At 40.3% G+C, this 144,179-nt stretch overlaps 2 protein-coding genes across 3 annotated transcripts; both read left to right on the forward strand.

Annotated features, from left to right (window-relative positions):
* Positions 1-2,783: 2,783 nt before the first annotated feature.
* Positions 2,784-78,661, forward strand: LOC307103251 (cyclic nucleotide-binding domain-containing protein 2-like). 2 transcript variants are annotated; one of them, XM_079777422.1, is made up of 14 exons: positions 2,784-2,908; positions 6,385-6,496; positions 8,069-8,143; positions 19,861-19,949; positions 26,045-26,204; positions 28,411-28,494; positions 45,234-45,298; positions 57,568-57,645; positions 62,770-62,830; positions 63,113-63,260; positions 63,560-63,636; positions 72,972-73,031; positions 76,378-76,425; positions 78,009-78,661. In XM_079777422.1, exons 1-14 carry the CDS (start codon positions 2,787-2,789, stop codon positions 78,207-78,209), a joined length of 1,380 nt encoding a protein of 459 aa, XP_079633548.1. In that variant the 5' UTR covers positions 2,784-2,786; the 3' UTR covers positions 78,210-78,661. The 2 variants fall into 2 exon arrangements, with proteins under 2 accessions (XP_079633548.1, XP_079633549.1); XM_079777423.1 differs by lacking the exons at positions 76,378-76,425; positions 78,009-78,661 and adding an exon at positions 64,884-64,943 and having other exon boundaries at positions 72,972-72,984.
* A 32,209-nt stretch (positions 78,662-110,870) lies between these two features.
* Positions 110,871-140,879, forward strand: NMU (neuromedin U; the record flags this gene model as incomplete). The annotated part of the gene is made up of 9 exons (XM_079775946.1): positions 110,871-110,985; positions 120,889-120,947; positions 128,093-128,140; positions 133,528-133,587; positions 134,916-134,945; positions 135,036-135,086; positions 136,672-136,746; positions 139,713-139,766; positions 140,844-140,879. The coding sequence occupies 9 exons, from the start codon at positions 110,871-110,873 to the stop codon at positions 140,877-140,879; spliced, it is 528 nt and encodes a 175-aa protein (XP_079632072.1).
* Positions 140,880-144,179: the final 3,300 nt, after the last annotated feature.

The raw sequence follows: 144,179 nt of genomic DNA on the forward strand, positions 1-144,179 counted from the left end.
AATACACAATATTAAAAATAATAAAATTATAGAACTGGAAAGAAGTTTAGATAATCTAATTCTCTCTTTTTATAGTTGAGGAAACTGGGAATCAGAAAGCCCCTTTTAACATCCTAAATGACTACGGTGTTCTTGGACACTGCATGCTATTTCATGAAAGAAAACTAGTGACTTCAATCTTCATGTTCTTTTAATGTTTGGGAAAACAATAACCTGGATTGACTTCACATTAAAGGTACCAATAGCATGTGTGTATATAAAATATTGACTTGTAGAATATTGAAATGCAAATCAATTAATAAAGTCTATAGTGTATAAAAGAAATTTCTACCATTAAACACTTGTAAAGCTTAGAATGTTTGCAAAATATCTGTATGCAAAATATTTGCATAACCACAATTCCCACACTTTCTAATAATCACATTTCTTGTTGAGAGTGGATAAAATATAAAGCACGTTTAGGCACTATGTATTTCATATACACTTGACAACATTGGACATTCTAAACAATCTATACTACTATTATTAAGTAGGTGAAAAAGTTTGTTTCTTTGTTAAAGATCAGTTAACTGATCTATGGATTTCCATGGGTAAGACCATGAGGGAAAACTCAAATAATTTTGCCTGATAAAACATTCTGTTTCTAACATATTCAGGGACTAATCTGGCATAACATAAAAGTACAAAATAAATATTTAATTCTTTACTATAGGAAATAATAAAACACTTAATAAAGGCAATGTAGTATTTAGTGTGTTAGATGCATCATATATGATATAAGCTAGAGTCTGTGTGTTAGACAAAACTATATATGCTGGTCTCTGCCCTTGGTTCCCGACACAGGACTCCTAACATCCTTATAAATTCCCAAGAGATAAGAGCACAAGGAGCACCTTCTGTTCCATTGAGGTGACTCTGAGTGGAGTCCTAGATGGCTCCTGGTCACAGAAAAGGCCAAACCATAATGAGAAGCTTGGCATTTTCAGGCATGCCCCCCATTCTCCAGAGAGCATGGAGGGTCTGGAAATGGAGTTAATAACTGGCCATGCCTATGTGAGGGAGCTTCCATAAAATCCCAATAGCGGGGGTTCGGAGAGCTTCCAGTTGGATATACTTCAGGTAGTTAGGGTCAGAATTGAGTTAAATTGTAGGACACCCAACTGATGTCGCAGAGAATTGCTGGGGGCGGCGGGGGGGGGGGGGGATCTCCATACATTCCTTTGGTGACCAGAAGTGAAGAAATGTTTTGTGTGAGTTGTAAAGGAGAAACACAGGAGAACTATAGATTTTTTTTCACTTCACTGTTTCTCTCCTAGCACTCTTCACATGTGAGGGTCTTACAAAAGAACCTAACTCTTCATAAACCTTTAAACTGTTAATCTTCTCCCTCCAAGAAAACATAAAGGCAACTTCTTTCTGCATTTGTAGTTTCTGTGCATATTGCCATCGAGATTCCATGTATTTCTGGCATAATTCCATTTAAATATATATATATATTTCAGAGAGGTAGGGAGAGGGAAAGAGAGATGGAAACATCAATAATGAGAAGACATCATTGATCAGTTGCCTTCTGCACACCCCACACTGAGGATCCAGCCCCAACCTGGCATGTGCCTTGACGGGGAATCCAACCTTGACCTCCTGGTTCATAGGTGATGCTTAACCATGACTGAGTCACGCCTGCCGGGTTGGCATAATTCCATTTTTAAGTGTTCCTAATGGAACGAACCTGAGAAAACTATAGAGGACCAGTTCATTGAGTGGCCATTGCTTTATGACATTGTAAGTAGTTATAAATAACTAAAGTGTACTTAACTTCGTTTCCCAGGAAGTTTAAAGTGAACAGGGCTATTGTTTCCCCACCCCAAAACGTCAATAACTTATAAATCAGTCTCGGATAAGAACTTCCAGGGCTCTTTGAGCCGTAAGTACTGTTTGTTTATTCTAGCAGCAAAGTAGAGCTGTTAGCTCTCACCACTCATTTCCCTAAAGCTCTACTGAGGGCTTTTAAAAATATATATACTGTTATAGATTTCAGAGAGGAAAGGAGAGGGAGGGAAAGATAGAAACATTGATGATGACAGAATCATCGATGGGCCACCTCCTGCACGCCATCCCTCCAGTCCGCACCTGGGCATGTACCCCACCGGGAACCAAACTGTGACCTCCTGGTTCATAGGTCAGCGCTCAACCACGGAGCCACAGCAGCCAGGTTTTTCTTGGGGCTTTTATCCCTCCTTCTTTCCGTTTTCTCCCAGAGGCGCAGATGCACGCGCCCTGCTTTATTGCTGAAGGACTTTGGGGCGGGGTCCGCGGTACTGTTCCCTCCTTGGCTCTGGATGGGTTTGCGCGCTCAGCGCGGAGGCCTTGGAGACCAGAATCAGGGCGCACAGCTGTCCAAGGCAGAAACTCGTCTTTAGAAAGAAACGCCCGCGTAAATAGCAGCAACTCTCAAGCTTGCACCCGAGGCTATCCCAGGGTTATTCGTTATTTTAAGAACGAATGTAAATTTAACATCTATCTCCACAAATAACTTCATTAACTTCAATATAAAAATTCAAGTTCCCACAGCTCCACGCATGCATTTTTTTCATTCCAGCTGCAACGCCAAGCTTGCGCCCCGCTCGGGTTCATTGCTCGGTGCAGGTCGGGGGCACCCAAAGGGTCCAGCCCAAGAGGCGGGGCCAGAGGCGCGTCCTCCCCGGACCCCGCCCTCCAGCCACCTCCTTGGAGGGCGTGGAGTCCGCGGCTTCTCTCTACCCCGAGTCCGGAGACTCCGGGTGCTCATGGCCCACGTCCCAAGCCCCGAGGGCTCCTTCGCGCAGCCCCCGGCGGGGGCCAGGGACAGGCTTAGGCGGGTGGCCGCGGTCCTGGCGCACGTGTGCGGACTGACCTTGCACATGAAAAGGTAACAGCCACCGGCCACGGCTGCCTCTTCCCGCGGGGACTGCCCTCGGCGTGCTGGTTCCGAACAGCAGCGGGACCAGGCGAGCTCCTTGGGCAGGACCCACGGAGAACCTGCGACCGCAGCGAGGCCTGCTGTCATCCCTAGGGCCGGAAGTTCGCTGCCTGCCTGCTCCTGGGAACCGGGTCTATAGTCGCCACTGACCCGTCCCACCGTCGATAGTCAGCTGTGAATAGGTGTCAGTTTGGTTTACAAAACTAGGAGACAAGTTTTCCGTATTTGCCTCTGGAGAATGCAAAAATCAGAGAGGTGGCCCCTGCGACTTTGATTTTAAGTGGGTTGTAACTGTCTGGGAACTCAGCTGCTTGAGGAAGACTCTGGTTTCATGCTTGGGGTCACACAGCATAGGTGAGAGAGGGGTTTTATTTTTAGTTTTGGTTTTCCTATTGTGAGCTAGATGAAGAACCCATCTACGGAGGGTTTACCACAGAATTAATAACAGCTGATGTTGAGAAAAACAGGAAAGTTTGATTTTGCTTGATTGTGAACTAGAGGAAAATGCCATGTAAAATGGATGTGTGTACCTGTCTAGCCAGTTACCTAGATGTGGAATCTTTGGATTACCCTTAAGTAATGTTGGGGCAAAAATGTCACTCCTGGGTGTCCAGCTGTGTCGGGATGGCACTTAGGCAATGAGGCACCTGGTATGGGCACCTCGGAGGACACAAAAGTAGCAACGAAAATAAAATTTAAAGTATTCATCGAGCATTTGCTATGTGCTATGTGTGATTCTAATTGCATATGCCATTAATGTAAAGTGCTATTCTGGGTGCTTTCATACACTATTCAGTTTTGACACGCGTATGAACTGGCTGCTATCATCCGTCCCATTTCATAGCTGCTATGAGTATAGGCTGCCAACAGCTCAAAGAATTGCCTTTACTGATGGAAGGTGTCTTGCCAGAATATGCTCAGAGGTTACACCCCAAGGCTCTCAGATGTGGTCTGTGGCTAAAGGATGACTTGATATGGGGGTACCTTCCTACCTTAGAGGGGAGGACTGCAACTGGACCCATATTTTTGCCTTGCTTCTTGCTTTTCCCTGTCCTGCTCACGTTACTTCCTTACAGTTCTCACCTGAGAGCCTTAAATTGCACAAGAACCTTCATCTCAGGCTCTGCTTCTATGAACCCCAACCTAAGTTAACTACTCTGCTATGTTAGGTTGTGAAATTTTCCAAGTTTTATTCTTTATTCACGAGAGACATTTCTTTCTATGGAAAGACAAGTAACCGACTGATTTCAAACATATATCAGATGACTTTTTCTTCTGGTTAATAAAGTGAAATACATATGGAAGCGATGCTGCTAAAATACTGCATTATTTATGTCAGGGATTTGACAGAATGTCTTCCCCGAAGTCCTGTTTGGCCAAGAAAACTCTGTTCCTACCAGGGTGGGAGTTAGCCAGAGTGGGTGCTAAGTATTTGTTCATTGGTTTCTTGATTGGTGAAACTGATTGTGAGAAGGATACATGTTAATACAGACACCCCCCTGAGCTATTGAAAGTTTGATTCCAGGCCACTGCAATAAAGCAAGTGTTGTAATAAAGCCAGTGGTGGGTCTTACCTTCAGCTTGTTAAAAGAAAAAAGAAAAAAGGCAACATCTGTGTAGTGAAATACAGTGAAGAGCAATGAAATGAGGAAAGCCTGTATTGTTTTTCACAGCTTTATTCAGGTATAACTGACATAGTAGAAGTATATATTTTGCTAAGTTGATATAGATATATACCCATAAACCATCATCACAATCAAAATACTGAAAATACCCATCACTCCCAAAAGTTTCCTCAGCCCCTTTGGAATACCTCCCATCCCAGCCCCAAGCAATCTAGCTCACAATAGGAAAACTGGTCTGCTTTTTGTTACAGTAACATATGGTTGAAAAAGACTTTAGAGATCCTGAGTGTCAGTTACCCAGTAGTTGAACGAGACTGAGCTCAAGGCATTTGGGGATTTCCATGGGTCAGACCAAGAGGGGGTTGAAGTGACTGGGACCAGGCTGCCATCTGCTCATGGGAAAGGAGATGGATACAAAGCTGGACTCTGATGACAGCTTTGACATCCAACGCACAGATACCAGAGCATGTGGCAAATTCAGATGAGGTTCAGGCAACTCTTGGGATTGAGGTAGTCTGCAGTTTTGTTACAGGTGAAAGGAGACACTGAGGGAGTGAAATGCACAACCAAAATAAAATATGCAAACAAAACTCACCACCAACATCCAGAACTCCAAGGCTGGCATGGGAAAGGGAATCTCCCAGTAGCTGGGGCAGCTGATTTCTGTCCTTCAAGTTCACTCTCCTCTTGGTCTTCTTATTGGTCACTCCTGGCTATGGGAGACATACTCTTTAGCTCAAGTTTGCTATCTTGTAGTCCAGATCACACAGGGTTAGAATGTTCTGAGGCACTCTTGAAGGTTCTGGCAAAAGCAACAGAGTGATAGCACAGCGAGAACCATCGTTCTAGATCAGTGGTCGGCAAACTCATTAGTCAACAGAACCAAATATCAACAGTACAACGATTGAAATTTCTTTTGAGAGCCAAATTTTTAAAACTTAAACTATATAGGTAGGTACATTGTTATTAACTTAATTAGGGTACTCCTAAGCTGGCCTTTGCTAAAAACTCAAGGGGCCAAAGAGCTGCATGTGGCTCGCGAGCTGCAGTTTGCCAACCACTGTTCTAGATAATCTGGTATTTAAAACAGTTTTCTCATCTTTGATTTATGGTCCTGCTCAGCTTCTACACTGTCTTCCATGCCTGGAAATCCCCTTCATCAACTCCTAGTAGCCTCATTAAAAAAGGTTGAGGTGAGGAAAAACCAGTAAAATTATTTTTAATATTTTCAACCCAGTATCTCCAAAATATCATTTCAACAAGTAATCTATAAAAAATTACTAATGATATATTTTACATCCTGTTTTCATACTAAGTCTTTGAAATCCAGTGGGTATTTTATACTTACAGCACACGTCAATTTGTACTAGCTACATGTACATATTGGACAGTACAAGTCTAGACAGAGCATCATGTCCTGGATCAAAAATTAACTAAGTGTTCTGCAGGGAGAAGAGGAAGAATTTGAGTGTTATTTTTATAAACTTAGTTTGTAGTACTAGTAGGCAATCCTGTGGACAGCGATAATAGACTTTGGGAAAAACAAATCTATCAAGACAAAACATTTTGCAACTTCATATTTCAGAGCAAAATATAATGACATCCATAGTAAGTTGCAAATTTCACCTTGTTTTTTGAATCCATACCTTAGAGTTTTCCCCCGGATACTTAACTTGCATATTAACCTGTATATGTTCTACTCCAGTTGATTCATCTCCACATTATCTTATTTTTTCCCACATTTTCTCTATCAAGTAAATACTTTTATATTTCTATATATTTTTATCATTTCTCCTTCAGGTACATTGAAAAGAGTCGAGCAAAAGAATGGGCACTATTTTACTTGAGCATAAAGAATCATTCAGCTAATGAACTATTATTCGGCATAAGCAATTATTCTAAATATAGCTTGGTAAGTATTTTTGTTTGAATTTTAATAGCTATCTAGCTTTAAGACCATCAAAATGTGTAATATCTTTTAAAATTATGTTTAATTATAAAGTAATAAATAATAATATGTTGGGAAAAGGTTTTTAAAAAGGGTGACTATACTCAGTGTTTCAAGGATATGGGAAAATGGACAGTTTCATCAATTCATTGATGGTGGGGACGTAAATTTCTACAGGGATTTTGGAGGGCAACTTGACAATATGCATTAAAATTAAAGATGAGCATAACTTGGTCTCTGCGATTCCAGTTTTAAAAATTTACCCCATGAGAATGATTGGATAAATGCATACATTTGCATGTGCAAGAATATTTATCTTATTGTTTATAATTTTAAGAAAGGAAACAAGTTATATTCAACAATTATTTATTTGGTGCTGTCTCTGCTGAGCACTGACTGTAGTAGGTACAGGGTTACAACAATAAGTCAGATGTAGTTGGTTCCCTGCCCTCATATATAGCTTAGAGTCTAGGAAAGAAGACAGTCAACTAAACATTTCATGAGTGCAGTACTGATGGTGTAGACTGCGGTTGAAGCACATATGAGGAGAGCTGAACCCAGAATTGGGGAGGCAGTGAAGGCTTCTTGGAGGAAGTGATACCTGAACTAGGTGCTGAGGGGTAGCTCGCTAAATACATATTATGAAGTATCATGTGATGGAGTATGATGCACCTATTAAAAATGATGATGTACAAGTGGAAGGAAGTAAATAGTAGATCACTGAAGGAAAACAGCAGGTCACAAAACAGAATAGTGTATTTTATTTTTGTAAAATTATATGTTTCTACATGTGGGCATATATGTGTGTATGTATGTATGTATATATATATATATATATATATATATATATATATATATATATATACATATATATGTAAATATATATCTAGGAGTATCTTGGGTCTATATTTAGATTCCGATCATCAGGTATGGGATGTGAAAAGTAAATTGATATCAAGGTCATACTTTTTTTTATGTTAAAGCCTGAGACCTGGAATACAAAGTTAAAGAAAGATACTGTATTGAGATAAACTCAACTGAGTTGTATTTCATCTCATAGCATAGCCCTCAACCAGTAACACTATTTTGAAACTTAATTCCCTAGATAAAAAAAGAAACAAATACTGACACTCTTGGATAGGTTCATTGAGTCTGGTGAATGTGATCTCTATTCATTTGGATTGACATGAGATTGAATTACATTCATGAGGTGACTCATACTCATTTACTTAAGAAATAACTTTTCAGCATGCATACTCTCAATTTGTTATAATGGTCTTGTTGTCTTAGTTATAATCAAACATGTCTATCAATAACATGGCCGGTGAATTCTACACTTGGTGCTTCAATTGTTTTAAGCAAATCTGTTTCTTAAAGTAACTTCAACAAAGTTAATTTGTAAAGTTAAAAGTCAATATTATACAAACATAACACTCAGTGTTCCCTAGGCTATAAATCCTGTCCAAATTTTTAGGAGAAATTGTGTCCATGGGGACAGGTAGGATGCATTAAATGTAAGTACACTTTGTTTTACAGAGCAAAGATTTTGAAAAGCTGAAAACATTGTTGTTCATTCAACCTAATCAAAGAAGCCAAGAAAATCTCAGACAGGTACATAAATAAATTTTTTTCTGGTATATGATTATTCCAATGTATTCAGTTATGCTTTTCTTCTATGAATTAAGCAAATATAGGTTAACATTATAAAAACATTATGCCAAATTATTTTTTTTTATTTTCTACTTTCCAATCCTTGCTTAATTTTAGGGTTTTAGAAAAACAAAATGGGATTAAGTAAAGATGGTTGGAATAGTTATATGTTTTTATACATACGTCTAGTGAAGCTGTTCTTTCATTTACTCATACATTGATTAAAGAAATGTTAATCATCGAGTCCCTACTGTGTTATATTTGTTTGAAGTGCGTATTTGTGATAATTGATTTTGAATATAAATGAATTTATTTAAGCCTATGAAAATGTTTTCCATAATTTTAATTTACTAATCTTTGAATGAATTTCAGCAACCCATTATGTAGGTATGAATTTCTTCTGTCTTTAAGAGATTAGGTAGTCCTTCTCTGCTTCAGTTAAAATTTTAATGTGCTTACGTAAATTGAATGTACATTTCTTATTTTTTAGCCTCTAAAGAATGTTTTGTATACCAGCTACAAAGTAAAAAGAGGTATTGATTTTTAAACATTTTAAAATATAAAGCATTTCAGAGTATCCTAAAAAAAAAATGTTGTATTACAAGTGTAGTCATCATCTTTGGCATCAGACATTTCTAAAAGTCAATGTTTTCTGTACTTGGGACACTATCTTGAATCCACTATATCATTAAATGTCATGTCCATGTAAGTTCTTGTGACTGTGAGCTGAAATCCTTGTGTGGGTCCAGACAGTCCGCAACAGTGAATGCACAACTTCGGAAAAAATGGTATGGGCAAATTTAAAGTGAACTTATCTTTTTCATAGAACTTATTTTAAGTAGAGAACAGTGTTCCAGAGGGTATAAAAAGAGATACTATATTTATTCAACGCATTATGAATCATATGCATACTTTGAAGTATACAGTTTTCTTGAGTATACATAAGGCAATCAAATGGCATTCAATTACAAAGCACTTTCAATTTATACCAGAGGTTTTCCAGGGTCAAAGAAGTGCTGGATGAGTGGCTTTTAGTCAAGAGCTGAGGGCATCGCATCTTACATAGTAAGAAGCATGCTGGTTCCTAGCCATTGCTGCCCCATGAACCCCATGTTTGAAAGGTCTTTATCTCATAACAAAAATCATTTATTAATAGTTAATTTATCTGCCTGTTTTCTAAAATTAAAGATATATCTTACTGTCAATCAGCACTTTTGTTCATGCTGAGCTGACATGATTCCAGCTGAAGCAAGTAAGTTATATGTTATCCCGGGTGACTTTATTACAGGTAAATTAATTATCTCATTACACTTTTCAAAATACTGAAAATTCAAAAATCCCTTCCCACCCTCAGACCCCCTTTTATTTCTTCAAGGAGATCTAGAGGTGACAGACTGGAAATCCCTGTTCTGCATGTTGTCAAAAAGAGGCTGACAGGAATGGATAGTTTTATTTTGAATCAGATAGGAACAATTGTCAGTTCAGGGAGTAAAAATTACTGTAATCTAGAGATCTTTTCTGCATTGCCCTAAAGGTAGGTGCGTATTTCAATGCTAACTGCATTTTAGGCAAAGAGAAAACCCTAGGCTGAACATATGTTCTTTATGCTTTATTCACCTTTCTGCAAAGAGCCAATTACCACCAACTTCCATTTGCTTCATCTCACCTCAGCCATCCCAAACAGTAAACCTCTCACTGGTGCTAACCTGTATCCATGATGCAGGGGCCTGGGAGGAGAAAGACATTGAACTGGGGCTGATTCTCCTTAATCTACCCCAAGGTCTGCAGCTGAGTAACAACCAGATAGTTTCCTCAGCCAAACTTCTGGGAGATTTTAGTTTGGGGAAACTTGGACATTTGAAATGCATAGGTGAATAGTAATAACTGTTTACTGCTGATTTATTTTTATTTTTGGCTTCAGTCATCTGGGATTAAGACCCATTTATTTTAAGTTTCTGAGTGTAACCTCTGTGTTTAGCTGAGGCTAATTTTTTAAAACTTTATTTTGAGAATTTTAGACTTACAGAGGACTTGCATGCTCTCTACCCAGCTTTCCTTAATGTTAACATCTCACATAGCCATGGTATAATAATCAAAACTAAGAAATTAAGATTGGTTCAACAAATACTATTAACTAAACTATAAACTATCTATCTATCTATCTATCTATCTATCTATCTATCTATCTATCAATTTATTTTTAATCCTCACTGAGGATATGATTATTGATTTTAGAGAGAGAGGAAGGGAGAGGCAGACAGAGAGAGAAACATCGATGTGAGAGAGAAACAGCCATCAGTTGTCTCTCGTATGTACCCTGGGGGGATCGAACCTACAACCTAGGTATGTGTCCTGACACTGAATTGAACCAGGAACTTTTTTAGTGTACGGGACGATGCTTCAACCAACTGAGCTACCAGGCCAGGGATAAACAACAAACTATTTAGATTACCCTGCTTTTTCTACTAGATGTCTTTTTTCTATTTCATTATTTAAGCCAGGATACCACACTGCTCTCATTGTCATGTGTTCTTAGTCTTCAATCTGGGACAGTTCCACCGATTTCCTTGTCTTTGATTACTTTGACACTTTAAAAAATATTTTTATTGATTTCAGAGAGGAAGGGAGAGGGAGAGAGAGATAGAAGCATCAATGATGAGAGAGAATCATTGATCAGCTGTCTCCTGAAAGCTCCACATTGGGGATCGAGCTCGTAACCCGGGCATGTGCCCTGACCAGAAATCTAACTGTGACCTCCTGGTTCATAGGTCGATGCTCAACCACTGAGCCATGCCGGCTGGGCTACCTTGACACTTTTGAAGAGTACTGGTTAGATGTTTTGCAGGATGTCCTTCAGTTTGGTTTGTCTTTTTTCTCATGATTAGACTGAGGTTAGATTATGGGCTTGTGATATCAATATCTTATTACTTTGCTAAGGTGGTGCCTGCCAGTTTCTCTACTCTGAATTTACCATTTTCCCCTTTCCGTACTCTGTCCTTTGAAAGTGAATTGCTAAGCCCAGCCCACTGGAGTTAAGTCAAGTCCAGAGGATTTAGGATCCATCTCCTGGAGGGAGGAGTATTTAAGAGATTGTAGACGTGTGTTACAACCACCACAGTTATTAATAAAAATTTGATGGGAGATCCTTTGAGGCAATGTGGATACCCTGTTTCTCTTTAAGGTTTTACTCACTAATTTTAGCATTCGTCAGTGGATCTTGCAGCAGTTATTACTTTGATACTCTAATGGTGATGTTCTATTTTCCTCATTTTCTCTATATTTATAATTCTTCTGTAGAAGAATTGCCTCTTTTCACTCATTCATGTGTATTTATATCAGTACTAGAGGCCCAGTGCATGGATTCGTGCACCGGTGGGGTCCCTCGGCCTGGCCTGCACCCTCTCGCAATCTGGGACCCCTCGGGGGATGTCAGATAGCCGGTTTTAGCCTAATCCCCACAGGCCCGATCCAGACAGGTGGGAGCCCAGTCCTGTGCATTGAGCGTCTGTCCCCTAGTGGTCAGTGCATGCCATAGTAACCAGTCGACCAGTTGACCAGTCGTTAGGTCATTCGGTTGCTTAGGTTTTTATATATATAGATGGTCTAATGGATATTTATTGACTTATAGGTATTTATTTTATTCTTTGAGTTATAAATAGTTACTATCATTGTTCACTATATTGCTCAAATTATTCCAGCTCTAGCCATCAGGAATGTTGACTAGGTGTTCTTTTGACAAACTCACATTTTTATTTATTTTTTAGCAATAACTTTCTGGCATTGTAAGATGCTCCAGGTTTATCTTGTCTCTTCCATAACCTTGCCCCAAAATCAGCCATTTCTTTGAGAAGCATGAAGTCTTTTATTGCAGAATGAGATTAGAATGAGATTTAGAAATCAAAATCTGCCCTCTAATTGTTCTTTTTTTTTTCTTCCAATTTTTTTATTAAGGTATTATATGTGTACATATCTTACCATTGCCCTCCCCACACCCCACTCCCATATATGCCCCCACCCCCCAGAGTTTTGCATCCATTGGTTATGCTTATATGCATGCATACAAGTCCTTTGATTGATCTCTTATCTCCCCCACCTCTCCCTAACCTTCCCCTTGTAATTTGACAGTCTGTTTGATGCTTTACTGTCTCTGTATCTATCTTTTTGTTCAAGTTTATAATGTTCTTTATTATCCATAAATGAGTGAGATCATGTGGTATTTTTCTTTCATTGACTGACTTATTTCACTTAACATAATGTTCTCCAATTCCTCCCAGGTTGCTGCAAATGATGAGAATTCCTTCATTTTTATGGCAGCATAGTATTCCATTGTGTAGATGTACCACAGTTTTCTGATCCAGTCATCTGCTGACGGGCACCTAGGCTGTTTCCAAATCTTAGCTATGGTGAATTGTGCTGCTATGAACATAGGGGTGCATATATCCTTTCTAATTGGTGTTTCTAGTTTCTTCGGATATATTCCCAGGAGTGGGATTACTGGGTCAAATGGGAGTTCCATTTTCAGTTTTTTGAGGAAACTCCATACTGTTCTCCACAGTGGCTGCACCAGTCTGCAATCCCACCAGCAGTGCACGAGGGTTCCTTTTTCTCCGCATCCTCGCCAACACTTGTCGTTTGTTGATTTGTTGATGATAGCCATTCTGACAGGTGTGAGATGGTACCGCATTGTTGTTTTGATTTGCATCTCTCGGATAATTAGTGACGTTGAGCATGTTTTCATGTGTCTCTTGGCCTTCCTTCTGTCTTCTTTTGAAAAGATTCTATTTAGGTCTGTTGCCCATTTTTTTATTGGATCATGTATCTTCCTTTTATTAAGTTGTATAAGCTGCCTGTAGATGTTGGAGATTAAACCTTTATCAGTGATGCCATTTGCAAATATGTTCTCCCATGCAGTGGGCCTTCTTGTTGTTTTGTTGATGGTTTCTTTTGCTGTGAAAAAGCTTTTTATTTTGATGTAGTCCCATTTGTTAATTTTCTCTTTAGCTTCCATTGCCCTAGGGGCAGTGTCAGTGAAGAATTTCTTTTGGCATATGTCTGACATTTTGCTGCCTGTGGATTGCTCTAGTATTTTTATGGTTTCCCGTCTTATGTTTAAGTCCTGTATCCATTTTGAGTTTATTTTTGTGTATGGCGTAAGTTGGTGATCAAGCTTCATTTTTTTGCATGTATCTGTCCAATTTTCCCAACACCATTTATTGAAGAGACTATCTTTATTCCATTGTATGTTCATGCCTCCTTTGTCAAATATTAATTGAGCATAGTGGTTTGGGTCAATATCTGGATTCTCTATTCTGTTCCATTGATCTATATGTCTGTTCTTGTGCCAGTACCAGGCTGTTTTGAGAACAGTGGCTTTGTAATACAGCTTGAAATCTGGTATTGAGATCCCTCCTACTTTATTCTTCTTTCTCAGGATTGCTGTGGCTATTCGGGGACTTTTTTTATTCCAGATGAATTTTTGGAGAGTTCTTTCAAGGTCTGTGAAATATGCCGTTGGTATTTTAATGGGGAGTGCATTGAATCTATAGATTGCTTTGGGTAGTATGGACATTTTAATGATGTTGATTCTACCAATCCATGAACATGGTATGTTCTTCCATCTGTTTACGTCTTCCTCTATCTCTTTTTTCAGTGTCCTGTAGTTTTCCGTGTATAGGTCTTTTACCTCCTTAGTTAAGTTTATTCCTAGGTATCTTAATTTTTTTGGTGCGATGGTAAATGGGATTGCCTTTTTAGTCTCTCTGTCTGTAAGTTCACTATTGGTGTATAGAAAGGCCATAGATTTCTTGGCGTTAATTTTGTATCCCGCTACATTGCCGAATTCATTTATTAAGTCTATTAGTTTTTTGACGGAGTCTTTCGGATTTTTTATGTACAATATCATGTCGTCTGCAAATAAAGACAGCTTTACTTGTTCTTTTCCAATTTGGATTCCTTTTATTTCTTCTTCTTGTCTAATTGCAATGGCTAATACTTCCAGTACTATGTCAAACAGGAGTGGTGAGAGTGGGCATCCCTGTCTTGTTCCTGTTCTTAGGGGAAATGTTTTTAGTTTTTGTCCATTGAGTATGATGTTTGCTGTGGGTTTATCATATATAGCTTTTATTATGTTGAGGTATGAGCCATCTATTCCCACCTTGTTGAGAGTTTTTATCAAGAAAGGGTGTTGGATTTTGTCAAATGCTTTTTCTGCATCAATTGATATGACTATGTGATTTTTATCTTTCAATTTGTTTATGTGATGTATCACGTTTATTGATTTGCGGATATTGTACCATCCTTGAATTCCTGGGATAAATCCTACTTGGTCATGGTGTATGATCTTTCTGATGTACTGCTGGAGCCGATTTGCTAGAATTTTGTTGAGGATTTTGGCATCTATGTTCATGAGGGATATTGGTCTGTAATTCTCTTTCATTGTGTTGTCTTTATCTGGTTTTGGTATTAGGGTGATGCTGGCTTCATAGAAGGAGCTTGGAAGTGTTCCTCCCACTTGAATTTTTTGGAATAGTCTGAGGAGGATAGGTTTTAGTTCTTCCTTGAATGTTTGGTAAAACTCTCCTGTGAAGCCATCAGGCCCCGGGCTTTTGTTTGCCGGAAGCTTTTTGATGACTGCTTCAATTTCGTCCATAGTTATTGGTCTATTGAGCTGTTTAGATTCTTCTTGATTGATTTTTGGAAGGTTATATTTTTCTAGGAATATGTCCATTTCCTCCAGGTTGTCCAGTTTGTTTGAATAGAGTTGTTCGTAGTATTTTGTAACAATCCTTTGTATCTCAGCAGGGTCTGTTGTTATTTCACCTCTTTCATTTCTGATTTTGTTTATTTGGGTCCTCTCTCTTTGCTTCTTGGTGAGCCTGGCTAGAGGTCCATCAATCTTGTTTATCCTTTCAAAGAACCAGCTCTTGGTTTTGTTGATCTTATGTATTGTTTCTTTGGTCTCTATGTCATTTATCTCCGCTCTGATCTTTGTTATTTCCTTCCTTCTGGTTACACTGGGCTTTTCTTGCTGCTCTTTTTCTAGCTCTTTGAGTTGTAGGGTTAAGTAATTTATTACCATTGTTTCTTGTTTTTTGCAATAGGCCTGTAGAGCTATGAACTTCCCTCTCAAGACTGCTTTCGCTGTGTCCCATAGATTTTGGATTGTTGTGTTTTCATTGTCATTTGTTGCCATGATGTTTTTTATTTCTTCCTTGATCTCTCTGGTGACCCAGTCCTTGTTTAATAGCATGCTGTTTAGTCTCCATGTGTTTGATTTCTTTGGGTTGTTTTTATTGTAGTTGATTTCCAGTTTTATGCCACTGTGATCTGAGAAGATGCTTGATATAATTTCTATCTTCTTGAATTTGAAGAGACTTTGCCTGTGACCCAGCATATGGTCTATCTTTGAAAATGACCCATGTGCACTTGAGAAGAATGTATATTCTGTGGCTTTGGGGTGAAATGTTCTGAAGATGTCAATTAATTCCATCTGGTCTAGTGAGTCATTTAGGATTGCTGTTTCTTTGCTGATTTTTTGTTTAGAGGATTTGTCCAGTGGTGATAGTGGGGTATTAAAGTCTCCTACTATGATTGTGTTGCTATCCTCTAATTGTTCTTATTGCAACTTGAGAGTCATTGCTTCTAGGCCTTCTTAGCACATAGAGCCAGCAAATGTTTCTATGTATACTAACCTATGTATCTACATTCATTTCTGCATATATCAATCTGTATGTAGATTAAAATAAACATTAGGTCATACTGACATCTCCAACTCCAGTCCATACCATGGGGTTTATCCCGGCATTACCCCTTTGCTTGTTTGTAGCATCTTTCTCCCAAGACACAAACCTGGCTATTATTATCTACAGTATACTTACCTTTTTGTTATATATGTGAAGTAATTTCAGAATTGTTAACCTGGACCCCTGTGAGATACATAGTTACTAACTCAAGTGCATTGTTTTGTCTTTAGCCTTTTAAAAAATATATTTTATTGATTTTTTACAGAGAGGAAGGGAGAGGGATAGAGAGTTAGAAACATCAATGAGAGAGAAACATTGGTCAGCTGCCTCCTGCACACCCCTCACTGGGGATGTACCTGCAACCAAGGTACATGCCCTTGATGGGAATCGAACCTGGGACCCTTCAGTTCACAGGCCGACACTCTATCCACTGAGCCAAACCAGTTAGGGCTATCTTTAGCCTTTTGCATTTAGCCTTACAGTTTCAAAACTTTGTTTTTCCAAGTTATTTATCTATAAAACTATTGGCAAGACCAATGTCATGAGACAGTCCCCCTATGTTTTTCTTCTAGGAGCCTTACAGCTTCAGGCCTTACATTTAATTTTTAATCCATTTTGAATTGATTTTTGTGTGTGGTGTAAGATAAGGCTCCAATTTCATTCTCTTGCATGTGGATATCCAGTTTCCCCACACTGTTTGTTGAAGAGACTGTCCTTCCCCACTGTGTATTCCTGTTGAACATCAGTTTATCACACATGTGTGGGTTCATCTCTGGACTCGCTATTCTGACCCATGCCTGTCTCTATTCCAATATCATACTGTTATTTCTGTAACTTTACAATATATTTTGAACTCAGAAAGTGTGTTGCCTCCAGCTTTGTTCTTTTTTCTCAAGGTAGTTTTGGTTATTCTGGATCCCTTGTGGTTGCATACAAATCTTAGAATTGTTTTTCTATTTCTGTAAAGAATGCCATTGGGATTTTGATAGATTGCATTGAATCTATAGAATGCTATGGGTGGCACAGACATTTTAATAATATTAAGTGTTTTAGTCCATGACATGAGATGTCTTCCAATTTGTTTGTATCTCTTTCAAATTCTCTCATCAATGTTTTATAGTTTTCAGTGTACGGATCTTTCACCTCCTCAGTTGTTTATTCCTAAGTATTTTATTCTTTTTGATGCTATTGTAAATGGGATGTATTCCATAACAACATTGGTCTTGGCTATTATTTCATAGATTACACTAAAACCATAAGCAACAAAAGCAAAAATAGACAAATGGGATTACATGAAACTAAAAAGTTTCTGTATGGCAAAGGAAACAATCATCAAAATAAAATGACAGGCCTGGCCATTGTGGCTCAGTTGGTTGAGTATCACGTGTACAGAGGGGTTGCAGGTTCAATTCCTGGTCAGGGCACATGCACAGGTTGAGGGTTTGGTCCTGCTGGCGTGCATGCAGGAAGCAACCCATTGATGTTTCTCTCTCTCTTTTTCTCTCTTCCTCTCTCTCTCAAATCAATTCAAAAATAATAAAATACAAAAATAATTTCCCCCAAATAAAAATAAAAAATGAATAAAAAGACAACCTATGAAATGGGAGAAATTATTTGCAAACCATTTATCTGATAAGAATGAATATCTAAATATATAAGAAACTGCTCAAACTAAATAGTAAAACCCAAATAATTTAATTTAAAAAATGGGGAAAGGAACGGAGTAGACATTTTTCCAAAGAAGACATACGAATGGCCAACAGATATAGGAAAGGATGCTTAAGGTCACTAATAATCAGGAAACTGCAAATCAAAGCCACAGTAAAATATCAACTTATACCTGCTAGGATGACTATGATAAAAAAAATCAAAAGACAACAGCTTATAAAGGAATACATTTCTGATACATAAAACAATATGATGAACTTTGAAGACATTATGCTGAATTAAGTAAACCAATAACATAACGACAAATACTTCATGATTCCATTTATATTAGGTATATAAAATAGCCAAATTCACAGCGGCAGAGAGTAGAACAGTGGTTGCCAGGGACTTGGGGAAGAGAGTAGAGAGAATTATTACTTACTGGTCACAGAGTTTACATGTGGGGTGGTGGAAAAGATTTGAAAACAAGTGGTGGTGATGGGTGCATAACAGTGTGAATGTTACTAATGCCAATCTACCGTACACTTAAAAATGGTTAAAATGACATAACATTTTTTGAAAAAGCATGCTCATAACATGCAGGCACTCTAACTTAAGGTTTTAAGCTCTCTAAAATTTCAAGTTTTTAAATTTAGTAGTTATTGCAGAAAACTTTTATCTAGCAGTTCAGAAAATGAGTCCTTTTAGTTAGTCAAGCATTTCTATTAAAGTAAATTAAGTCTGTATATTATAATCACCAAATTTCAAAGAATTAAAAGAAAACATTAACACAATACTATACTTATTTAGAAATTAGATGGCATTGTAATATTTTAGTAATGAAAAAGCACTTTTAAAGATAATTGTTACAAATGTTCTTCAACAGGTGAATGGCTAGCAAAATTGATATATCCATGCAATGAAATTCTAATGGGCCATAGAAAGGAACAAAATGCTGGTGTACACAAGACAAGGATAATCTTAAATGCATTTTGCTAAGTGAGAAACAAAAAGCAGTGTACCATATGATTATATTTATATGATATTGTGGAAGGCAAAACTATAGAGAAAGGAAGTGGTCGGCAGAATTGGGAGTCTGGGAAGGGGTACCTAGAATTGGGATTGCTGGTTGGTATGGTAATTCTATAGCTTTTTGAGTACCTGCCAAACTGTTTTCCCACAGTAATTGCACCAGCAGTGCCCAAGGGTGTGGAGTGGTATCTCGTTGTGGTTTTGATGTGCATTTCCCAGGTGACTAAAGATGTTAAGCATCTTTTCATGTACTTATTGGCCATTTGTATGTCTTCTTTGGAGAAATGTTTATTCAAATCCTTTGCCCATTTTTTAATTGGCTTGTCTTTTTGTTTCTGAGTTGTAAGAGTTCTTTTTGTGTTCTGGATATTAAACCCTTGTCAGATATGATTTGCAAATATTTTCTCCCATTCTATAACTAGTCTTTTCACTTTCCTGATACTCTCCTCCCGTGCAAAAAGTTTTAAATTTGGTGAAGTCCAATTTATTTTTTATTTTGCTGCTTGTGCTTGTGGCGTCATATCTAAGAATCCATCACCAAATCCAAGGCCGTGAAGGTTTACTCCTTTGTTTTCTGGTTTAATCATTTTTAGGTCTTATATTTAGATCATTGATCCATTTTGAGTTAGTCTTTGTACATGGTATGAGGTAGGGGTTGTGAGCATATCTTTGTTTTCAGACCCTTTAAAAATGCAAACATTTTAAAGATTTAGTAGCCACATCACAATTCTTTTTCAAAGATGCCAGGCAGATGCAATATTAATGCATAGTAAAATCAAATACTTTGAAAAAGAGAAAAAGGCATGTTTGAACTTCCTACCTCTAATGTCTTCCAATGAAGGACTTCTGGATACAATCAGATTTTACTTTTCTGGTCCTTGGTTTTTACTGCATGTTTTGCTGGACAAGCTAGGTTCTAAAGGATTCCTTACCAACTTCTTCACAGAGGCGGGGTCCTAACACTGGGATTTCATACATGCTGGAGAAGACCATCTCATTGCGTCAGCGTTGCCTTCACTTCCAAAGGAGAATTTTTGCTATATTAAAACCATACCAAATCCTCACGAATCCATATATGGAATATTTTAATTATCAACATCTACCATATAAGAAATGGATAGTCTTTGCAGAACACATAAAATTTACTCTTGTTTTGGTTATCAGAAATGCTGAACAGATCTGAACTAATAACAGAACAACATAATCATTTTCCTTTAGCCCTTTTCTAAGCTGTTCTTTTTTCTTCTTCTTTTAAAGATTCAACTATATCTAAAGAAGAATAGGGCATTTCACAGTTTGCCAAAGGAAGTACAGCTCCAACTTTGCCAGACTGCAATCTATCAAGAGTAAGTGACACAGCCCCTAGTCGGTTTTGGCTCAGTGGATAGAGCATCCGCCTGCGGACTGAAGGGTCCTGGTTTGATTCCGGTTAAGGGCACATGCCCTGGTTGCGGGCTCGATCTCCAGTAGGGGGCGTGCAGGAGGCAGCCGATCAATGATTCTCTCTCATCATTGTTTCTATATCTCCCTCTCCCTTCCTCTCTGAAATCAATAAAAAAAATATTTTTTTTTAAAGAGTGACACAAAAATATTCCTTTGGGTCTTGGCAGTCCCCTGAGAAAGGCAGATAGTATGCTCCGGCTGGTAGCTCAGTGGTTAGAGCAGCGCCCTAGGCAGATGGTGAATGAAATTTAACCAAACTTCAGAGACAAAACACATGTTACAAATTGAATATTTACCAGAAGATATATGTAAACGTTTGGGGTTAGTGCTTTGAACTCTGTAGTGTAATCATGAATTTTAAACCAACCTGAAGGAAACTAGAATTGAAAATAGGATGAAGACCAAGACTTATTATAAGCAAAATGCCAAAATAATAAAAAGAAGTGATTGGACTGCTCTAACAGTCCACTTATTTATCTAGAAAGAGGAAAATATGCAAAGTGTATTAGGTAAAATACTCTAAACTTTATTATAAGAGTCTGAAGTTGACATTTTTATACTGTTGTTTTGCTTTGTTTGTATTCTCATTAGGATGGTAGGGTTTACATTAAGGAACACTATAAAAATATAAACTTTATTCAAAAGATTTTGGGCAAATTTTTATAGTGTTCCTTAATGTAAACCCTACCATCCTAATGAGAATACAAACAAAGCAAAACAACAATATAAAAAACCTACCTTTTCCTGCTTCCCCTTTCTTTTAGTATATGGACATATGACTTAGATATCTCTTCATGCCATTTGAGGTGATGTTAATATGTTGGGGGGTGTGGGGGGAGGTTGGACATGGGCCACCCATTTTGCTGGTACAGGTATTGGCAAAGACCACATGATTTTTTTGTTCAGATATGGTGGCCCAGTTTCCTGACTGTTTGGTTCTGGGGTCTGCCTAGCATCTTCACCAGGTTTTCCTGGCAATTTGGCCTAGCAACTATTTAAATAACCTTTCCAAAGATTCTATAAGCTATCTAATACCTGTAGTAAATCCTTTCTTTCTCAAACCAATCAGAATGGATTCTGTTGTCTGAACCATGTTTAATACAAGATTCATCATGTATATAATTCTTTTTTGGAAAAAGTTAACTGATGTAGTATTAACATGCAGTCTCATTTTAAAAATCATTATCCTATATAATAAAGATGTAATATGCAAATGGTCGTTACGTAATGACTGACAGTGTAACGATCAGGATCAGCAGGAGGGTGGGGCAGCGAGCTACAAGTGGGTGGTGGAGAGCAGCAGGAGGGGGCAGGGCAGCAAGCTATGAGGGGAGAGTGGCGGGGGGGAGCTACAGGAGGGCGGGGCAGCAGGCTGAGAGCTACAGGAGGGCGGCAGCGAGCTACTGGCACATGGATTCGTGTGCAGGGCTACTAGTTATTTATAAGTTTTAATGGAGAATTATTGTCATAAACACCAGTTCACTCATTGAAGAATGATAGTATTATTTATTCATATTTATCCTTTTACATGAAGAATAAAAAACAAAAATGAATCAATATATCTATAGTAATTAATAATGTTCATGGGCTCTTCTTAGATTTCAATATACAATATACATATATAGCTATGCCTGAATGTCATGGTATTAAATCTTTTTCTATTCTTAACAAAAATACTCTGATTTCTGCATTTGTTAGGTTGGAGCAGTTGTATCTATGGGCTTAAAAAGAAAAAAATTCTTAAGGAAAATGATTTTAATCAAACTGTAAATATTTGCAAGAGCTTTGAGTGCTCCGGAAGTATAAAATTAAATGTTTAAGCAGGAGAAGCCTATTCAGCATTGGCATGCCTTCACATCATTCAAATAGGCTATTGAAGAACCGTCCTGGAGCTGCAATTTAATACTAGAGTACAGGCTCATGTGAATATTTTATGGTTTATTGTATGGGTGGTATTCTTAAATTTTAATGCTTCAGAAGAAATGGGTAGCCCTGGAATCCTTGTGTCAATGAGTTATAGAGGAGGCTGGTGATCCAATTAGTATAATGGGCATCTGGCAGCCAAATGATGCACTTGAAAAACTGGCTGCGAACGATGGCCCTCATCCACTTTCACAATATAGAGGAGAGAAAACAGAATGTGGAATCGTCCTGCTCTTTCTGTGATGCGTTAAATCTGACTGTCTTGAATACCAGACTCTTTCCCCATTATAGTGCCTGTCATTCATCTCTTCCCTCTGTAAGTTCTCCATTCCCCATGCTTCCCCTCTTTCCCTTTTCCATCACATCCTTATGATTGGCTCCATTCTCTGATGCCCTGGTATTCCTATTGACTATTCTCCTATTCTTAATTCATAGAAACCAACTACTATCTTGAGGATATTTCTGTGATGCAGCAGTTACTTCAGCAATCCTCTCTAATAAAATGGTAATATGCAAACTAACCATCACTCTGCTGCATAAGCCACGCCCACCAGCCAAGCCATGCCCACCAGCCAATCAGGGCGAGTATGCAAATTAACCCCATCCAAGATGGCTACAGCCACAGAGAGCAAGGTTTCCCAGGTAACAGAGCAAGCCAAGCTTTCCATAGCTGTTGCAGGCCTAAGCCTCCACTCAAGCTACAAAGTTTCAATTATAGAAGGTAAAGAAATTCAAACAAATGGCGGCAGAATGGAGCTTGAGAGAGCAGGCCAGGGTTGCCGGCGGCAACAGGGGAAGCAAAGCTTTCCGCACACCCTGGCCGGGCTCACCCGCTTAAGGCTACAAAGTTTCAATTGTAGAAGGAAAATAAATTCCAGATACCAGGGCCTCCGCTTGGGTTGCCAGGGGGCGTGGCCGGCCTGCAAACCACCACAGGCCCCTCGCTCAGGCCGCCCCATGCCCCAAGGGAACCCCACCTGATCCGGGACGCCCTTCAGGGCAAACCAGCTGGCCCCCACCCGTGCACCAGGCCTCTATCCTATCTAATAAAAGAGTAATATGCAGATTGATCATCACTGCAACACACAATATAGCTGCCCCCATGTGGTCAAAGATCCTGCCCCCATGTGGACACAAGATGGCCACTACAAGATGGCCAGCAGGAGAGGGCAGTTGGGAGGCACCCGGCCTGCAAGGGAGGGCAGTTGTGAGGGACCAGGCCTGCAAGGGAGGGCAGTTGAGAGGGACCAGGCTTGCAAGGGAGGGCAGTTGGAGGTGATCAACCCTGCAGGAGAGGGCAGTTAGGGGTGACCAGGCTGGCAGAGGAGGGAAGTTGGGGGCAAACAGGCTGGCAGGGGAGCAGTTAAGCATCAACCAGGCTGGCAGCGGAGTGGTTAGGGGGTGATCAGGCTGGCAGGCAGAAGCAGTTAGGGGCAATCAGGAAGGCAGGCAGGCAAGCAGTTGGGAGCCAGCAGTCCTGGATTGTGAGAGGGATGTCCGACTGCCCGTGTAGGCCCGATCCCACCAGGATTGGGCCTACACGGGCAGTCGGACATCCCTCCAGGAGTCCCAGATTGGAGAGGGTACAGGCTGGGCTGAGGGACAACCCCCCGCCGTGCACGAATTTCGTGCACCGGGCTTCTAGTTTTTAATAATGTTTTAATTCTTCAGAGTAAAAGTAATGGTTTTGAAAAGTTAGTATCTATTAACATAAATAGTGGAAAATCAGGAGTCACCACATTTTAATTTTGTGATTCTCTTCCCAAAGGCAGTGAAGATAGTAATGTTAAATTTCCTTTTTGCATATTCGTCCTTTGGAACTGGAATTACAATTCTTTAAGTAACCGTAGAACCTTATTTTAAAATTCTATTCATTTTCATTAAAAAGCCCAGTATCCTGAGATACAGTCTGTGAAGAGCCTTTTGTGCTCATATACATCTTGCTGAATGGGCCCAAATCTCAAGGCTTTGACTGGTCTTCCCCCCTCCCGTCCCCCCCTGCACCCCCCCCCCCCCCCCACTCCTCAGGATTGTTCATGCTACTGGGAATCCTGAGACAATAACACATTGTCCTGTACCTGGTCTCCTTCCAGACAAACAGCTCACTTACTGCTTATTGTAAAGGCAGTGGATGCCCTATGCTCTGGTTCTTCCCTTGTGACTCACCCCACTGCATAGGCAGACTCCCCTGGGCCATCATTGCCCCGTGGGACTTCGGGACTGGTGCAACCATGCTGATACTCCTGTTATACTTTTTGCTGCAACTCATAAGTCTCTGACTCAAGAGTTTCATGTCTTCTCTTACAAGAACTTCCATGGAACTGTGGAAGACTTACTTATTACCTTTATAGTTATTTTGGGGGGAGCTGTGCTGCTTCTAATTCTCCTTCACACTGTCAAACTTCTTAAAGCAGGGCAAAATCCTAATACTTTATAAAAATCTTCCTTTTGAATAATTTAAATATATTTCATATTTTCTTCTAAGACATTATTATGAAGTATGGGGTAGGTACAGATTTATTCCCATTTTGTATATAAAGAATTGGAAGTAGAAGCTAAGCGATTTTCTCAAGATCATTTAATTGATTCATAGCATGTCAAGTGCTGGAGTTCAGGCCTCCACACTGATAACACAGGGATGGGAGTATCTTTAATACATTACACTGTCATCTTTCTCACTAACATTCTCTTTAATGACACCTGCCTAATTTGGAATATAGATATTATAACTTTTATTCTTCTAGGAAGAAAGAATCCTGGGTAGTAATTAAATGAAACTCTAAAATTATCCAGACTTCCCAATATTTCATGGAACATGCCCCGTTCTAGTCTTCACAAAAATTACTCATGTAGGAAAAAGAAAATAAATAATGTTTGTTCTTAGTCTCAAATGCAATGTTTCTCAAAGTGTGGTTCTTATCAAAATAATCTAGAGATTCTTTTAAGAATACAGATACCTAGGCTCCACCCCAGATCTACCAAACCAGACTTTCCAGGGTATAAATCAGGCGTCCTCAAACTACGGCCCGCGGGCCACATGCGGGTGTTTTTGCCGTTTTGTTTTTTTACTTCAAAATAAGATATGTGCAGTGTGCATAGGAATTTGTTCATAGTTTTTTTTAAACTATAGTCTGGCCCTCCAACGGTCTGAGGGACAGTGAACTGGCCCCCTGTTTAAAAAGTTTGAGGACCCCTGGTATAAAGGAATCTTGATCTTTTATCAAATGCCCGAGGTGATTTTTTTCCCCCCCGAGGTGATTTTTTATGTTCATTAAAGTTTATTATGCATTACTACCAGGGATGGGTTGTTTCTATAAACTTGGAGTGGGCAAACTCCTGTCCTCTGGCTCAATACCTACAAATAGGGAAAAGTAGCAGATTTACAAAACATTTCCTGAGTATAATATAGCACATCCTCAAATAACGTTGTTTTGTTCAATGCCTTTTGTTATAATGGTGATGCGATGCCATAGGAACTCAACTCTTGTTTATATCAATTAGCCTATGGTAAAGGTGGTTTTGTTTTAAGTCATTTTGCCACAGTTCCAAGAACCTTTTGAAGACGTCATATTTATGTAAGAAAATAAAATGGTAAAATTAATAAAAAAGTGAGGACTTAATGTACTTTTTAAAAGTCTTGATCAAAGGAATGCTAATCAATACCACATTTGTCTCCCAGAAAACCAAAAATCTTGCCTTACATCATGAATTCAGCAGGAGTGTTTTAAAAATACCTATGTTTTGTGAAAGCAGAGCTTATCTAAGGAATTCATTTGTATGGAGACCTTCTGTTCTGTGATTGTGCAACACCTCCTTCTGCCTCTTCATAATCCACTCAACATATATTCATTGAGGGCGTAGTTTATGAGCCAAGTGCCATTCTCGGCACCGATGCCATGGCAGTGGACAGGCTGGCTCCAGCCCTTGCCTCAAGGTCTATACCAGAAGAAGATAATTGCTCCTTAACAAAAAGAAAAATTCTTTACAGGTGAAGATGACAGCATTTTGTTTGCCAACGATGACTTCAAACTTGCCATTTTGCAGAAGAAATGTGTTTAATATTCTTTCTCCCCAGATTTGAAGCTGGAAGTATGCTTCTAAGACAAGGACATGTACCACTTGAATGCTACCTGATTCTTGCTGGACATTTAAAGGTCATGTCAAGTAATACAAGCATGAACAGAAATACCAACTCTGAGATTTTAAGTGAGTTTGAAGAAGGTGACTTCATCGGGGTAAATATTGTCTTAACTTCCCAGTCTCTTACCATTTTTATTTTTAAAATTTAAGTTATGTGTCATTGTACTAAAATAACATTGTCCTCAAGAATGAAATATTTCAGTAATTGAAATGCTTAAAGAATACGTATTTTTCTTAGCAGTGTAGGGCTGACATGTAGCCTGATATGTAGTTTGCCAACATACAGGACCTGCAAGATGCATAAGTGATTGTTATATGAATGATTGCCCAGTTAAATGAATGAGTTACAAACCCTGTATCTTTGGAGGCTGGTTTTTTTTTTAAGTGTACAGAAACAGTTACTGATTCAAGGAGATATTTTTGATTCTTTAAAGAAAGTCTATGCTTGTAAAAGACTTTATGCAAAGGGGGTAAAATTTAGGGCAGAAAGCAGCTTGTGTGTAGGAATAAAACTTGCTTCATTTCTGTATTTAGTTGAGGGCAGATTTGATTGGGAGATCCTCGGATCCAAAAGTACCTAAGTGTGGAGGTCTTGGAGGTGAAAACAGTTGCTGGTGTTTGTTTATTTTGGAAATGTCAGCTGAGGTCAAATATGGTTTTGAAAACCATGATGAAGAGTTTGGACTTAATTCTACAGGCAGTAGAGCTCGTTGAAGTGTTTTAAGTCAGAGGGAGATGAGTCAGGTTAACATTTAGACAGGTGACTGATGTGATGAGTCATCTACTAAATGTTAACATAGGTGGGCTATGTTAGCAGAGAAAGGACAACATGGAATTGGAGCCGGTGGGAAATTGATGAGCAGACTCTGAAGCAAGGCACTGGCTATGGTAATACCAAATAGGAGATGGATTTAATGTATTTTATTGGTAACAAATCCAATGAGAAGTCAAAGTACAAAGAACTATTCCTAACAATTTTCAATGAAAAACAAACCTTATTTTTCCACGGTATTCCCATTGTTAATTATGTGTCATCACTGGTGGGTCAAATATGTCTTGATAGATTGAGCCTTGGTTAAGATGTTGGCCAGCCTGTGACTGGCTGAGTGTTCTAGTGCTGGAGGCACTCTGGAAGCACTCTTACTTAGAGCCTTATGACCCTTTGTGGACGTCAAAATCTTCCCCAGGATCAGCACCTTAGTGTTGGATGAAGCTTCAGAGGTCAGCTAAACAAACTCTTTCACTCCACACCTTCGTGAATGGAGAACCAGAGCAGTTAGCTGAATTGCTCCTCTTGAGACAGCTAGTTGGTGGCAGAAATGGGAGGAGAATCCTGAATCAGTGCTCTGTTTACTCTGCCATGCTGCCTCAACTGTGAGCAGATCAAATGGAGCCACTGATTTTGTTTTAACTAAAAGGAAGAAACTTGGAGATCATCTGAACTGGTATTTCTCAACCAAAATCCATATAGGGTTCTCTGGGGAAGCAGAACCAATAGGATAAATACAGATATATGTAAGAGGAGATTTATTGTAGGAATTGGAGGCAGAGAAGTCCCACAACCTACTGTCTGCAAGCTGGAGAAACAGGGAAGCCATAGGTGTAATTCAGTCCAAGTCCAAAGGCCCGAGAACCAGGAGTGCCTATGTCCAAGGGCTGCATAAGATGGATGTCCCATCTCAAGCAAAGAGAGATGTTAAAGTCATGTCATTCTCCCTTCAATAAGATAATCTCACCTTGATTCTTTATTGCTACATCTTTTTCAATATTATAATCATTAAAATTTGTTATAATTTTGTATTTGGTTATATTCACGCCATACCCCTCATTGAGCCTCATGGATCTAGGTCAGCATCCACTCCAAGTTTGCCATCTGTAGGACAAAGCACTCATTTTTCTTAGTAATAAATGTTGAGTGGAGTTAACATACAGCATTTTGTGTGTTTGCAGATTATGCTATTGTTTTAATATAGCAAGTATTCCAGAATAAAGACTTGTTCAACCCTGCATTCTGTTTTTATAAAATAGTCCTTACATTTAATGCTGCTGGGACTGATAGATTATGTGAAAGTAAGATCAGGACAGTCCTTATTTATCAATTCCAATTGCTTTTTATTGCTCAAGATTTATTTTTTAAAAATTATTTGCTTAAAATGATGCATACTTAATTATAAGTATGCATCCAACTCCAATGAGAGTTGGATGCATACTTATAATTCCAACAGTCCCAGAGTTTCATTGTAATAATAACATCAGAGCTGAAATAATTCCTGAAGAAATCCATTTGTTTTTATTTTTCAGGAAACCTGCCTTTTAACTAATGCAAATCGGCCTGCTTCGTTTTTTTGTAAAACAGATGTAAAAGTTCTTGTAATAGGTAAAGAAGTAAGTATCTGATAATATTTAGTAAAATGACTAATACTTTAAGGAAACCTTTCTGGGGAACCCAGATGAATTTTAAAGCCAAAAATATTTTTAAAATATGTTTTTATTGATTTTAGAGAGAGAGAGAGGAAGGGAGAGGGATAGAGAGATAGAAACGTCACTGAGAAAGAGAAGCATTAATCAGCTGCCTCCTGCACACCCCTACTGCAAATTGAGCCCACATCCCAGGCATGTGCCCTGACCGGGAATTGATCTGGTGACCTCTTGGTTCATGGGTGGATGCTCAACCACTGAGCAACACCGGCAGGGCTCAAAGACAAAAATATTTACAATGAGAATGAATACTAAGGAAAATAAGTGTCTATATTTAAATAGTGTTAGTTAATGCTTTGTGCTGATGGATCTATAGTCTTAATTAGATAACAAATTATCACAGATATAGGGGAGGCAGACTTTTACCTCTACCCTCTTAGGGTGTTTTGGCTGTGCCTGGGAATGAAGCTGACATAAAGCAGATTAACAGGAGAAAAGCTTACAAATCTAGATAAGTTTTATGTGACACAAGAGTCCTCATAAGGAAATGAAAAGAGGTGATTGTGGAAAAGTCCTAAAATATATGAGGAGGCTAAAGGAAGATAAGAATTATTTTAACGAGGTCTGTTTTTATAGAATTCTCTCAGCTTTGACTCTTCATCGAAGAATGTTTCTTTTCTCCTGGTACAAAGAGGGCATCTTTCACGAGGGAGTTTTTAATCTCCTGTTTTCAGGAAGAAAAGGGGAGATTAGAATGCTCTTCTTGAATGCACTGTTTTTTAGGCTTCTTTAGCTCAAAATAATCCTTATGCCAAAGTGGCATATTTTGGGGTGGCATATTCTGCCACCCTTCCCAGACCATAGGATTTTTTTTTCAAGGATTAAGTTAGGTAACTGACATAAAGCTGTTAGATCAGTGCCTGGCAGAACAACTTTTGTTGCTATTAATGATAATAAAAACAAATAATGATAGGCTGTTGATGACAGATACATGCCCTTCGAAGAAACTTTTGAAATAATTGTGAGTACCATTACTGTGTTATTTAGGAAAACAGTTGTCTGGGTTTATAATTCTGTCAAAATGCCTTTCACAGGGCCGTGCTGGGCTACTGCTGAAACTCGTAACGAGGAGGCAGAAGCTGTGTGTGGTTCTGTTGTTGGGTGATTGTGGTGCACTTTGTCACACAAGCCCGCGTCAAGTGGAAAGCAGAGTTTTTCATTTTCATTATTTTGGTGGAGTTATTTATAAGTGTTTAACAGTTCTTATAGTAGGCTCGGAGGTGTACTATAATTCCCTTTTTATTTCAAAAAATATTTCTTAGATAAATCTCATGAGACATGTAGCCTTATTTTCAGGGGCATAGTGATATAGTAGCAGATGTTCTGTTTTTGTTTGTTTGTTTGTTTGTTTTTTTAGTTTCTCTAGACAAATGGCTTTCTGAAGCTATTTAGGCCATGTGTTCCTATTCTGCCTTATAAATCTTGATGTGCCAGGTACTGGAGCGATTGCTTAGTTGTTCTCTTGGGAAGCCTGAAGTGAAAACATCCATTTGGCTCTTTTGGGCTGAGAGCCCTGTTCAGCTATTTAGCTGGCAGGAATGTCTTCGTTTTGTCATTAGGGAAACTAGTGGCAGCAGATTCTTGCCTAGAAATATTTATTATTATTGGCGTGGTCATAAGGACTGTCTCCTTACAAGTACCGTTGGTAAGTCATTCTGGAAGCAACGGAATGTGCTTGAATCTGTACGCATTTGTTTAAAAATTTTAAAATGCATATCTTTGCCAATACTTTGATAAAGCCCATGAGATTTTCTGTATATTTGCTAGTATAAATAATTTTGTGAGTTGCTCCTTACAGTCAGAGTAGAATGTACCATAGTCTACCTTGAAAATGTCATGAGGCCCTGACCAGTTTGGCTCAGTGGATAGAGCGTTGGCCTGCGGACTGAAGGGTCCCAGGTTTGATTCAAGCCAAGGGCATGTACCTTGGTTGTGGGCACATCCCCAGTAGGGGGTGTGCAGGAGGCAGCTGATCAATGTTTCTCTCTCATCGATGTTTCTAACTCGCTATCCCTCTCCCTTCCTCTCTGTAAAAAAATCAATAACATATATTTTAAAAAAGAAAATGTCATGAGAAATTTCTTGAACATTTGAGTTTTTATGACTATCAATTTAATAGATGCATGCTGTGTATTTCTTGACTGAACCAGTGCTATAGGAACTTGATGGACTGCGGCGATTATGGCCATAGTAAGTGCCATGTTCTCAAATGTTCTGTGAGAAAAGCAATAGAAACACAATTATATGCGGGATGTGGTTTTCTTTTTAAATATTATATTTGATTTATTATTTATGAGCTAAAAAAGAAGGGTGAGCTCCATTAACCCAGTGACCTTTATTTCCCCCCAAGCAGGATAATTGCATTCTAATGGACATATAGGAACAGTAGGTATTGTAAATACAACTCCCTGAACAAGTGGAGCTGCTGGCTTCGGCCTCAGAAAGCATCCAATGGGTTTCAGCATAAATTTAGAAGCAACTCAAATTCTTTACCAAACAAAATAGGAAAATGCTGCCAATGTGTTAGCATCAGGAAAATCGAATCATGTTCCTGGTGTTAGTCTTACATTTTCTTTAAGCATAATATGTCCTTTTAGAAAAGATACAGTATTCAGTTTTATTCCAGATTGAAATGATAGCCTGACAGTATGCGTGTCGCTGTGGCGCGTCTCACTGCCTGCAGTGCTGTGCTCACCTTGGTGAGTGATATGTGCATCTTGTGTGAGATCATGATTGAGTCCACCTGCTCGGGCTGCTGCTCACAGACCTTCTGTGTTGTTGTTTTTGATGTGATCATATCTTCTGGTTTTTAAGAGACTTAATTTTGAGACCTTCCTGGGATCCGGCCTGGAGAAGAATGGAGTCTCAGTTCTGCTTTTGGGTCCTTGCTGTCCTGGGGTCACAGAGCTTCCAAAGAGAGGTTGTCAGTGACTCTGACAACCACTGACATTCTCTAACAGTTCTTCACCTGTCAGAGGCACATGAGAAAACAAGGACTGTGTACATTTTTCACAAAGCTGAATTTATTAAAAATTGTAAAGCAAGATCCTCTATGTTTAGATTACACTCTTTCGTTTTGTGTGTGTGTGTGTGTTTTTGTACTTACATGTTATTTATTTCCTGAAATAATATTGACAATTCCTGGTAGTTGTTGTTGTTTTAATGTTCTTACTTGACACACACAAACAACAAGAGGTGGTCAGCTGTACATCATATTTTTAAAGGATTTTTTAAAAAAATATGTTTTTTTAAATTGATTTCAGAGAGAGGACGGGAGAGGGAGAGAGAGGTAGAAACATTAATGATGAGAGAGAATCATCAATCAGCTGCCTCCTGCATGCCCCCTACTGGGGATCAAGCCAGCAACTCGGGCATGTGCCCTTCCCAGGAATGGAACCATGACCTCCTGGTTCGTGGATCAATGCTCAACCACTGAGCCACACCAGCTGGGCGTACATCATATATAAAAACATTTTTTTTAAATCCTCACCTGAGGATATTTTCCCATTGATTTTTAGAGAGAGTGGAAGAGAGAGGGAAAGACAGAGAGAAACATTAATGTGAGAAACACAACGATTGTTTGCCTCCTGCAAGCCCCTGACCAAAGCCCGTGCCCGAGAGGAGCCTGCAACCGATAAAAATGTTTGTTTGTTTTTAACTGATCTGGGAAGTCCATCAATCTGGAAGCTAGTGTACTTTGTCAAACTATTTGTCTTTATGCGGGCTTAGCTCTCAGTGTTAGGAAATCCTCCCTCTGAACTGCTGGCTTTCTATTATTTGTTATATGTTGTCTATCAAAATAGCATTTCTTAGTCCTTAAGAGCCTGGGCTGTGAACTGGGCAACCAGAATTCAAATTTCAGTGCTGCCACAGTGAGTCCTGACACTTATTTAACTTGTCAGAGCCTCAGTTTCCCAGGCGTATAAACAGTCATAACACAGTACCAATTCATAGAGCTGCTATGACAATAGGTGAGTTAACACATCTAAAATGCTTAGAATAGCCGAAACCGGTTTGGCTCAGTGGATAGAGCGTCGGCCTGCGGACTCAAGGGTCCCAGGTTCAATTCCAGTCAAGGGCATGTACCTTGGTTGCAGGCACATCCCCAGTGGGGGGTGTACAAGAGGCAGCTGATCGATGTTTCTAACTATCTCTCTCTCTTCCTCTCTGTAAAAAAATCAATGAAATATATTTAAAAAAATAAATAAATAAAATGCTTAGAACAGTGCCTGGCATAGAAGATACATATTGGCATATATGAATTTTGCAACTGATCATTTTCCTTTTTTGTTTTTGTAACAGGACAGTTATAGCCAGATTTGCCCATATCTAGCCCTAGATGGTCTGGGACATAATTAAAATGAAATCTTATGGCTGGCCTTGCTTTTTCCCTGTGTATTCTCTCCTCCCTCTGACTTTCTCCACTGTTTATTTCCACCATTCATTATGTGCTTAAAAAAAAATCCCACCAATATTTGGGATTGGGTTTAGATATAAATAAAATAACTGCTTAACTTAAAAAGTTCCATTTCACCTGGCTGGTGTGGCTCAGTGATTGAGCGTCAACCTATGAAACAGGAGGTCACGGTTAGATTCCTGGACAGGGCACATGCCTGGGTTGTGGGCTCAATCCCCAGTGTGGGGTGTGCTGGAGGCAGCCGATCAATGATTTTCTCTCATCATTGATGTTTCTCTCTCTCTCTCCTTCCCTCTTCCTCTCTGAAGTCAATAAAAAAAAAATATTTTTTAAAAGTTTAATTTCTCACACCAAGCCTTCCTGTTCCACTTCAGGCCAGAGTGATTTCATCGCACTCTGACTTCAGAGCTGCTGTGGTTATACAATTCACTTGGCCATCTATAGACACCCGGGATATTTGAGCAGGAAAGTACGGTAAATGAGGTGACTGTGATCATGAGCTCCTGGGACCCCCGGGGAGCTGGCTGCTGGGAAAAGGCCATAGATAGAGGTCTAATGGGAGAAGATTAGAGGAGCTGGCACATCTGAGTCACAGTTACCAAACACTATCATTTACCGAACACCTTTTTTAAAAAAACAACAACACAGATTTGTGTATTTTACTTGCAGTATCTCCTTCAATTCTCCCAATTACTCCATTAGCTTACTCTTCTTATTTCTCTTTCACAGATTGAAGAAAGAAAGCTAACAGATCTGAAGCAAGTTGTTCAGGGCCCAAGACTTATAAGCAGTAGAACTCACACCCAGAGTACCAGACCCTAAAACTTCCACTCTCAACCACATGGTTTTCCCGTCTAAGTAATTCCCAGGGAGAGATGCAATGAAAGATAGAGGCCTCCTGTAAAGTTCCAAAGGACTGCACTGGCAAGCGTGGGGAAATATTTGTGAAACTTCCTAACCTCCAGAATAATAACGAAGGCCTCTTGATTCATTTGTGCCAAGATTTACTGTATAGTGGCCCATCCTATACTATGCGACCAGAACATATTCCCAGCTTGTGATGACTCACCTTCTTAACCGCAGACTTATGTACTCCGTCCTCACCGGCCGGTCGAATCATTTACTTACTATCCTTCAAGTTTTCCGTAATAAAAGGCGCTGTTGGGTACCGAGAAGTAAGCATTTGGCGTGCCTATGCCACCTGGGATTTGGCAGCCACACTCCTTTCCTGAACAGTAAGGGAAACCTGAGCAGTGGGAGTTTATCTCAGGACATCAGCCAGCCGCAGAAGGCCATAACTGGCCTGTATTTTGGAAGGGAGTTTCATGCTGGTGTGTCTAGAGCTGGTGGGTACTCTGTTCTGGCCAGGCCATGGAGTGGTTTCAGCACTTGCCCGGAAAACAAGTACTGTGGCAGAGATTGATTTGTGACAGGAAACTTGAAACCCTCGTTTTGTGTGTGAACACATGCATTAGAGGTTGTACTTAAACTTGAGTGGATGGTTATCAGCAGTACTTGCTGTGATTGCCCCAGAAGGTTGCAATGGATGTTACAATTTCACAGTTTTCTCTTACTGGTTTTGTTTGTTGTTTGCTCAGAAACTCGATACATCAAAACCATTTCAAGTTTATTGGATCTGGATCCTAGCAAAGGGAGGTCTAATCACTGAGAAATAAATGTTCACCTGAGAATAAATTTTAAGCCTCTTCACAGCATGCTGCTGATTGCTCTTCCAAGGCCCAGATTTTACAAAAACTTGTCCCCATCAAGTACTTAGAAAATCGAGTGATTTTCAGATGTTTTACTCAGTTATGCATAGCATACTTATAATGACCAGTCTCGCCTTTATTTCAAACTTGCTTAGTAGGAACAGCTCATTTAATATGAGTACTCTGTTCCATCGTTTATATATATATATATTTTTTTTTTTCTTTATTGATTAAGGTATTACATATGTGTCCTTATTGCCCCATTACCCCCTTCAACTCCCCCACTCAAGCCCTCACCTCCCTGTTGTCTGTGTCCATTGGTTAGGCTTATATGCATGCATACAAGTACTTTGGTTGATCTCTCGCCCTTACCCCCACCCTCCCCTACCTTCCCTCTGAGGTTCGATGGTCTGATCCATGTTTCTCTGTCTCTGGATCTGTTTTTGTTCATCAGTTTATGTTGTTCATTATATTCTATAAATGAGTGAGATCATGTGATATTTATCTTTCTCTGACTGGCTTATTTCGCTTAGCATAATGCTCTCCAGTTCCATACATGCTGTTGCACATGGTAAGAATTCCTTCTTTTTTACAGCAGCGTAATATTCCATTGTATAGACATACCACAGTTTTTTAATCCACTCATCTGCTGATGGGCACTTCGGCTGTTTCCAAATCTTAGCTATGGTGAATTGTGCTGCTATGAACATAGGGGTGCATATATCCTTTCTGATTGGTGTTTCTAGTTTCTTGGGATATATTCCTAGAAGTGGGATCACTGGGTCAAATGGGAGTTCCATTTTTAGTTTTTTGAGGAAACTCCATACTGTTCTCCACAGTGGCTGCACCAGTCTGCATTCCCACCAGCAGTGCACAAGGGTTCCTTTTTCTCTGCATCCTGGCCAACACTTGTTGTTTGTTGATTTGTTGATGATAGCCATTCTGACAGGTGTGAGATGGTACCACATTGTTTTGATTTGCATCTCTCGGATGATTAGTGACTTTGAGCATGTTTTCATATGCCTCTTGGCCTTCCTTCTGTCTTCTTTCAAAAAGTATCTATTTAGGTCTGTTGCCCATTTTTTGATTGGGTTGTTTATCTTCCTTTTGTTAAGTTGTATGAGTTCCCTGTAAATGTTGGAGATTAAACCCTTATTGGAGATAACATTTGCAAATATGTTCTCCCATACAGTGGGCTTTCTTGTTGTTTTGTTGATGGTTTCCTTTGCTGTACAGAAGCTTTTTATTTTTATGTAGTCCCATTTGTGTATTTTCTCTTTAGTTTCCATTGCCCTAGGAGCGGTGTCAGTGAAAAAATTGCTTCAGCATTATGTCTGAGATTTTGCTGCCTGTGGATTCCTTTAGTATTTTTATGGTTTCCTGTCGTATGTTTAAGTCCTTGATCCATTTTGAGTTTATTTTTGTGCATGGTGTAAGTTGGTGGTCTAGTTTCATTTTTTTGCATGTATCTGTCCAATTTCCCCAACACCATTTATTGAAGAGACTATCTTGACTCCATTGTATGTTCTCTGTTCCATTTTTTAATGAGTTGTTATTCTCTATTTTCTCTCCATCATAAATTTTGGTGAAACTTAGCACTACAGATCATGTATACTTGAGTCATATAACAAGCAAATACAGTAGACTTTCAGATGCCTTTTTTCTCCCACAAGCTGGATAGTTCTCAAAATAATCTTTGTTTTTGTTTATATTAAAGCAGGAACAACTTTCATCTTCACAGCCTTGTACTATAATGAATAGTCCAGTTACATAACTGATCTAGTTTTATAGTTCTCTCTGTCCTCCAAAAATTTTTATGACTAGCTTCTCAAAAGGATTGAAACCACCTGGCGTAACAGTCATATGAGAAGTCATCACGTCTTACTAGCAGCTTAATCTTCTGGAATGAACCTGAATTCCTTCTTTTTCCCCCCTTATCTCCCTTCATTTCTTAAATTTGTATTTATTAAAAAATAATTCTTTGTGTTAGGGCCCACTACAAATAAAATAGGTACAGTGTTCATTCTTACACAACCTAATAGGTTTAATATTGGTTACTGATTTATACAATTGATTTCTGATCTATATAATCTAGTCATCTAGGGCTAAATTCACAGGATAATAAGTGGGTTATGTATTCCTACATCTTTCTCTCTCCCTCTCTCTTTCTCTCTCTCTCTCTCTCTCTCTCTCTCTCTCTCTCTCTCTCTCTCTCTCTCTCTCTCTCTCTTTCTTTCTTTTTTCTTTCTTTCTTTCTTTCTTTCTTTCTTTCTTTCTTTCTTTCTTTCTTGTAACATCAGGGAGTATAGCCTCTAAAGGGGGTGTAGCCGACTGGCAGCCAACCTCCTCACTGGGTGGTGAAGTTGCTGTTCTCTGGGCCTGATGTCAGATTTGCGGTTCCAGACATTTACATGCCAACGCTTCATAAGATGCCTCCTGAGAAGAAGAGAGGACAGACTCATGTAAATTTACAAGAGAATGGTGTAAATCTGAATGTTTGCTTCTTAATTTTGATGGTGAATATCCCTTTCCAGTCACTAAGACATTCATGTTTATTATTTAATGAATCCTTCCTATATTAGGGTGGCCTGAGAGGCTGTATTCACAGTCAGAGGGATGCTAAGTGAAGATAAAATTGAAGTAAAGTTCTATAAGTGGTCTCGAGGGATCTTTTATCCAGACCAAGGGGATGCCTGGAATAAATCCAAGTCCATAGCTCAGAGCACCTCTAGAGTGAGGCAGTCACCTCCCCCCAATTCTGTGTCTCAACTCTGATGGGTACTTACCTCCAACTCTTCCCTTTCTCCATCTCCACCTCCATTTGCTATGTTTCTAGGCTTATTACTATTCTGAGTAACCATTCTCTCATAATGTATGCTAATGTCTTCAAGATTGAGTTACAGCCAGACCTTACCCTTATCCATTCCATCTCTTTAAAATGATTTTGCTTCTCTCTTATCTCTTCTGGAATGGGTTATAATTACTAGCCAAATTCAGCATTCTAGGACTTTAATTGTACCTCTGTCTAATCAAATTGTTCTCTTTGCTTCTACCTGTCTACCACAGCATTTCTTAAAAGTGCTGTATTTCTTTAGAACAGAAACATTATCCTTAAATAATCCATGAGTTGTCTTTGGTTAGGCCTCTTCCATTCCTGCATCCATTTAATCTATTTATACTATATTTGCCTATTGACTAAATTTTAGAGAAGTGCTTTGAACTGAATTCAGACCCACGCTTTCAGAGAAGGAAAATCTTGTTCTTAATCATGAACTAGACTCAAAGGGTTTATTTTGAAACTAGAAGCCCGGTGTATGAAAATCCATGCACTGGAGGGCGGGGTTTCCCTCAGCCCGGCCTGTGCCCTCTCACAGTCCGGGAGCCCTCAGGGGTGGGAGGTGACCCGGTGATCAGGGGAAGGTGACGCCCCATCACACCTCTGCTGCTGCCACTGCTGGCAGTGCAAGCCTTGGCCAGCCCTGGTTACCTGAGCCTCGGGTGGCCCTGGATGGCTGGGCAGCCACCATCCGAGGCCTGTCTGCACTTTGTGCCGGCCCTGGGCAACTGGGGGGCTGAAGGGACTGGAGGACTCTGGAGGCAGGCACGCAGCAAGGCTGGGCCCACCTGGAGGCAGGCCCGGCCTTGCCACTCACCTGACACCCCAGTGGGCCTGAGGGGACTGGGCACCGCCATCTTGTGCCTGTGGACACCACCATCTTTGAGGGCAGGGCAGCCAATTAGCATATTCCCTCCTTATTGGCTGTGGGCGCCACCATTTTTGCGATGGCACGAGGGTCAATTAACATATTCCCTCTTTATTAGATAGGATAATATTAATGACACCATTTTTTTCACTCGTTTTAGCACTTTCTCAGGGATTGCTTTGTTCTGTCCTGGGTCCATTTCCCTGGTTCTGGATGCTAGTACTGGTTCTCCTTCCCCCATGGGCCCATTCTGACAGCGACATTTTGACTGGGTCTATTTGAGTTATAACCATCTTGGGTTTATGTGCCCTCTTTATGAGCGTCTTTGATATGTGATAAGATAAGCAGCCACCTGCTTTACCTGTATTAAGTCTGGGCCTTTGCCCAGATGGCTGGTTTTTATATTTTCAAAATACACTGAGTGGCCAGATTATTATGATCTCTGAATACATAATAATCTGGCCACTCAGTGTATATCCTATATAATAAAAGGCTAATATACAAATTGTCCCCTTGACCAGGAGTTCGACCAGCAGGCAGGCCGGCCAACTGCCCATGTCCCGTCCCCCTGGCCAGGGTGGCCGGAAAACACCCATGCATGAATTCATGCACCGGGCCTCTAATATATATATATATATACACACACATACACACTGAGTGGCCATACTATTATGCATTCAGAGATCATCATAATCTGGCCACTCACTGTAATGCATACTTAAACTCCATACTTTCATATTATATCTCGGATAATTTTACATTATCTTTCATAGCTTCATAGAATTGCATTTATTTTGTTCACAGTGACTTCATGCCCCCAGACCTCATCATCCATTTGCCACCATCTGTTGGTAAATGAAAAGTGTGGAGTTTAACACTTCACACTTCTCAGCAATCTGGTGTATTGAGATCATCTTTGTCATCACTTTTGACATTGCTTAAAGGAATTAATGTGCGGCTACGGGCATTCTCACTTTCCATTTTAGGACTTTTGGGCGTGATATGTTTCTTAAAAACTCTACCCAGCCTATTAATAATGGACAAGAGATGGCGTCATATTAGCACACGGGGGCTTGAAGATTACAGTCCCTGGGGGTTCTGAAGAGCAAATTATAAAGTGCATCTCATGTCTTGGAAAGGGAGCAAATTCTATAATGAATTTTTAAGTTAGTAATTTGTTTAGTCTCCTGGGTCCCTGGCAGCTTGCGGAGGTTATGGGGGTAAAAAGCACCTGCCGAGAGGAATTTCTCAGTCAGAACCAACATTTAAAGTAGTGGTGTGTTAATGCTTAAAAAGAAATCTGCATGCATTTTTTATAGCTTCTAGCTTTTGCAGCTGGATCTCACAAATGATGCTCCCCGAGGCTGAGCCAGCTTGCCATTTTCCAGGCTCCAGTTTCCATTATTTATGTCCTTTCCAATAGCGTCTATGGCACATTTAAAGACGTAGCTTTGTTAAAAGTACAGCCCGGTACCTGAATGGAGGCATGTGGCAAAGGACATTGAGTCTCCATTTTTTAAACCTTGCTATTTTTATTTAGGAATAGTCAGTTAGAATCAAATACATTTTTCCAGGATTCCGAGTTCATGGGGCTGTTCTTTGAAAAATGAACCCTTACGTGATTAGTGTTTGATTAAATGTTCACAGAGGAGAGTTTTCATCACAGTGTCAAGTGAAGATGTATCGTAAAAAAATTAGATGAGAACTCAAAGGTAATTGAAGATCCCCTGAGTCCTTATGATATTAGCACAGAGTAATTTGAGTTTGAAAAGAGAAACCAAGTATTTTGGCAGTCTTTAGCAATGGTTAAAGAAGTTCCCATGGATCATGTTTTTCTAAGGGACGACAAACATGGGAATATAATCGACATGGAAGGTATAATAGACCCCTTCGCAGGGAAGGAGATGTGGCCCTTTGCTCTAGGACAGGCTGACTAACTCCTGGCGCCTTGTTTGATAGTGTACCTGTGAGCCCCACATCACCTCTCCCAGTGCAAATGCAGTTCTAATGACATTATTGCCCAAATCATGGTAAATCTTGGCCCCTCCTGGGAATGGTCCTCTCATTTCAGGCATTCCCCAAGGTGGTGTGTGCTTGTGCTCAGAAACGAATTGATTCAAACTCTTTTGTTCTTGCCTCCTCACCAGGCTCCTTCTGCTGCTCGGGGGGTGTCTCTGGGCACAGTGCCAATTCTACACTGTGCGTCTACTGTGGGATGGGGCGGTCTTCTTCTCCTGCCCTTCGGTGTCATGGTTAAACCTTCTCTCCATCATGATTCAAAACCAGAGCCTTGGACTCTGAAGGGGACAGATTCTATACCATCTCGTTAATCTCCTTGCCTTCCCTCTTTTGGGCACCCTTGCCAGAAAAGAGCTGCTTCTTCCTCAGTCGTAAACGTGATCCTCTTTGATGATCAATTCTCACATGGATTGCATCCTATAAGGATCACTAGGTCGCCAATTCTGCAAACCACAGTCTAATTGGGACACAGGACACCCTGCTACAAATGCAGTTTTACTTGAAAAACAGGAAATGTAAGTACACTAGTCAGTACAATAGTGAGGTTTCAGACAAGCTTAAATGGCAAACAGGATTCATCTAAGGAACTTCAATACCTTTTGACTGACCTTTTGAGATTCTCTGCTGGCTGTGATAAATAGAACTTCACTTATTTATCCCTCATTCCCCTGTGCTCACTGGAACACTGAAAAAAAGATGGAAAGACTGCAGAAACTTAAAAATGGAACATTCACTATTTCTACGCTCAAGAAGTAACCCCTAAAAATGTAGCTATCATATATAACTTTCTTTTTCTTGTGTGTGCTTTTCCTCTCTCTGTCTCTCTCTCTCTCTCCACACACACACATACATACAATCATTCTGTATGTTGTGTAATATGTTTTCTTTTTTTCCAAGTACACACTCTTTTTATGGCACACAAAGATCAGTATTGGTTAGATAGTGCCACAGTGATACTGAGGAATAAGCCACCCGAACACTTCTGGTTTAAAACAACTCCTTTTCTCCTGGATCTGCTCGTCGGCTGGCTGACTCCCGTGCCTGCAGGTTGGCTGTGGCTGCCTGATCTCGGCTTTGCAGACTGGCAGCTCTGCCTCACACTACAGGGGACCTTGGGGCCTTCTGCTCCAGGTGCTCTCATTCTCCTCCTAGGACCAGTTACCAACAGGCAATGGGTGAGCACCAGCGGGCATACCTAAGCATCTGAACACAGTTGTTACGTCATATCTGCTGACATCTCATTGACCAAATAAAAGTTCGCAACAAAGCCAGAGTCCAGGAGTAAGGGAATATATTTCTTCTTTTGTGAGAGGAATTGCAAAGTGACATGTCCAAGGCCATGGATGTGTGTGTATGCATGTGTGTGTGTGTGTGTATGCATGTGTGTGTGGGGGGAGGAGGGGAGAGAGATTGAGGCTGATCATTTAATTTGCCACACTGCTCTCTGACATTTCACAGCTGATCCCTCCTTATCCACGATGCTCTAGCTGTATGGGGCCTTTTCTCTGTTCCTGGAACACAACAAATTCCTTCCCACTCTAGGACTATTTACACTACATTACACTATGCTATAAATTTATTGGTAGCTTTAGCACTAAAGTTTGCTTTCCAGAGTATTCCAGTAACACGACACCTAATCCTTTTCTTTCTTCATTTTTTTTAGCCCTTTATTTTATTTTTGATGATCATTAGAGCATTCATTGACTTTAGGATATATCTGAAAGCCTTTCAGATTCACTGTTGAATCAATAAAACACTTTTATTTTCCTCTGATACTGTGAAACCTGCCAAAAGATGACAAACAAATTAATTTGCTGTACATTTGCTCAATAGGAATAATGAGCAGTGGGTAGAACCCTATGAGGATGAACAAGTTTAATGGAACTTTAGAATTGGGAGTTGAGATTACTTGGATTTTGTGAGCTTCTTAATGTTATAGAAGTTATAGTCTAAGCATTTATAAGCTAATTTGTTTTTCTTTATTCACATTGCAAATGTATCCGAATGTATCCGTGTTCAGTGGTTGGGGGCTCATTTGTCTCATGCATCCCAGGCACCCTGTGGAGTATTCTGAGACTCCGGAGGAACAGGGTTTGTGAAGGTGGAAGGTCAGGTGTAAAGTGCACATCTGGAGTTGGGTTGGCCCAGGAGGCACTCCAGCCCCAGGTTCATGGATGAAAGGGACCAGTGGAGGGAATTCAGGGCCTTGCACCTTTGCGTCTGAGAGAAGGAGGAAAGGAGACGGCTGGGACGAGAGGGAGAAGCCAGGCAGCTTCCTTACCCTGCTGGCTTAGGGAGAGCGTGAAAGAACCACTTTCCTGGTGGCGACTTTCCAGTAGGCCCAGGGAGTGTGGGCTGCTGCACAGCGTGAAGCACATTAACAAAACAGTCGGTACATCATTGAGGGCTTTCGGAAAGTCAGACACTATAATAAACGCTTTATACTTTAACTCATTTGACCCTCATAATTTACCTACGACGGTGGCAGAAGCAGTGAGCATCACTGACATCTGGATCAGGAACAATCTGTGAAGCCATCCTGGGCCCCTGTTGGAGATCAAAGGGCCCTAACCTCCCAAAAGCCCTGGCTGATTGTATCAACTAGGAACCTCATGCTATTTATTAGCATTTATCCATCCAGGGTTCACCTGGAGCAGACACCTGCCTCTCCTTATGTAACATTGCTATCACTGTCCATGGATGCAGCTGCACTCTTGCATAAATAGCTCTCTGCCCTTGGATCGGATAACCAGGCTTATGTCACTCAGCCAGTCATCTCCTCTCTGGCCCACCTGCTCCATTCCTGGGACTATAGGGGAGTACAAGGAAGTGGGAGCCCTCCGAAGGCGGGAACTAGGGTGGATGAAGCTGGTGGGCTTGAGAGCAGCTTGGTAGGGGCTTTGGCATGGCTTGTCCCACCCTTTGCTGCCAGTCTGACTGGCAGATGTGGAAGAGCAGAAATAGCAGAAGTAGTTAACACTGATGAGTTAGTTTTATAGAAATGTCCCACAGCAACCCCCATCTTGCCCTGAGAGTTGTTAATAGGCTCAAATGAGGTGAAGCAGATGAGTCTGTTTTGTAATCTATAGTCCTAGCTGTAGGATACTGTTAAGACTATTGGAAAACTGTCTCTTCCAGTGCAAGAATGATTCATCCCCACCCTATTGATGCCAGGCTAGGTCATGTGACTTACTTTGGCCAATAGCATATGAGTAGACTTGGGTGCATTTCTGGGGACACCCTTGAAGAGCCAGCACAGGGTTCTTTATCTTCTGTCTTCCCTGCCTCTGTTTTTGTCAGGATGAGCCTCTGTCAGCTTAGGTTTCTGGTAACTTCTGTGAGCAGGCAAAGTCCATTGTTGACACATGATGGATATGCACATGAGTGAGAAATAAAATAGTGTTTTAAACTGAGAGTTTTCAGGTTGTTTGATACTGCTGAATAGCCTAGCCTAGCCTGACTGATATAAGCTTAAACTCTGGAAGTCTTAGGATGTTTCTGGAAATTAGCGCTCAGTTGTGAAACACAATGCTACTATTAATAACCAAGATTGAAACACTTAGAAAAAAAATCTTTGGTTTCAGGTTAAACAGAGAGAAAGTTGCCTTTTTATTCATTGTTGTATCTTTTCTTTTTCTCCGTATCTTGTGGTTTGTTTTTAGCAGTAGTTTGGATTTTAACTGGCATAGACACATCCCAGTGTGTTTATTTTTACCTTTTCTTTACCTTCAGTGCACACATCTTACATAATAAAAGAGAAACATGCAAATTAACCATCACTCTGCTATGCCCACAGCCAATCAGTGAGTATGCAAATTAACCCAACAAAGATGGAGGTTAATTTGCATATGCAGGCATGTGTGAAGCCTGCTATGAGGGGAAGGGGTGGGCGCGCGGAGAGAGCTACTGGAGTGGTGCTCTGACAGAAGTGAGGACTTGCCAGCTCCCGGGAGGCTGGGGAGCGGGGACTTGCTGGCTCCCAGGCGGCTGGGAGTGAAGCCAGGGGAAGGAAGGCCTATTCTTGCACGAATATTGTGCAATGGGCCTCTAGTTGGTTTTATATTAGTGTTAGGGGACATGGTCAAACTGACTATTGCCTTTTAAAAAAAAATCACTTTATACATTTGTATTCCATTATCTTTTCATATAGTATTATGCAAATTATCATCTATGAAATAGAATAGATTGGTTGAAGGACAGTTAATAATATCACCACAGTTTATAAAATGAAATAATTTAAAAATTAAGAAAAATTTTTTAAATTAAGGATCCCTAAAACTACCATACAGTTAATTTGTTGTGTTTTTAAAAATATATATATTTTATTGATTTTTTACAGAGAGGAAGGGAGAGGGATAGAGAGTTAGAAACATCAATCAGCTGCCTCCTGCACACCCCCTACCGGGGATGTGCCCGCCACCAAGGTACATGCCCTTGACCGGAATCGAACCTGGGACCCTTGAGTCCACAGGCTGACGCTCTATCCACTGAGCCAAACCGGTCAGGGCAGTTAATTTGTTTTTAAGTGAAAATGAAAATGCTTTAAAAATATTACTACTGTTGAAATTTATTTCATTTACTAAATAACTATTTATTGAACAAATTCGATTTTGTAAATCAGAGGGGTATAGGATTAAAAAAAATTAATATCATGTGACTTGATGGGAAAAATAAAGTAAATGATTTTCCAAGATTGCTTCATATATATGTGGGTGGATAGTTTTTCATATATGAATGTATTTATATATATATGTATGTGTGTGTGTGGAGTGTCATTATTTTTTACTTTGTTTTTAGGATTTCTACTGTATTTTTGCACAGAGAGTTCAAGAACAATATCAAGAAACATGCAGCTTTCTCGGGTATGCATCTTCCTGTATATAATTTTTGCAATTTTAGAGGAAAGTAGCTGATATTTGATATTTCTTATTTGAAATTCAAGATAAACTATAAATATCTATGGTGGTGAAAGCCAGTAGGGTGTGTTGGAAAGTACATGGGCCTTGAAGGCATACAGACCTTGATCTGAATCCCAGTGTTACCAGTTATTAGTTATGTGTTGGGCAAGTTTATATACCTCTTCTAGCCTCAGTTTTTCATCTATAAGATGGACATAATAGTACATTCCTCCATGTTGTAGATTAAATAAGATAGATGTTTTAAATCTTTGTTTTTATCAGGATACCTAGAACAGAGCCTGAGACTTAATATATGTTCAATAATATTTGTTGAACAAATGAATGATTGAGTGATTAGCATAGGTAAAATAGTAAAATGGTTATATAAAGCCCATGAGTTTGCATCTTTTTCTAGACCCCTTATGCTCTTGTACTGCTCTGTCTATTCCTGAAATACAGCCAAATCAGGCAATGCAGTCATCTGTCAGAAACCAGTAGCATATTGTGTGTGTGTGTGTGTTTGCACATGTGCACATGTATGTAGTTCAGAAGTCTGTTCATTTTATGATTTCATAAAACAAATGCATCAGATGAGGCAAGTACATCTTCATGCTTTTAACTTACATGAGATTCATGTGTTTACCACAAATGATTTCAAACCAGTCATATATTGGGCATGAATTAAACTAGACTGTAAGACAAGATGTGGGAACATTTTAAAAAACAAGGGCAATAATCACTAAGAAGCTGAGAGCCAGAAAGCTTAAAAGCAGCTCAATTGATTTTTTAATTTCATTTATTTTTGGTTTTGTATCGCAGTATTCTGATAGCTCGTTTATGTCTCCTGATCCATTGGGCTCACTGTACCTCAGATTTTCTATTAATATACTACATTTTAAAACAGTGAAGAGATGGCTTCACTCTGCATCCACTTACAACGCACAGTGAGGGCTCAGAAGGCTGAGAACTGGGAAGTGTGGAGCAGGTCTTTCTCGGCTGCATGGCCTCTTGTCTCTGTTTCGCCCTCCACACGTGCTCCGTTCCTCTTGCTGGCTGAGGACTGGCTTCCTCTGTTCTCTTGGGCATGATTCATCGGAGTTGCCCACAAATGGTGCCCTTAGCTGACAAGACTTCTAATCCAGCATTCATATTGTACTGCCGGGGGCTTTCTATGTCCCTCTTCCAAATTCCTGTGAGAAAAACCATCTGATGAGGCCAGTCCAGCCTTGGGTCAGCTGTCCGGTTGTCAGGCATAGCCAGAGGCCAAAACGAACATGGCTTCAGGGCTTGCAGAGGGAAAGTGGGAGAAGCATGACCATTGCCTGATGCCCAGGACCTGAGGGCATTTCACAGTATTCTTTCAAGAAAGAAATGAAAGGGATTCCATTTTTAAAAATTCACAATAATTGAAAATATTACAAGTTATTATTCTTTAAAATCAGATTTGTGTAGTCAGGTACCTCATCTCCAAAGAATAAAGGTAAAATCGGGAGGTGTAGAGTGTTACTAAGCCCAGTTACTAGCAGGGATTATAAATTGATGACGTCTCAGAATTCTAAAGCAAATTCTGAGAAAAGGCTATACCTAGTGCTGACATAAGTAATGACTTGAAGTTCCATGGAAAGCTAGAACCTGGAAATTCATTAACAATGAAGGAAAAATCGTTTCAGAGACCAAGTTGAAACATGATGAAAGACTAGCAAATATATAAAAATGAACACCAGGTGTGCCTATTAGAACAGAAAAGGACTGTAGGTCAGGGAAAAGGGGCTTAAAGTAATTTGGCTAAGATAAAAAAAAAATCCAACATTCATATTCATAATTTTTAAAAAAGGAGATGCTTTAATTATTTTAATTTCAAGAGGCATTCTACAGATGATAAAGAAATACAGTGGAGTTCTTTTGTTATTGGCTGAATGTTGGTGTCCTGTTGCAAATGTATATCTTGAAGCCCTAACTCCCCAGTGTGGCTGAATTTGGAAATGGGGTCCCTTAGGAAGGAAAGTTGCATGAGGCCATAAGGATGGGGCCCTGATCTGATAAGGTTAGTGTCCTTCTAAGAAAAGATGCCAGAGAGGTCACTAGTGCAGTCACTCTGCATCCACGCTCATGCACTGAGGAGAGGCCAGGTGAGGACATAGCGAGAAGGTGGCCATCTGCAAGCCTGGAGGAGAGCCATCACCTCCAGGAAACGAATCAGCCGGCACCTTGACTTTGGACTTCTAGTCTCCAGAACTGTGAGGAAGTAAATTTCTGCTGTTTAAATGATCTAATCTGTGGTATTTTATGGCAGACAAAGCAGACAATAATATCCTTCCAGTCTTTTTTTTGTCATGAAATTTGTTATCTACCTCGTATTGTTATGCTCTCCAGGAGTTTTTCCCAGGCCAAAACATAAAACCTGCACTGTTTCCCGGAGCACTCTGAGTAAGAAAGCTAATGCATTTCTCTTTAAAATGTGTAAATGCTGTCAACATCTTTCCCAAGTCAGAGGTAGACTGCCTCTGGTTGTCCCAGTAGGGTGTATGGATGAGGAGACTTTACTGCAGGGTATTGTGCCCTGCTAGCACAGCCAAGGGTTCAGCGAGCCTGAGGGAGGGTGGCGGAGGATCTAGAAAAGACAGACAAAGAGAGGAAGCTGGGTCTAGGTGGATCTTCCTGTGCCTGGCTAAGGCCACAGAGAGAGATCCAGATGGCAAGCTGAGCCTTTATTTTATAGTTAGAGGTAAACAAGGTGGTGGTCACCATAGTTACAATGTTCTTGTGAGTTTCACTTGTTTTGGCAGCACTTGCTGCACCTCCCACAGCCCATTAGCTACCCAGGAAGGATCTAGGGGTCGTCATAAGGTCAAGCTTAATTATGCTAAGAGGGCTGTGCCCTCTAAGCTGGGGCTTGTTTGTGGCTTTGCCAACAGGTCAGTACAGAGGCTTAACCCTATAGCCGCTCCCTACAGGGTATGATGGCCAAAAATTGAGTTAAAGTGTTGTTGTTTTTTAACATAAATATATTTTTAAAGTTACATATTAATGTATCTGTTTGGAAATGCAATGCAAGTTTCAAGCCCATAAACCCCACAGCTGCTTTTCTCAGTTCTGCTAAACTGTTGCTTATTGTAGCCAAAATCTGAGCCTTGGGTTACTTTAAGGCACATGGGCAGCCACAGGAATAAAAGGCCATTGCCAGGACATCTCAGCAATCCATGATCCTGTCACATGACTGTCAAGGAACAAGGGATATATAGCATAGACTTGCTGACTGAGTGGTAGAGGTCCTTAGGCATGGTAAAGTGATTTGATCAGAGACTGGAGTGGATTTTAGCCATAGACTGCTCACTTGTTCATATTTTATCATCCAGTAAGCAAAGTCCAAAAGATACATCTGATAAGGTCTTAGTATCCACAACTTTTAATCAGAGGTTGGCCTACAGGTCACTTCTGGCCTGCAGGTCTTTTTTGGTTTGGTTTTGTTTTTCACTAACATTTAAACACTTAAAGATCTCTCATGAAAATCAAGCTTTTTTGGCTTCTTTAAAAAAAAACAAAAAAAAACTGAAGAGCTGGCTGGGTCAGAATAAGGTATACCCTTTGAGACAGATCTCTAAGTCCCCAGTCTCTACCACTCCCTAATGTCTTTTATCTGTCCCATTCCTCTCATTCATAACACTTGTGGGTCCTTTGAGATCAGAGACTTTTTAAAAAGTAGCTCTAAACCAGCCTTCTTTTTCTCAAAAGCCATTGGGAAGCCATATCAAAACAACAAGCTCAAATACTGTAAATCAGTCAACTTTAGGCATTATTTACAAATAAAATGTGAAAACGATCTATTAGAATGATGGTTAATGTGTAAAACAAACAAACAAAACATCCACAAACCCATTCCCGGGCAAAAAGAAACAATCCCTTGAAGAAAATTGAACTTTGCAATTTCAAAAGTAGTATTTGCCTTTCTACTTGATATTTAGAAACAGCCTAGATTTTATTAAATGAGGCATGAGAAGCCTGCTCCGTAGCCACTCTGAGGGCTCAGCAATCTGCTAGGTGGTGGCATGGACAGCCTTAGGGTGTAAATAAAGGCAGGAAAGGAGTGACTGGGTAGGGAAAGAAAAGAGAAGGGATGAGCATCATAGGGTTCCATGACCAGTTCTTTTAAAACCCATGTGAAGATTCACTTTTGTTCCGGGCTGTTGTTGTTCATTAATCCAGCAGGTGGTGCTCTGAAATGCCAAATAAACCTCAGTCCTTAATTTAAAAAATTACATTGCTCAAACCTTTCAGTATTGACAGTTATCAAAACTGGAAAGGTTACATGCACGACTACTCTTTATCTGACAATATATATTATATAACTAGATAAAATATTTTTATTAGAAGGGTGCAATTTAGGAGGAAAGTTGGAGACATTTAAATTACGTCCCCTTCAGTTTTCTTAAAAATGTCTTTATGCTTTATGAAGTATACATTTTAAAAATCAAGAGACTCAAAAAGGAATATTTATTCCAAAAGAAATCTATGTTTACATATCCGTCACCTAGTTTCCTTGGACTGAAACTGGTCCCCTCTTAGAGCCAGCTGTCCCCGGCTGTGTGCCTGTGGGAGGCTGAGGAGAGTTCATTGGAAGAGTCATATTTTCTGCGTTCAGCCTGCACTCACAACACGTGCCTTAGCTCCATTCTCCACATGTTGGTCTCTGATTTGGTGCACCTCCATCTTCTGGGGACCCCTCAGAAGCGAGGTCTGGCCTATTCACCCCAGCATCCTGCTTTCCTCTGGCTGCCTTCAAACATCATTCTCAGATACGTCTGACTTTATGCCCAAACTCATAGCCACTGAAAGTGAATTTAGACTCTGGAAAAAAGTCTCTAATTTTTGGAACATTATAAATGAAAGGGAAACATACGTGACATGAGGAGAAATATGTATTGGGAGCTGTGTTCTCAAAGATTTGGCATTTAATAAACACTAGAGGCCCGGTGCACAACATTTGTGCAATGGGGGTGGGAGGCCCTCAGTCCGATCTGCGCCCTCTCGCAGTCTGGGAGCCCGGGGTGAGCGGGCCTAAGGAAGCAGTAGGACAGGACATCATTAGCGCTGCTACAGAGGTAGGAGAGGCTCCCACCACTGCCACTGAGCTTGCCAGCAGTGAGCCCAGCTTCTGGCTGAGCTCCCACAGAGGGAGCACACTGACCACCAGGGGGCAGCTCCTGTATTGAGCGTCTGCCCCCTGGTGGTCAGTTCGCATCATAGCAAGCAGTCATTCCACTGTTCAGTCAATTTGCATATTAGCCTTTTATTGCATAGGATAATTATGACAAACAACAGCATGAATGGAGCAACATTGCATTTTATTTTTAATTTCTTTATTGATTAAGGTGTTACTTATGTGTCCTTATTCTCCCATTCCCCCCACTCATGCCCTCACCCCCCTGGTGTCTGTGTCCATTGGTTAGGCTTATATGCATGCATACAAGTGTTTTGGTTGACCTCTCCCCTTTACCCCCACTCTCCCCTACCTTCCCTCTGAGGTTTGACGGTCTGATCGATGTTTCTCTGTCTCTGGATCTGTTTTTGTTCATCAGTTTATGTTGTTCATTATATTCCATAAATGAGTGAGATCATGTGATATTTATCTTTCTCTGACTGGCTTATTTCACTTAGCATAATGCTCTCCAGTTCCATCCATGCTATTGCAAATGGTAAGAACTCCTTCTTTTTTACTGCAGCATAGTATTCCATTGTGTAGATGTGCCACAGTTTTTTAATCCACTCATCTGCTGATGGGCACTTAGGCTGTTTCCAAATCTTAGCTATGGTGAATTGTGCTGCTATGAATATAGGGGTGCAGATATCCTTTCTGATGGGTGTTTCTAGTTTCTTAGGATATCAACATTGCATTTTTGAAGTCAGCCTGTCCTGAGTTCAAATTCTCACTCTCCCACATCTCATCTGTATGATGATGGCAACACAAGATAGCCTCTTTGAACCTCGGTTTTCTCTCCTGTATAATGCGGATAATACCTACCTTGCATGGTTGTTTTGGGGGTTAGATAAGATCACGTGTTTAAAGTGCCTAGGTTGGTAGGCTGCCAATCAAATTCAGTGCCCTTTCCTTTCTCTTCCTTACCTTATTCCTGTGCTCCAGCTCAAAATGTGTACTCCAGTGCCACTAACAGGGACACTGCTGTACTCCCCTAAGCCTTTCTCCTGCCATGGCCATCTGCTCCCACACGTTCCTTATGCTGACCACTGTCTGGGCCCCCACCATCTTGCTGCTTCCAGTTCTTCATTGCCTCCTGCTCTGTGCTCTGGGACAACCTCCTACAGTTTGCTGTGCCTCTCTGTGGCCAGTTGCCTGCCTGCTCTCTGCCCTGGCTACCATCCCTAACAGCATGCGCTCGGGGCACATCCTCCACTCCACTGGCTGCAGCGGGATCCCCCTTCCTGCTGCTGGGTTAACCTGCCAAATTGCCTTCCTTTCTTTTCTCTTTCTTTTTTTCATCCTCACCCAAGGATATTTTTTTCCCATTGATTTTTAGAGAGAATGTAAGGAAGGGAAAAAGCAGGCGGGGGGGTGGGTGGGCTGGAGAGGGAGAAACATTGATGTGAGAGAGACACACTGATTGGTTGCCTCCTGCACGCACCTCAATGGGGGCCAGGGATTGAACCTGCAACCCAGGCATGTGCCCTTGACTGGGAATCGAACCCATGACCCTTCAGTGTGTGGGCTGGTGCTCTACCCACTGAGCCACATGGGCCAGGGCATAATTGCCCTCCTTTCAATCACTGGACCTGCGGCTTTAGGGAAAGAGCTGTCCAGCTGCACTGTGCGGGGTGTGTGATTGCCACCTGGGTGTGTGCAGAACGGTTGTATTTTAAATTGGACTTGGGAGATGGTCTGTCTCTCCTGACAGACAGCTGGCCTTCACTGGAGGATCCGCAGAGCTGCCTCTGGGGGTGTTGCACTGTCATAAAACCTGGGTCCTTTCAAAGCAGGAATCCCCCTCAGGAGGGGGCTGCCATTGCCAAGGTTGTAATAGGAAGTCAGAAAGGTGAGGTGATCCATAGAAGACAGTAAAGGACTCAGAAGTTGTGTCTTCAGAGCAGGTGGTTCTGGCCCCAGGCCAAATACATTGACATAGAGAGTTATAGGGGCCTGTTGAACTGGAAAGCTGCCAAAAAGATATGTTACTATTACTGTAAAGGTTTAGCAGGACATTCCTATTTACATATATTTAAAAACCAATTCAATAGTTTCTGGATATAACTTTGTGCTATGAAGACTTCACTGTTTTGTTAAAAGTTAACCTCATCAGATTTTACATTAAATCCAAGCATTTAAAATTCTGAGGGAAGTAATAAACATTGTTTAGTAGAAATATTCTTGTGCCACTTTATTAATGGTAGAAATGGTTGTGAACATCTGCTACTTTTCATAAACAGTGTCACTAATCACAGGTACAGAAATAGTGTAGGAATTGGCATTTGATCAAGTTCTTAATGAAAATTTTATCTCCAAAATTTTAGTCTGTTCTCCACAAACAGCAACAACTATCTATAATAATTAAAGCAGAATATGCTAATTAGACCCGATGACATTCTGGACGACCTTCCAGATGAAGCCAGGGCTGCGAGGGAAGCCTGGATCCTGGTGCCAGAGGGAAGCCGGTGCCAGCAGCCGGGGGAAGGAAGGCCTACTCTTGCATGAATTTCGTGCATCGGGCCTTTAGTTTAAGCAATAAACCAAAATGCTGTGGTCCCAGAGATCCTGACGTCATAGTTTTAGGAAAGCCAAAATAAGATGCTTCAACTTGCCAAAGCTGTTTCTTTTAATCTCCTCTAAGAAGTAACTCCATTACCAGCTCTTCAGTTTATTCCACATTGCACATTCTCTCTTTTTAAGAATTCCAAATGCTTTTTTTTCTTTGTATATTGCATGAGGAAAATGATCAGATCAGTTTTGATGCTTAAGGTGTTGTTGGTTTTCTTTTAAAGTTTGCTTAATGGGAACTTTAAAAATCAATGTGATGGATGGATCTTAGGGGCAAGCGCATTAGGCCAGTTGCGGAGTTACACACTGTGATGACAGTCCGCAAATGACAAAGTTAGAGTAAAAGAGAATAGCCCGGTGGTCGCACAGGCTAGTGTTGGGGATGTAGCGCCAAGGAGTTTCTTTGTAGTGATGGAACACTTCTATATCCTGATTTGTTACTAGAATCCACACATGTGGTAAAGCTTCATAGGACAATAGACAAAAAAAGAAAAAAGAAGAAAAATGTTTAAATGAAAATCTGAATAAGGTCTGTGCCTGAATTAATAACATTGAACAACATAATGTCCTAGTTTTGACAATATGCTAAGGTGATGTAACATATTATTGTTGAGGGAAGCTGGGTTAAAGATCCATGGGAATTCTGTTCTACTTAGACAATTTCTTATGAGCCTTAAACTATTTCAAAAATTATTATTTTTTACTGAGTGGAAAGAAGTTATTAGATATATGAAGAGTTTCTTTCTTTTTTAAGTGCCAGAATGTAAGTTCTGTGAGTACTTGTATAAGGCAGTGACACTAAATGCTCTAGGGAAAAAAGGAAGGTTTTTAATAACCCATAGGAATTTTCCAATAATATTTCCTAAACAATATTTCCTTTCAGTGCTAGTTTCCTCCCAATTCATCCAGTGCCTGCCACTCTCCTATGTTCCTTTATCATACCTGACAGCTCTCTGCATCTCTCTTTCTTTCCTACTGTCTTCTATTCTTTGTGTATAATATAATCTCATTATTTCCGCAAAATCCAAAACCAGGTCAGTCACTTCCATTTATAGTTATGGTGTATATGCACTTCTGTGAATTTCTGGAAAGAAGAATCCTAATGAGCAGGGGTAGGCGAGACAGAGAAGAGAATTTGTCTGTATTTATATTTTACTGAATTATTCCTTTGGATGGCAGAGTTATTTACAGTGGTCCCAAGTCCCCAGAGAGTGTTCTTCAGGACGCTCCTGGGAAGGAACTGGAATAAACAAAAAAATAGGATGGTAATATGTTCTGTAACATTGATCTTCGTCAAAATTAGGTCAAACATAAAATTGCTAATTTTCTCATTCCAATAAAAGACCTCTTGGTACTAAGGGGGTCAAAGTAGTTTTCCCCAGAGTTGTTTTGGGATTGAATGCTTACCTGAATCTTTAGGTCAATGTGTTACGAAGTCTCAAGACAATAATCCCCAGTTGATTTTTATTCTTTCCTTAAAATTAAAAAAAAAAAGTTGTGGGTGCAAAAGAAGATTTCTGATTAATATTGAAGAATGGTGCTACATTGCTTGATTATATAAATACACTTTGGAGATTCTTGGAAATGGCTTGCTAAATTCAATTTCCTTTATAATTTTGGCCACTCTGCAAAGACTTTGGAAGTTTTGGGGTCAAGGGAAGGCCTGAATAAAACTGTAATTACAGCTACATGGAGTGTCTGTGTGGAATGGAGAAAATGACTTTTTAAAATTAAATATGACACAATAAATAATGACCAAGTGGACCCTGGTACCTACTGGTATCTAATACAGTTGGATGTTGTGGAGTAGTAGTGGTAGAAGATGAATCATGAAATTAACATCTATGAGACATTAATCAGGCCCTTTCTAATATCATTCAGTGCCCGCATGTCTTCTCTGCCTTTCATTGAATTTCAAATAAAGAAAAAAATTGCCCTAGTTCTAGTGAGCCTTATAAAAATGAATGCAAATGTCTCTGGATGAAGTCCTTATTGATTTAGGACTTGGATAGCACCGCCATTCTTTTCTCTGTCTCACCAGACATTTTAGAGATACGTTAGGTGATTCTAAATATCCCAAGCGATGCTTTGGGAATCCCAAGCATGTAGACTACTTGAAGGCACGATTTTGTGTGTTTCATGCCATGTCCCTGGAGCTAAAACAGTGTCTGACACACGTGCTCATTAGCTTTTTGTTGAGTTGAATTGGCAATTTGATGCTGGGAAAAGAATGGTTGTCTCTGGAGTCAGACTGATCTTGGTTAGGAGACTGGCTCTGCCACTGGGTGACCGGGGACAAGTTACTTCACTTCCCAGAGCTTCCGTGTGTAAGGTGCTGTCTGGACTAACTGAGAGAGCAGGCATGAAGCACTGCCCGTGGAGCTTGGGAAGTACTGAGTGCTTAGTGAAAGACTGTTCCCGTATGAACCCACATCCATCCCATCCTTTTTCTGCTAGAGCTTTCTATTTTTCAAAATGCAGTTGGTTCAAAAGGAAGCATTTTCAGAGAAAACCATCGTGATTTCTATGAGGAGTCTCTAGAAGCAGAATTCCTGGGCAGAGGAGCTAACTTCTCCCTGTATTTATTAGCTTTATTGACCCTGAATCAACCAGTCACATCCACACAGGATCTATCCCAACATGAACATGGAAAGCACCACTTTCTAGACTTCCTCTGACCTTTATTATTTCCACCAACCTTCACATTCATTATTTCCAGGCAGGCAGGGAAATTTGGGTTCTGTTGTGCTTTTGTTTGTTATGTTTCATTTTCCACTTGTCAAGTAGATTGATATATGGATCTCTTCGATGTCTAAGATGATCCAAGGAGCTAAAAATACAGAACTTTCTTCTTCCTTAACATTTCAAGGTATATCTATTACACTCCTCTGACAGTGACTTCTAAGCATTTTAGTTGTTGAGGTTGATTATGAGCTCTCACTATTACTCAGTTGTTGCGGTATGCCTTAAATCCTTCATTTATTTTATTAATATTGTAATCAATAATTGATCACTTACTGTGTGCCTGTGCTTTGTAGTGCTGTCAAGGATAAGTAGCTGTAAGAACGAAAGTTGAGGGTATAGGCTCTATTCTCAGGGAGAAGATAAATGTAAATTAAAAATATATTGTATTATATGTATAAGATATATTTTATATATAAAATAGCTTGCATAAAGAAAGATGTTAAACCAGATGGTATTATGATTACTGGGTTTATTGTTAAATTGGAGAGACAAATCTTGTATACATTAGACAACTAGAAAAAATTATTTGGGAATATTTGCATATGCATGGCAGTGTGGTAAACATATTTATATGTTATTTTATAGTGCAAGAAATATCATAAATAGGCTGCTAACATCATAGGCTATACAGCAAAGAGGAAATTACCAGCAAGGGCCAGAAGAAACTAACGGGTATAAAGAGCTGGTAACCCCTCAGGCAAGGCTCAGAGATGAAAATCACCATGTCCATGGAGAGTGGAAAATCCCATTCCGATATGGGCCTGCAATACTGTCCAAGGAAACTGATCTGAGGGCATCGGGGTGCAGGGGTAGGAACTCTGAGGTAGGGAAAGTTCTCCGTAAGGCAAGACAGAATCATAGGTCAAGGAGGTCCTTCTGGGTTAAAGGTGTCATGGTTAGGGTGACCCTGAAATAACACATGTTGGGAATATGGAAGAAGGAAGGGCAGGATTGAGGCTGACTGCAGTTGGAACTAGAGGAAATGAATTGGGGGTGGGGTTAGCCAAGAGTAGGGACTGTTGGACTGAGAAGTAATGCATTTTGACTTTGACCATTCCTATAGACCAGTGGTTGGCAAACTGCGGCTCGCGAGCCACATGCGGCTCTTTGGCCCCTTGAGTTTTTAGCAAAGGCCAGCTTAGGAGTATCCTAATTAAGTTCATAACAATGTACCTACCTATATAGTTTAAGTTTAAAAAATTTGGCTCTCAAAAGAAATTTCAATCGTTGTACTGTTGATATTTGGCTCTGTTGACTAATGAGTTTGCTGACCACTGCTATAGACGGAATGCTTTGTGTCCCGCCAACATTCATATGTTGAAACCTAATTCCTAACGTGATGGTCTTGAGAAGCCTTCGGGAGGTGGTTTGGTCATGGTGGGTTGGTGCCCTCATTAGGGGCTGAAGAGATCAGAGTCCTCCCTTCCACCACGTGAGGGCAGTAAAAACACAGCCTCTGTGACCCAGGAAGTGGGCTCTCACCAGACACCAGTCTGCTGGCACCTTGACCTTGGGCTTCTCCAGCCTTCAGAGCTTTGAGAAATGAATTTCTGTTGTTTATAAGCCACCCAGTCTGGGATATTCTGTTATAGCAGTAGCAGCCTGAATGGACTAAGACAATCATAGAATGAAAAACAGAAATTACAGCTGCTGTTAAAAATTAAAAATAATAGCTTGGAGCGTCCTTCTAAATTCCGATCCATTCGTTTTCCTCTCTCAACAGGAGCCTCCCATTGTTCTTCTCATGGCCAAAAGAAAAGATGGACTTTCTGGTTCACTGTTCTTTACGACGCTACTACAGGTCATGTTGTTACATTTTGTATCCTAAGCTTCTCTTTTAGAATCAGGAAATCAACATTTGACTAGAATTTATTAAATGAATTATAAGGCTTGGCTCTCTTCATCTTTAGGAGTCCTCTCTGCCAGCTACACTCCTACCTGTTGCTTATAATCATATCAAAATCACCTCTTTCATGAAGCCTCACCTGGCTCCTCGCTCTAAGTATGACTTCTCCATCCTTTCACTCTTCAACAATATTTAATTTACCTTTATGTAGAATTCATTTATAATTCCACAAAGGGAATAGAAGAAAATATAAACTAAATGAGAAGATGGCAATGAACAGAAAATAAGTCAGCACTATAAGATGAAGCCAACTGCCACAACACTTATTGGGTACTTGCCATGTCCCACATGCTAGGCCGTCCCTGCTCTCCTGGAATGCAGAACAGGGTTGGGACACACCTATGGCTTATAGACCAGTTCAAACCGAGGAAGCATTCAGAGACCAGCTTCAAATCATCACTAGAGAAATCTCTATATTAATAAATTTGCCCCATCTATCCATTTTCTTAATCTACCCACTTATTACTATTGTTGGTTGACAGAAAATAGGCAACAGTCTATTATTCATTGTGCTAATACTAAAGGACTTTCTAGCTCCATAGATATCTTGGTAGGTCTTCCTCTAGCCTCTTCAAGGGTTAAGGGCTTCCATGCCCAAATTCTAAGACCATTCATATAATTATGCAGGGAGACAGGGTATCCCTCAATTTTTCCAGGGCATTTTCATTCCCCTTGTGTGTACTTAATATATGCTACCGTATCTAGTAAAATGAACCCCTGGCAGTTTTCTATCAAGTTACGGCTGCCTCTGAAGAAGAAGCCTTGTTTATATGTTGTTTTCTCTCCATTGGCTAAATGACAGCAAACAAGATAAGCAAGTGATCTTCATTTTCTAAATGTTGTAAGAACAACTGATGGCACCAACACAGTCATTTATGGCTCCAGGGCAAAGTGCAGATGGAATGTTATGACTGTACCAACATGTGAAAGTATAGATTATTACCAGGGCAATGTAAAAAAGGCTACTGATTTTCCTCAAATCTCTACCTAATTTCTATATTTTAACCAAAGTGATCGTAGAGGAAAATCCCTTCTAAGCCATTTTTGAAGCAACCTCTTTGCATTAGGATCTTTTTTTGAAATTATAAGAATATTGGCTCTAATTTTGATTTATATCTTTATGTATAAAGCAAGAATAAGAAAAACTATAACTGAAATAGAATTTTCATAGTAATTGACCTTTTAAATAATATTTTATTATAACAACTATTGCATCAGGTAGTAACTAGTGATTAGAATTTCTTTTTCACAGGACTTAGTTCTTCAAAATGTTAAATTTTTGCTGCTCTATTTTTAAAATTCAACTAAATTGCTCATCTAAGATCATGGGTCTCAGTGCTCCTTCACGAATTAGAATTTTATTCCCAGGTAGCCCCAAGAAATGTTAATGTTCCTGAGTCTCTTTTTTTCATTACATAATAAAGTCAGTTACTATAATCTAGAAAGAGGATATTAGACCCTGCTCCCAAAATAACCAGGTGTACACATTTGCCACCATTACTTCTGGGCTTTTTTTGGTGGGAGGGGCAAGGTGCATCCAATACAATGTGAGCCTTGGGCATGCAAGGTCAGTGTGGATAGGGTCATGCAGAGGTCAGCCTGTGATCCAAGGGGCAGGCAGGGTCTAATCTGGGAGTTATTAGGTGATGCTTGGAGCCAACAGGGTGACATTAAAAGCCAAAGGGAAATGAGTCAGGAACCCAAGAGCAATTGCTAGGAGGATCCAAATAAATGTGCAAAGACAACTTTCTTGCATAGGGCCAATACTTAGTAGATCCCTGGCCATGTTTCTCAAGGTTTTCTGATCACAACTCAGTAAGAAATATATTTTAAATCATAGTCTAACACACTCTCACTCACAGCTCTCTCATTGTGTGAGAGTTTTTGCCGGTGGTCTTAATCCGGCATCTAGAAGGGTTCAGGAACCTGGAGAAGGTGCTATGCATAAATTAATCAAGAGTCCAGAGACAAAACATAATTTTGGAAGGCATTTGGGGAGCCAGACGAGACTTAGCTAAAGGAACTAAGTTCTCCTTGTCTCAGGACCCCTTGCTTTTTATTAACACAATTTGTCCTAAGGCAAGGTAGATATACATATCAAAGGGTAGGGTTTGTATACACAAAGTCCATTGTCAGAAAGGAAGAATTTGCCTTCGGCTGTTCAGGTGTTTGGCCAGTAGGAGGCAATAACATGTAGATTAAGATGCCTTGAGCTGTCTGGCAGTAAACAATCAACTTATGTATCCTTTTCAGGTTTGGGGAAATGATTTTAGACATTCCCAACAGGTGATAACATATGTGACTCAGCCCTTGTTGAGTCCCCAAGTTCCATCAACGTTTTGATGAAACTCTTGCAATTATGACATGCTGGAATTGGCTTCTGGCAAGTTTTAGAAAGATCCTTGTCCTCACCATGGGTGAGGCACTCTGATGTTTTTGGTTCTCTTAGGTTCTATTCTATTTCACCTTAATATATTGGTAGGAGACTTATGAAACTGATTTCATGAATCTGCTAATTGATAGAAGTCCATTTAGCTTAAAATGTACTGTTTTGGAGATTGGAAAGATGGGAGGAAGAGAGTAGGAAAAAAAGACTAGAGGTTGTGGTTTCTGATTTTAAGGAGATTGAAAGCTCCTTAGAAAGTTAGAATGTAACACATGAAATAACAAAATAACATTTAGAGGAGGGTAAATCAAAATAAGCAAATGAACAGGCAAATCAATATTAATACAACTTAGTTATACAATGTTAGTTATACTCCTGACATTGAGATGTGAATAGTTAAGGTCAGCGATTATAGGTTTCCTGGGGAAAAAAATAAAGTTACATCCAGCTTTTGAGTGACACAGATTGATGGAGAGTCCAGAAATGGAAATAGCCCAGATGGTGTCACAGCAAGCTCTGACTGTGTGTGGCTCTCAGTTAGAGTGTATGGTGTAGAAGGATGAAGACGTTAACTTAGGAGAGGGTGGGAGGTGAAAGCCTTCAATACTTTAGACAGCCTCAAAAACATTAGGAGAAAACTACCTTCGCCTACAGGAACGACACAGGGCAATTGTGTTTAAGGATTATTCTTGTGGCCTTGCTGAGAGAGGATGCATTGCCATCAAATTTACTGGAGACAAAGGAGATTGTTGTGATAACCTGGAGAATGGGAAAAACCTGATCTAATGTCACAGAAGTGAAAACATAAGCAGGGAAGGATCCAGAAGACTTGAGGATGCATTGGCTCCTGTGAATCAGTTCTGTGACGTATCTTCTTGGTGTAAGAGTCTAATGCTGGGTGTGGCTTGAGAAGTGATTAAAGGGACTGGTTGTCCACAGTGTCTCCTGCTGCTCTGCTGAGGCATTGCCTTCCTCCAGCCTGACCTGGATTTACCAGAGTTCATCATCACTGGGTGAAACCACAAAGATCAAACTCATTCAAAAGTCTTTCCACCTGATAGGATGGGACAGTAACCTTTTATCAGCCTCCCTCTGATCTCTGAAAAGCTGTGTGTACATTTAGGAAATCTGCCAGCTCCTAGGAAAATATCTAACCTAAATCCTCCAAGGTAATGAAAGAAGAGAGATTTTTCGTGTGGGTGGGAGTGGCTGGGCCTCAGATCCCTGCCTCCTCTTTCTAGAGATTCATCTTTCCCGTGGGGGGTCTCACTGACTGTCCCTGCTCCTGTTTCTGCTGGGGTTGCCCTTCTCTGCCTCTCCTGCCTGGGAAGATCTAGGCCTGGGCTCATTCAGGGATCTTGATAGCAGATTTAGCTGCAAAAACCCATCACCATAAGCATGCTGCATCTCAGAACCTCAGAATGCATAAATGGCAGCTGGCATGGGTGAGTGCTCAGTCCTGTCTTGGCACTCATGCCCATGCTGTCCCACTGTTCACTGATTAAAGTGTTTGTTCATCTCCCCACCCCCAACCCATACTAGGTGATAAGGCCCCTTATCAGCAGGGTTAACGTCTTTTTCATCTTCATAGCCTCTTACTACTTAACACACAGTAACTTGCACTGATGTTTATAAGTAAACTAGAGGCCCGGTGCATGAAATTTGTGCATGGGGGAAGGGGAGGGTCCCTCAGCCCAGCCTGTACCCTCTCCAATCTGGGACCCCTTTGGGGATGTCTGACTGCTCCTAACCGTTTGTCTGACTGCCTGCCTGATCGCCCATAACCACTCTGCCTGCCTGCCTGATCACCCCTGACCCCTCTGCCTGCCTGCCTGGACACTCCTAACTGCTCTCCCCTGCCGGCCTGATAACCCCTAACCACCTGTGCCTCGGCCCCCGCCACCATGGCTTTGTCTGGAAGGACATCTGGAAGATGTCTGGTCTATCCGGTCTAATTAGCATATTACCCTTTTTATTAGTATAGATTAACAACACGTGAGAATATAAAGCATTGTTGCTATTCCAGGTGCCTTTAAAAGGCTGAAGTTAAAATTTATATCTTTTATCTAAATGAATGACTCTAAATCAGTTATTAGAAATTAGTTTATCACATTAGTAGAAATTAGTTATTGGCCTTGGATGATCTTTGAGGCCATCCATGGTGAATATCAAGAGGGAGACCCTAGGAAGATGCCAGGGAGCTTCAGAGACACCCACTGAGAGGAAATTCTACATATAGACAGAAGCAGCAAAATCAAGCTTCATCTACTTAATAACCTCACCTCAAAGCATTCTGCCTACATCATTGCACATGTACTTAAATGCTATCTCCTCCCACTTTCGTTTATGGTGCATTTCCTCAAGATCTCCAAGGAGAGCACAAATAGAACCCGTTGTTGCTTTTTCGGACTAGGCGCTGTGGGCTGTCCTCCACCTCAAATCTGCAAGGTTGGCACATCGATGCTCAAGAATTGCTCTAACTGGAAAAATACATAAAACTCCATACACCAAGAGACTGTCTCTGTTTTGCTCATTTTATCTTTAGCCTAGCACATCATAGTCTCAATGAGTATTTTTGTTGAATAAATATTCCCTGTGGTCTCTGAATTCCATCTCTCCCCCATTTCTTTCAGGGCTGGAACAACCGTTATCTCTGACAACTTAAACTCCCACTTTCTTGTATTCATCATATCTGTAAGTACACAATGAAGCATTGACTTTTTCAGTTAAAATTCTGGCAGGGAGCTACAACCAATGATTATGTCCTCTAGATGACTTTGGTATTTGTGATCAGCTATGGAGCTAGGGGGCTAGTTGAACCGAACACAGATTGCCAAGTGGCATTAGATGGTTCAATAGTATCGACTCCTTTGTGAAGTTGTAAGTTAATCATCTTTATATGCCAATATAGAAGATGATGCATTTAAGAACTCCAGGTTTCTTTCGTACTCAGTTATTTACTGTCTTTTTTTTTAGGGTCATTGTCGGATAATTGCTCAGATGAGCTATGAGGAAATATCTGTACGTTCCTGTGTAATGAAGACAGGTTCTTCCACCTGGAGAAATATCCACACTCTTCTTCCACCAAAAGGAACTCCTGTTGTAACTGGAGGAAGTTTAGAAAGTAAAAATATGTCTGTCTAATAACGTTGTATAAACATTAGAATTTATTTCTGAGTTGTAATCTACCAATTCTGAGTCCATATCTTCTACATTATATTTATTTTTGTTAATTACATGAAATACTTTTCAATATACTATTTAAAAGAGGAAAAATTATAAAATGAGCATTTCCTTTTTCATTAAATATTCTTCTACAACACCATTTTTAAGAAGTGCCTAGTATTACACCTAATGAATAGATCATAATGTGAATAAGTTAAAATAGAATTTACAACAACAAAATATCTGTTCTTGTTTAAGCATCCACATTTTCTCCCAAGACTTCATTCTCAGCTGCTAGGAAAAAAATACTAGACACCAAGAAACCTCCACTTCAGGTAAGGTAAATGCTTTCAATTTGACTTGTCATTGAAGATCTAAATCTAAGATTCTTTTCTCTCTAAAATATCAGAGATCTTTGTTCCAGGGGTTGGAGAGTAAAGACATAGGAGGATCCCTGTTGTCTCGGCACTAACCAAGGGAGCACCCCAAAGTCCTGTGTTCATTTCTTTAAGTCTCAAAGATGTCAAACTGATCACTTACCCTTTCAGGAAGTTTTTAGGACAGAAATCCACTCTTTGTGTTATAGGGTAGGCTGGTAAACTATACAAGACAAATAGCAAGATTTTGTAAGATTTTTTTTTAATCTTCTTTTATTATCTATATATATAAAAGCCTAATATGCAAATTGTCCACTTGGGACTTTGACAGGGAGACCAGGACTTTGATCGCTAGCTATGACATGCGATGACCACCAGGGGGCGGTGCGGAATGAAGGAAGGCCCTGGCTGGCAGCCAGAAGGCCCTGATCGGCCCTGATTGCCAGCCAGGCCTAGGGACATACCCATACATGAATTTCGTGCACCGGGCCTCTAGTACTTAATAATGCTCTTGACTATACTTAATTTATAAGTATACATTCACAGTCATTTGTTAAGTAGCTACTCTTTTCTGGAATTGGGACACAAGTATGAGTAAGACCCAATCTTATGAAGAAGAGAGCTTTTAATCTCCATTGGCAAAGTAAATTATTTGTAAATGCTTCTAAAGAGTACAAATGTTTTGTGAATGACATTTATGGGTTTTTTAAAAAATGTAATTCATTATTATACACATCTATGACACAAATGGCCTGGCCTGCTTCATGCAGGGTGTCATACATCTTTTGTCTTGAGGCCCCATTTGCAAGTCCTTAGTAACGGATTAGCAAAAAGAAATGCTTGATAACTAGAGACAGACAATTGTATTTGATATCTATGTTGATAATCATCATGTTGGTGCCATTCCTTAATGTCCCACAAAAAGCACATTCTCTTTCAGAGGAGGATCTAACCATTAATCCCATTACCCGGCATTGATGGATGTCCCATCAGCTGTTCTAATGTTGATGGCTCAGATTAACTATGGGCTTTCTGCCCTTCTACCATCATTAGCTACTTCTTTTTTCTTTCACTGATTCATCAAATATTTCTTGAGAACCTATTTCTATGGTGCTGCTGTTCTCTGCTTATGATACCACCTCTCTTGGGCCTAAGGCATTCCTCTGCCTCTTTGAAAGTCACAGTCTTGGTAATTATTCCACTAGGTATCCTGGATACACTAGAGATTTCCCCTGGTTCTTGGACTAATAGGAAAATAAAATAAGGTAACTCAATTTTAATTGAATGTGGTATATCTTATTTGATGGAACTAAGGAAAATTACAAGCTTTAAAGAATTTAAATTACTTTAATAAGCACAATGTAATTTCCTAAATTAATTAACATATCATTTATTAACTGTCATTAAACCCTTGTTAATTAAACAGAATGGTAGAGTTAAATAAAAAATGGATGATTTCCTAAAGGAGATAAAATTGTGATTTAAACATCATTCTTAATTGGTTTAAGAGGCACATCCAACATTGTATAATTCAGCCAGGAATTGCAACTACAGGATGATGAAAAACTTCAGACAGGTAGAGCATTCTGGGAGCAGGAGACAGTGAGGATTATTTCCCAGAGGATGACTGTATTCTATTTTATTCTATTCAGTGGTTATTAACTTTTTATGGTTAAGAATTCAGTATACATAAATCAACAAATATTTACTGAGTATTTTTATATGCCAGACATTTAGGCATAGGAGCTGAGGATTTATGGTGAAAACTAGAGTCTCCTTCCAACAGAAGAAGTAGAATGTATACATGCATATTCATACCAGTTTTTACACAAAACTCTCAGAAGATACATAGACCCCCAAAGTTCATACATGGCAGCTCCTAGGTCTGTGAATTTAATTTTAGGACTCTTTCCATATTTAAAGTTATTCAAGCAAAGAATGATGTGTGTGTCTTAGGACTAGTCATTTTGCTTCCCTAGGCTTCCATTTTTGTGTGTATTAAATCAGGGAAGTAAATCAAAGTTTTCTATTTCTAAAAATCTCTGAGTCCATGAGCAGGTATTATAAATATGCTTGTCTGTTTGTGTCATTCATTTCTCCGTTGCTCATATATTTGTGTGTGGATAGAAAAAATAGTACAAAATGGAGTATAACAAAATAGAATGGAATGAAGGAATCCTCAGGAATATAGAGATCATATCAACGCCTGCACAAGAGGCAGTGGCCATCCAGATGTTTCCATGGTGAATGTGAGATCTGGGACTTAGCTTCGAATTTCCTGACCTCCAGGCCTCAGACCTTTCCATGGTGCCATCGCACATACAAAGATTTATCCCCTACTAATGCCCACGGCATGGTTGGTTACTGTAGATTAATCATTTTTAAAATTGATGTTGAATCTCAATTGTTTGCTTATTGAATTAAGATTTGCCTTTAACTGGAGATGTTAGTAATGATAATATTTTATAAAACTGGCTTCTTGGTATAAAAGACACTTATGAAATTCAGGGATATTTGGGAAATCCAGAGAGTTTCACTAGTGGCAGTAATCCTAGTGTTAGGGTTGAATTATGTTCCCCCAAAATTCATACATTGAAATCCTAACCCCCAGGAACTCAGAATGTGACCTTATTTGAAATTTGGGTTGTTATAGATGTTATTTAAGGTAGTTGAGATATGGTCATTAGAGCGGGTCCTAATCCAGAATGACTGTTGTCCTTAGAAAAGGGGAAATTTGGACACAGCCACGTACACCCAGGGAGAATGCCAAATGAAGAAGAAGGCCCAGTTCAGGGGATGCTTCTACAAGCCAGGGAGCACCAGGCCACCGGAAGCCAGGAGAGAGGCTGGGGACAGATTCTCTCTCACAGCCCTCAGAAGAAACAATCCTGCTGACAACTGGGTTTTGGGCTTTCAGCCTCTAGAAACTGTGACTAATCTTAAAATCATTGTAATTAGTACTTGCACACTCACTGTAAGTAGCAGATGTAATTTCTTTAAAATACATACCTAAAAACATATAAAGTTCTCCTAAACATGAAAAGCAGAATATCCTTAACTATACATCACTCTCCCGCCAAAATAGGGCTAGAAACATTGAATATGCAAGAACATTGTTTAATTACCCAGTCTGAGGCCTTTGTTACAATATGCCTAGCAATCCAATGTGCCTTCGAAGTCACATGGTCTCCCTGGACTTTGGTTTCCTCATCTGTCAAGTGGGAGGTGAACCAGACAGGTAAATAGTTTTCAGATGGTGCTGGGGAGCCCTTTGGGGGCGTGTGTGGGTGTGTGTTTCTTGTGATACAACCATTGAGCCACACTGGCCGGTCAGTGTGGACTACTCCTAACAGAAAGGTGAGGATGTATCTTTTTAAGGTTATGAGTTAACACTGATTTTTAAAATTTAATTTATTCTTTCTTACTTTGTGTTTATTTCTCATTTTGCTTATTATTTTCTACTTATTTCATAGTAACAACTAAGACTTTCAACTGCGTTTCATAACATTAAGTTTTTATTTGAAAAAAAAATGTCTTGAAATTTAAAAGAAAATATATGAAAACACCCCACCAGACTATATGGTATTTAGGTGATATCATCATCATCCTATATAATACAAGGCTAATATGCAAATTGTCCCTTTGACCGGGAGTTTGACCAGGGGGAGGGGCTGGCTGGCCAACTGCCTGTGGCCCCTCCCCCTGGCTGGCCCGGCCTGATCGCCCTGATCAGGGTGAGCTGGCTGGACCCTACCTGTGCACGAATTTGTGCACAGGGCCTCTAGTCTTTTATAATTCCCTGCATGAGGATAATCTAAGCAGAATTGCTTTTTAGGGACAAATCTGGGTTTTGTGGGAACTTAAGCTTATATAACTTAGAGATCACTTTTTAAGAAAAAGAATTTGTAGCCATTTCATTTGGAAACACCATGTTTCAAGATGTGTCAGCCTGGCTGAGTAGCTTAGTTGATTAGAGCATCATCTCAATACACCAAGGTTCCGATCCTAGGTTAGGGTACATACTAGAAGCCAACCAATGAATGCATAACTAAGTAGAACAAGAAACTGATGTTTCTCTCTCCCTCCCCATCTCTCAAGTCAATCAATAAAAAAATCTTTAAAATGTGTCAGATATGCCATGATGTGTTGAGATACATAGATATGCAAGTTTGGTCTCAGAAGCACTCACTGTGTGTTGCTGTAAATTTTTACTTACATTCATAATAATTATGAAAATTTTTGTTTTGTAAGACTTTCACAAAAAGTACATGTGAGTTTGTCTCTGTGGATAGAACACTGGCCAGCGGACTGAAGGGTCCTGGGTTTAATTCTGGTCAAGGGCACAGACCTCGGTTGCAGGCTCAATCCCCGGCCCTGGTTGGGGTGTGTGTGGGAGGCAACCAATCAATGTATCTCTCTCACATCGATATTTCTCTCTCTCTGTCCCTCCCCCTCCCTTTCACTCTCTCTGGAAATCAATGAAAAAATATCTTCCGGTGTGGACTAACAACAAAAAAGTACATGTGACATGTTTACAGGTTTAACATTGCCATGTGGAACTATTTTTGACAAAATGGAAATTTCATTTTGATTAGGACTCAATGAGGTCAAATCTTCAACTTACAATTTTATGTGCCTGTTAATTGGAAGAATTCTCCATAGAGCAGCTTCTGGCTCTATCTCTCTCCATGTTCATAACATAATATAGCCAGTATCCCTCCTCATCATATTATGCGCCAGATGAGTCACAGAGTGGGCACTTGAACTATTCATGGGAGGCCACTGATAACTTAATTAAACAGAGAAGTGACCGATAACGACATCAGTATATCCCGCTAAATCCAAGCTAAATGTGTCTCCAACTCAACTTCCCCTTACCTGGACCTTCAAAGCACGCTGGCCACTCCAGTGCCACCAAACCAGATGGACAATATAAATGGAGAGAAAGTAGTAGTGGAAAGAAAAAGCTATCTTAATTGCAACTAAAATATATAACTTTTGAAAAATTAACAAAAATACAAGTACATGTGAATATGTTGCTAGAGCCTCTCCTAGACCTTGGAAGGGGCCTGTGCAAGAGGGGGCTTTGGACATTAAGATTCATTATTTCCCAGTAAGTCTGCCTCTGCAGGTTCTTACTTACTCCGTGGTATAATTCAAATGCAAAAAGGGAAAAGATTTTTAGAACAATTATAATTTTTAGGCATATTTTTAAAAACATGAATATTGCTATAAATTATTGGAGAATATGGTTAGCAATGTTATAAAGTGTCCTGAATATTTTAAGTTTGATATTTTCATTGTGATGGGGTGAGTCAAGGCAGAAATTTGGGATTCTGAGGAATGAGTTCTTGAGTAGCTAAATTAGTTTAACCAGCATTTTTAAGTTGATAAAAACAATACATCTTATTTGTGCATCCTAAATGTATAATAATGTTTACATGTGACTTACACTTTATTCCATTTAATTAAATAAAATTATTTATGCACTAAGATCATTTCATGCCATAAAAAATGTTAAATATGTTAGCTGTATCCCCTTATCTTCTAATTAAATCTAACAAGTATGTCAGTTGTGTATCATTGTACCCAAAGTTATGCTAGATTGTCTAATTAAGGAAATACATCTTTTTTTATTTATTTAAGATGTTAATGTAACTCATTGTTTGAAAAAAAATCTGTAAGGGCTAGCATTCAATCCAACAAATGCAAATTTAAGTTTCAAGGTCTAACAGGCAGGGATTTTTAAAAATATATATAACATTTTCTCTATCTTTGAGGAGTTTACAGCTTTGATGCCACAATTTGAGAGTAAAACCATATTAAATAAGTGCTCTGTTGTCTTAGTGAAAGGAGTTTTTAGGGGTAAAATAGGCAGGTTTAGGGAATTTTAGGAATTAGGAGGTCTATGGGCTGGGAGGCATAGGTGGTTGGGGACCTGGAGCTGGCAAAAGGCGCCACAGGATAAGGGGAGAGGAAGACACCCATTCACAGAAGATAAGGGGAAAGCCACAGGGAGTGATGAAACAAAAGGGAAAAATGAAACAAAATTCACAGGGGATAGAGAATTCCACCACTGAAGGGGACGGCGGGGGGGGGGGGGGGGCGGGGGGGGGGGAAGAGCGGTCGCCCACGTGGCTTTGAGCTTTGAAGCTGCTATAGTGACCAATCAGAAGGGAAAGAACTGCAGCCTTTATAAACCTTAGGAAAAGGGAGTTTAGTGGGCTACCCCGTCTGGGACCCCCTCCCTATGTGGGAGTCTGTACTTGTTTCCAATTAGTTTCCAGCTTTTCATATACCACCTTTTGTCCATGGCTTCATTCTCCGAATCCACCTGGACAAGAACCCGGGAAAGAAATCACTGTGCCGTGCCAGCACAGCCAAGGGTTCAGCGAGCCTGAGGTGGGGCGGTGAAGGATTGAAGACAGACAAGAGAATAAAGCTGGGTCTCGGTGGATCTCCTGTGCCTGGCTGAGGCCACAGAGAGAGAACCAGATGGCAAGCTGAGCCTTTATTTTATAGCCAGAGGTAAACAAGGTGGTGGTCACCATAGTTACAATGTTCTTGTGAGTTTCACTTGTTTTGGCAGCACTTGCTGCACCTCCCACAGCCCATTAGCTACCTAGATAGGATCTAGGGAGTGTCATAAGGTCAAGCTTATTTATGCTAAGAGGGCTGTGCCCTCTAAGCTGGGACTTGTTTGTGGCTTTGCCAACAGGTCAGTCCAGAGGCTTAACCCTATAGCCGCTCCTTGCAAATCACCTTTGCATCCTGCTCAGAGAAAAACCACGCGTTTCAGTTTGGTTCCACGTTTCATTCGGTATGTGGTAGGTAGGTAGCCATTTAGGGAAGGACAGTGACATGTCCTAGAATGATCAGATAGAGAGCAAATTGAATTTTAATGAATGGAAAAAAGAGAGCTTCCTGGGAGAGTAAATGCTTTCTCATTCACAAGCAGAGCAAGTGATTTTTAAAAGTATTTTGAAATTTGCCATACAGATTGTGGAGTTTGCTGATGCTCGGTTAGGTAGGTTAAAAACCATTCTGTAAGAGGTATTTTGCTTATGTTGAGTTCCAAATCTCCTTTAGAAATCAGAGAACTCAGAATAAGGAAAACCATCTTGGAAAAGAACAACAAAGTTGGTCAAGGTTGTGCGTAAGCCTCCTTAGCCAATTAGATCTTTAACTTCTGCCACTGAGTGTGCATGGCTTGGAGGCAGCGGTATAATTCAGAGAGTTTACTTTGTTGTTCTCTCACCTTTCAGCCAGGAGCTAATTGCTTGGAGGTTCCTTCTGTGATTGCTCCTCAGAGGTGTAGCAAAATATACTTAAAAACAAAATCTTCTCCAACCCAGAGAACTCCACAGAGGTAGTAAAGAGAATAGTTTTGTTACTAAATAAATATTAAACCAGAAGGTGATGTGCATCAGGAGGAATCCATTAAAAGATGGCACAGGCAGGGAAAAAAATGCTCACCCTTTTATATTGCCAAGCATTGACAAACCATTGCATGCAGGTTTCCAGGATTACTGACAGGTCTGCTTTGTTCCTTCCATCTCCTTTGTTTATGTTTCAGAAGACACAAGCAGGCATCCTCAAACTAATTTAAATTTCCTGAAGTGATCTGTTGTGAGATCAGAGAAATTCCCAGCAGAAAGGGTGACAGGCAACAGTCCTGCCTGCTGGGAATTTCTGCAAGTTCATGTCACAGTCACGGCCATCTTGGACTTCAAGTCTGACTTGCTCATCCTGGTCAACTTATTGGAAATCTTGTTCAAGGGCTAAACATCCCATGATATGCATTTACATTTATACATTAAAAAGAATCTTCCAATTGGAATTGCCTCTGGACATACAAGCTACATGTGGGACAGGTTGTTTCTACGTAATCATTTGCAACGCAGTTTACCTGTGAACCTCGAGCATCAGAATCCCACCCCCTCCATGTGTGAGGCTAAAATGCAAATTCCTTGACCTCACTCCAGACATACTGAGTTAGAAGTTGGTGGAAAGAGATGGTGCCCAGGGATCTGCAAGTTTCATAGATTCTCCAGATGATTCTTAGAACTCAGGTTTGAAAACCACCATGCTAACGAGTTGGGAATAATTCCTCTCTAATTATCCTGCTGGAAGCGTAAAGTCGGGGTAGGTCAACACAACTTAGTGGGGCGATTCTGACATCATTATGCTGAAAACAAAATGTGCTTCACCAAATCATTTGCCTCACAGTAGAGAATCCTTACAGTAACTGCATTTGAATATCTCCTCCTTAATTTCTGTTCTTGAATTCATTTTTGAATTATTGTGCAAAGTCAAGTGATTTGTGGTATTTCTGCTTATATTAAGTTGCTATTTAATTAAAAGGAATAAAGTCATTTGATTCCCTTTTTAATGTTCCAAAAGTACATACTAGCTTAATAATTTAATTTAGTGTCAAATCGAGACACAGTATATAATAATTTCCCTGATTACAAACTACTGTCTCCCCCGCCAAAAAACAAGAAAAAAAAAAAAAGAAACCCCTCACACTATAAATATTTTAAAAATCTTTTATTTGATGGTCATTGTTCATATATCCCTTTAATACATTTTAATCTATTAAATTATCAATATATTTTTATTGTAGTAAATACACATAATCATTTTAAGTGTACAATTCAGTAGTGTTAAATATATTCACTTTATTGAGCAACCAATCTCCAGAACCTTTTCATCTTCCCAAACTAAAACTTTGTCCCTATTAAACAACAATTCTCCATTTCTCCCGCCCCCAGGCACTGGCAACCACCATTCTGTACCTATGAATTTGACTACTCTAGATACCTCATATAAGTAGATTCATAGAGTACTTTTCTTTTTGTGACTGGCTTATTTCATTTAGCATATTGTCCTCAAGGTTTTTCCGTGTAGTAGCATGTGTCAGAATTTCCTTTTCTTTAAGGAAGTGAATACTATTCCATTATATGTATATATACCACACTTTATTTATCCATTGATGCATCTATGAATACTTTGATTGCTTCTATATATTTACTATTGTGAATAAAGCTGCTATGAACATGGCCATGACACCCTGCATTCACTTTTTTTTTTAATGTGTACCCAGAAATGGGATTGTTGGATCATATGGTAATTCTATTTTTAAAATTTTGAGGAACCACAATTCTGTTTTCCATACTGGCTGTACCATTTTACATTCCCACCAATATTGCACAAGGGTTCCAGTTTCTCTACAACCTTACCCACACTTGTTATTTTCAAAGATCACCAATATTTTGATTTATTCTTTTTAGGGATCTTCACCAGCAACATGTTTTGTTGAGATAAGAATGCTGGAACAAGGTGACGTTTTTGTAAGTTTTTTTTAGTTTATTACAATTCATTTACATTTTAAATTTCGAGGTTTATTTAAATGCATACATAGAATTACACAGAATTCATGTTTTCTTGATCACACATGGTCTATAATATAGCCAATCATGATTTACATTGAACTAAAACTAAAAGCAGACATTTATATAGTGATTTATATAGTCATTTACGGTTTATGACAGATCTTCATGTTTCCTTATTATATTCTCATACTGATTCTCTACAGCTATAGCCTTCCTCAAATGTAAATCTGACTCCTTTACTCTAATTTAAGGGGTTTTAATAATTTTCCAATGTGCATAGAATAAAATTAAAACTCCTCATAATGGCAAACCATCTGCTCTGTCCTCATCTTATTGCATCCTCCTCCTACCCTACATCTCAGCCAACTCAAATTGCATGTAATTTGCTGACGACCACACCATATTGGTCCTTTGGGTATTTATTCATGTGGTTGCCTCTGGCTGGAACACCCTTCCCAACATCACATCCCAGGTTCATCGGGAAAAATTGCTCATGCTTTACCAAGACTTAGCTCAAGTGTCACCTTTTCCATAATGCCTGTCCTCTCTCTCCCATGGTCTCTGTGAGGTGCCCTTCCCTTCTACCTCTCACCAAGTGGAGGTGATCTTTCCTTTCTGCCCACTGCAGCCAGGGCAGGTTTTCTTTACAGCTCCCCCACATTTTCCTACATTGCTTTACATTCAGGTCTGTCTCTCTTTCTGGACTGTGGGCTCCTTGAGGGCAGACTCTGAGTCTAGTTTAACTAACATGTCTCCAGTGACTGGCGCTTAGTAGGTGCTTAATAAACATATATTGAATAGATAATTTAATAAATGGATGGTTGAATGTGTAGATGGATGAATGGATGGTGGGTGAGTTGTTGGTTGAATGGCATAGGAGAGATATTATTAGTCCTACAAGATTAAAACTGATTAAATAAACTGCCCAAGATTATACCACAGTCATTTGAGGGCTGAAAAACCAAATTCAGATCTTCTAACCTAATGCTTTTTTTCCTCTATATGGTATTACCTTTTAAATTTAAAATTATAATATTAAAAACACTGCATAAGAGGACAATAATACATTTACTGGTATTTAAGTGATTGTTTTTAAATAGGTGGATAAACCTAATCTGATTCCTTCAACACATTTAATTAGGTTTCTGTTTTCTGATGTTCCTGCCTTATCTCACTTATGAAAGGTTTCATTAAAATTAAATCAAGGCTCCATATCATTTTGTTAATAAAGTCTTAATATAAATAGCCAAGAAGTTAAAAACATTTGCAAATTTTTCCTTTAAAATGTATCTCGCAATGATTTTTTTCATCCCATGTTTCCCATGGGCATCCCCGTAGTAATGAAAATAGCATGGACATTTGACCCAGAGACATTGGCTTGCATTGGCTTTTTGGGACTGGCATGCCCTCGTTATGTGACCCTATCCAAGTCACCTCAGTTTTCTTACCTACAAAATGAAAATAATTATATCCACTTCATAGCCTTGTTGTGAGGATTAAGTAGGAGAATATATGCCCAGTGCCTGGTACATATTAGTTATGCAAAACATGTCAGTTCCCTCCTAACATGAAATCAGTTCATTAAAAAAATAGATTTTTGTGTGTTTTTTTTGTTGTTGTTTTTTAGAATGCAATTAGATAAATTCAAAAAGCAGGTCTTCTGTTCCAAAGAAGACTAAGGTTTCTTGAAGGCAAAGATCACATCTTATTTATCTTTCTCACTGTCTCACACACATTTTAAATAAATATTTCCTGATTGTTAATCATTTCCATCAGACATGTGTTTTTTGTTGTTGTTTTTTGCTTGTTTTAATCCTCAACCCAGGATATTTTTCCATTGATTTTTTTTTTTTTTTTTTAGAGAGAGAGTGGAGGAGAGAGGGAAAGACAGAGAGAAATATTGATGTGAAAGAAACACATTGATTGGTTGCCTCCTGCAGGAGCCCCTACCAGGGCCCGAATGGGGAGGAGCCTGCAACCAAGGTACATATCCTTGACAGAAATTGAACCCGGGACCTTTTGGTCCACAGGTCAACGCTCTATCCACTGAGTCAAAACTGCTAGGGCTATAATACATTTTTTAAAATTGTTTTAGACAGAGGAAGAGGGGGGGGGGGGAGAGACAGACAGAGAGAGAGACACACACACAGAGAGAGAGAGAGAGAGAGAGAGAGAGAAACATCAATTTGCTGTTCCACTTAATATTTTTAATTGGTTTTTAGAGAGAGAGGAAGGGAGAAGGAAAGAGTGAAAGTGAAACATCGATTGGCTGCCGGGGATCAAGCCCGCAACGGGGGCATGTGCTCTGACTGGGAATTGAACCAGCAACCTTTCGATGCATGGGATGACAACCAACCAATGGAACTACTCCGGCCAGGGCTGTTGTCCCACTTATTTATGCATTCATTGGTTGCTTATTGTAGGTGCCCTGATGGGAGGTCAAACCCACAACCTTGGCATAGCGGGATGGTGCTCTAACCAACTGAGCTACCCTGCCAGGGCCTGCAGTACTTTTCAGTAACTTTTATGGATTATCACTTATTATATACCTCAAAAGAAAAAATGCCTTCATTTGTAGCACTTCGGTGGTCACCAGTAAAGGAAGATGACTGATTATGGCCTTTGCAAGTTGTCACTGTGCAATGTCTTTATGGATGGGCTCAGGGGGAGAATCAGAAGGAAAGCTCATTTGGCCTCACATTATCTGGCTTTTTACACTGACTCCATTCTTGACGAGCTCTGGTGGAATGAGGCTTAAGATTACATTGCAGTCTTCTCAGAACTTGCTATTAGAAGTCTAATATATATTGTATTTAATTTTTTTTGTTTTGCAAATATGTAATTAAAACAATAATTTTCAATGAATATTTACACGTTCCCTCATAGCCTAGGCAACTATTAATTTGCTCTCTTGAACAAAAACTATTCTGTCCTACATGTCCCAGCTCAAGTCCCACTATCCCTCAAAGTACTAATCATTCATTTTTGCCATTGGGAAAATTTCTTAAAGCTTAACAAAAATAGATTATGTGCCTTTGATATGTTTAAGTTTTAATTGGTGGTGTGGCACATTCCTTATGAATATATGATTCTCAGCTTCATATTTATTTTAGAATCCTGTAAACACAATTTAGAATCCCATTTTATTTGACTCCTGAGAACCATGTGTAGGTCCCCTGCTACAGAAGAATTAACAAAAACACACACCCATGTTTCTGACTTGACGCTTCTTGTCTCTTGCTTAATTTAACTGATAAAGAGGTATTTATCATTTGTAGTGACTGAGGCTCTCTTACAATTTTAGGGGTTGGCAGAAGCATTGGACAATTCCTGTGACCTTCATGTGTACCTGGTAAGAGCACGGCCTTTTTCCAGAGTGGTCCCTGAATCATTCTTAGCAAAGTCATATGCTTTGTCCATTCGGTGGGGAGCTCACAGACAAAACGGTTTCCAGCAGCGTTCCACAAGGTGGAAATCCAGAGAGGACCATGTCCTCATGAGAATTAAAAAACTTCAGGTTAGGAACTATTGAAACAATTTAAATAGAATTAAATTTTTAAAATTTGTATTGTAATTTTATTTGGTCTCATTGGTTGTTTTTGTTTTCAAGAGCAAATACATTTTTTTTTTCATCTGCCGTTCTCCACGTCCGGATTTATGCCATGTGAACAGAAATCTTTAAAAGACTTGGGCTTTTCTCTCACTTTTTGAGATTCACAAAAGTTTTGAAATAATATAAAGTAACAGTATTTACTCAAGGAGGTGTTGAAACTCACATAACCAGAGCCTGGCCTGTAGACGCCACGCAGAATTAGCCTGCGGAGCTGTGTGCTTGAGGCCAGCCTCTGCCTTCCCGAGCAGGCAGTTGCAATGGAGACATTTGTATTGGAGCAGTGGAACAACTTTGGAAACAAAGTCACTAACATAATAAGAGACTGCCCTTCAGGCATATCCAACTTGGAATGTCCTGTTTTCCTGTTTAAAATCCTGGAGGCTTCTAATTCACTCCCACCCTGGAAGTATTTAAAAGGCCCAAATGTCTGCTACATTGGCGTGGGGCAATAGCAATTTTAAAAAGAACCCAAACTGCAAAACCAAAAGAAATAACCCTGCTGAACCTTGGGAGAGACAGAAATTTGGAACAATTGAAGAGAGAATGAAGTCTCGTGTGAGAAAGGGATCAGTCTCTTGTTCACAACTCTGTCCCTGGCACAGAGGGACCCATGTAAAACATAGAGGTGTACAGTAGAGGTCAGAGGCAGAGCACCTGACCCAGTAGAAGGAGAGGAAGGTCTGGACTAGGACCAGAAGAGAGGCACAGAACAGTGTGTTACTTCTGAGGGAGAGTAACAGTTAACAGCAGACTCACATTCCATGCTACCTGAAAATTGTTATATAACTACCTATCTTATACATAAACTATGCATAGCTTATCCCATTAGGGTTTATATTTTCTTAACTAACTCTTTATAGCCTTAATGCAGAGTCCCCTAGGGTTTTGGTAAGGAGGGATGTCAGGATTACATGGACCCAAATGGCTTTCCCAGTTGCCATCCTGGTCCCCAGGTTGGGTAGACCAGGCGTCCTCAAACTACGGCCCCATGCGGGTGTTTTTGCTGTTTTGTTTTTTTACTTCAAAATAAGATATGTGCAGTGTGCATAGGAATTTGTTCATAGTTATTTTAAAACTATAGTCCAGCCCTCCAACGGTCTGAGGGACAGTGAACTGGCCCCCTGTTTAAAAAGTTTGAGGACCCCTGGGGTAGACAGTCAGCAGCTCTTCAAGTGCACAGCACATCCCTGGTGATTGATTAGGTCCTTGGGTGGGGTTGAGTGGCACGTTAACTCTTTCAAATCCATGTTTGACCCTCAACTACATTTCCTTCGTGAATTAAACAACTTAAAACAAGTAAATATGTTTATTCTCTCTTCTAGATTAGTGAAGGAGTGGAGTGCATTTTTATTCCCAAAAGCTTGTTTCTAGCAGAAGCCAGCCCTGAATTCAGGAGAACTGCTGTAGGGCTGGTGTGTGCATACCCCACAGAGGAGGACATTAGGGAGTACCTGGTGGAGCGACACGCGTGGAATGAGTACAAGGCCAGACTCTTGGCTCAGCAGCTGAAGACAGGAAGCTGACCCCTTGGCTCAGCTCATTTTTGTTTTCATAATGAAAAATCGTAAAAGAGATGGAAAAACACAACTGGAAGGTAATTTTAATATGCGCTTAGAAGTGCCTCTGCAGAGGTCAGGGCCTCGGAATTTCTTTATTGCTTAAATAAATGATGCCGCACCCTAACTTGCTCACAGCTCCAACTGGTAACTTCCTCATACTGGAAAACATAATAGAAACTTGATAAGATATACTGCTGTTTGTCACTGAAAAGTGTGTTTAAGATTTAGTTAGTAAAGTGGTATCATTTCACAATATGACTATGCTGAAAATTTACTTTCATTCTCCAAGGCCTAAATTCTGAACCTTATTAAAACGTCAAGTGTTATTTGTGCTTTGCTTTTATTCTATAGCCACAATGATTTAATTTTATTTCATTTTTAAGTGACCCAACATGTTATCAATGGTGATCTGTGAATGATGCTGTTTTTTTTGTGTGTTTAAACTCTTCTTCTTTGGGTGTTTTTTAATTACAAAAATAGTCTTAAAAATTCTAGTTCTGCCTAGGTAATGTTTCTGTGAGATGAAATTTGCAGATTTTGAAAGAATAACACAATAAATAAAGAGGGGGATGCTCTTAAGGAGAGCTTCATCCTATCTAATAAAAGAGTAATATGCAAATTAACCATCACTCCAACACACAAGGTGGCTGCTCCCATGTGGTCAAAGATGGCTGCCCCCATGTGGACACAAGATGGCCATCAGGGGAGGGCAGTTGGGAGAAACTCGGCCTGCAAAGGGAGGTCAGTTGGGGGCGATCAAGCCTGCAGGGGAGGGCAGTTAGGGGTGACCAGGCCGGCAGAGTAGGGAAGTTGGGGGCGACCGGGCTTGAAGGGAAGGTCAGTTGTGGGGGACCCTGGCCTGCAGGGGAGAGCAGTTGGGGAAGACCAGGTCTGCAGGGGAGGGCAGTTAGGGGTGACCAGGCTGGCAGGGGAGCAGTTAGGCATCAATCAGGCCAGCAGGGAAGTGGTTAGGGGGTGATCAGGCTGGCAGGCAGAAGCAGTTAGGGGCAATCAGGAAGGCAGGCAGGCGAGCAGTTGGGAGCCAGCAGTCCTGGATTGTGAGAGGGTTGTCCGACTGCCCGTATAGGCCCGATACTGGTAGGGCAGTCGGACATCCCTTTAGGGTTCCCAGATTGGAGAGGGCAGGCTGGGCCGAGGGACCCAACCCCTTTTGCACGAATTTCGTGCACCGGGCCTCTAGTATTATATGAAACAGGTGTCTCGTCTTGGCGAAGTTAAAATGGTGCTATCCTGAGATACTTTAGCAGAAGCTTGCTGATGCCCCACCTCACATACCCGCAGCCCTCATCTGCTTGCAGCTATGCGAGCTCCGGCATGTTGATAGTATTCTACTTCCAGATTCTTGGATTTTGTGGGTAAATGCCTCAGCCTCCCAATTTTTGGTGGAAGGTTTCTGAGTTATATTCAACACAGTTCCTCAGAGGGTCCCGTATTCCTTATCTGTTGCTTTGTAACAAATTACTTCAAATTTGCTGGCTCACAATGACACATTTCTTGTTTCACAATTTCTGTAAATCAGGAATCAGGGAGTAGTTTAGCTGGGTGGTTCTGGCCTAGCATCTCTTCCAAGCCTGCAATCAGTGTGTTAGCCAAGGCCGCAATCACCTGAGGCATGACTGCACCTGACCACCCACTTCCAACTCCCTCATGTGGCTGTTGTCAGGAGGCTTCACTTCATCAGGTCGACCCCTTTCTAAGGCTCCTCACTGTATGGCTTCCCCCAGAGCGAGTGGTCTAAAAGAGGGCCAGTGCCCCAAATGGAAGTCGTAGTCTTTCTTATGACCTAATAATCTTGAAAGTGACATACCATTGCTTCTGCTGCTTTAGTCACATAGACCAACCCTGGTGGAGTGTGGAAGGACACGACACACAGGTGTGACCACAGGAGGCAGGGATCATTGGGGCCATCTGGGAGGCTGGCTACCACAGGTGGTCAGCAGGATTAGTCCCAGGTGCCTAGAGTGAGAGACCAAATTGATAATGCATTCCTGTGTTGTCTTTTTCTTCTTTCCTGTCATTCTTCCCATTTCCTCACTTCTGCTTCCTGAGATCATTTTCCTTTGCCCCAGTCTCCCCCAAAACTGACCTAAACATAAACCTGACTCAGGTTCTCATTTCAGAGGGACTGAAATAAGAGAAATCCTTGCCCATTATGAAAAATGTCACTCAAAGTCTTCCTTGAACTTTGTTAGTTGAGGGGGAAAAAAAGGCCCTATTTCAAATTTATTTTTATTTGGAAACTAGAGGCCCGGTGCATGAAATTCGTGCATGGGTAGGGTTCCTAGTCCTGGCTGGTGATCAGGGCCAATCGAGGCCTTCCGGCTACTGGCCAGGGACTTCCTTCGCTTCGTGCCGCCCCCTGGTGGTCAGCACACGTCATAGCGAGCAATGGAACTCCCGGTTGAACTCCCAAGGGGACACTGCATATTAGCCTTTTATATATAGAGTTCATTTAAAACACGAAGTTGCAATAATAGTATAAAGAGCTCCCATAGGTCTTTACCCAGTCACCACTTTTTAATGTTTTGCCACATTTACTTTCATTCTCAAAGGCCTAAATTCTAAGCCTTATTAAAATATCCAGTGTCATTTGCTTTTATTCTATATGATTTGATTTAATTTAATTTAATTTGTGTTTTATCTTTGGGGTAGTCCCTTAATCTCTTCACATTGTTTTACTCACCTGAAATGTGAAGATAGTAATATTTATGGTTTTGGATTGTTATAAGGATTAAGTGAATTGTGCACACAAAGCATTTAGTGCAGAACCTGGCACACAGTAAGTGCTCAATAAATTTTAGGCTTTTGTTCATTCAACAGATATTCTTTCAACAAATATTTATTGAACAACTTGCTGTTGTTCTTATTATGTTGTTCTTTGATGACTGATAAATAATTTAATCCCAGAAGGAAAGCACTGGAAATAATAGTAAAAATTGTAATACATAGACACAGATGAAACAAAATGATATCTGAGCTTCACTTCAAAATAATTTGCAGGGGAAATACGTAGGGGTGTAGAAGAAACAAGATTGTTGAAGCTGAGTGATGGGTACATGAAGTTTCATTATACTCTCCTCTTTTTTGTATATGTTTGAAGTTTTCCATAATACAGAGTTTAAAAAAAGAACAAAGACACACCAAAAATTAGCCACTCTCAAATGGCTAGGAAATGTCACATTTCCTCAGAGTTCGGTTATTTAATTGGTTCTAAAAATAGTGGAATGAGACAATGAATCTTAATATTCTGACAGTCACAGAAGTCATCTTCCTTTACCTTTACCATTAATTTGTCAGCCACTTTCCACTTTTTTTTTTTTTTTTTTTTTTACTAATGAGCCTTGACACAAATTGTGTCTAGGTATTAACCCACTGGCTATAACTGAATAGTAAATTATTTATAATATAGACACTTATTTATAATATAGACGCTTATTTATAATATAGACACTTATTTATAATATTTATAATATAGACACTTATTCTATAATATAGACACTTATAAAACTACATTTATAAATGTGATTCTTAAATCTTCTAATCATCTTAGGCCTTAAGTAATGGGAACCCAAACATTTTCAATGCAATGAAGCCAGTAGAGTTTAAATGTGTATTAGGAATGGCTCTATTTTGAGAGCTAAACAGCAAACTTTCCTTGAATTTTTATAATTTTACTATATTGCTTTGATATGAAGAAACAAGTCTAAACAATAGAGAAGTGGTAACGTTGAATAGTTTCTAAGTTAGAGGACTCTGAGCTTTTGTAGTGGACCTCTGGACCTCAGCCTTCAAATGACTTTCAGATGAGCAGGCACTTGCTCCACCCTTCCCACTTCCTCCAAAATCTTCCTCCATTAATTATCCTCTCTTCCAATTGTATCTTCAGTCTCTCTCCATGTTCTTACATTGTATGGTTTTGGGATAGTGTGATCTGCTGGTATTCCTTATCTTAAAATACTACATAACTCTTTCCAGGCACAAAACTCTTGCAGATGCACAAGAAGAGGACAAGAGTACATGCTCTAGTTGTTAAGACAATGTGGACAGAGAAAGCAGTGACTGCCCAATGTCCCAAGGATAGAGGCCATGAACTGTGGGATTAATTTGCTTTCAAGGTGTTTTTCTTTTACATAGCTACCTCCAGGCATATGCTACAAGTTAAATGAGAGCAGAAATATTCCTATATAATAAAAGCCTAATATGCTAAGTGTCCAGTCATCCAGTCAGCTGTTCAACCAATCAAAGCATAATATGCTAATGATATGCTAAGGTTGCTCAACCGCTCGCTATAACGTGCACTGACCACCAGGGGGAAGATGCTCTGACCGGTAGGTGAGCTTGCTGCTGGGGTCCGGCCGATCAGGACTAAGTGAGACGGGCCAGACATGCCCTGGAGCCCTTCTGTGGTCCCTCCCTGGCTGGCCCACCTCCCGACTCCCTCCCCAGCCCTGATCATGCACTCGTGGGGTCCCTCAGCCTGGCCTACACCCTCTCACAATCTGGGACCCCTTGGGGGATGTCAGAGAGCTGGTTTCGGCTCGATCCCTCAGGCCAGGCTGAGGGACCCCACTCCATTCTGGCTACTTCTCCTGATAGAAGATGCTGCAAGTCTGACTTCATTCTTTCACCTGAGGTACATGGTTTGAAAATGCCAAAGTTAAAAATTTAAAAGCATTGGATTCTAAGTGGAGGCTTTTATTCCTGGCAAAATCTTGGAAAAGGGGAATTAGAATTTTTCTCATTTTCCCCCCTTATATATTGGAACTCTTTGGAAGGACTTAGTGGAAACAAACTGAATTGGGCTGTGTTAAAAGTGTACTCAATGATTACTGAGAAATGTTCACCTGGTTCACTGGACTGGTTTCTTATTTTTGTTCTTGCAGTTGCTTTCCAGAAAATATTAACTTAATTCTCCCTCTCTCATTCTCTGTTTATTATACTACTAGAGTCCCAGTGCAGGAATTCGTGCACAGGTGGGGTCTGGCCAGCCTGGCCCCAATCGGGGTGAATCGGGGCCAAGCCTGTCATGAGGAGAAGATGGCGGGAGGTTGGCTGGCTGGCCCAGCCCTGATTGGGGCCCAATCAGGGCCGGGCTGGTTGTGGGGAGGGGCTGTGGGTGATTGGCTGGTGGACCCCACCCCCGATTGGGGTGAAGTGGGCCAATTGGGGGTCAGTGGCCAGGGGAGGGACCATGGGAGGTTGGCTGGCCAGCCCCACCCCTGATTGGTGTGTGTGGGGCAATTGGGGGCAGAGCTGGCTGGGGGGAGAGGCTGTGGGCGGTGGGCCGGCCAGCCCCACCCCCGAATGGAGTGGGGAGGCCGATTGGGGCCAGCAGCCTGGGGGAGGGGCCATGGGTGGTTGGCTGGCTGGCCCTGCCCCTGATTGGAGTGGGGGGGCCGATCTGGGGTGGGGCTGGGTGGGGGGAGGGGCTGCAGGAGGTTAGCCAGCTGGCCCCAACCCCTATTGGGGTGGGTGGTACAATCAGGGGCGGGGCCGGCTGGGGGGAGGGGCTGTGGGCCAATTGGGGTGGTGCGGGCCCTTTGGGGGCAGGGCCAGCTGGGGGGAGGGGCTGCAGGAGGTTGGCTGCCAGCCCCACCTCCTATTGTGGTAGGGGTGGGTGATCAGGGGCTGCGGGCTGATCGGGGTGGTGGGGGCCCATCAGGGGTGGGGCCAGCCAGGGGGAGGGTCTGTGGGCTGATAAGGGTGGGGCGGGCCGATTGGGGGCAGGGCCGGCTGGGGGGAGGGGCCGAGGGAGGTTAGTTGGCCAGCCCCACCTCCAGATCAGGCCAGTTCGCTGGTCGCAGTGGGCGTCATAACAACTGGTCATTCTGGTCATTGCAGTGTTCCTATCACTGGCTTTTTATATATGTAGATGGCTCACCAAAAATAAGTAATTCTAATATTCAACATCAATAATAGGTATTTAGTGAAATTAGATATGACTGCAGTTTGAGATCGAAACTTAGTCCAATAGTGGGAAGAGATTAACCAAAGAAATTATATGCATACTAGAGGCCCATTACAAGAAATTTGTGCACAGGTAGGGTCCCTAGGTCTGGCCTGTGATCAGGGCTGATCAGGTTCCCTGCCTCCCCGCCCTCTCCTTCCCTTGCTGCCCATGCACCGCCACACCAATTTAGCTACATAATCCTGGGAAGGTTGCATCGTCTCTCTGGGCTTCCCTGCTTTACGGCAGGATTCTCTCCCACCCGCCTGCCTCCCTCTGCCCCCCCCCCCCCCCGCCCCATGTCTCCTTCCATGTGGTGGGAACCTCCTTCCTGAACAGGTCTTGGGCTCTCTACTCCTCTCAGTCTTCCTACAGAACTACAGAAGGAGTGATTTAATCTGATGGGTGTTTGGAGGGAGAAGATGGACATCTATAGCTCAATGTCCTTTCTCCTCATCCTTTGGGAGCAAGCGGCCTGCTCTCCCTGTGCAGTAAGTTTTGCAAGGGGTTTGAGCCCCCAGGGAGGCCTGCATTGGTGCAGCGGGGTCCTGCATTGGGAGGCCCCACTTGCCTGCAGATTTAAGCCAGTTTCTTTATTATCTTTTTCAGTCATAAGGTGCTATGTCATTGTCTTATTTCTGAACTGGTTCAGCACACAGTGCTACTTCGTGGGCTTTCACAAATAATGAAGGATGACCAATATTCATTTTCTAAAAGTCCTTGTCCCTAGGAATATGACTTTACATTTATCTTATTAAATGTCTTGAGGTTTGTTTCAGCCCATTCTTCGTTACAGCCACAATTAGCATTAATTGGTACCCAGTGGTCTGGAGGAGTTAACCAATTAGCTAACTCTAAGGAAGTGATGTTGGTCCTGCAGTACATTCTAGAAAAAGAATGCAATATGCTGGAATGTTGCCACATTATTATTCTCAATGTTATTCTCTTATTATGCTATTCTCAATGCCATTTTACAATTACATGGAAGCTCCCATTAGTAAAATGCCATTTCTCAGAGAGACTCAAAATCAGATCTGCTCTGTATCCCATTCCACTCTATTATAACTAATGTCACAGAAGATTATATGCTACACATTTGACATATCCTTTGAAAAGTATGTCCATGGTGCCTGTCATGTAACAAATGCAGAAGTTAATTATATACATCAGTGATGGTGATATGTCAAAGTGTTAGTAGTTTATATTTGCTGAGTGCTGTATATAATTCAAGGAGCTCTTAATTTAGCAGTAATTATTTCTGACCTATCTACCTAAAAGAGTTAGAAATACCAAATTAAATAACTGCTCACATGCTTATTTGGGTTAAAATAATACAATTACAGTTCATTTTTAAGTGTTTTAAAGATAAAATTTAACTCTGATGTTGTGCATGGATATACTAAATATTTGTTTTACTCAAATGCCACACTGAGATGCTTTGATTCGAGCATCTATTATTATTGTAATTACTATCAATAGTGATAGTAAAACCTCACCTAAACGATTCAGTCTAGTAGAGAAAATATCATCTTGATTTAACTAAACATGCTTTCAAGCACCCAAAATGATAGGAGTTAGGCAAAAGACTCTGGAGACCTTTAGTGAGGGGATAGAAATTAATGAAAATTTCCAAATATGAATCAAGATTGAAAAGCATGTTCTTAAGTCAATTCTGTGCAACTTGGTCACCTTTCCTCAAATCAGTAGGTTGTAAGAAGTGGATTTTAGGATGAAATTCATAATTCTGGATATGACAGCATATTTAAATCACTTGTGATGCACCCAAATTGGTACTAATAGGAATCATTCCAGTTTTAATTCTGGGAACAATAGAGAGATGTGGACGAGAAGAGAGAGAAACGTGTTTTCTCTCTCCTATCTGAGCAATGAATTGCAGAGTTCTGGCCCCTCCTATGCCTTTCTCCTATTTCCTAACGTGTCTCCTCTCTGGTCCTACTATGTTCTACTTCTGCCCCGTTGAAGGGTCTGAGTGGAAATGCCTGCCTTTTATAATAATCTGAGAATGACTAACCTTAAAAAAATCGCTGAACTATTTGGATTTTTTAACAGGATATGTGTGAGCCCAGAGCAACTGCTATTCCTAGGACTTCTGGCTAGATGACGAGACAAATTTCAAAGATCCAGGTAGTGAGGGAGAAAGAGTTAGAGATTTTTCAGACTGCCTTGTTGGCAGTTCCTCACCCTGTTGCCGCTTGCTGCTTCTTCTTTTCCTCCCCTTCAAACCCCACAGTTTTTCTAATATCTCTAGGATTATTCCCCCTGGCTCTACCACAGGAGAGATGCTTGGGTGGGGAGCAGAGGGGGTAGCTTAGTGATGTGGCTCCTTGTGTGGACGGACTGGCAGTCAGCTGTGCCGTATTTCTGTGGACTTTGGTGCTTTGTAAAGGCCCAAAACTGCTATCGTCAGAATAAACTTTTTTTTGCAGTCCCATTTATAATTTTAATTTACCTAGTACATTTTTCTTCCTTCCTTTTTCTGGATTTAAACAACATGAATTTATTATCTCATAGTTTCTCTGGGCCTTTCCTTCTCTTTTTAATAGAGGGGGCCAAGTTAAATTATACCCAGCAATTACCTTCATCACAAATTCAGAACCAATCTAAAATAATGAGCAATCACAAAACACAGGCAAGTAAAACATAATTCATCATCTGCAGTGTCTTAGGGGCTGTGCTTGAGGAATAAGGAATAAGTAACAAACTGAGTTTGACTACAAGGATGGGCAGATATGCACACACTCCTGTGTGCTGTTCTGTTTCTCTTCCATTATGTCGCCATCATCGCTTTTAATCGTAAGGCTGCTGGGTTCTGTTGAAATGCCTTTTACATCCATCTCCTCTTCACGCCCACTCCCTGAATCAGTTCTGAGTGTGCACAATAGCTCCTGTCTTCTGGCTTACTCTTCTCCCATCCAGCCTCCCACATTGCATTAGAGTGATCTTTCTAAAACACAGATCTTCTAAACCACAGATCTTACCAAGGCATCTACCCACTTGAAACTCTTGATGGCTTATTATCACCCTATGAATACATCTTAGCACAATAAACAAAGCCCCTTTATAATCTTGCTGAGCCCATCTCTCCAGATTTACCTCCATTCATTCTCCCCCACAGATTTCTCACTGTGTACTTCCTTCCTCTGTTCCATCTGACCTGCCTTTCCCTCTGCCTGGAATTCCTCTTTTACTTGGGGCCACCTGAGCTGCCCCCTCTGAAGCAGTAATAATCATTCCCTCTGTTCCCTTATACTTTATACTAGAGGCCCAGTGCACGAAAATTTGTGCACTCGGGGGTGAGGGGGTCCCTCACCCTGGCCTGCACCCTCTCATAATCCGGGACCCCTCGGGTAGGGTCCCTAGGCCTGGCCTGAGATCAGGGCCTATCGGGGCTTTCCTTCCCTGGGCTGCAGGCACCCCCACCACTGCCACTGCTTGCCATCTGTGCAGCCCTGCCCTCCCCCTTCCCCTGCCACCAGTGGCTTCTCTCTGCAGGCGACAGGCTTGGCTGGCCTGGGTCTCCCTCTTTCTTTGCTGGGGGGGTGGGGCCAGCCCTGCGAGGGGCCGTCTGCCTACCTGATCTCCCCTAACCACTTGCCTGCCTACCTGATCACCCCTAACCGCTGGTCTGCCTACCTGATCACCCCTAACCCTTCTGCCTGCCTGCCTGATTGCCCCTATCCGCTTGCTTGGGGGCAGGGCCAGCACTGACTTCCAGTTGGTCAGCCTCCTGTCCTTACTGGTTGTTACGACCCAGGGTTTTTATATATTAGGATAATACTAACCATTGCAATTTTTATAACATCTAACTTATTCTTGTAGTTATTTTTATTTGCTTCTCTATATTCCAACCTAAGAAACGAGCTCTATCAAGACAGGGAGTTCATTGTTCTGGAATATAAACGGTGCACAAAATATCAAGATCAAATATTGAGAAATGTTGAGATTGAGTTGAGTCAATTTAAGTAAAACAGAACAGGCAGAAGTAGTCATCTAGAAATAACTCACTAAAATTTTAGTAAGTTAAACTGTTTATAGCACACACACAAAACATCTTTCCCATGTCTTCCAATTAGAGCCTTAAATAAAAATAATCAAATAAAACAATTAGAAATTCGGGAAATCGGAGAACACGGCAACTTAGGCATAAAAATAGAAAATAATATGCTATAATATTTTACACTAATGAAAATGATGAAACTATCATTTGCTTGATGTCTATTCGCCATGGCATTTCTTATATGACATTGCATTAGTTTACATAGTCTACCATTGAGCACCCACTATGCAGTAAGACTTGTATTGGCAAGGTCATGCAACAGCAAGTGAAGACCTGTCTTTGCCCTTGGGAAGCCTTCACCAGTTCCTGACATGGACGATGTCCACAGTATTGGAACCGATGGACACCCAAAGATATAGTTGCTAGTGAAAAGACCCTTGTCGCGACACAAGCCATTCTATCCTTTTAGCCATTGTGTTTCTTTTTGAAAGGAACATCTTAATGGTCTCACGGATAGGGCACGAATCCCTTCTACAGGAGTAGCAGGTCCAGATCCCAGCAAGGATGCCAAGGAGTTCTTTTTTCTGGTTTGTAGTATTAAAAGTCTAAAATATTTTTTAGTCTATTTTCAGAAAGTGTTTTATGTAGAGGCATGTTTGTCATACTCTTTTTTCTAACAAACTTCCACTGAGCACCTGTTTTACACAAGGCAGAGTGTTGGAGGCTCTTGGAAAAAGTGGACCCAGTTCCTGCTCTGCAGAAGAGGATACTACGTGGGGCTGTCAGATGTAATTGCTATCAGAAGGCACTAACACTTACTGAGGGGGGGGGGGGGCGCGAGGCTATGAGGGTTGAGTAACATCTTCAGAGTAGGCGTAGGTTCATGCTTGCCTTGGAAAGTCTGGGCTCTTTGTACGGCACTGGCGCTCTCTGCCTGTGTGTTTTGAGAAAGTTTTCTTTTGTACACGTTTTTCCACTTTACAATGAATGTGGGTAATATTGTCCAGTCTGAAGGTACAGAGGCCATCTGGGTGGGGGTGGCTTGGCTAGTTTTCCAACAAGACCCCATAGATCAGTCTTCCCATGGTGAAATCACCCGACTCCCTAATCTTAGCTTTGTGACCTAGGCTCTTCACTTTCTCAGCCTGCCGAAAGCCTCCTGACCGGCGCGACCTGACTCAAACTCACAACACTGGCCAAATGGTCCGTGTATGATGGGGGCTGCTCTTTCACGGTGACATCTTTACATCTGCCCTCCAGGAGGGTCCTCCTGGTTTTCAAACTCTCTGAAAGCCATCGTGGACACAAGTCAGTTCGTTGCTCTTTAAGCACGAAGCCAGAGCAAAGGGAGGGTAATCGATGGCTGAAGCCTCAGAAAACAGTCATTTCTAACTCAGAGCAGGTTTCTGCCCTGAAGTAGCATTTCCTTAGGGTTGGTATTTTCTCCCTGGACAGTGTTAGGTGGGCATTGCCAACTTTAGTTATCCTGATCCCCATTTCCATTAATTTATGTAGACTACCCTCTGATGGTGCAACATTCTTTATTGAAGAGAAGTTAATATCACACAGATACATTCTCTCTTCTTGTTTGGGGGCAAGAATCCTTATTTATTTATTTTTCAATTTGGCGACCTTTGCATGTGTGTTGCCTTTTTTCAATCAAGCCATTTTCTTACCCCCCTTCCTTACCTACACCATACTGTCCTCATATACATGGCTTTCTCTGAATGGGGTAAATCAGATGGCTCTATGCAAGAAGTTATTTTTAAAACTTGCATTTTTCTTACTAAGATAGCTGTAAAAACACTGCTGGGGGAAATTAAGAAATAACATAGCACTATTCCGCACAAGCCTTTACCTGGATTTCAGCCGTTTATATTTTGCTCCTATATTGGTTTGTTCTCCATAAAACTCCCTTATGAAAACCTAGAAGAGATCTTTAGACCACAAACACAGTTGTGTCAGATGGCTATTCAAGTTCTTAATATCTTTTTTCCTTTGGGGTGTACTTTCCCAGACGCTATCCGCTGACTTCCTTATTAACTTGATCTTTAAATGCCCTTATATTTATTTGGCTTATATCCATGACTAAAGGCCATGCTCTCCATTTGCAGTCTGTGCTCAATTGATTAAAACCTTCTAAAAATGTTTCTTGTTGATCATGGATATTCACCTATTCCTTGAAGTTATAACCTCATCTATAATGCAAACATAATACCAGTACTAACTTATATTAGATTTTTTATCCACTGGTTCAGTCTCATATTACTTTCAGGCTCCCAACCATCTACATTCTTTAGTTCCAAAGGTAAGCAGTTTGTGTTGTATTCTAGGAGTTAAAGAAGCTCTTACTATCAAGTGAGAATGATTGGAAACCTCCCAAAATGTTAACTTATGTTCCTCCTCCACAGCCCTGGGGAATTTCAGAGTGGCATTGTAGCAGATGGCTGTCAGGGTCTCACCCAGATTCCTCCCCCTGCCACTTCAGCTCACTCTAGGCTACTTTCAGCTGCCAGTGTCTGCACCGGTTTGCCTGAGGGCTTTTCCAGAGCCATGCTCTCTGCCCAGATTGGAAGGAGCAGGCTAGAAGGAAGGAATGGAGAATATCCCTGAATACCCTCAGCCAAGGCCTGATGGGACCTTTCCTCTAGGGTGGGTAACTTTGAAGTGTGTATTACGGTTCCTCCCGGTTCCTGGCACCACCAAGCTCCAGTTGCCCACGGTGCTAGCTGGCTCGATAACACAGCCTTGACTGCTCCCTTCCTTTTTCTGGCTCACCTCCTCATTCCACCAGTGCTTTCTGCACCTCACAAGTAAACTGCCTGCACTTGGCTCCCTGTCTCAGGGTTTTCTTCTGAGCTCCAGGTGTGATGCAATGGAGAAGGGGAAGCTTCCTAGCTGTAGGACCAATCAATATCCAGAAGCTGATGAACTACAATATAGGACACAGTGTCTGGTACTTAATAATAATTGTTTTATGAATGCTTTCCAAAATATTTTCACATGTGTTCTCCCACTCAAGGTGACATATAAACCACGAGAGTTTAATACACTGTAGTTAGTGCTATAATGGAGGTGTGAGGAATTTTCTGTGGGAGAATAGAGGTGAGCGAACCGTTCATCAGGATGGCATTGGAGGTGAAGGAGTAGTTTCAGAGAACGTTTTATTGATGGGGTGACATTGGATAGGGAAGTTGGAAAAGAGCATTTCAAGCAGAAGAGCTTGGAAAGAGAGAGAGAGAGAGGAAGAGAGAGAGAGAGAGAGAGAGAGAGAGAGAGAGAGAGAGAGAGAGGTGAACAAGCTGTGAATACTGCCTCAGTGAGGGAACAATGAGCAGGAGCCTGGGTGTTTGGGGAGCAGTGACTGGGATGAGATGGGGGGAGGCCTCAAAAGCCATGCTGATGGGAGTTGGCCTCTTCCTGAAAGTGGTAGGGCGACATCAAAGGTTATTAAGCAAAGGAGTAACAGGATCAGCTCTCTGTATTAGCAAGTCTTGTTCCCCGATTTATATGGAATAACTACAGATACTTCAGACTATTTTTGGAGCTCAGTTTATAGATGGGGCAGGAGAAGGTGGTTAAGCATGTGGATGCCTTTATTGAATCCCAGCCTACTAATCATGTTACACAAATTATGTGATACCAAGCATGTCACTTACTAATCATGTGATACAAATAGCTAACATTTATTGAGCCTACTAAGTGCCCGGCACAGTTCTGAATGCTTTGCATGTACGAAGTCCTTTGTCCTTCAGAGTCTTCATCTATACAATGGAGATAACATTATTTCATGTCAAAAAAGTATTATTTTATGACAATATTTCACGTGGCCGCCTTGCAAAATAATTGCATAGGTACGTTTATTTGTGTAAACTTCTTAGAATACTGCCTTAAAACATAGGCAACGGGCGCTGAATAAATGCTCTTTGTTGTTATACTCCCCTCTGCTCTCAGAAGACCTCACATGAAGGGGGGAATCTATGGTTTTCCGAGTTCCCCTACATCTGAATTCAGGCGTTCCTGAACAGGACCCCTGACAGGCACCTGCCCGAGGTGAAGGATGGGTAGGAGGCTAATGTGGTGCAACATCACATAGTCTTACTTCCCTTACGGATAAGTAATCTGTCCTCCGAAAAAGCTCTGTTCAACCTGGAGCGGAGCCTGTGCAGAGCTGTCCTTCAGTGGAGGTGCTGAAGAAGTTAGCATAAGTTCTTCAACAGCCAAGGCACCTAGGCATTGTTTGAAGTGTTAGAATCTAGGAGAAAAAAGAAGCATAAAACTGGCAGTGAGCCCCAGGGGCAGAATTTGGAGCAATGTCTTCCTGGTGTGTCTGACTCCACAGCTCTGCCCCACTGTCTGTGGAGCTCTCCGTGGAGACTGCGGTGAGCAACCAGGAAGTGGCCCGGCAGAGGGGAAGAGTCACATGGCTTTGATTATCTGTAAAAAGGGTTGCTGAGCTTCCTTCTGGAGGGACCTGATGCCTGAAGCTTCAGGTTCTGGTTCTGAATGTCCCATTTGAATCAGGTATGACACCTTGAGGGACAGTGGAGACTGTGGAGTAAAAAGTCATCAAGCTTCTTATCCAGGCAGCTGATCAAAGTGCAGATTCAGAATTATGAGTGTGGGCTGTAGGCACCCATGACAATTTTGGTTTAGAACCCAACTTTCAGAATTCTGGAAACAAATGAGGTATGGAAAGAGAGAGAGGTGCAGTGATATTTTGATTTAATTTTTATACACATGGTTTGAAGTAATTGTAATTCTTTCAGAAAAGCACTGCTTGCTTCTATGTATCCTTCCTGATTTTTATCTTTTTCACTGACTCTTCCATCCTGAGGCAAGCAGAAGAGGTGGAGCTCAACTTTCTCAATAAAACATGATGAACTTGAGTCTTTAGATATTTCATGCTCACAAGGAACAGTTGGGCCATTTTCAGTTTTCCTTAAAACAATGGTAGAAGACTACTTACCATTGATTGTGTCCATATCTATTGATAATTTCAGTACATGTCCTTGCCGTGTGTGTGTGTGTGTGTGTGTGTGTGTGTGTGTGTATGTGTACATCTTTGATATCATATGTATGCTGGTCTGAAACCTGTTCACTTTTTTGAATAATACACTATATTTAAAACTACTTTTGATATTTACCTAACCTTTAAATTAAAAGAGCAAAGGTGTGAGATGTAATTTTTCAATTTGTGCTCCCTTGTGTCATGTAGGCAATAAATGGCATTTTTAATTTATGTGCTCTAGTCCTACTTTTTAAATTCAAACTTAAGTATTTTTAAAAATAATAGATATAAACAACTTTTTATTGTTTGCTTTCTTCATAACCAATTACAATAAAAGAGAATTCACTTGTGTGAACAGTCTGGAAATTAAATTACTGCTTTTTACTACCCATATGGTTAACATTTTTATTATTTTAGGTAAAAATCTAAAACATTAAGCAGGTTAAGTATCAACTTAGGAAATAATATTATCAGTGAAATAAGAAGCATACTTTAGAATCCCCCATGCTAATTATATCAGTTATACCAAGTTACAAAAATAAAAATGATTCAAATTCTCACCACACAGCATTCAGAAACCATCTGACTCTCCCTTTTGTCCATCTGGGGAGCATTTCTAAGTCCTACAAACAATTACTAGTATGTAGGAGCAGCCTTACAAACTTCTAGAGTAAAATGTTTGTTATAAAATCTATTTAACAAGAGGTGAGTCTGTGAGTTTATGTGTTTAAAAACATATACTTATGCATCTTATGGCCTTGCTACTCCAAGTGTGGGCCCTGGGCCAGCAGTATCCAGATTACCTGGGAGTTTGTTAGAAATGCAGAATCTTGGGCCCTATTCTAGATCTTCTGAGTCCGAATCTACATTTTAATAACATCCTTCCTCACTCATATGCACATTAAAGTTTGAAAGGGGTTGCATTGGGGAGATAAAATATATACTGAAAGAATATTTTTTCAAGGCTATTCCTATCTAATTGTTTATAGGACTTAGAAATGCTCCCAACATGGGCAAAAGAGAGAGTCAGGTGGTCTCTCTCCTCTTTACCATATTGATTCTCAAAATACTGAGAGGTCTCTGTCTTATGTGGAGATATTGGACCTCCTTGGTTTGATTCCTGTCTTTACCATTATAATCACTCTAAAACCTCAGTTTCTCTACCTGTATAAAAAATGAAAAAGGATCCCAAGTCAAATTTATAGAAGAGATTCCTTTATTAACTTTTGGTCGAGAATATGTTTGTATATTTTCAGAAAACAACTCCAAGACCATGTGGATTTCTGCAACAGAGAGGAATTGACAGGACTGCTCCTATCAAATTTCTTAATAGTATTACTCCTTTGGGAATGCCATGTCATAAATTAAAATTGAAAGACTGTGTCAAACCTCAGAGGGAAGGTAGGGGAGGGTGGGGGTAAGGGGGAGAGATCAACCAAAGGACTTGTATGCATGCATATAAGCCTAACCAATGGACACAGACATGGGGGGGGGCGGTGAGGGCATGAGTGGGGGGGTGGGAGGCAATGGGGTGATAAAGACACATATGTAATACCTTAATCAATAAAGAAAAAAAAGAACAGACAAATCATTAAAAATTGGTTATCTTATCCCAACACCATCATCTTTCAAATAAGCAGGGGGGGGGGGGGGGGGAAATCCCAGAAATGTTTTTTTCTAACTCCTATAGTTAGATAAGGACAAAATAAAAGACTTATTTATCTTTGAATATAACCTTATACCTTTCACAGTAGGTGCTTCATGAATTAAATTGACTCGCACCAAGAAAAAAAGAAAGAAAGAAAGAAAGAAAGAAAGAAAGAAAGAAAGAAAGAAAGAAAGAGCAATCATCATGCTACTGAGAAATCTTAATAGTAAATGGGTACTAGATTTGTAATGGTACTAGATTTATTATCACAACATTGCGACCTAATATAATGGAAGCTTAAGTATTAACAGGATCTGCGGAAGGAGAGGTGGTTCTGATTCCAAGAATTGATTTGTGCCCATCTGACACTGGCCTCCCATTTAAATTAATTTGAAGACAGTTTCCTGTGATGCCAGCATTTATGATGACTATTAATAAATCACAAAGACAAACTCTAGAAAGAGTAGGAATATTCCTACCTGAATCCATTTTCAGACATTCTCAGTTATATGTTGCTTTCTCTCAAGTTCAAAGAGTGTGTGATGTTAAAGCTAAAGTTGTAAATACTTCATCACAAGGAAATTAGTCAAGCACTCTGAAAGTGTTTTTACTCTTAATGTGGTATACAGGGAGATATTAGAATAAGCTTAATCAATTTATCAGTCATTGTTTTTATCAATGTTGTTTTTATATCATGTTTTTGTTGTTTTTATATCATGTCTTTGTTGTTATATCGGGTGTTATTTATTTATCAATTTATATATTATTTTCATATACATTTTACTAATTTTCGTTCATCTCTGACACTTCTATTATAGAGAAAGGGTGAATAGTGATCTTAAAATATTTCTTCTAATTAATTTCCTTTCTTTTTTTGTCTTTCTTTTTTTTCTTTATTGATTAAGGTATTACAAATGTGTCCTTATCCTCCCATTGCCCCCCCCCCCACTCCCGTTCATGCCCTCACCCCGCTGGTGTATGTGTCCATTGGTTATGCTTATATGCATGCATACAAGTCCTTTGGTTGATCTCTCCCCCTTACTCCCACCCTCCCCTGCCTTCCCTCTGAGGTTTGACCATCTGATCAATGCTTCTCTGTCTCTGGATCTGTTTTTGTTCATCAGTTTATGTTGTTCATTATAATCCACAAATGAGTGAGATCATGTGATATTTATCTTTCTCTGACTGACTTATTTCACTTAGCATAATGCTCTCTAGCACCATCCATGCTGTCGCAAATGGTAAGAATTCCTTCTTTCTTAGTAGTATACCATTGTGTAGATGTACCACAGTTTTCTAATCCACTCATCTGCTGATGGGCACTTAGGCTGTTTCCAAATCTTAGCTATGGTAGATTGTGCTGCTATGAACATAGGGGTGCATATATCCTTTCTGATTGGTATTTCTAGTTTCTTGGGACATATTCCTAGAAGTAGGATCCCTGGGTCAAATGGGAGTTCCATTTTTAGTTTTTTGAGGAAACTCCATACTGTTCTCCACAGTGGCTGCACCAGTCTGCATTCCCACCAGCAGTGCACGAGGGTTCCTTTTTCTCGGCATCCTCACCAGCACTTATCATTTGTTGATTTGTTGATGATAGCCATTCTGACAGATGTGAGATGGTACCTCATTGTCATTTTTATTTGCATCTCTCGGATGATTGGTGACTTTGAGCATGTTTTCATATGCCTCTTGGCCTTCCTTGTGTCTTCTTTTGAAAAGTATCTATTTAGGTCCATTCCCCATTTTTTGATTGGGTTGTTTATCTTTTTTTTGTTGTTGTTAAGTTGTATGAGTTCCCTGTAAATGTTGGAGATTAAACCCTTATTGGAGATAACATTGGCAAATATGTCCTCCCATGCAGTGGGCTTTCTTGTTGTTTTGTTAATTTCCTTTCAATGTGCATGAATCCGTGCACTGGGCCATTAGTTTTTAGATAATGGTTGCCAAACAAGGGAACTTTAAATACTCAAATTTTCAGAAAGTTCATTCATAAAACAAAGTTTTATAATATGACTTTGAATTTTCACTTTTAAGTTACTTGTACTCCTGTACACACACAAAAAAAGCATTTAAATAAGCATTTCATTGATGTTATTTTTAATATAATTTATGATGGGTGTATAATTTTCAGGCACTTTTGTAATGTTTAGGAATCCTTGACTTGGGAAATACAGGATTTGGGGACTGTCTACAGCCATTTACATTTATCACAGTCACTGATAATCCAGCTGAGTTTAAGTTTAGTTCATGAATCTAGAGTTGTTCAGGATAAAGTTAAATAATTCAGGATGCCTGCAATATGTCATTTTTTGGTGTGTAAGATTCAAAAGTGAGTCAACTGAATTTCAAGATATTACAGTTAATAGCCAAGAAAAGTAACACTTCAATTTTATCTCAGGCTTAGAAATATAAAAGGGCTCTCATGAAGTCATATCCGCACAGAGGAGAAAGTCACAGAATTAAATCATCAATCAAACCTTGGAAAGAAAAGAGATATTATCCACTTGATATCTTTATAAGTTTTAAATGAGTATTGTGTGTGCTTGCAAATGAAAGTCTGGCTGTCAGAGCTACTGATGGACAATGGGAGTCGTCTCATCACCATCTCAAGAGAATGTTCATAATTCTTAGGGATGATGCATAGAATGAACTGTTTTCTCTGAACTGTCCTTTGACATAAGAATGATCAGTTATCTTGTGTGACTGGCTCTAGACGGTGTCCTTTTTGAGGTTTCCGTATTGTCGTTTAAAAAATTGCAACCATTATAGATGAGAATGGTAATGTTTGGCAGTTTTGATATTATTGATAAATATAAAAATTAATTTCTAACTAGAAAGAACAAAAGTAATACATTAGAAGTCTATATAGTAAAAAGGTAATGTTTATTTCTCGTTTATTCATTTATCATCTGGGCAAGTTTTTTAGTCTCAAGATACTGAAAACAATGCTAATGATTTAATAAAATTTGATTACAATGACTTTAAGTAGTTTTCCATTTTCCTGGGGCAATCAAAGTGCTCAGAGAAAACAAAAGTTATTAGTTATAAATTCGTCTATTTTCTCTCAGATAGAGTCTCTCTCTCTCTCTCTCTCTCTCTCTCTCTCTCTCTCTCTCTGGTACACCTAATACCATCATGATTTCACAAGAAATGCGTCTGTCAAATATCAGCCATGGTAGTCAGAAAATCTCTAAATGGTAACATTTTCTCATTATTATTAAGACTTGTTTCTCTCTAAATGTTCAAATAATGTGACAATAAAGCTGTTATATTACTGAATGTAGCAATGATATTCTCATGTACAAGAAGGGTAGTTTTTGAGGAGAAACTGTATGTAAGACATTGGTACTTTATTACCTTTTAACACTCTGAGACAGTTATTTGCTAAGTGATACCTAGAGAACAGATTATAGATGCTCCAAAATGACATATTATGTCTGGTTTAACAGTTTCAATATTCAGTTCATTTTAAAAATGTATAAATATATTTTTAAAACATTTTATTATGAAAATTTCAAACTCACAGGATTAGAGAGAAAGGTTCAGTGAACATCCAGGCATTCATCCCCCAGCAACAAAACCTTCAATTCATGGCCTCTCATTTCATCTAACTCAACCTCACTCCCTGCCCACCTCCCTCATTGAATTATTATAAATCAAATTCCAGATAGCATTTAATTTCACCTGTAAAAATGCCAGCATTATCTCTAAAATATAAGAACACTATAAAAAACATGTAACTTCTATGCAACCATTACCTTAAAGAGTAATAATATTAGGAAAGCTAAAATAAAATAAAAAAAAGATTGATAAGCATGTGGAGCAACTGAAACTCTCATATATTGCTGTTGGGAGTTTAAATAGCACAATTACTTTGCAGCTTCTTATAAAGCTAAATATGTATCTATACTATCACCTAGCAATTTTGTTCCTAGGAATTTACACCCAAAGAAACAAAAGCTTACATGTACCAAAAGACTTGTGCAAGAATGTTTATAATTTTTATTCATTAGATCCCAAACTGGAAACCACCCAAGTGTCTATGAACATGAGAATGGGTATTTAAAAAAGTGATATTTTCATACAATTGAATGATATCTACTAGTCCTACCTAATAATAGACAAATATGCAAATTGACCGCACCTTCGCTACACCCGAGCCACGCCCACCAGCCAAGCCACGCCCACCAACCAATCAGGACGAGTATGCAAATTACCCCAACAAAGATGGCGGCTAATTTGCATATCAAGACAGCTTAGAAAGAAGCCAAGAGATGCTGAAGGGAGCAAAGCTGCGGAGAAGCAAGCAAACCGGGGGGAGGAGAAGGGAGGAGCAGAGGCGGGGCCGGGGGAGAAGGAAGGAGAGCGGGGCAGGCTGGCGGGTCAGGGGACAAGGGAGGAGCGGAGGCGGGGTGGGGTAGAGTGCAGCAGGAAACCCTATTGCAGGATTTTTCCTGCAACGGGAACGCTAGTATATATATAAAAGCTTAAGCAACCATTCGACTGTTCAACAGTTTCACTGTTCAACCAGTAGCTGGTCCACATCTAAGCAATAATTAGGAAAAGGACACGTGTGCAGTAGCACTGTGTACACTTACCTGTCATCTGATGGATTGATTTCTTTTCTAGGATATGCACAAACCTGTTCAAATTTCCCTGAGAATTATAAAGATCTCTGTGTTGGATTCAGGGGAAGAGATACTGTATTAGTCCATCCAGTGATGGCGAACCTATGACACGCGTGTCAGCACTGACACGTGTAGCCATTTCTGATGACACGCGGCCGCTGAGGCGGCCACATGCCGAGGATGAAACATTTGCGAAATAATGTTTTTTCCTCAAAGTGACACACTACCCGAGTTATGCTCAGTTTTTTGGCGAAGTTTGACACACCAAGCTCAAAAGGTTGCCCATCACTGAGTCCATCCACAGACCCACTCTCACTTTCCAGTGCAGTCTTCCAGTTGACAGAAGGATCACACAGGTCTTTCCTTTGACATTTTCAAGTTCTAAACTGAGTATGTTTTCTTAAAAATGAAGTCACGTCCCAGCACGTTTTGATCTACACTTGTTGTAAACTGACTGACCCCATACACGGGCTTTTTGAAACAGTTTCTATGCACCACTTGAGGCATTGATGTCATTGCCTCTCATGTAAGTGCCAGGTTTTGCTGAGGAAGAAGAAACCGTTAAATGGCTGGGCCCTTGGGGTTTGAGTATGAATTTTACAAGCAGCACTTTTTTTTTCTGGCCTGGAAAAGGTCACAACATTTTAAAGAGTGTGCTCGTTGGGAGAGAGGGCGATGTTCTTTTTCCTGAGATGTAATGAGATGCAATTGATCTGTCAACAAAAATGGCTTTCAGACGCTGCAAACCCAATAAAATCAAATCACCGCAAACAAGATTATCCTAAAGTGACTTTTGAATAAAAAGTGGTTCTCCTACTTTTTTAAACAGCTTTGAAAATAATGCCGAAAGGAAGAAAATATAACCAAAGGCAACTTAATGTTTTTAAAAGTTTATGCGAGCCTTTTCAAATAATGGTGTGGGAGCAATTGAACGTCCACAGGCAAAAACCTTGGCTTAAACCTTATGTAAAAAATTAATTTCAAATTCACCACAGATTTAAATATAAAAAATAAAACTTTTAGGAAAAAAAACACAGAAGAAAATATTCAGAACCTAGGGCTAGCTGAAAATCTTTCAGGCATGACACTAAAAGCATGGTCCATAAAAGGAAAAATGTGATAAATTGGACCTCATCAAAATTGAAACCTTTGCTCTGTGAAAGACCTTGTGAAGAGGATGAAAAGCCAAGCCATTACCTGGAAGAAAATATTTGTGAATAACTATTCAATAAAAGACCTTGTATTTAGAACATATAAAGAATTTTCCAAACCCAACAGTAAAAAAAAATTAGTTAGAAAATGGGCAAAAGACATGACCATACATGTCATTGAAGAGGACATACAGATTGCAAATAAGCAATAAAAAGATGCCCAATATCAATAGCTGTTAAAAACCACAATAAGGTATCACTATACATACACCCATCAGGATGGCTAACATAAAACATAGTGATAACACCAAGTGCTGGAAAAGATACAGAGAAACTGGGTCACTCATTGCTAGTGGGAAAGTAATATGGTATATCCACTCTGAAATAGTTTTCCAATCTTTTATAAAGTTAAATAAGTATTAACCAAATGAGCCAGCAATTGCACTCTTGGACATTTATCCCAGAGAAGTGAAAACAAAAACGTGCACACAAATGTTCGTAGCAGCTTTACTCATAACAGCTAACAACTGGACGCCCTTGCACAGGTGACAACAGGTGAATGGTTAAACAGAATGTAATAAAAAGAGATGAACTTCGATACACACAACGTGGATTATGCCGAGTGAAAAAAAGCAATTCTCCAAAGGTATCATAGTATATGATTATATATATGTAACATTCTTAAAATAATAAAATAATAGAGAATATCAGATGGTTGCTAGGGTTAGGGATGAGGAGAGGCGGGTGGGTATGGTTATAAAAGAGTAGCATAAGGAAGCCTTGTGGTGATGGAATTATTCTGTCTTTTTTTTTTTAACAAGATAAAATTACCAAATGTAAGTGCATACATACATACAGGAGAATTGTTCTATGTTTCAGTGATGGTAGTTACAAGTATCTATGAATTTGATAAAATTGCACAGAACCGCACACACACACACACACACACACACACACACACACACACACACAAATGAGTACATGTAAACCTTGTGAGATCTGAATAAGCTTTATGGATTGTACCAATGCCACTTTCCTGACTTTGATATTGTACTGTAGTTATGCAAGACGTTACCTTTGGGGGAAACTAAGCAAAGGACACATAGAACCTGTCTGTTCATTTTGGGGGGCAACTTCTTGTGAATCTATAATTATTTCAAAATAAAAAGTTTTAAAAGTTTGTAAGAGCTTGGGTTGTGTGTGAAACCTGGATGGTAAAAGATTATTATAGTAAATTGTCCCATCTTCTCCTTCTGCCTTCCTGAATAATTGGTGGGTCTATATCTTGAAAGTTTTGTGGAAGAAAATGGATTCTCCTCTTTTTGTCTGTTCTTTATGAAATAAAATTTTAAAAAAGGTAAAACTTTAGAAGTTTCCAAAACCCTTTTATTTGAAGCCTTTTCTACTTCCTCCATTTTCTTGTCATCACCAACATAGTAAAACTTATTATGCACTTATTTTGTGCCAGTCACTGTTGCAAATTTAAGAAACCCAACTTAAAATAAAAATGGAAAGTTTGACTTACCTAACTTTGAACTCCAAAGGATGGACCTGGCTTCAGGCATGGCTGAATGTTAGCATGTATATTGATTTCAATTTCTTTCTCTCTCCATTTCTCATCACTACTTGGTGTCATTCTAAGACAGCCTCTCTTCATGTAACCCACCTGGTCCTTGTATGTTAGACTTACATAGAGAGAAAGCCTTGCCATCGTCCCTGCACAAATCCAGGGACTGATCCTTGAACTATGTGAGATTCTCATAGAGATGGGAAGGGTTGATTTTCCAAAGGAAGGGGATGTTGTGCAGGCAAAAATATTATACACTCCCATTTTAGAAACAATAAAAACTGCATCTTTTAAAGGTCAATTACTATCCCAAGGTCTTCCAGCTAGTAGGTGGTGTTGTCATGATTCACAGCTAGATGGTCCAGCTCCATTGCTCACGTTCTCAATCATGAGGTCATACTGCCTCCAAGAATTCTTGCTCTCCTAGTTAGACAATCCCACTTCCTAACAATATTTCTGTATTTATTTTAATTTTGTACCATATACTTATTCACTCTTTTCTATATCAATTCCAGGTTCTGAAGTTGCCCATACTGAGTAGAACAGAATAAGAAATAGAACCTAGGAATATTCTAAGCAGTTTTATGCAGTGAAAGATCATTTCATCATTGCCATATAAGTTAAGGGTGTATCACTATTTATGCAGTATATATATATACATACTTAAGGGTTGTATGTTATTAGAAATAAATGTTTCAGAAGTCAGATGATCTATTTCCCCTATTTACATATATATTTCCCTTATTTACACACACACACACACACACACACACACACACACACACACACACATACACGCACACAGTTAGTTCTCACTTCATGCTAAGTACCATTTTTTTTTATTTAAATCTCACATAGCATTTAAAAAAAACCTTGATGGTTAAAGGATTACATAGGTCCTCCTTTTCCCCCCATTATCCTCTTCTAGCTCGCCCCCCCTTCCCCACTGCCAGGCCCTCACCACCCCATTGTCTGTGTCCACGGGTTATGCATATATGCATACAAGTTCATTGGTTGATCTCTTCCGACCAATCCCCGCCCGCCCCCCCCACCCCCCCCCGCCGCCTTCCCTCTGAGGTTCAACAGTCTATTCATGCTTCTAAGTCTCTGGGTCTATTTTTGATCATCAGTTTATTTGCTTCATTAGATTCCACATATGAGTGAGATCATGTGATACTTATCTTTCTCTGCCTGGCTTATTTTGTTTAGCATAACACTATCCAGGCCCATCCATGCTGTTGCAAATGGTAAGAGTTCTTTCTTTTTTATTGCTGCGTAGCATTCCACTGTGTAAATGTACCACAGTTGTTTTTTTATCCACTCATCTGCTGATGGGCACTTAGGCTGTTTCCAAATTAACAACACCAAGAACTTGAAATAACAGAACAAAATGAAAGTGTATATGAAGTAAGTGTATTTTAAATGATAGGAGAGATTAAAAATCTGACTTGGAGTTTTTTTCTAGTAAAGGGAGACACAATAAACAAATCAACAACAACATAGGTAAAAATATCTAACGTGGTATATCGAGTGGTAATAAGTGCTAAGGAGAAAAAATAAAGCTGTGTGGAAGACATAGGAAGTGATTAGAGGAAGGAGGGTGCTATTTAGTATCAAGTGATCAGGAACGAAGATGCCATCAGTAAGGTAATATATTATCTGCCTGGGATGCTTCTGTCCAGTATAAAATTAGTTCAATATTCCTGATGGTCTCTACTTTAAGATGGAGGAATGACGTGGTAGGATAGGGTAGGAAATGGAGGCAATTCCTTGACACAGTTTTATAGAGAATAAAAGCACACGAGGATAGAAGGGTATTTAAAGAAGATCAAATTGATTTTGATGGATTAACTACAATTGTCACAAATCAATTGTTGGCAGTTGACCCAATAGACATTAGATATATGGATGTCATGATAGAAAATACCAGGGGTGATCTGCTTGGAAACCTACTTTTGTTATTCAGTTTTCCCTAAGAAATAAATATATTAACCTACCTATTTCTGCTTTTTTTTTTCCTTTAAGCTGTTTAAAACCTCTTAAATTAGGGTTGAAACTCAGTTAGATCGAAAGTAGCTTACTTTTTAGAAAATATATGTTTTATTCAGCCAGCGTGGCTCAGTGGTTGAGCATCAACCTATGAAACAGGAGGTCAGGGTTTGATTCCTGGTCAGGGCACATGCCCGGGGTTGAGGGTTCAATCCCTGTGTGGGGTGTGCAGGAGGCAGCAATCGGTGATTCTTTCTCATCATTGATGTTCCTCTCTCTCCCTTCCTCTTTGAAATCAATAAAAATGTATTTTTAAAATATATATGCTTTTATTTATTTTTTTAGAGTGAGAGAAAGGGAAAGGTATAGAGAGATAGAAACATTGATTAGAGAGAAACATTAATCGGCTGCCTCTTGCAAGCCCCCTCACTGGGGATCAAACCCACAGCTCAGGCATGTGCACTGACCAGGAATCGAACCTGTGACCTCTTGGTTCATGGGTTGATGCTCAAGCACTGAGCCACACTGGCCGGGTGAAAGTAGCTTATATTTGAAATCATATTAAAGGGTAAGGAAACATAGAAAAGGGACGTGTGATTCATTTTTTAGAAAAAGGAATTTGATTACCTTACAAATGAGCAAAGACAACATTGCTAATTTTATTCTCAAATTTCTTAAAATAGTATCAACTGGTATTTAATTTAGAGCGATATGACATACAGATATATACAACTTTCAGCACTTCATATCTGTATGATACACTTAAAAATCAGAGCTAAAATTATTTGAGACAGTAGAGATAAAATGAGTAGTGATTACCCCTTTTATAATACGAACTGAAATGTCACTTATTTTTATATTCAGAAACTCATTCCAGGTCTCTTAGATTATTTTAGCATTTCTTTATAAAGAACAAATTATGCCAATTTTCCCCTCTCAATTCCTTTGACCAAATGCCATAAAAATTTTGATTTGAACATGCCTATGTAAGGAAATTATGTATTTTTCATAAATATAAGATGTCTAGAAAATATAATGTTTTGATTCATTCTTAAGTAGATTAAAAAACCAGTCTAGCTATAAAAAATGGTTATACAATTTACTGTGTAGAAATAATGAAATTTACTTGATCCGTCCTTGTATTTTATAGCTATCATTTAATTTTAGGTTCCATTTTAATAAAACCTCATATGTCTGTTTTACTGCCAGATTTGCCCTGAGGTGATTCATAAATATCTCAAGAAAATCCAATAAATCTTTCACGAGTGTGTATTAATATTTTAATTGCAAATTAAGGAACAAAGAGAAGATTCTGACTTTGGCAGATGGAAATTTTTTTCAATGTCATGTTTCAAATTAGCAGAAGCGTTACTGCTTTTCTATAACGGCTTTACTCTCAGAACATCTATCACATGAAAATCCTAGCCTTGTGGGCACTGAAGGAACTGCAAGACGTTATGGAGTTGCTTTTTTAAAAATCTCATTATTTTCAGCATTTACCTCCGAAGGCCCTCTGAGATGAACCCCAGCTGCTGTCCCCTGGCCTGTGCGGAGAGAATTCACCCACAGTGTCTCTACCCATAGCGCCTCCTGACCTCGAGAGACTGAAGAGATGAAACGTAGCTGCTTCTGAAAAAAAAAAACATGGGCAAGCATGTCTCTTGGACAAACAAATCCCTTAGTCACCATCAGTCCACATCACAGTCACCATGGGCACTGGATGAACCTGAAAACAGCCTCCAGGGGAAGGACTTTTAATAACGTTGCTTACTAGTTCTCTCAACTGTTCAAACTAATTTTTCAAGAAATTAGAGAAAAGAAGAAAAGTTTCTCTCTCCTGGAGAGGATGTTGTATCTCTTAGAATTGTGTGCCGTATCTCTTAGAATAGCTGTGTTATTATCAGGGCAAAGTTATTTATCCTACAACAGGAAGTCTTAAGGAATGTGGGTGTATTTGGTCTGTGACCTTCCTTTTTTATTATTATTATTTTTTTGGTATTGATTGTTCGTGTGTTGTCTTTTAGAACTGCGTTTCTCTTGGAATGATTTCTCAGTACAATGTAGTTCACTCAAAACACTTTAGTCAAGAGATATTCCTGGAAGCAGAGGTTGATCTCTATATAGTTGAAGAGATAGGTGGGAAAAAATAATTATGACAATTTTATTGAAGTCGCTGTAAAACTTATGAAATATTAGTGTTCGAAGAGAAGACAAACTCAGTTATAAAATGGGAATTTCATCCAGGTGCCAAAGACGTTTGTGGAGAGAGCTGAGAGGTATCCTTGAAACTAAGTAGATGCCTTCACAGTGTGGAAGAGAAGGATTTCATGTTACCAAGGACATCCAGACATTAAATAGCAAAATTTGTATATTTCATGCCAAAAATAGACACGTTTTCCTTGTGCTAAATTGCAGACTGCCACCATTCAGTCCAACAGGTTTTCATCATCATATCTGGCCTGGACTTGTTTCTTTTTTTATAACTGAGATTTTAATTCACATACCATAAAATTCATCCTTTTAAAAATGTAGAATTCACTATTTTTAGTACACTGAGTGGCCAGATTATTATGATCTCTGAACACATAATCTGGCCACTCAGTGTATATCCTATGTAATAAAAGGCTAATATGCAAATTGTCCCCTTGACCAGGAGTTCAACCAGCAGGCAAGCCGGCCAAACGCCCATGTCCCCTCCCCCTGGCCAGGCTGGCCAGTCCCCACCCATGCACGAATTCATGCACTGGGCCTCAAAAATATATATACTGAGTGGCCAGATTATTATGTGTTCAGAGATCATAACAATCTGGCCACTCAGTGTATATTCACAAGATTATGGGACCATTACCAATGTCTAATTCCAGAACATTTTCATCACCTCAAAAGGAAACCTCTGTACTTATTAGCAGTGACTCCTCTATCTCCCCAGGCCCTAGAAACCACTTAATCTATTTTTCTGTTTCCATAGTGTTGCCTGTTCTGGATATTATACATACGTGGAATCATATAATATGTAGCCATTTGTTTGTGTCTGGCTTCTTTCACTTAGCATAATATTGTCAAGGTTCCTCCATGTTGTGGTATTTATAGTACTTCATCTCTTTTCTGGGGTGGACCTATGCAATGTCCTTCTACCTCTTCTACTGTACTTGCTTCTACTAGGGTCTCCCAGAACCTGTTCACCATGAAAGTGAGAGTACTCTTTTCCAAAGTTAAATCAAATTATCTCCTTTACTTAAGATCCCCCAAAGGCTCCCCATTTTACTTGGAGAAAAATTTGAATTCCTTGCCATGGCCTCCAAGACGTCTCAGTGATCAGGACCCACCCTGTCTACTTCTCTAACCTCAGTCCCCCACACTCCACCCACTCACCCTATGCCTGTTACACTGGTTTCCTCCAGCTTCTTGAGTGGTTCAGATTACTTTCTGCCTCAGGGTCTTTGCACGTGATATTCCCTCTGCCTGGCACTTTTTCACAGTTCTTTTGACAGTTTTCTTCTCATCTTTCTGGCCTCTGATATCTTCTCTGAGCAGGCAAGCCTAGATAATCCTGTCTCAAGTGTATTTCCCCCAACTCCCAGTCATCTTCTATTATTTCATTACCTTGTTTTCATTTCTTTGTAGCACTTACTACTATCTGAGATTATTTTTGTTTTGTTTTCTCATTGCTATCTGCCAACTTCACCGAGGCAGAGTCTTTATCTGACTTGGCCACTGCTGCATCCCAAGCTTCTAGAATGGAACTTAGGTGCTCAATTAATAGTTGAAGGAATGCAGGTCTTGCCTAGAATTACTAAATCTTCAGATCTTGCCCCTATTCTCAGTTCCTAAAGCTGGGTCTTTTCACCTATTACTAGCCTTTGCTATTGTTAACTACTGCCTTGCTGTATTTCTATCTAGTATTTATTGCCAGCTCTCCTCTTCTCCTGACATGCAACCATCCTACTCTTCCTAATGCTTTTTGTGAGGACTTTTCTGGACATTCCTATGACAAGCTAGCAGGTCTAGCCAATCTGGAAGCCCATGATCTAACTGAGTTTTAATTCTTGCAGGTTGTAAGCAGAAGTTAAAGTCCAGTTGCCAATGTATGGTCAGGAATATAAGCGATAACAGATGAGAGGCATCAGCATGGTACTCAGAATTCCCCCATCCATCTTCTTTTGTCATCCAATCACATAATTGCATGACCATTAGTTTGCAAGGCTTTTCTTAAGCATTTCTTCAAAAATAACAACTCCTACATACAGAGAGAAGAAAATCCCATAAATAGGGAGTAAAATTTACTACATATTTAACTAACAAAAGTTCCAGAATACATAAGACATCCCTACACTGGGATGAAAAAACAACAACAACAACAACAACAAACACCTAACAATTCCTGGGAGGAAAGGGCAAAAGAGATACCTAGACATCTCACTAAAGAGAAAACAATAATGGCCAATACATTTGTGGAAAGATATTCAACCTCATTAATACTGGGAATTGCAAATCCACAGTGAGATGCCACACCCACCAGACGGGCAAAGGTCTTTGCCAGGTCGTGCAGCAGCGGACACTTCATGTATTGCAGTGGAGAGTAAATTGGCACAGCACATTGGAAAAACAATTTTAAAGCAGAGTTTACTAGGTTATTCCCTATGACCTAAATCCTCTGCTCCGAGGTTACACCCCAGAAAACTCTTTCACATGTGCACCAAGGAACTTGTACACGAACATTCAGAACAGCTTGGTTTGTGCAGGAAAAAAAACACACAAAAAATCAAAAACAAAGCAAAACTTGTAACGCATGAGCTTTTCTTTTGCTGATCCTCTGAGAGCCGCCTTGTTAGAAAGCACTGAGCCCACTCTCTTCAGGCTTCTCTGTTTCCACTGACATCTCACCGCACGTAGGCCCCTGAGAGCAGGGATCTTCCCGTGCACCTTCAGGAGACACGAGGAACGCAACGAGGAACCAGAGCCACCTCCTACATCCTTACTTCGTTTACCTCCTTTGCATCGTTTGCACTATTATTTCATTATTCTGGGAATAACTCAAAGCACAAGCACTCTTGAATCAAAGCTATTCTCGTCCATCCTTGGACCTGGACTGGGCTCTGTCATCTGGCCTTGCTCACAGGTTTTGTGGATATAAAGAACTGAAAAACGGTAGCCATTATTTTTGTTCATTGTTTCTGCTGGGCTTATTATACCTGGCCTCTCTCTGTATTTCTGACAGAGCACTATCCCAGTCTGCCCTGTAATGCAGCTATTTGAGTGTGAGTTTGGGCTTCCTTACCTAATTGTAAATTCCTTTTGGGAAGGTCCTACTGTTATTAAGTGTTGTATCCTTAAGGGCAGGCTTTGATTATAGCGGGCTGCACAATGCACGCCTGATACATTAAAAAGCCTGATTTGGGGGGAGAAGCCTCTTGGGAGAGTAGAAGGGACAGTGGCTCTCTCACATGCTGACAACCTTGAACAGATCGTATAAATCTCTCCGAGCATCATCAAAAGGAGGAGCAAAATACTCCAACATCCCAGAGATGCCATGAATATGAAATGAAATAGCAAGGGAAAGTGCCTGACTTAAAGACGTCTCTTAAGAAATGTTAATGCACTTCCTTCCTGCGCTTTCCTCTGCGTTCCTTTCAAAAGGAGATCAAATAAGATCAGCCTTCCCTCGCTCGTTCTGTAGGAGGAAATTAAAACCTTATCAGGCCGCGTCCTGAAAGAGGCTGTTCCTGGACAGTTCCACTTAGGAAGTAAAGCACCCGGGCAGGGACCGCAGAAGTCGGGGCACCCTAGAAATCAGAATGCAACCGCTAGGGATTGAGAGCCGCCGAGATGCAAAGGAAAAGGGGTTACCTGAGGCTTGGAAACCCACCCAAGACCACCCCGAGACTTTCTAGACCTGTTAGAAATGTCTGTGTGCTCAAGCCCCCCTCGCGGCCCTTTCTTCTTGACCTTCATGAACAGACGAGTGCATTGCCCCAAGTGGCCTCCGGCCTGGCAGGAATTTGGGGGCATCCACATCACCGTGGAACCAGCGTTTTCCTAGGCACCAGGCACCCTGCTAGGAGCGGGGAATGGGGGAGTGAACCAGGTGGAATGGCGCTCAGGGGGAGGGGGCCCCGCACAGGAGGGCGAGGAAGCAGGGACGCCCCAGACGCGCTCAGGGACCGACAGAGGGGAGCCGCGTTCCAGTGGAAAGCCCCAGCCTCTTGGGACCCCCGGGTCTGCCATCCCCTCCGGAGGCCACCCTGATCCTTCCAAAGAAGGGAATGGGGTTCCTTGTGTTAATTCCGTCCTCCGCGGTCCCGAAGCCCCGAGGGCGGCGAGGACGAAACCCTCGGTAGCCTGAGTCAGAGCCCGGGAGCGGGGGCGCGGGTCCCCACGAGGGGCGGAGCGGGGGCGGGCGGCGGGGCGGGCGTGACGCGGGAGAGGCCGGGCGGCGGGCGGCGGGGGGCGGGGGGCGCGCCGCCTCAGCCCACGTGTCCACGGGACTTAAAAGTTGGCGGCGAGCGGGGCGGTCCGTTCAGCGGCCGAGCCCCACGAGCGGCGCTCCAGGGACGCAGAGGCGAGGCCAGGACCCCGACACCGCGTGGGGCAGCGCACGTCGCGGTCCCCGAGCCGTCCGTCCGTCCGTCCGCAGGCGCCGAGATGCCGCCCGCAGCGAACCGCCTCCCCGGGACGCCCCCCGGACTAGGGGCCACGGCGCCCCCGCTCCTGGCGCTGCTGCTGCTGCTGCTGGCCTGCTGGGCGGGCGCCTGCCGAGGTGAGCCGCCCCGCGCCCCTCCCGCGCCCCCCGCCCGGCCGCCCGCGCGCTCCGCTCCCTCTCCAGCCGCGGCTCGTGTCCGCCCCGGCCCCGAGCGCTGCAGCCCGGGCGCAGGGGCCTCCGGCCGGCTGGCGCGTGCTCTCGGGCCGGCGCCTCGGAGCCCACCAGGCAGGGGACAGCCTGCGGCGAGGAAAACTCGCGGGGCTGCCTCGTGGCCCACGGGTAACGGGAGCGGAAAGAGTGGAGACGGGAACGCTTTCCCTTTGGTCTGAATGCGTGGAGGGACTGGTGGTCGAGGCAAAACTAGGGTGAGTGCCATACTGCACCTGCTGATGCGAAGTCAGTTTGGAGAGCGCTCCCCTGGCGTCCAGGGAAACTGGCCCCGCTCTGGTTAGACGGTTAGAGCGATGCAAGCCAGAGGCTCTGCGCCTTGGAGGTTTCAGGCGCCAGATCCGGAAAAGGGATACTTTTGGGTGTTTTTTTTATTTTTTAGCATACAGACTTGGAGAGGCACATGTGCAAGCAGGCCTTCAGCCTGTGCTACAGCTCAGGTCGGAAGGCGGATGTGACTCGATGACCACAGGGACGTCCTGAGCTTGGGTTAGAGGAAAGAAGTGGGGAAAGCAAAGACACGGTCAGGGAGGGAGGTCGGAAGCTTGGGAGGCCAGGTAGAGCAGAGCGCACCTCATGGTGGGTCCCTCCAGGTTACCTTTCCAGGGACCGACCTTGAGGGACTGTCCTGCAGGGCAGCCACTGCCCTAAGACCATGCATTTCCCAACTTCCCCGCTTCCGTCTTCTGCCCTGTCAGAAGCAGCAGACCCTTTCCTCCTTGTTCAGAATATCTTCGGGAACAGAAACCACAACTGCAGGGACCTTTTAGGGCACGCAGCTCGGCTCTCAGGTAGGGGTGGGGAGACGGAAGCTATTTTCCCTTTTCCTAAGGTATTTCTTTTTATTGTTGTCCTCTAATTGTTTTTTATTTTCTCCTTTCCTTGGTGGTGGTGGGAGGGGAGGGGAGGAAGAGGCCCCTGCTTGAGAAACAAGGTAATTTGACTTTGAGAGCTAAGCAATCAGAGAAGCTTGGAGACCAGAACCTTCTCCATCACATAGCCAGCAGGGTCACAGTGACTTAGGCAAGGGAATGGTGATATTTTTCAATTTGGTATTGGTAAAATTAGGAAGGTGATCTTTATCTAGCTTATCAAGGAAGCAGATAATCAGTTTTAAAAGTGTTTTTATTTGTTTGTTTGTTTGTTTCCTTTGTAAAGCAAGTGTACTCTCCATGCAGGTTACCTGCTATATGTTTGCAGTGGTTTGGGCATCAGTGAGAGATAACTGCTTTTGGGGGGGGGCACTTTGGGGTGCTGCTTATTGAACAGAAACTATGGAAGGCAGCAGCTGCTTTCTATAAAAGATGCGTCTTGGGCTTCATTTCCCAAATAGCCTACCTGCTGTCTGACAGATTGACTCATAAATGTTCCCTAACATTTCTCAAGCACAGGGATGAAACACACCTGTCACTACACAGAGGTCTCCCAGACGGCCCTTTGTGTCTTCTTTCCCCTTCAGACTGCTCTTGATACCAGAAGCTAATTTTATGTCTCTACAGTTGTGAAGGGGTGGGGAGAGGGTGCATATACAGTGTGATGTGCCCCAGTCCTGAATCTCTAAGGATGACACTGATGGGCAAGCTTGACTTACATAAGGACACCTGGGAGATAATCTACCTGGATTAATCCTTACAGGAGATGCAACTGGATGTGTCTAAAAACAACAAAATGCAGGTCATGAAGCCAGAAGAAAATAAAATAGTGTCGATAAATGAATTAGCAGAGCACGCGATAGCAATGAGAAGACAAAGGGCCAGTCGGATTCTGTGGATGGAAACTGTTTACTATTCAGAGAACAATCCTATATAATAAAGATGTAATATGCAGATGGTCGTTTCGCCGTGAAGTGTAACGACCGACCGTGTAACGACCAGATCACCCATCAGCAGGAGGGTGGGGCAGCGAGCTACAAGTGGGCGGTGGAGAGCTACAGGAGGGGGCAGGGCAGCAAGCTATGAGGGGGGGACGGGGGAATGGGGGGGAGAGTTATAGGAGGGGGGGCAGTGGGCAGAGAGCTACTGGAGGGAGGCAGCAAGCTACTGGCGCACAGATTCGTGCGCAGGGCTACTAGTATTAAAATAAAGAAGGAAATTTCCTATCACTGGGCAACATTTGGGATATCTGCAACAAACTATCACTTGACTTGATCTGAGACAGTAAGTGATAAAGTGCCCAGGACTAAATTAAGAAGTGTCCTTTTCTAGTGAGGCCCCTACTCACTGAAGAATTCTTTTTTTTTTTTTTTAATATATTTTATTGATTTTTCACAGAGAGGAAGGGAGAGGGACAGAAAGCCAGAAACACCGATGAGAGAGAAACATCGATCAGCTGCCTCCTGCATACCCCCTACTGGGGATGTGCCCGCAACCAAGGTACATGCCCTTGACCAGAATCGAACCTGGGACCTTTCAGTCCGCAGGCCGATGCTCTATCCACTGAGCCAAACCGGTTTTGGCTAGAATTCTTAAAATTCACTCCTACTCCCAGCTCCAGGCAACCACTAATTTCTCTATCACTATAGATTTGCCTTTTCTACAAATTCCATATAAGTGAAATCATACAATGTTTGTTATTATTTGACTTAGTCTCATATGTCTGATGTTCAGCTATGTTGTAATATATATCAGTACAGACAGTCCCCGACGAATGGTGGCTCATCTTACTATTTTTTTTTACTTCATGGTGGCACACAGCAATATACATTCAGTGGAAACTATACTTCGAATTTTGATCCTTTCTCAGGCTAGCAATCAAGGATAGGGCAAAAGTAGGTTTACAGTTGTGAGTATGTGAAACAGAGTTTATTCTTGTACTATTACTAGTAGTTACTTATTAATTACTGTATTATTTCCCATACGAACAACTGTAAACCTACTTTTGCCCCACCCTGTATGTAGTATGACAGGCTCTTGTGATGCTAGGCAGCGGCAGCAGGTCACAGCTCCCAGTGGGCCACGTGATCGTGAGGGTAAACAGCTGACACTCTACAGGGTACTAGTACTGTGTTGCCACCATTTGGGGGATATTGTGTTTTGTGTTTTGCATCCCACCATGGCTACAAAATGCCCATCTGTATCTCCTGCTTATGGTGAAAAAAAGAGGAAGGCAATTACTGTTGAGATGAAACTCAAAATAATTGCCCAACTGTAGGCTAATGTAAGTGTTCTGAGCACATTTGATGCAGGCTAGGCCAGTGATGGCGAACCTATGACACGCGTGTCAGCACTGACATGCGTAGCCATTTCTGATGACACGCGGCCGCATGCCGAGGATGAAACATTTGCTGCTCCTGAGGATGAAACATTTGCGACTAGAGTCTTGGAGTTAGTTTTTTCCTCAAAGTGGCACACTACCCAAGTTATGCTCAGTTTTTTGGCGAAGTTTGACACACCAAGCTCAAAAGGTTGCCCATTACTGGGCTAGGCTAAGCTGTGATGTTGGGGTGTAACTCCATCATACGTTGAGGAGCATCTGTAGTTCTTTTAATTATTATTACTAGAGGCCTGGTGCATGAAATTCGTGCACGGGGGCAGGGGGTTGTCCCTCAGCCCAGCTTGCACCCTCTCCAATCTGGGACCCCTTGAGGGATGTCCAACTGCCCGTTTAGGCCCGATCCCACTAGGATCGGGCCTAAACGGGCAGTCGGACTCCCTCTCACAATCCAGGACTGCTGGCTTCCAACTGCTCGCCTGCCTGCCTTCCTGATTGCCCCTAACCGCTTCTGCCTGCCAGCCTGATCACCCCCTAACCACTCCTATGCCAGCCTGATTGATGTCTAACTGCTCCCCTGCCAGCCTGTTTGCCCCCAACTTCCCTCCTCTGCCGGCCTGGTCACTCCTAACTGCCCTCCTCTGCAGGGTTGATCGCCTCCAACTGCCTTCCCTTGCAGGCCTGGTCCCTCCCAACTGCCCTCCCCTGCTGGCAGTCTTGTGGTGGCCATCTTGTGTCCACATGGGGGGAAGATCTTTGACCATATAGGGGCAGCTATCTTGATCTTGTGTGTTGGAGTGATGGTCAATCTGCATATTACTCTTTTATTAGATAGAATAGAAGCCTGGTGCATGGGTGGGGACCAGCTGGTTTGCCCTGAAGGGTGTCCTGGATCAGGGTGGGGTTCCCTTGGGGTGTGGAGAGGCCTGGGCGAGGAGCCTGTGGTGGTTTTCAGGCCAGCCACGCCCCTGACAACCCAAGCAGAGGCCCTGGTATCTGGAATTTATTTACCTTTTACAATTGAAACTTTGTAGCCTGGAGTGGAACCAAGCCTCCTGCTCGCTCTGTGGCCGGCAGCAGTTTCTGTTTGGATTTGTTTACCTTCTGTAATTGAAACTTTGTATCCTTGAGTGGAGGCCTGGGCCCGCCAGAGTGTGTGGAAAGCTTGGCTTCCTCTGTTGCCAGGGAAACCCAAGCCTCCCTTCTGGTAGCCATCTTGGTTGGGGTTAATTTGCATACTCACCCTGATTGGCTGGTGGGCGTGGCTTATGTATCAGAGTGATGGTTAATTTGCATATTAGTCTTTTATTAGACTAATTTGCATATTAGTCTTTTATTTGCATATAGTCTTTTATTGTTTATCTTTATTGTTGAAAGTATTACATATAATGGGGGGGAAGGAGATATGTACTATTTGTAATACTTTAACCAATAAAATAAAATTTTTTAAAAAAGGAAGTATACCCCTCCCTCATTTTGCCCCCATCAACCCCCTACAGGCCCTTACCACACTATTGTCCATGTCCATGGGTTATGCCTATATGCACATAAGTTCTTTGGTTAATCTCTTCCCGCCTCCCTCTCCTCCCTTCCTTCTGAGGTTTGTCATTCCTTTTGATGGCTAATAGTGTTCTATTGTGTGGATGTACTATATTTTTTTACCGATTCACCAGACGGTAGGTATTTGGATTTTTTTGTACTTTTGGCTATTATGAATAATGCTGCTATGCACATTCATGTACTAATACAAGTTTTTGTGTGGACATATGTGATTCTTTCCTGAGAGTAATGCCTTTGTAATGTTATAAAGGTTTATTTCATAATTATGTCTTCTTATATGAAGTCAAATATAACTACAGTCATGTGCTGCATAATGACCTTTCAGTCAATGATGGAGGTCCTATTCTTATATAATAAAGAGGCAATATGCAAATTGACCCTCACGCCCTCAAACAAGATGGATGCCCCCATGTGGTCAAAGATGGCCATCACAAGATGGCTGGCAGGGGAGGGTAGTTGTGGGCGATCAGGCCAGCAGGGGAGGGCAGTTAGGGGGGACCAGGCCAGCAGGGGAGGGCAGTTAGGGGGGACCAGGCCAGCAGGGGAGGGCAGTTGGGGGTGACCGGGCCTGTAGGGGAGGGCAGTTAGGAGCGACCAGGACTGCAAGGGAGGGCAGTTGGGGGCGACCAGGTCAGCAGGGGAGGGCAGTTGGTAGCAATCGGGCCAGCAGGGGAGCAGTTAGGCGTCAGTCAGGCTGGTAGGGGACTGGTTAGGGGGTGATCAGGCTGACTGGCAGGCAAGCGGTTGGGAGCCAGCAGTCCCGGATTGTAAGGGGGATGTCCGACTGTCGGTTTAGGCCCAATCCCCCGAGGGGTCCCAGATTGGAGAGGGTGCAGGCTGGGCTAGGGACACCCCCCTCCAGTGCACGAATTTCGTGCACCAGGCCTCTAGTAAGATTATAATAGAGCTGAAAAATCCTTATTGCCTAGTGATGTCCTAGCCATCTGATTGTCCTGCCACAATGCATTGCTTGTGTGTTGGTATAAACATACTTACTGCACTGACAGTTGTATAAACATACTTACTGCACTGCTATGTATACTAGCACATACAGTTAGGTAAAGTACATGATACTTGATAATGATAAAAAACGACTATGGTACTGTTTTATGTATTTACTATACTATACTTTTGATCATTATTTTAGGGTGTACTCTTTATACTTACAAAAAAAGTTTTGCTGTAAAACAGGATGTCATGTTATGCCAGCAGCAGCCTCATGCATCTTGTGTTTACTGTATCTCTTAATTGTTCCTTTTCTCTTGTGCTTGATTTAATCTCATGTTGTTTTCATCACGGCCCCTAAGCAAGCAAAATCCACCGCTAATCTTGCCAGTAAGAGGTGTTTAGTGATTGACCTGGAAACAAAATTAAAAGTGATTGACTACAAAGGTGGAAATCAGCGATGGTTGTTGCTTGCCAGTCAGGCATATCCCACTTCACCATCACTATAATCTTGAAGAACAAGAACAAAGTGACAGGATCTACTTCATTGTTAAGGATCTACTTCATTAAAGACAACGAGACTAACACAATTTGAGAAGGGCCTAGGACAGACATGGCCTGGATTGGAGACCGGACCCAGAAGTTATCCCTCTCAGCACCATGATGATCGTGGTCAAAGCAAAAGGTGTGTTTGCAGTGTTGAAAGGAAAGGCTGGACCCGACTACGGTGTTGAGTTTATTGCTAGCTCCGGCTGGTTTAAACAATTCAAGACTTGTTATTGGTTAAATCATGAGAAAGTGAGCGGTGAGTCTGACAGGCTGATGTGAAGGCAGCTGAAGAATTTTTGGAAACTCTAAAGATGATTGTGGTGGAAAATTACTTGCCAGAGCAAATGATTTTCAGCATGTATGAAAACTCCCCGTTCTGAAATGGATGCCTGAAAGGACTTTCATCCAAAAGGAGGCCATGCCAATGCCAGGTTTCCAGGCTTTTCAGGACAGGACAACAGTCTTACTTGGGGCCATGTCACAGGCTACAAATGGAAACCCTTTGTGATCTGGCATAGTGAGAACCCCAGGACCTGGAGGCCTATCCATAAGCACACACTGCCAGTGTCCTACAGGAGCAATAAGAAGTTGTGAATGACCCAACTTCTCTTCCAAGATGTCCTCCTGAATTGCTGTGCCAGTGAAATGAAGTACTGTTTGGAGAATAATATACCTTTTGAGATTTTGGTTTTTGTTGATAATGCTCCCAGACATCCTCTTTTTATTGGTGATTTTCATCTCTATATCAAATGGATAGTTCTCCCTCCAAACATCACTTCTTTGATCCAAACAATGAATCAAGGAATTATAGCACCTTTCAGGCCTATGACATGAGCAGGACCTTTGAATAGGCTATTGCTGCAACTGAGGAAAACACTGAGAGAAGATACTAATGCAATTATGGAAGGATTACAACATCTGTGACTGAATCAAGAACCTTTCTTGGTTTTGGGTGATGTCACCAAGGAGTCTATGAATGGCATCTGGAAGAAGAAACTTAAGGGGTTTCTCCATGACTTCAAAGGATTTGCCAAGGATGAAGAAGTTGCAAAAATCAACAAGGCTGTGGTTGAGATGACAGACATATTTAACCTGGATTGTGGAAGAGGGTGACTTTGAGGAGCTTCTAGACATGAGTCCTAAGGAACTGACTAATGAGGAGGTGTTGGAACTGGAACAGTAATACAGAGCTAAATAAAAGGCAAGAGAAAAGGAAACTACGGGATAAGAAAAGGAACCTCCAAGAAAACTCACAGTGAGTGACTTGGCAGAAGTTTTAGCAGACCTCAATAAGTTACTTAAAAAGTTTAAAAACATGGACCCCAATACCAAAAGGTTTTCATTAATAGAGAAGAATCATTATGATGCACTATCTGCTTATAAGCAAATCTATGATGGGAAAAAGAGACAAACCAAACAAACCACCATGGATGTATTTCTGAAAAGATTGACACCTCCTCCAAAAGAGCCTCAGGCGGGTCCTTCAGGAGGCGTTCCAGAGAAGGCATTGTTGCCCTGACTAGGTTGGCTCAGTGGATAGAGCATCAGCCTGCGGACTGAAGGGTCCCGGGTTCAATTCCGGTCAAGGGCATGTGCCTTGGTTGCGGGCACATCCCCTGTGGGAGGTGTGCAGGAGGCAACTGATCAGTATTTCTCATTGATGTTTCTGGCTCTCTATCCTTCTCCCTTCCTCTCTGTAAAAATCAATAAAATATATTTTTTTAAAAAGAAGAAGAAGAAGAAGGCATTGTTGCCACAGATGATAGCTCCATATGCCTTCTGCCCCTGAAGACCTTCCAGGGGGACAAGGTGTGCAGGTGGAAGATAGTGATGCTCCTGATACTGACCCTGTGTAGGCCTAGGCTAATGTGTGTGTTTGTGGTTTAGTTTTTAACAAAAAAGTTTGAAAAGTAAAAAACAAAATTTTAAAATAGAAAAAAATCTACAGAACAAGGATAAAAGAAAGAATATTTTTGTACAGCTGTAAAATGTGTTTGTTTTAAGCTAAGTATTATTACAATAGTCAAAAGCTAAAAATTCAAAAAGTTTATAAATTAAAAAGGTTACAGTAAGCTAAGGTTAATTTATTATTGAACAAAGAATAAATTTTTATATAAATTTAGTATAGCCTAAGTGTACAGTGTTTATAAAGTCTATAGTATCTTATCTAATAAAGAGGGATTATGCTAATTGACCATCACTCCGTCACAAAGATGGCTGCACCCACAGCTGAGGCTAAGTTCCCATAAGCCTTAACGAGCAATCAGCAGGGACCTGAGGCTACACCTCCTGTCTGGCAGGGCTTGACAAGGGTGGGGCTGGCCGGGTCTGGATCTAGCCCAATGCGGGGGGGCCCAGCCGGGTCTGGGTCTCACGCAATTTTGTGGTGCATGTGGGTGGGCGTGGACTTGACTCTGGGTCCCATGGTGTGCCCCAGACTCTGACTGGAGGAAGGTTTTCATATACATTTTACTAATTTTCTTTCATCTCTGACAACTTCTGTTATAGAGAAAGGGCAAACAGCAATATTAAATTATTTCCTCTAATTAATCCCCTTTTAATGTGCACGAATTTCATGCACCGGGTCACTAGTGTACAATAATGTCCTAGGGTTTCACATTCACTCACCACTTACTCAGTGACTCATCCAGAGCAACTTCCAGTCCTGCAAATTCCATTTACAGTAAGTGTCCTATACAGGTGTTCCATTTTAATCTTTTTTTTTTTTTAATCCTCACCCAAGGATATTTTTTCCACTGGTTGCTTTTTTTTCTTTTAGAGAGAGTGGAGGGGAGGAAAAGTGAGGGGAGAGAAACATCGATGTGAGACACATCGATTGGTTGCCCATCCCCCCCCCCCCCCCCCCCCACCTACTGTGACCGGAGCTAGGATAGAACTGCAACCAAGGTACGTGCCCTTGACCAGGAATCAAATCCACAACTCTCCAGTCTAGAGGCCGATGCTCTAACCACTGAGAAAACCTGGCCAGAGCCCATTTTAAATATTTTATACTGTATTTTTATTGTACCTTTCCTATATTTATATGCGTTTAATTATTTTGTATTGATTTGAGAAAGAGAGAAATGTCAATTTGTTGATCCACTTATTTATGCATTCATTGGTTGCTTCTTAGATGTGCCCTGACCAGAGATTGAACCCGTAACCTTAGCAAATCATGACGACACTCTAACCAACTGAGCTACCTGGCCAGGGCTGTTTAGATACACAAATAGCATTGTGTTACAATTGCCTGTAGGATTCAGTACAGTAACATGCTGTATAAGTTTGTAGCTTAGAAGCAGTAATTGGCTATACTATTAGGTATATATTAAGCTAGGTATATATTAAGCTATACCATCTAAGTTTCCCTAAGTGCACTGTATGATGTTCGCATAATGACAAAATCACCTAACAATGGATTTCTCAGAACATATCCCCGCTGTTAAGCAACTAATAAATGTATATATAAATGTTTAATTTTTGAAGAAGTACTATAAAATTAACATGTGAGTATAACTTTTTTTTTAGGTGCTCCAATTTTACCTCAAGGATTACAGCCTGAAGAAGAGCTACAATTGTGGAATGAGGTAAAGAATTACCCTCATACAAATTAGTGGAAACTATACCCTTCTTTGAACTTATAGTAAAATGAAATAATATAATTGAGTTTTGGGACAGCTATAATTTTACTAACATTCTGATATTATAACATTTAGGATTATAATTTTTATTAAATAAAAGAAGGAAAAGTGAAAAGAAACAAAGTAAGGTGGCAGAAATAAGTCCTCATAAGAGAGAAATTACAAAAAAAAAAAAAAGTGGGCTAAAATACACCACTTAAAAGACCGTCCAACCTCAGAGGGAAGGCAGGGGAGGGTGGGGGGAAGGAGGAGAGATCAACCAAAGGACTTGTATGCATGCATATAAGCCTAACCAATGGACACAGACAACAGGGGGGTGAGGGCATGAGTGGGGGTGTGGGGGGCAATGGGGGGATAAGAACACATATGTAATACCTTAATCAATAAAGAAATTTTAAAAACGTGGAAAAAAGGACAGAGCTTTTCAGATTGTATATTTTTTAAAAAAGAGTTAGCATGTTATCTATAAAAGGTACATTTAAAACAGAAAACAAAACAAAAAAAGGCTAAGCATAAAATGATGAAAAATGATGTGCCAAGCAAATATGAATGGCAAAAAAATTGGAATAGCAATCTTATATCTGATAACATAGAATTAAATGAACAAACTGTTATAACAAAGAATGTTATATGCTAATAAAAGAACAAACATAAAGATACAATCATCATTAATATATATTAACAAAACAACCTCAAAATTTTATTAACAATTGATAGAACTTCAGGGAATAATAGGTAAATGAACAGTTGTAGTTAGAGACTTTAATATACCTTTCTTAAAACAGATAGTTAAAACAGATAACACAAAAGTAGATATATCAAAGACCTAATCATAAAATTAATAAATTTGAGCTGTCATATTTTTAAAATCCTGCACTAAATAGTATACACATTTTTTTCTAATATAATTGGGCATTAACAAAAAACAGACCGGGTGTTAACACGCAAGGAAAGTTTCCATAAATTAGAAAGGATCCATTTTAAATGTATTCCAATGATAATTCAATAAAATTTGAAATGAATAACAAAAGTATAACTTAAATATTCCATCTATTTAGAAAACAAATATCATTTTAGTAAATAACCCTGGGCTAAGAAGGAAATTACAAAATATTTGAACTAAATGACATTAAAACATTATAAGTCAAAATTTGTAGGCAACAACTTAAATAATAGCTAGAGAGAAATTTTAGCTTCATATATATTTATCAAAAAGGAAGAAAATTTAAAAACAAGCTAAGCAGTCAACTAAAAAATGTGAGAAAAAGAGACAACAGGGAAAATTCAAAGAAACAGGAATGAAATAGGTAATAAAAATAAGGGCAGAATAAATTTTTAAAAGAGAAAAAAGTGCACTAGTAACACAATAAGCACTGAAGAAACAAGTTCTTTTTTCCTTTTTTTTTTTCCTAAAGCCACCAATACCGTATTACATGGTAAATATATATAAAGCTTCTCCATAAAGTATACATTTGCTCTAGAATTTTGTTATGTAATTTATGCAGGCATCCTCAAACTACGGCCCGCGGGCCACATGCGGGTGTTTTTGCCGTTTTGTTTTTTTACTTCAAAATAAGATATATGCATAGGAATTTGTTCATAGTTTTTTTAAAACTATAGTCCGGCCCTCCAACGGTCTGAGGGACAGTGAACTGGCCCCCTGTTTAAATAGTTTGAGGACCCCTGAGTTAAGGAAATTCTCTTTTGATTTTAGAGAGAGAGGAAGGGAGAGGGCTAGATAAAAACATTGATGAGAGATGTTTCTTCTGCACGCCCCCTACTGGGGATCGAGCCCACAACCTGGGCTTGTGCCCTGACCTGGAATCAAACCGGTGACCTCTTAGTTCATGGGTCCATGCTTGACCACTGAGCAACACTGGCTGGGCATGGAAATTATCTTTTAAAAAAATCTTTATTGTTGAAAATATTACATATGTCCCCCTTTTAGCCCACCCCTGCCCCAGGCCTTCACCACACTATGTGTCCATGGGTTATGCATATATGCATACAAGTTCTTTGTTTGATCTCTTCCCACCCACCCCCGCCTTCCCTCTGAGATTTCACAGTCTGTTCCCTGCTTCTGTGTCTCTGGATTTATTTTGTTCATCAGTTTATTTTGTCCATTAGGTTCCACATATGAGTGAGATCATGTGATACTTGTCTTTCCCTGACTGGCTTATTTTGCTTAGCATAATAATCTTACTAAGAGTTTTGTTAATCTTAAACCAAATTTGAACTTAAATACGTTATCTGCATCTTTCTAAATAAGCAATATGCCTTTTCTCCTTTATAATCATAATGAATTACATTAAGAAAATTCATTTAGTTGTGTGTGTTTTTTTTCAGAAACTTCATAAATGTAACCTAAAATTGATATGGAAAAGTGTAGGTCTAAAAATAGCTAAGGAGATTTTAAATATAAAGAGCTAAGAATGAGAACTTGCCCTAGCAGTTATCAAGAAGTACTAGAAAACTGTAGTAATAGAAAAGGTAAAGACACAAGAACAGACAGATGAGCTAACGGAACAGGGACTAAAGCCTGGAGAGTTTAACAGACGCTGTCAGCGCCCTGCTCTGTCCCTTTTCACTCACCATTCCAGGGCACTCCGAATTTGCTGATTCTAATCGCATGCCCCTGTGAATCTGCCTGCTTGGCCTATGCTCAGGGCACACCAGAAATGCCTGGGAGTAAATGCCCCCACGGAGAGCAGCCCCCAGTTGGTGACCCAAGGGAGTTGGTGGCTAAATACCTTAATGAATTCTTCATTGGCTCCCAGAGTTCCTCAGACATATTGACCCCAGTTACCAATAGTGATAACCTGCTTGATAACATTCCCTTAATTGGATTTCTTCTCTTCCCTGTTTTATTTCTCTGGTCTTCTATTAGTGCTTCTTGGGTTATCTCCCCCAAATCTACTTATATCAACATTCTTATCTCAAGGCCTGTTTCTGGCGGAACCCAATTTAAGACAGAAATTCAGGTACATGCAAACTTAACTTACAATACAAGTGATGCTAAAATTCAGCGGGGAAAAGACAAAGTGTTTGGCCAGTGAGGGTTGAGAAACTGTCTTGCTATATGGAGGAAAGTAAAACTTAACACCCTAACAAAGGGGGGCTCCAGGTGGATTAAAGATCTATATATATAAAAGCCTAAGTGACCAAATGACTGAATGACTGAACGACTGGTTGACCAGTTGCTATTATGCGCACTGACCACCAAGGGGCAGACACTCAATGCGGGAAATGCCCCCTGGTGGTCAGTGCGCTCCCACAGCCAACCTCCTGCGGTCAGCCAACCTCCCGCGGTTCCTCCCCCCACCCCACAAGTCCCCCTATTGGCCCCGATCGGGGCAGGGGGCTGGCCAACCAACCTCCCGTGGTCCCTCACCCTGGCCGGCCAATCTCCTTCGGTCCCTCCCCCCAGCTGGCCAACCTCCTGCAGTCCCTCCCCATGGCCGGCTGCCCCCGTCACGCCCCCTGATCAGCCCTGATTGCTGACTAAGCTGAGGGACCCCACCTGTGCATGAATTCATGCACCGGGCCTCTAGTCCTATATAATAAAAGCTTAATATGCAAATCGACCAAATGGCGGAATGACTGGTTGCTATGATGCGCTCTGACCACTAGGGGGCAGATGCTCAATGCAGGAGCTTCCCCCAGCCCACAGGCCCCAGGCCAGCCAAGGTGGGTACCAGCAAGGGGCCCCCCCAATCACCCTGCCGGTCGCCCTGCAGAGGGAGGCAACCGTCAGCAGTGGTGGGAGGTGGGGCCGGCAAGCGGGTGGTGCCAGGCCGGCCAAGGCAGGTGCCAGTGGTGGCCCCCCCGATCTCTCTGCTGGTTGCCCCACAGATTGGCCCTGATCGCCAGCCAGGCCTAGGGATCCTACCTGTGCACGAATTTCGTGCACCAGGCCTCTAGTCTAAATATAAAGGGTAAAATGATGGAATTAATAGAAAACATTTTCTACTAAGAAAACATCTTTGGGAGCTAGTAGCAGGGAAAGACTCCCTAAATAAAACTTCAAATATAAATCGTAGGGACAAAAAATGATGAATTGAATTACATTAAAAGTAAAGATTTCTTTCAACAAAAGATACCATGGAAAAAGGTAAGAACCTTTGAAATGAGATATTAACAATGTCTAAACTGATAAGGGATTAATTTCTAGAATAAACTAAGAAATACTATCAAATCAATTGGATAAGAATGGGAATCCAGGTAAAAATAGTCAAAGGATAGAACAATTTAAGACGAAACCGAAAAGGCCAACAAACCTTTCTAAAGCAATGCTTAAATTCATTAGTAATAATGAAATGAAAATTAAGAAAACAGCAAAGGGTCATAATGGCGAATGTTAGCAAGAATGTGGGGTGTACGTACCCTCACGCATTGATGGTGAGAGTGTCAACTCCAGAGCCATCTTTAAAGCCACCTAGATTTCCCCATTACCTCTCCTGGGTATATAGCCCAGATATTCTCCTACAGATCCATGAGTGGAAGACAGGTAGAAAGAGGTAAAGGAGGGATTCGAGGGAACCCAGCTGTCCATCATCGGGGAATGTGTAGGCAACATGTGGTGGGTACACATTGTAGGTATTCTCCAACAGTTGTGAGCAGCATACTAAAGTACCCAGTATCATGGATAGGTCTCAAAGTATAGTGCTAACTGAAAAAAAAGTAAGAAAATACCACATGTGCACACCAAACTATAGTAACATTTTATAGGATCCTAAGCAAATGAAGGATCCACATAAATGACAGAAGAGTTGCCTATGGGAGGATGGAATAGGAGTAGGAAATGGAAATATAAAAATAATAGAGTCCCATGATGATAGTGAGCTATGAACTGAGAAGTATACCCTTTGTACCTAGCCACCCCCCATAATATACATAAGGGAAAAGATAAGATAGATGGTGAGTGCCAAGTACTAAACAGTCTTTAATTGCATAGAATTCATAAAGTTTATTATAAGGATCTTTGCTTTGGTATATCAAAACACACACCCCAGAAAAATAGAAACAAGATGAAAGATAATTTAGACAGCAGCTAAAGTCTAATAAAGAAACATTTATTTTAGCTTGAAACCATCTACTAGTATATTCTGTGGGAAATTTTTGAAAAAATAATTTAGCTGATAATGCAGGGTAAAACTCCAAGATGTAAAAGCCCTATCATTTAAGGAAGTTAAGATGCTAAGAATACTAGAAACACATATTTTCAACCCATTTACAGAGAATTAATGGACAGGAAAGATGAACAAGCAGCGTCTATCTGTTAAAAAAACGAAATGCCAGTTATATCGTAATACATTTTCAACCAGATTCATCAATGGATTCTGCAGAGTTCTCGAAAGCCATTAGTGGCACTTAAAACCATCAGGGCCAGAATCTGAGTACAGTGAACAAATGGGTGAGCAATGTTGCTGTGCCCTCTAAAAGAAAGGAGAACAAAGACTGAAAAGCTCTGCAATTATCTCTTCATTTAATTAATTGGTGTTTTTTCTTATTCTGATGTTTTTATTCAAACGATGTGGATGCACTCATTACTTACCTTGGGGCTCTGGAGTTCTGTATTCTTGGACACGGTGGCCATCGCACACAGATGGGCAGCCTGGTCTGTGGGTGGACAGCCTTCCCCCTGAGCTTTTCTGTCTTCAGATACCTAAGCAACACAAAAATTTTAGGAGGAATCGCTTTCTCCAACCAGCTAAATCACAGTAAATATCATTGGAAGGTGATAGATTACGCAGGGGTCACAATTCAGAGCTTAAAAGGGTATCTTCTTTGGCTTTCCTCTCTCAATTGACTTGTCTCATATTATTTTCCATAAGTTCAATTACATGTAGTTAAATAATACTTATTGAAAACGTATTCTAGGCAAGTTAGATATGGCATAGCCCCTGCCCTCAAGAAGTTTATCACTATGTGTGTATATGTGTGTGTGTCTTTATATTCATGATTCTGGGTTTATATGGCATGGAAGAGGGAGCGAGGGACAAGTGGAATAAACAATTCCCCCAAATCTGCGATATATAGAGAAGATGAGAAGTTCTGTGAGGATAAAGAGGAGAGAGATGTAAGCTTGCTTTTTTATAATATTGGACACCTTTGTTATTCTCTAGTTAGAGAATAATATATTTTAGGACATGTTCAACTTGAAAGCAACAAGGAACTTGAGAAATTATGACTGAAGAGTATGAAAATCCCCTCTTCAGTTTGGTGGGAGAATTGAAATTAAATTAACTGTTCAAAAAAGGATTCTGAGACTAGAAAGGGGCCCCCTGCGATATTATGCCATAAACAGGACTCAACCTAAATGATTCCAGACAGACAAGAATCAGTTCCATTTTTTCCAGTTCCATTTTAAAAGGCCACCAATAATAATAATAATAATAATAATAATAATAAATGCCACAAATAACTTCAGGCATCTAGCTTAGTGCTTAACTTCTCAACACTGTTTTTTGAATGATTAGTATAAGTCTTTTATATTACAGTTTAAAATCTTTCAAGTTTTCTCTTTAGGAGAACAGCTAGTTGACAACTGTAATTCAATAAACTCTTGTACAATAGAACCCTTTCTGATGCTGGCTCCTTGGTAGCAAGTAGGCTGCCCTTGTTGTGTAAGAGTTTTTACCGTCTGCTACTAACCATGCTATTTATAATTTAGCACTTATGCTATTATCATTTAATTTAGACGGTGTGGTTAGGTTTATGTGTAATAAAGAACCACATAATAACAGGGTGCTCCTTAATTCCGAGGCCATTTTTTGGTCACCACTCACGTTTCTCAGGCTGAAGAATACAGGAAGTATTTTCCCCTCAGTGTTTGAAGCATCTTTATACGCTCTAATGATCCCTATGGACATAGGACCCCTGTGACTGGGGGTGAATGTTTGGGAAATCCCAATGGCAGGACTTCCTTAGAAAGTTTAAGAGGCTCCTCTCCCCCAAATCCAAGAGTCCTAAGCTGTCATGGAACTTCGATTACCATTGCATAGGTAACCTGCCTTTGCAAAATCTGCTTTCCATTTTCTGCTATTTTCTGGCTATCTCCAAGATGTAACTGGCATTTTTGTTTTCTACAGATAGATGCTGCTTGTTCATCTTTCCTGTCCATTGGTTCTCAGCCTCAGGTAATTCCAGTGGGAGGTGTTTTGTAATGATGTAGGCATTTGTGTAGTGCTGAATGCTCCATTTTCCCCTTTGGATCTGTCCTGACTTTGTGGACTTATTAAAACACTAGTGGCCTGGTGCACGAAATTCATGCACGTGGGGGGGGGTGTCCCTCAGCCCGGCCTGCACCCTCTCCAATCTGGGACCACTGGCTCCTAATCGCTCACCTGCCTACCTGCCTGATCGCCCCTAACCACTCTGCCTGCCGGCCTGCTTGCCCCCAACTGTTCCCCACCCTTGCTGGCCTGATCACCCTCAATTGCTCCCCCTGCTGGCATGCTTGCCCCCAACTGCCCCCCCCCGCCAGCCTGCTCGCCCCCAACTGCCCCCCCCCGCCGGCCTGCTCGCCCCCAACTGACCCGCTGCCAGCCTGATTGCCCCCAACTACCCCCCTGCCAATCTACTTGCCCCCAACTGCCCCCCCTTGCCAGCCTGATCGCCCTTTACTGCCCTCCACTGCCGGCCTGCTCTCCCCTAACTGCCTCCCCCCACCCCCGCTGGCCTGCTCGCCCCCAACTGCCCTTCCCTCCTGGCCTGATCTCCCCTAAATGCCTCTGCCTCGGCCCTGCCAACATGGCTTTGTCCAGAAGGACGTCCAGAAGGTCTCGCGGTTTAATTAGCATATTACCCTTTTATTAGTATAGATAGAGGCCTGGTGCATGGGTGGGGGCCAGCTCTGCCCTGAAAGGGGTCCCGTATCAGGGTGGGGGTCCCCGCTGGGGGGAGTGGCCAGCCTGGTGAGTGGCTGAGGGCCATTTTCAGGCTGGCCACATCCCCTTCAGGGTTGGGGTCCCCACTGGGAGGCATGGCCAGCTGGGCGAGGGGCTGATGGCCGTTTGGGGGTGGTTTGCAGGCCAGCCAAACCCCCGGCTTTGTCCGGAAGGTCTCCCAGTATAATTAGCACATTACTCTTTTATTAGTATAGATGTCAACATATTAGAAATTATTACATCATCTGCAAGTAATATTGAGAGCTAAGAGCTTATGTTGTAAAGTGCTAGGACTTTTATCTCTAAGAAAAATATATATGCAGATAATATTCACACATTTTGGAAATTAAAATGCTAATTAAAATAATGAGCCTGTTGCTGTATTTGGGGGCTGATATTCTGTCCCTCAATTGAGTTTGAAACCCATGGAGGGAGAAACTTACTGAATCAGACTTATGGTGATCAAAGTATTATTGTAACTGAAAAGTCAATGTGGCCTTAGAGCTGATACCAAGAGTGTTTGCTAAAACATCCCCAGAATTAAACTGGGTTAGACAGTGACGTGGGCCTCCCGCCAGATTCAGATTTTCTGCCACAGGACAGAGACCTGACAAGAACAGCTGGCCAAAGAGCTGGCTCCCTAGGAGGAAAGGGCTGAATGGAACATGCCCAGTTTCCTCCTCTCAATCACCTCTCGGATCACTCACTCCTCTCCCCATGGGAAACAGTTAAGAGGGGGTGGGGAGAGAGGGGTGTTAGTCTAACTCCTGTAAATGGAAACATGAGGAGTGGGATGTAAGTGTGTCCTCCGTGCACTGTCTTTGGGCACTACTGCTTTGTCTGCAGCTCTGAGTTAAAGTACAGCAGAGTTAGCCTTAAGTGTCTTGACTTTTTAAATCAGTATCACTAGTCTTCCAGATGGAGAAGAGGGCTCAGCAGAAGTCTGGTTTGACCCTTTCAGAGTAATCGGCTTAGTGCTTAACTAAGGGCATACCGTGGGCGTATCTCCAAATAGTCTGGCCAAGATTCCATGTCCTTCTCAGTCCTTCCAGAATGTCATTATATAGAGACAGCAGCCCTATATAATGCTGTATTTCTTCTGCCTCAAGCCATTCTTTGGTCTACAGAGGATCACCTGCAGGAAGTTAGAGGCATTAGGTGGTAAAGCAAGACCAGGATTGTAATAGGTCCGTGGTCGGCAAACTGCGGCTCGCGATCCACATGCGGCTCTTTGGCCCCTTGAGTGTGGCTCTTCCACAAAATACTACGGCCTGGGCGAGTCTATTTTGAAGAAGTGGCGTTAGAAGAAGTTTAAGTTTAAAAAATTTGGCTCTCAAAAGAAATTTCAATCGTTGTACTGTTGATATTTGGCTCTGTTGACTAATGAGTTTGCCGACCACTGTAGGTGACCTGTTTATGAATAATAATTCAAATCACTTTAGGAGAGTTGATAGATATATAACACATGATGGATACAGCATACAATTTAAAATTAAGGAACACCCTCAGAATCACTTTTATTTCTGCAGTACTAAAAAGACAAATTTTAAAGCACTCATCTAAACCCCATCAAGTTAAACTAGGCTTTTGTTGGATTTGGATAGCGAGTACATTTTGAGGAGACGTTGGTTAATTTATTATGGAATCTTTTACATTACCTGATACAATTTTTAAAAATCATTAATTTTCACATTAACTATTATTTTACTTTTATGTGATTATCTGAATAGTGCTTCAAAACATTTTTACCAAATAGGAAATAAAGGATCTTTAAGGTCCACATATAAAATAATAAAATATTAAAAATTGGGTCTAAAATAGATCCTTAGAGAATATTGTAGCTCATTAAATAATGGCTTTGCATAAAGAGTTGCTGGAGAAAGCGTAAGGTTTGTTTTGAAACTTTTTCTGTCAAACTTGTTGCAAAGCCTAATTCAGTTTAGAGTATGTTTTCTAAGGAGACACTCATGTGTCACAATTTATTCTTCTTCAAATTAAGAGATGCATATTTGATAAATGACATCACTGGACAGTTTTGTCATTGTTTTATATTTTGTAGCATTTCTAGATGGACCATAAAAAGAACTTTCAGGGATTTATTTCCAGATTTTTATGGGGGGACCTGTGTCCCCATCCCTGAAGAGAAAAAGTGAGAAAGGATGTGTCAGTGTTCACACTATTTTTCTTCGCATCCAACTCCCAACCATAGATTTAACAGTCAATACCAACGCAACACGGGAATATCTAAAGGTCAGAAGACTTAGTCCCCAGGCCACACTCAACTACTAGCCATGTGTGGTTTTGGGCAGGTGACAATCTCTTAGAACCTTACTTCTACACGTGAGACTAACACTTCCTGTCTTATATACCTCACAGCTGGATTATAAGGACAGAATAAGAATTATGTATGTGAAAGTGTTTTGTAATTTATTGAAGCACTATATAAACACGAGCCATTTAATCCTATCTAATAAAGAGGGAATATGCTAATTGACCATCACTCCATCACAAAGATGGCTGCACCCACAGCTGAGGCCAAGTTCCCATAAGGAGCCTTAACGAGCAATCAGCAGGGACCTAGGCTACGCCCTCCCCCGCCCCTGTGGGGCTTGACAGGGGACCTCAAGATGTGCTTCCCATCCTGGTGCTGGGCTAGGGGACCTCAGGCTGCTCCCCCCGCCCCAGCGCCAGGCTGGGGGACCTCAGGCCATGCCCCCCATTCAGCGGGGCTTGACAGGGGACCTGAGGCTGCACCCCCCTGCTAGTGGGGCTTGATGGGGGACCTGAGGCTGCGCCCCCCTGCCTGGAAGGGCTTGATGGGGAACCTCAGGCCATGCCCCCAACCCAGCGGGGCTTGACAGGGGACCTCAAGGTGCACCCCCAGTGCTGGGTTGGGGGAACTCAGGTTGCGCCCCTGCCCAGTGGGGCTTGACAGGGGACCTGAGGCTGCGCCCCTCTCCCAGTGCTGGGCTGGGGGACCTAAGACTGTGCCCCCCCTGCCTGGCGGGGTTTGACGGGGGATCTCAGGCCGTGTCCCCCACCTGGTGGGGCTTGACGGAAGACCTCAAGGCACGCCCCCTGCCCGGCAGGGCTTGACAAGGGTGGGACTGGCAGGGTCTGGATCTAGCCCAATGAGGGGGGGGGTGGCCGGGTCTGGGTCTCATTCGATTTTGAGGTGCATATGGGTGGGCGGGGACTTGACTCTGGGTCCCGTGGTATGCCCCAGACTCTGACAGTAGGAAGGTTTTCATATACATTTTACTAATTTTCTTTCATCTCTGACACTTCTATTATAGAGAAAGGGCAAATAGCAGTAATAAATTATTTCCTCTAATTAATCCCCTTTTAATGTGCACGAATTTCGTGCACCAGGTCACTAGTATTATTAATAAATATACCAACAATTTGCATGGCAGACAAACAAATGGAAGAGAACAAAGCAGACCTCTGATGCTAGGAAAGATGCTCAAAGAAGCTGTTTCATGATTACAACTATATCCCTCACTAAAACCAACCATATTACCCATTCACTGTTGTTCAAAAGTTGAGGATACTGGTGGCCCCAAATAATCCTTTTGACGTGTCTTCTAAATTATGAATAAATACAGCTGAAAATCAAGCTTCACCTATTTTTTTTAATGCTGCCATTGTTAACTAACTGCTAGATACCTGGCACTGTACTAAGAGCTTTACTGACATTTAATCCTTCCAAGAACTCCCTGCAGTGATGTTGTCATCCCTGATTTATGGCTGAAGAAACTGCAGCTGAGAGAGGTTAGATAGCCAGCCCAACGTAGCACAGCTAACAAAGAGTAGAAATGGAATTTGTATCGCTGTAGCGCTGCAGGCTGCTCAACTCCATAGCCCGTGTTTTTAACCACTAATTATATCACCCCCCTGGTTCCAGATCCTCATTATTTCCAATGTGCATTTTTATTAAGTCATCAATTGTTTATGGTACTACTGTGCTAAATTCTGTGCAAAGTAGGTTTCGCCTCTGCTTGTCCATTTGTGCTACTCGTCACCACACCCAGCTGGCTGCTAACCACAGGGAGCCCTGCCCTACTTCTGTTCTCAGATGCTTTGAAAAACCTGATCCTGGGGTGTGCAGTCAGCAGCCTGGAAGGGTGGTAACTCAGGTTAGGTGCCCCATTGACCGCTCCTTCCCCTCCAACTCCCATTGTTTTCGAGCAATTGAAGGACTTCCACATTAGCCAATAATGAGTAATGTTCAGCGAGGCTCACAGCTTTGGCCTGTAGATTCAGACTTTGCTACAAATCGGGAACCATAATCCCTCTTTTGGCACTGCCATCATTACTGTCAGTCATGGAACTCCATGAAATCTTAGCAAGTATTGAGGACTATGTATCTGGACCACAGTGGAAGCCTTAATCAGTCCATATATATTGTACATAATTTCTTTTTTCTAATTGGAAGGAAGGTTTTATGTTTAAGAGCCAAGTTTTTGTCGTGAGAAAAATCAAGGGATTCCAACAGAGTTTCGATGGGCCACCAGAAGGATTCTAGTCTGGGTAGTTGGAATATCCTCGTGCATCCCAATATTCTGCAGTTATGTCTTCTATGCAAATGTTGTTAAAACAGACGCATAGCCTGTGTACCTTCTCATTTCCATTAGGCATCCAATGCATTGGAGGAGCTTTGCTTCACAATTATGGGGACTCTACCAAAGCCCCAGGTAAGGTTGAAATAGTATTTTGTTTGTAGGGAAAAATTGCTCAGTGATATTTTGGAATTCCTACTAGAAGGAAATACCCTATTTAGGAAACAAGCCAAGAGGAGCTTGAAGATGATAAGCTGGTTTTGGATGAGAAACAAATACTTCAGTTTCTTTGATGTCTGAGGATTTAAGGTCTTATCAATAAAGTTTACAGTCATTGGATTGAAAAGTTGTATGTCCCCCTCAAGTATGTGTTCTACCTCTGATGAGAGAAATGTGGGGTCATTTGGCTTCTTTTCTCTCCCTGACTCACATTACAATTGGAGAACAGATGAATTTTTGTTAGAGAGAAGGATGTTAAGAATACAAAAAATCAAACTATATTGTCAATGTCAGTTTGAAAATTATATTCTTACTATCTTGGTTTCTTATTAAAATTACTTGATTCTTCTGGGAGAACTTTTAGTCCTGAAATGAGAATAGGTGGGAAATTGAAAAATAGCATAATGTACCAAACCTTACTTTATATTCTATATCTTACCGATGAGCTTATTTTAAAGCTATCTTATTAAGGATAACAGCCTCAAGTTTAGAATTATATTTTTCATTAATAATTCTAATTTAACCATGATCATTGGTACATTCTGACTGTCATGCCTCTCACATACAATAATTCAAAGAAACCTTGATATTTTGAAAGCATAAATATTTACTGAAACTAAGTGTTTATGACTGTATTTGTTTCCAGGGTTTTTAATGGTCATTTTCCAAATTTTTTTCTTCTAATTAAAATAAAATAAATGACAATGGTGTTTATCCATGAGTTTCCTTTTATATTAAAAGCAAATGAGGACAAAAAAGAACAACAACAAAAAGGAATGATATGATTCATTCTTAAAAACAGATTTGTGGAGGGAAAGAGGAATATAGAAAAGTTTATGGAAGAAAGCAAAAATAACATAATCTTATTACTTGGTGATAACAACTACAAGTATTTTCATGTGACTCCTTCTTGTCTATTTCACTGAATATTTTAGACATAATCATATCCTTCCCAATGTTGAACTTGCAGGATGTTTCCAAATTTTACTCTTATGAATAATGCTGTAGCAAAGATCTTGTACACTTTATTTATGAACAGTCTTTAATTTCTCATTTATTTTTAGAACGATATATGTTTAATCAATTTAAGTCTTATATTTTTTATGTAACTTGTCATATGTTTTAAAACTTATGTGACAATTTTATATTATAAATTTTATACTATATAATATATTATATATAACGTACATTATAACTTTATGTTATGCATAATATCATGATATTTGTATATCTTTTTTCAACAGAAAACAGATGAAAAAGTTAATAACAAAAGGGTAAGGTGATTTCCATAAATATATACATTAAAAATAATAAAGGAAAGTACTAATCATCTATAGTAAAGCTCACTACTTATTTTTTAACAGTTCTTATTTCATTATTCGAAGACAGGGAAGTTGGGCAACTCAAATGTTGTGGTAAGTAGAATTACTTCTTATTAGTAATCATTGGTATTTTTTTCTAAACCTGTTTTTGCAGTTTATTTAATAGAACTAGAGCAAAATTTATTTTTTTACTTTAAAAGTTTATACATACCTGAACAAATAGCATTCAATACTTATTATACATTTAATTTATTTTATATCTCAATAATTGCATATATATTAAAATCATTCATTCAGTCAGTCAACAATTATTTACTGAGTATCTGCTATGTGCTAATCACAATTCTAGGTACTAGAAATAAAGCAGTAAATAAAATTAAAAATTAAAAAAGAAATCCCTGCTGTCACGGAACTTACATTCTAAAGACAAAACCAAGTAAAACATATTATTTTAGACGGTGATTAGTACAAGGGAGAAATAGTTTTATTCAAAAGCATTTTGAGAATAATATTAAAATATAAATGTCAAAAATATAATTAAATATAACTAGATATATCTACTTCTATTCCTAAGATCTCCTTATTTGTAATTAGACATTTAAAGTGAGAATTTACTAAGATTTGCCGGATACCAATAACTTGAATTCAGTTCACTTCTAAGTTTTGTGGTTTAGTGGTAGTTTTTCTTCTTATGCATGGATTTTAAAAATGCTAATGAACCTACTTTGGCGTTCCAGTTAGAATACTTAATAATAATTTGACTATAATATTCTTTCTAAGCTTGTGACTCACAACTATGGACCAATTTAGGGAATGAGGAGCATAGTGTATTTTAAACATGTATATACCTGTAGAAAGGGAACTGTAATCTTAAACTCAGTTTTAAATGTTTATCACATTGAGTATTCTTACAAATTAGGAGTTGAAAGTTAGGTTATACTGGCTTTAAAAACCAAAGACAAGTTGAGTTGGTTAACAGATAGCCTTCTATAGGGCTTAAAGCGATCCATTTGATAAGTGAATGTTTGTGAGAAGGTTCAATTGAAGCCATGCTTTTAAAATGAGACTGAAGCAGGTAACCACATGTCTCCGATGTGCTTTCATTTCCTTCTGCTTGGCATCTTTACATTTCGAGAAAATGTATCTTAGTCATATTTTTTGCTATCAACAACACATTGTGTCATTTTTTGTGTCCCCCGTCATCTTGTTCCATATGTTGAATTTCCAATAAACTATATCATTTATAAAGGAGATTACTAGATGTGTGAACAGTATAATCTTCTAGAGAAACGTTTTCATAATCAAAAACTGATTCTCCCAGAGTTGTTTTCATCTGCCCCAGATCATTAAGTCTGGAAGCAGACGCTGCTCTTTGTCAAAGATGCAGGCGGGCGTTCTACTTCTTGGCAGGTGATGATGGGCTGAAGCCTTCAGGAAAGTGCTTCATCAGCATCATGGCAAAGATCCTAGCATAGAGCTACCAAATTTTATTACATCTCTTGGCGCATCCTCCACAGTTCTTTGAAATGCTCACAAAAGGCCGTCTTAGATAACATCTTTCTTGTTCTGTTTTGTCTGAAGCAAGTATAGTGGGTAAAAACAGACAAATAGGAAACCGTCTTTATGCCCAGTGCTGAGAAGCCTTTGCGCTCATTGTGTGTGTGTTCGTGTCTCTCAGTCGTCTGTCGTGCATCCGTTGCTGCAGCTCGTTCCTCAACTGCATGAGAGAAGAATGAAGAGATTCAAATCGAACGTATGTAACACAACTGCATGCTCGCTTTGCCACTCTGTGCGGGGCAGCCCTTCTGATAACTCCCAGCTGTGGTGATTTATAAAGATCCTCTTCTTCAGAGTAAACCACACAGAAACGCCCAGGTAGCCGAAGAGCATCTGTTTGCCTAAATGTTCTCACACTCAGAAAGAAAACGGGTATTTTCCTTCCCCCTAGTATGGCCCTTGTATCTCAAGCTATGCGCAGTGAGGAAAGCTGGGATTAGATTCCCTTCCAAGGATCATGACTCTCCCAGCGAGGAAGCTTATTCTGGGTTTAAGAGAGGACACAGCCAGGCCCTGGCCAGGGAGCTCAGTGGGTTAGAGTGTGGTCCTGGTATACCCAGGTTGCGGATTTGGTCCCAGGTTAGGGCACATACAAGAATCAACCAATGAATGCCTAAATAAGTGGAACAAGTTGATCTCTCTCTCTCTCTCTCTCTCTCTCTCTCTCTCTCATCAATTTTTAAAAAAGAAAGGACACATCCACTGTGGCTAGTCAGTAGACGGGGAACAGAAAAAAGAAAAAATACAATTTACTGCCCCTCTGTATACAAGTTGGCTACGGACTGGGATGGCACTCTTTCTAAAGTGTTAGTAAAAGTAACACGTTAGGCTCAAGAAATAAATACATCAGGAACTAATTGTAGGTGTGTTTTGTTTTTCCCACAATTAACAAAAATATGGCCCTAAATCAGTATCTGTGTTTAAGATAAATATAGCTTTGTTAACAGCTTTTTAAACTAGAAATTGAGGAGTTTATATTGTTATTTAAAAAGAATGTTATCTCTTTCAATGATGTTAGTTTCTAGGCCTTACATTGTTAAAATGCATTATAGTTTTTAGTCTTCTCTTATTTTATTCTTTTGGTAACTCTGTTGGCACTTATATAAGTACTGTTATCCTCAGTTTACTAAAGGGAAAACAATTTGGAACAGTTAAAGGTGTTTCCCAAGATCACTCTAGTAAGTTATCAATCTAGAAATTCCAATAGATTCTTCTGACTTCTAGTCTTGGCAAATATATTTTTTTTTCACTATGCCATTTCCTTATAGTCTAGTCTTGGATACTTCTATTATTTTATTTTATATGTTCCCTTAATTTAAATGCCATCTTAATTTTATTCTTCTTAAATGTACTACTGAAAGTCTTCAAATACTTTTTAAACATCCATACAGTTTAGGCAAATACATTTCTCAAAATTCAGTTTTATGGTCACTATTTCCTCCCAAATTCTTCACTTTCTTAAACTAAGATTCCATCAAGGAAGATAGTAGCTGCCACCTGCTTAAATAGAAATGTAAGAGGAACTGTAATAGCCTTTATTACAGAATTTCCAGTATGAAAAGAATCAAATCAATTGTTATCAAGCTTTCTAGAAGTAAGAGGTGCTTTTAAAAATTAACTTCTACTCTCTGAAGTTTGCTTAACTTATGAATAGTCTAAGATTTCAATTTAAAGATTCAGTTTCTTAAAATATATCAGCAAATTATGAGTTTACAATATCACTTCAGACTATATTTCCAGACAACAATCTAAAATATAAACTGTGACTTGGTAGTGTATTCTGTTGGACAAATATAACTTCTATATTGCAGCAAGGTAAGTTTCCTAGGAACCTATGAAAGACAAAAATGTAAGACATAAATAGAAAAAAATTACAGTAGTGTTAGCTTTACTGGGCCTAAGTCGCCTAATTTTAAAACATATTTTTTAAGTGAAGTACTTTGGGTTCTTAAAGAAAATGAGTTTTCAGATCCTAGTACATTCCAACACTTTTCTTAAAATTTGATTGCTAGACATCCTCACTTCCATCCCCATATCTCTTTACCCCTACCTCCCAAATTATTTTATATACTGCTCTTTCTTCGATGATAAGACTAAAACAACCTGTATGTTTGGATTTGAGAGTTTTAAATTTTAGCACATTTTAAGTTACATTTTGCCCTTTAAAAAAAAATAACAGTATAAATGTATAATTTCAATGTGTACTTTTTTTAATAGAAAAAATTCAATCTTTTAAGTATTTTGAGTGGATTTAGTCAAGATGAGAATTAGATATAAAATATTGAAAATGTAAGATATGTTTGTTGTAAAGCGGGGATTTCAGGATTTTAATAGTTGTCAGAGCTATTTAATAAAATTTAAAAATATGAATTTATTTATATTATGGAATAATTAAAAAAAGGTCTTGTTGACACATTTCCTAGTGAATGCCATACTGATACTTTTATAGTAAGTAGTTGATGAAAATAGGAAGCTATGAAAACTAATTTTATGGAAACCATAAAATGTTAAATATTTTTTCCATTAAGTTTAAAAGGAAACGTTTTAAGAAAAGAAACACTTCTCAATATACCTATTATGAATAATTGATTTATTCCTATTTGATTTTTTATTACCATTTTTATAAATAGAATTATATTAGGAAAATCTCTTCTTAAGGCTCATTGACTAAATATAGTTTACCCTCAATTTCTGTATAAATTCCTATAGCAATAGTGTGTATTTTAGCTCTGACAATTCTATTTTATATTTTTCCTTGTTGTTGTGTTAGCACATACAATATGTATTTTAAAGAAATTATTTTGTTCTATCAAAATGCTGAAAGGAGATTTTAAATACAGTTCATTATAAAGTGTCTGTCGTTTCTCTTTCTACTTATTGACGAATATACATTGTGACAAAATTCCTGAAAATAGAATCTTTATATTAGTAAGGAAATTATTTTAAAATACAACATTCTGTTGTACTGCTAGTTGTTGAAAATTCTTCAAGTATATATACAAAGATTAACTATTGTTATGAATTACATACTCAAGTCCTTGATTCCCTCTTTGTTTAATGAGGATAGTTGTAAATAACTTTGAGCTTCACTATACTCTCAAGAGGAATTTGCACTTATTTCTTTTGTTATTTGATTTGGAATGTCCTCATTTTGTCTTCCAGGGAGAATTTCAAGGTCCTATTGCAAGCCATAGTCGCAGATACTTTTTATTCAGGGTATGCACGTACTGTATTTTTTTAAAAATCAATTAATACCAAAATTGAAAAATACTCTCACTGTGCATTTATTTGCATTAACTCATAAGTTTTAATTGAGTTTTGAAGTTTATTTATAGATATTTGACATCAAGTGTCATAATCTGAGATTTACTTCTTTTAACAACTTCTTTATTGCTTTAATACTATGGCATATGTGGCCTCTAATCCACTACTCATGCTTGTAAATACCCCAGGCGACATTCACCTATTTCTCAGTTTAGTTCCATAAAATTTCATGCGCAGGAAATGAGTGTCTTAAAGATGTATTACTCCTTAAGTTCTAAGGACTCATTTACTAAATGTTTTATTCAGTAGATTGGGAGATTTATGACTATTTTCATCCACTTTTAAAAGTAAAAGAATCAACTACAATAGAGGGTATAAACAGACAAATCTTTGTCATTGTAGTTAGTATTTTGTATGTCCAAATTGTCTATTAAGTATGAGTTTCTTCCTAAGCAGCTATACTTTCTAAAATGTTTGTATCCCTAATACATTACCAGAAAATTTTCATTCATTCATTCATTCAGCAGCTAATTATTGAATATCTATTGGGTGCTGGACAATCTATCAAAGGCTAAGAATATAAAGCCAGATATGATTATATTCTTATCTCTAGGCGTTTACAGCCTAATACAGGAAATTGATAAATACGTACATACAAAATACTATATTAAATGCACCTTCAATCCAGGGGCTATGGTTCTAAAAGAAAGGCATGCAACGCAGGCTTTGGAGTGAAGGAGATCCAGAGAGGCTTTAAGGGCTGAGTTAGAAGAATTAATGGAAAATAGCCAATAACATATTTAGCTAAGGAATTTCAACTTCAATGTAGAAATAAGGGGAACCATATGGTAAAATTTGCGTTTTGAGAACTAATTCTAACAACCAATTGGAGAATTAATTGAAGGAAGGAACAAGACTACATAGAGGAAAAAATAATATCATGCATCAAGATCATTATTAGGCTGCTTTCTATAAAATTAGCTTCCTTCCTTAGTTACACTGATTTGTTGCTAATTTGTTATTTTCTAGCCACGCAATGGAAGAAGATCAGAAGATTACATTTAAAATGGTATGTGTTTCACAATTCAACCCAGTTGGAAAATTTCTGTTGTTTTCAGATATCCACAGATTAAACTATTTGCAATATATTTCCATTATTTGATTGCATGTATACATTAATATTCCTACATAAGTACTATACTTATAGGATATGTGAGGGCTATATGATGGAAAATGTCAGTATTTTAGGGCCAAATTTGCTTTATCCATGTCGTGTATTCCTCAGGCTGTGCCACAATATTCATTATCGTTGATTTTGTAGACAGTGACCTCACCACCATTTGTTGTGCAAGTACTTGTAAGGGATTGTGTTCTTATTTTGGCAATTAGTATTCAATGTAATGGGTCAGAACTTACAGAATAAATGTACTTCTGTCGTCCAAATGATTCATATTCAAAGATTCTTTTTTAAATCATTTTTATTTTTCAAGTATAGTTTTTCTACAGAATAACAAAATGTGAAAGACATGAAAGCATGACTTTTACTTTGGGACTCCCAGTTCCCACTCCAATGCTGGAGATACAGTAGACACTTAGAGGCTATTGAATTGCCCTACCTGTTAAGTAAATATGGTAAGCCTAATATCTTATTATGCTATGACTTTTAAAATCAACCCAAATGCAGATTGATAAATTTATACCACAGAAATAAAAGTATGTTCTACTACTACTTTTGTAATCCTAAATGCAGATTCTATGCTGAACATATTTTTGCAAATATTTCATCCATATCATTTATCTCAACCCTTAATACATATTTAGATTCAGAATTCTAAAATTCTTAATATTTTCTCAAAAAAAAATCCCCAAAATAAAAATGCACTACTTCTAACCAAAGAAGATATCAACACAAATTATACAATATTTAGAAAATAAAGATAATGAAAACAATGGATATTAAAACTTATGGGACTCTGCCAAAGCCATATTTGGTGGAAAATTCAAGACTTCAAACACTCTCAAGCAAGAAAGAATGAGTGAATTAAGGATTTAACTCAATAAGTTAAAAAAGAACAAGTTGGGAAAGGAAAGCAAACTAAATAAAACTATAAATGAAAGATCAAATTAATAAAGTGTAAAGTGGAAGAATAGGTAAATAAAGCAAATTATCTGATTACTTTCAAAAATAAAATAAGCTAGTTTAATTAGCCTAGCCTAATTAAGAAAAAGAGAGAAACCATAAATATACAAAACTACAAGTGAAAAGAGAAAAATTAAAACAGATATGGAAGAAATGGATATTATAAAAAAGTACTTGACAAATCTCTGTGCCTATCTATTTAGAAACCTACATAAAATAAAGGGTTGTCAGTAAAGTAGGTGTTACCAAAATTCACTTTAGAAGAAAGAAAAAAATCTAAACAGACTAATGGCCATGGAAAAAAATTGAAAACATTATCCAGAAACTCTCCCCTCAAAAAGTTCTAGGCCAACAGATTTTGAATTTTTCCAGCTCAGAGAAGAAAGAAAAATCTCAAAATATTTTTTATAAAGTCAATCATATTTTTTTTAATGAAGCTTATACCCAAATCTTACAAAAGTAGTATAGAAAAGGAAAATATGGGTGGTGAAGGCCTGGGGTGGGGGGGCGGGTTAATGGGAGAAATAAGAGGACATATGTAATACTTTCAACAATAAAGATTTATTTTTCTAAAAAAAGGAAACTGAAGGTCAAAGTTATTTATAAATTTTAATGCAAAATTGAAAAGAAATATTAGTGAACCGTATTCAGCAGTATATTTAAAGAATTTCATGACCCGAAGTTTGTTCCAGCAACTCAGTATGGTTTGACTCTAGGGAGTCTATTAAAATATTTTCACAATTAGAGGAAAATTATATGATTATCTCAATAGATGCTTTTGGTAAAATTCCACATCAATTTCTGATGTATTAACAGAAAAAAGAAATGAGTTTTCATATTACATATATATAATGGTTTCAAACAAAGTTAGTACAGGCTTGATAGTAAAACACTTCAGAACATTTTCATTAATGTCAGGAATAAAGCAAGGATGCTCTGTTACCTTTTATTTAATGTGGTTCTTATGCATTAATCAATTCAGTTGGACAAGAAAAAAATAAAACATAAATATGAGAAAAGTAAAGAAAAAACTTAACATGATCACGGGGCATAGTTAGGAATATAGATTTTCAAACTATTTCTGGCATTAACTCCTATTTCAACAAAGGCCTGTTCATATCAGAAATATGAGCCAACATATTCTTATTTTTTCTTTTTTTCAAGGAAATAAGAACAAAGAGTTATAGAAAAGAAACTATCCTATCTAATAAAAGGGTAATATGCAAATTAACCATCACTCTATCACAAAGATGGCGGTGCCCATAGCCACAAGATGGCAGCGCCCAGTCCTCTCAGCCCTGCCGAAGTCCCCCAGTCCTGGGGCAGGCGGCTGCTGAGAGCGGGCAGTGAGAGTAGCCTGGTGGAATGCTTGCTTCATCACCGTGGCGACGAGGCAAGCGTTCCACCCCAGTCACAGAGGGCCTCTAGGCAGCGGGCACGGAGCGGTGGGGGGACTCTGGCCAGGCCTAGGTGCGGATGGGCCTCTGGGCCACAGAGAGCCTCTGGGCAGTGGGCACGGAGTGGCCAGGCCCCGCAGAGAGCTACTGGCGCACGGATTTGTGCGCAGGGCTACTAGTCTTTCATAATACTTTACAAATGTAGAGGCATTTACATAATGTGAACAAAAAAATAGTCTAATACTTAATGGAAAAAATCTGTGATTGTAACATCAAACTAAGTATTAGCATGCACACAAATGTGAAATAGAATTTATTCTATTATTTGATCAATTTAGTAAAATATTCTCTCTGAAGCTGAGAAAAATAGCTTTATCTGGATTGCTTCCAAAATTCGGCTTTACACAGACTAATTCACTCAGGATTTCATTTTATTTTGTCAATAAAAAAACAGTTCAATAATTACTTTTTCTTTGTTTTTCTTATGTGATTATCTGATCTTTTAAGCCTTGTCCTGATGACTTATATTTACTTATAAAGCAGTTACACATATAATGGGAAGATTTAACTGCAAATACATAAGGAAATAAATACATGAGGAATAACTGTGCAACTTTTGAAATATTTTATTCATAAACTTTGTTGATATCAGTGAGCTTTAGGAAAACACTTTTATATACTGGAAATTTTTGGGAAATATAAACATACAGAGTAAATGTTCCAGCAAAGACAGATTAGAGAGATTAAATGATAGCTAAAAATATACAAACTGAAGAAACGCTGAAAAATACCTCAAGTGTTAGTTTTATCATGCATGACAAAATATTT

This window comes from Cnephaeus nilssonii, assembly GCF_951640355.1.
Source record: "Cnephaeus nilssonii genome assembly, chromosome: 1".
Classification (NCBI taxonomy): domain Eukaryota; kingdom Metazoa; phylum Chordata; class Mammalia; order Chiroptera; family Vespertilionidae; genus Cnephaeus; species Cnephaeus nilssonii.

Coding starts and splice junctions, on each gene's coding strand:
- LOC307103251 (XM_079777422.1), top strand. CDS start 2,787: ATGGCCCACGTCCCAAGCCCCGAGGGCTCCTTCGCGCAGCCCCCGGCG. Junction 6,497..8,068: donor ATTATTCTAAATATAGCTTG/GTAAGTATTTTT, acceptor TTTGTTTTACAG/AGCAAAGATTTTGAAAAGCT. Junction 76,426..78,008: donor GTGACCTTCATGTGTACCTG/GTAAGAGCACGG, acceptor TCTCTCTTCTAG/ATTAGTGAAGGAGTGGAGTG.